Source organism: Sarcophilus harrisii, chromosome 1 (genome assembly GCF_902635505.1).
Source record: "Sarcophilus harrisii chromosome 1, mSarHar1.11, whole genome shotgun sequence".
Classification (NCBI taxonomy): Eukaryota; Metazoa; Chordata; class Mammalia; order Dasyuromorphia; family Dasyuridae; genus Sarcophilus; species Sarcophilus harrisii.
In genome coordinates this window covers 659,539,521-659,683,699 of record NC_045426.1, presented here as the reverse complement: position 1 = coordinate 659,683,699, position 144,179 = coordinate 659,539,521, and the positions used below count along the sequence as shown (strand labels likewise).

The window sequence follows — 144,179 nt, the reverse complement described above, 5'->3', positions numbered from 1 at the left end:
GCCACCTGGACATCCCCGGCAATCTACTTACTACCAATTACTGTAGGATAAAGTATAAATGTTTCTATTTGGTATTTAAAGCTCTTTCTAATAAAGTCCCTTCCTGCCTTCTGTCTTCTTATATTTTCCTTTCCTTCATATACTCTGCTATATAGCTATTCTGCTTCCTTTGTTATTTTTCAAATAAGGCACCAATCTCCCACATTCATGCTTTTATGCTGGTTCTCCATGCCAGGAATACTCTACCTTTTTATCTTCTCCACCTCTTAGATTCTCTGTTTTTTTTAATCAATTAAAATCCTACTTTCTGTAGATCTTTTCTGTTCCTCCCAGCTGCTATTTATAATTTTCTAAGTTTCCATTTACTCAATATTTATATGCTATCTTGCTCACTAAGATATGAGAATCTTCTTTTTAACATTATCTATATCTCCATACTTAACACAATGTTTCTCATATAGATGATTGGTTGTTGTTCTTTGTTCTTGAAGAGAAAATGATACCACTATGTTAGAGGCAAATTAGTGTGTCCTTCTGTGGCTGATGAGTTATAAGCTTAGAATGCTCTACCACATATTGAGCATTTGGAATGGATTCTCTAACTTTACACATCTCAAGTTTCTTCTGAGCTAATTCAATTCTGTTTTTGTTCATAGACACAACACCTTCTCTGATGAGGTCATGCCATGCTGGACAGCCCTGTGCTAGTGTCTTCCATGTCTTCCAACCAATTTTCAAGTTCTTAAGAGATACAAAGACACTTCAGAGTGTCTTTCTATCACTTTTTCTGACCACCTGTGGGTGCTTGCCTTGTGCGAGTTCTTTATAAAGTAGTCTTTTTTTTTTGGCTAATATACATTTGACATATATTGGCTACCCAATGTGGCCAGCCCAATGGAGCTGCATTCTCTGCAGTAGAGTTTGAATGCTTGGAAGTTTAGTTTGAGAAAGGACTTCAGTGTGTGGTATCTTACCCTGCCAGGTAATCTTCAAACTCTTTCTAAGACAATTCAAATGAAAGCAATTCAATTTCTTGCCATGACACTGGTATACTAATCAACTATAGGTCCAGTGTTAACCAGTTATTCTCTTATTTTATCTGATAGAAATTTTCCCCTTCTTTTATCTGTTCTTTGATGTGTAAATCATAATATTTTGTCTTTGAAATTCCATTGTACTCATCCTGTTTATGTAAAGAAAACATGTAATGTAGATTTAAAACTGGTGTTCAGGGATTACCAATTTTTTTTCTTCATTGATTCCTATGCTCTGAATATAACAAGCTGCAATTTTACCTTATCTCTACATCATTGGTTTTCTGATTCATAGATGTACCTAATCAACGGACCTTTGGACATTTTTTATCATGAGAGATAGTGACAAAAGAATGAAACAATTCTCTGTCTTCAAGGAGTTTACATTCTTTGGTCAGAGACAAAATGTATATATGAAAGTACATGTAGAAGAAATACTAATTAAGTAAATATGTAACCACATAAACATTCTATTATCACCTGAAAATATAGCTCAACTGAGCCTGAGATTGAGAATTCATCTGGACAAATATCCCCAGTGCCTCTAACAGAGCAACTGGAATGTAAAAAGCACCTAATCAATGAATATTGATTGATTCTTAGATACAATTAATTATTTTTTCCTTACAATAACGTAGTTGAGGTCTTTCCTTCCAGCAGAGGAACAAGGGATGCTTATCTCTGGTTAATTGAAAGTGTTTCCAACAAAGTAAACTGAGAAAATTCCAATCTCCCCCTCTCCCCCAAGAGTGTGGAGAGCAAAGTCACAGATGGTGAATTGGGGATAGGAAAGGTGGGAAGAAGGCAATTAAGCCTGTTCATTTCCATCTAACAAGGTGCTTAGGGAATCCATTCTTTGAAGCCAGAACCCAGGGAAGTCCTCCCATCCTCCTACTGAAATCTTCCCACAGGCCCTGATAAAACCTAATCTCTCTAGCACTGCAGCTGCCTCTTCCTTGGAAAGAATGTGATCATGAAAACAGTTCTTGGAAAGAAAGTTGCTGCTGTAGAGTGGATGAGTAAAGGCCAAGGAACCTGGTATTTGTGCACAATGTCTCTGACATTAGCAACAACTTATCCAGTAAGTGCTGACTCTAGAAAAACTTCAGCCTACACTGGATGTTTGAAGGATATTCATTCATTTGTTCAGTATGCATTTATTAAGCACAAACAATGCAGGGGTGCTGTGCTAGACTATGGGGTGATGAAAACAAAAATCCTGCTTTCCATGATCTGAAACTATTAAGGAAAGCAATATTTACATGAATGCCAAGGCAAAATAAATACCAAAAAAAAAAAAAATTCCACTGGGAAGAGGAAGGACACTGGAAATGGGAGGGGAGTATTAGAGTAGGCCTTTTGAGAAGGTAGCATTTGAGGAGAACGTTGACATAAGCCAGAGGAAATTCCCTTTTAACAGCACTTAACTGAGAATGCTGAAAAGGTGGAGAAAGGCTGCATCCCTCTGGTCCATCTCTGCTCCATCATCAAGAGGGAGGTTACCTTATAAGAATGATTGTGATGCTAGTGGTCATAATAATAATAATAATAACAGTAATGATAATGGCCATCATCATCACAACATTTCTACAACACTGAGTTGTTTATAAAGTGCCTTCCATTCATTGACTCATTTTTTCTACATAAAGAATTTATGAAAGAAGATAATATAGGTAATTATGGTCATTCCATAATGAGGAAGCTAAAGCATAGAGAAATTAAATGATTTTCCTAATATAAAAAGTGACTAGCAAGTTAATCAATCTATCTTTCCAAAAAAAGACATTGCTTTCACTTCCAAATAACTTGTCCTCCATAGAAAGTTTTCTTATTACAAAGTAATATAGTTGGAGAAAATAAATGTAGTCTCTGGCTGTATTGGGGCAACTAGGTGGTGTCATAATGCACAGAATGCTGAGCCTCCAGTCAGGAAAACACATCTTCCTAAGCTCAAATTTGAATTCATACACTTACTAGCTGTGTAATCCTGAACACAACTTGTTTGTTCCAGTGTTCTCATCTGTAAAATGAACTGGAGAAGGAAATGGCAAAATACTCCAGCATCTCTGTCAAGAAAATCTCAAATCAAATGGGGTCAAGAAGAGTTAGATGTGTCTGAAAAGGCACATTTTCCTAAAATTAAGGAAAAGAGATGATATTCTCAGACCACATATGAGCTATTGTGTTTAAATTTGTGTGTCACATTTCAGGATAAACATGAATAAGGTAAGTCAGATGGCATACTAGAAAGAGCTCTGGACCCATAATCAGGAAGACCTGAGTTCAAATTACTAGCTATTTCAAGACGCTTAATAAGTTTCCACCAGTCAAGACACTAGTCTGGACATTTAACATCTTTGAGACTCAGTTTATTCTGTTAAGAAGTGGGGGTAATAATAGCACCTACCTCCCAAGATTGTTGAATAAAATGAAATGTTATTAGTTAAAGTGCTTTGCAATCCCAAAGTGCTAATTATGATTATTACTAATAAGTAGATGATTATACAAAGAAGGAAAACCAGGATGATGAGATCCTTGAGTTTTAGTTAAATAAGGATTGATTGAAGAAAGTGATGAGTTTTAACTTCGATAACAGATAGCTCAGAGAGACTATGAAAGACTATAACACAAAGGAAAAGTTAGACTTGTTTAATTTTACTCCAGCAGATAGAGCCAGAGCAGCAATAGGCAGAAGTGGCAAAAAGATAAATCGATTTTCAATTTCAATTAAAAAATCAATTAGAATTAATCCAGATTTGAATGGAATGCCTTAGGACCCAGCTTTTAAAACTGGTTCACAACCCCATATAGAACCATGTAACTGAATGTGAGGATCATGGAATTATGATTTGTTATCAGTAAATGTTTGTTTTGTATACCTATATTATATACCTACATACCCTGCCTAGCTCATGTAAAAAAATTTCTTTTCAAGTGGAAAAAAATGAAGAAGTCCTGCCTAAAGAGGAGTGAGGACTTTAAGCAGAAACTAGATGCCTACTAATTGGGTATACTATAATGAGGGATAACTTGGATGAGATAGACTTTAAGGTCCTTTCTAGTCCTGAAATTCTGTGATTTTGTGAAACCAAGACATTGGCCCTGTTTGAAAGCATCAATAGCATTCTGTACCTCCATTCCCACCACTCTGTGCAGAGAGAAGTGTAATACTTTTAATCACAAATCTCCTTGGAAATAAGATGGATTGTGTTCATTTGGCTTCTGCTAACTTTGACTATCTTAGCTAATCAGTACATCCAGCTCCAAGCTGAGCTCCCTGCCTAGCTCTCACTTCACTTTTGGCTCTGAATTCTGGATAGTTGCCCTGCTTTCCATACCCCAATTGTTGCTTGTGGTTGTTCAGCCTCTAGCAGACCTCTTCCTTGTTCCTATACTCATACAACATGTTCCCTATCCCTATTAGATTCTGAAAAAGTTATTCACTCAAAAGTTCTTCTGTACTCTGATGATCCAAGGTTTCATCTGTGTGACTTGACGATGCTCCCTGTACCAAAAGGAATCCCATCCCTCTGGTGCTGATCTTTATGAATATCTGAGGCAGGAGCCTATTTCCCTAGGAGAAGGGGAGAGCCTTTTGTTTATAAGACTCAGTTCTGAAATAAGGTATCCATTCTTAGACAGACATACATCAAAGAAGGGTTGGAAGAGTGACGACTGTTTTTGAAATCTTAAATTTCATAGGGCTTGCTTGAAGGTGTGAGTACCAAAGCCCATCTCCAGTACTCATGAGGACTTAGAAGAGATTTTTTTTGGGGGGAAGGGAAGAGTGAATCCATAAACAATAAATAAAGTCCAAGATCTCAAAGTACACAGATGTTATCTGACCTATAACTTTCTAATTTGCCTAATCTTTTCTAAGTTTAGCATAAGAATCAGCTATGGCTGAGCAATAATATTGGTTTTTACATGGAGTAACCTATTTAATAAATAAATACACATTTATTAAATGTGTTATGATGGTTCTATTATGATTCTAGATGATGGGAAAGCAAATAGAAAACATTAGAAGTTCTTAGCCTTTTTTTGGATTATGGACCTCTTTGGCAGCCTGGCGAAGCCTATGACTCCCTTTGCAGAATAATGTTTTTAAAAAGACAAAATAAATGCATAAAATGATAAATGAAAGCAATTATATTGACATGCAGTTCTTGAAATATTTTTTCAAAGTTCTTTAGATCCCAGGTTAACAACCAATAGAGAATAGAAAGTCTTTCCCCTTATGGAGTTTAAATTCTAATGGGGTGGGGGTGGGGTGGGAAGACATATAAATAGAGGAAGGCAGTTTTGGTTTGCTGAGTCACAAGGATAATGACTTGATCCATAAGGTATGTGATTAGTATTCCTTTTCGAGAAACCATAATCCAGATATTGAGGTTCTAGAAAACAGAGGAATCAGCAGATGTTATCTATACTGAGGAAGAGAATATGATAAAGTACCTGAGGTGGATGATCACATGTGATATAAAGCCTAGTCTGGGGCTGACAATACAGTGCATTAGGTGTTTTTGTTTCCATTCCCTCACCAATCAGGATAGTTCAGCCTCAGCTCCAAAGCTCAATGCTTTTAAAATTCCTCCCATAGTACTGGGAGAAGATGGTCTCTGTAGGATGATACTGGACTGGAAGGTACTACTGAAGGTAGAGATAAGACAGATAGAAGCAGAGGAAATAACCAAATACCTAAAGTATGGGGCTATTTGGGATCTGAAATTTGTCTCCAAGAAAAGATTGGAAGCATAGATATTGCCCGATTGTTGAAGATCTTGAATAACAGGGTAATAAGCTTGATTTTTTTTTTTACTTTAGTTAAGCTGGGAAGCTATTAAAGACTTTAAGCAGAGGGATGACATGGGGAAGATCAGTTTGTCTCTGTGTGTAGAATGGATTACAAGGTTAAGGATGGGGAGTAGAGTTGAAGAGATCTGCTGGGAAAGTTTTTTGTATTGCTCAAGTGGCAAGATAAACAGAATTACTTTTCTTCTTCTTACTAGGAGACCATTGCAGGCAAGTGGGAATAAGGAATGGCACTAGTAAAGGGGTGGGAAGGTTTGCAGAACTTAGAAGGCCATCCAGACCAAATGATATCCAAAAAGAATCCTCAATTTACCATATGTGGCCAATAGTCATCCAGCCTTTCCTCAAAGGCTTTCAGCAATCACTCCCTAATACTGCTCATTCTATTGCCAAATAGCTTTAAAATTACCTTTATTGTCAAGCCTAACTTAGCCTCTTTGCAACTTTTAGCCCTTATTCTTGGCTCTGTCCTAATGGTCCAAACAGAATAAATGCTATTCCTCCTTTACATAATATCCCTTCAAATGGTTATCTTCTTTTCTTTGGACTTGGAAGAGTGAGAGAATATACATTTCTATAGCACCTACTATATGCCAAGAACAGCAACCAGTGTTCAAAGGACCTTCTTTTTTTTTTAATAACTTTTTATTGACAGAACCCATGCCAGGGTAATTTTTTCAACATTATCCCTTGCACTCACTTCTGTTCCGATTTTTCCCCTCCCTCCCTCCACCTCCTCCCCCAGATGGCAAGCAGTCCTATACATGTTAAATAGGTTACAGTAGATCTTGGATACAATATATGTGTGCAGAACCGAACAGTTCTCTTATTGCTCAGGGAGAATTGGATTTAGAAGGTATAAATAACCCGGGAAGAAGAACAAAAATGCAAGCAGTTTACATTCATTTCCTAGTGTTCTTTCTTTGGGTGTAGCTGCTTCTGTCCATCCTTGATCAATTGAAACTAAGTTAGATCTTCTCTTTGTCGAAGAAATCCACTTCCATCAGAATATATCCTCATACAGTATCGTTGTTGAAGTATATAATGATCTCCTGGTTCTGCTCATTTCACTCAGCATCAGTTCATGTTAAGTCTCACCAAGCCTCTCTGTATTCATCCTGTTGGTCATTTCTTACAGAACAGTAATATTCCATAACATTCATATACCACAATTTACTCAACCATTCTCCAAATGATGGGCATCCATTCATTTTCCAGCTTCTAACCACTATAAACAGGGCCGCCACAAACATTTTGGCACACACAGGTCCCTTTCCCTTCTTTAGTATCTCTTTGGAGTATAAACCCAGTAAAAACACTGCTGGATCAAAGGGTAGGCACAGTTTGATAACTTTTGGGGCATAGTTCCAAATTGCTCTCCAGAATGGCTGGATGTCTTCACAATTCCACCAACAATTTATCAGTGTCCCTGTTTTCCCACATCCCCTCCAACATTCTGTGTTATCTTTCCCTGTCATTCTAGCCAATCTGACAGGTGTGTAGTGGTATCTCAGAGTTGTCTTAATTTGCATTTCTCTGATCAATAGTGATTTGGAACACTCTTTCATATGAGTGGTAATAGTTTCAATTTCATCATCTGAAAATTGTCTGTTCATATCCTTTGACCATTTATCAATTGGAGAATGGCTTGATTTCTTATAAATTAGAGTCAATTCTCTATATATTTTGGAAATGAGTCCTCAAAGGACCTTCTTAATCACAATTTATAAGGTGTTTTCAGCACAAATTTGGCACAACCTTTTTTTTTCTTGAAATAAGATCAGAAAATTGGATAACTTTCTAGTACTCAGCATTAAGTGTAGAACTCTCCCATGGTTCTCTGCAAAGAAATTAATATTTAAGTTCATCTTTGTCAGAGACACTACAATTTGCAAATGGCAGAGTATTAACCTAGTAAAATTTAAACTATCTCCTTTTTCCAGGATAACTTTTGGATTACATTTTACGGAAAACAAGACTATGTTGTTCAAACTTGGTAATCCTTTTGGAATTTGTTTTCTTCCTGGACGCATTTATAAAGTATAATGTTTAAAATACTTGAAGAGTTGTTTTAAGTCCCATATTAATGTTTTCTGTAATTGCTGCTTTAATTCTGAAACAAAGATTTGTACATAGTAATAAAAGTGTTTACATTGTAAAATTTGGTAAAAAAAAAAAATACTTTCAGTTTTTTAAAAAAAGAAATGATAATTATTTTTAAAATATTATCTCAGCTAATCTGGGAGGATTACTGTAAAGTTACTGTGAGGATTAACAACAGCCTTGAGAGCTAGATATCATTATTTTACATCTCCCTCCATTTTACAATTCAGGAAAGTGGGACAAATAGAAGTTAAGGTACTTTTCCTGAGTCACCATGTCTAAAGCAAAATTTAAATTCAAATCTTCTTGATTCCAGACCCAGAGCTCTATTCATCTAGATGCCTCCCCAAAAGCCATGTGTTCATAAACCAAAAATTAATTGTGGGCCCTCTATGCAATAAGGAAAAAGTCCATCACAGAAAACACCCTTAATTCAGATCCAACTTTCCTAATTAAATAACCCTGGGCAAATTACTTAATCTCTGCCTGCCTGAATTTCCTCTAAAATGGAGGAAATAATAACATTGTTTCCAGGGTTGGTTTGAGGATCAAATGAGATATTTGTAAAACTTTTTTTTTTTTAATTTTGAAAAACTTAACTATATAAATGCTATTTTTATTATCATCACCGTTGTTTCTAATGTATTTCCTAAATGTAGTGGTCATAACTAAACATAATATTCCAATGTACCCCTGCCAATTAAGTAATCAAGTCCATGACCAAGCATTAATTAAGTAACTAGTTTGTTACTCGATTAAATGTTTATTAAATGATGTATTTTAAATGCTAAATATTCAAAGGCAAAAAAAGATCCCAAGCCTTAAAGACTTAAGGAACTCATATTCTAATGGGGAAGACAGATAGGAAAAAACTATGAAAAAAAAACTTATTTACTCTGTAAATTGAAGATAATCTCAGTGGGAAACGACTTGCAAAATGTTGTGTACCAAGAGAGACCTTACAAGAGGTGAGATTTGGGCTGAGGCTAAGGAAGCCAAGAGGTTTTTGGTGAAGACAGACAGTATTCTAGCTTCGGGAGACAGCCTTTCAAAAGGCAGGGAATCAGAATATAAAGAATAAAGGCAGATGACTGCAAAATTAGTGTTTCCCTCATCTTGAAGGTAATCTCTTTCTCAATAGGGTTATTTTTTAAAGCTTCAGCAACAACATACTATCGACTTTTGTTGGCCATTTTCAAGCAAACTACTGTTTTTTCCTGATTCTTCTTTATAGCATCTTAAAAAATAAGGCTGTTTATCCCTATTAAATTTCTTTTAATAAACCGAGATATCTTTGTGGACTAATACCATATTTATTAGCCAAATCTCTTAGCTATGTCTTGTGAGAAATTGATGTACATACTAATACTATTCTCATAGGTCAGAAAACTGATGGAATGAGAAAAGTCCAAGTTAATCTCCTAGCAAGAGTAGGCTGATAAATGAATATCTACTAGATCTATCACAAAAGAATAGCTACTAGATCTATCACAAAAAAGTAATATAGCACACTTCTCAATTTAATATGCATTATTGACATTTTATTTATTGCTTTAGGTCTAGACAATCAATCAAATAAATGAAATCCTGATCTTTATTTTCCAAAATTTAACAGTTGATTGTCAACAGCCATCAGAGCTATCTCCAGGACATTCTCTCAACCCCACGTTCCAAGAACAACAATAACCAAGAGTCTTGTGAGTAAGGGTGTTTTCTGTGATGGACTTTTTCCCTATTGCATAGAGGGCCCACAATTAATTTTTGGGTTATGAACACATGGCTTTTGGGGAGGCATCTAGATGAATAGAACTCTGGGTCTGGAATCAAGAAGATTTTGAATTTAATTCTAGGCAGTTTAGGTTAATATTGACTCCAAATGGATTGATCTGAGATTCCAGACCCAGAGCTCTATTCATCTAGATGCCATCTCAAAAGTCATGTGTTCATAGACATTCCCTGAGATTCAGGGAATGAAGAGTACAAAAGAGGTTTTTAAACTTTTTGTGATGATTTCCTAAGATGCCAGACAACCCCTTACTCATGGTTTTTTATCTCCTTGCTGAAATATTTTATTTATTTTCATCTTCCTGAGCTGTTTTAATCATACCAAGAAATGTTTCTGCTGCAAAGTATGGAAATAATGTTTTGGTTTGAAAAAATTTGCTTGTTTGAACCCTCTGGCTTATGTATGAGTGATCCATTGGATCAGATATGAAATATCAATCTGGACATCGGCCTTTATCCAAGTCACTTATGTTAACCAGTACAGGTCCAAGGCCAGATCCCTGGAGATCTTTCTAGTTGATCTTGACACAGTAATTATGAATTTTGAGTCTATCTATTCAAGCAGTTCTGATCAATCTAGCCCTGCCACCATTCGGCCCCCATCATTGTTTGGAGTCCTAAGGGAAGGGGGTGTGGAAGAAGAGGATCTTGGGCTTTATTTATCCCAGGGATGTCTCCTCTAGGGTGATGCAGAAGTGGGTGGACAGTGTAAGAGAGCCAACATCAAGGAGTCCTTGTGAATTCTAGTTATTCTGAGTGGTTTTGGGTGGGTTTATTGGGGTATACCAAACTCGCTTTGAACTCTGTGCTTGTGACATATTTTCATTATATTTTCCTTTCCCTCCTGAGAAATGAGAAATCAAACCAGGGTCTTGGAATTTCTCTTCCTGGGCCTGTCAGAGCATCCCGAGCAGCAGAGATTCTTCTTCAGGTTATTTCTGATCATGTACCTCATTGGAACACTGGGGAACCTGCTCACCATCTTGGCAATTGGCTTTGATTCACATCTCCACACTCCCATGTACTTCTTCCTCTCAAACTTATCATTCCTTGATCTCTGTTTCATCTCCACTATGGTTCCCAAAATGTTGGTAAATAACCTGTTAGGAAGTAATGTCATTTCCTATCAAAGATGCTTGGCTCAAATGTATTTTATTAATGCTTTTGGTGCATCAGATAGCATTCTCTTTTCTGCTGATCGCTACCTGGCTGTCTGTCACCCTTTACACTATGGCACAGTCATGACCTCACACCTTTGTGCCCTATTGGTGGCTGTGCCTTGGGTTTCTGCTCACCTCATTGCAATGATTCATAGCATATTTATAGACCATCTATCCTTCTGGACAAATAATAAAATCCTTCACTATTTCTGTGACATAAATACCTTGATAAAACTTTCATGTTCTGATACCCACATTAATGAAATGTTAGTTCTTTTTTTAGGGGGGCCTGAAGTTTTAATTCCCTTTAAATGCATTGTAGTCTCTTATACTCCTATTGTTTGTGCTGTGTGGAAAGTACCATCAGCTCATGGAAAATGGAAGGCCTTTTCTACCTGTGGGTCCCATCTCTCTGTGGTCACTCTTTTTTATGGAACTGTCATTGGTGTGTATTTCAATCCCACTTCCACCCATACAACTCAAAAAGACATGATAGCGACTGTGATGTATACAGTGGTCACTCCTACATTGAACCCTTTCATCTATAGTCTTCGAAATAATGATTTGAAAGGAGCCCTGGGGAAGCTTCTTGGCTTGAAACATTTTTCCAAGAGACCATTATGATGATTTTTGTCCTGTTCCCAAATAGATAAACATTTCATGGAGGAAATAAACCAGCTAATATATTGTCAGGAATGATTGATTAATGTCAACTTGAAGGGAATCCATTAATGTTGTGCTCTCTGTGTTTGGTGCTGTTGTGTTCAACATTTATATCAATGAATTAAATAAATATAAACATTATGAAGATAAACATGACATGCTTGTCTAATTGATAGATGATGGAATCTATGAGGAATAATTTGTGTCTTGAATGACAGAAATGGGATAAAAAGATTTCAATAAATTGGAAAAATGGACCAAAAATGATAATTGGATTAGACTGAATTGAATAGGGAAAAATCTAAAACTGTACATGTTGATTCAAAATTTCAATAGCATAAATATAGAATAGGACAGATATTATTAAGAAAACAGATCATATAGAAACAGACCTGGGATTTTAGTGGGCAAAATATGATTTATAATTATGGAAACAAAGTTTAAAAACTAATATTACCTTAAATTGCATGAAGAGAGATATAACATATAGAATGAGGAAGATGATAATTTTGGTTTCTCCTATTATGATCACACACTTAATGTATTATTTTGTGTTTTGGCACCAGATTTAAAGAAAGATATGAACATGCCAGAGTGTATTCAAAAAAGTTCAAACAGTAGGTAAAGAAAAATAGAAATTAGAAATAATTTCACTAAAAAATAATTTAAGTAACTAGAGATGTGTAGTTTGAAAAAATAGAAAGCTTTGGTGGTGGGGTGAGGGGGACAGCATGATAGCCTTCAAGTGTTTGAAGGGCTGGTGTTTGGGAAAAGACCAGATGTTTTGTTGGAATCCAGAAAGTTAAGGTAGGATCAATGAATGGCAACTACAGGAACATAGATTTCTTCTTGGAGGAAAAAACCTTCATAATTCAAGTAATCTAGAAGTATAGTAGAGAATTTAAGAAGTGACAAACTGGCCATAAATAAAGGCCTTAACTTGAAGATCTTCAACTCCTGATTAACCATTTTTTAAAGTATGCTTTTTGATGGGTTTCTTAATTACAGGTTGGACTAGATGATTTCTTAAGTCTTTTACAACTATGAAACAACATGATTCCATAATAGTATTTACAAATTATATGTTCCTTAAAATAAAGTGAATAAATTAGCTTCTCTCTATATGATCAAACACATCATGGATGTAAAAGAAACAAGATTTAAAGGGAAAAAAGGGAGCCTGAAAGAGCTCAAGCAGCCTCCTGGCTTCACTCTGACATTTTGACTGTATCCTAGAAGTCCAGAGCATAACAATAAATTAAGAAAAATAGAAAATCAAAAAAGAACCATCTAAAACATTTTTAGAAAGACAGACCTGAAATTTTTTTATTCTTAAGTATTTCAGACAATAGAAAGATAAGAAGAGTGAACAGATATAGCAATCAAAGACAACTATAACAAAAGGCAACAGTAAGACAATGAAGAAATTTCTAGATGTACTCAGAAGAAAAGGGAGAAAGCAGAGGTCAAAGAGAATGATGGAGAAACATATCTGAAACATCATAAGCTATACCATACAATATTCTGCTTATTGGCAGTCTAGATTTCTCAGCCCAGAGATACTAAAGATTACTTGGAATGTCAGCAGAAAAGGTCTCTGGGAACAGGGTGGGAATCCAGTAAGCAAACTCAGCATAGGCTGTGCCAACATGGTATCTGCCCCAGCCTAAGCCTCTGCTAGCAAAACAGGATTCTGTTACTTTAAGACACTACATCTTAGAGGTGCGGTAGGGCAGGAACATTCATCATAGTTCCATGGCATAAGAGTATGTGTAGTCAGGTCCCGAGAAGGATCTCTAAAAACAGCTGCACAAAATTTCTGAAGCTTGGGACAATGCAGCCTTCATCCTGGAAATAGAGACCCACTTTTAACAAAGAGTTAAAAGCTGAGTAATAGTCTAGGAAATGAGCAGGCAACAGAAAAACAAGTTCCTGACTATAGAAAGATACTATGGTGAAAAGAAAGATCAAAACACACACTCAGAAGAAAATAACAGTCAAAGCTCCTATATTCAAACCTTCCAAAAACAAATAAAAATTGGACTTAGGCCATGAAAGAGCTTAAATGGGTTTTAAAAATCAAGTAAGAGAAATGGAGGAAAAATTAGGAAAAATTGAGAGTAGTGCAAAAGAAAATACAAAAAACTAATGAGGAGAATAATGCCTTAAAAAGCAAAATTGAGAAAGGAGGTACAAAATTTCACGGAGGAAAATAACTCTTTAAAAATTACAAATTAATTCTGATGGACATGGCTCTCTTCAACAATGAGATGACTCAAACCATTTCCAATGGTTCAATGATGAAAAGAGCCATCTACACCCAGAAAGAGGACAATGGGAACTGAATGTGGTTTACAACGTAGCATTCTCTCTTTTTGTTGTTGCTTGCTTGCATTTTATTTTGCTTCTCTTTTTCTTTACTGGTTTGATTTGATTTTTCTTATGCAGCATAATAATTGTATAAATATATATGCATATATTGGAATTAATTATATTTCTACCATGTTTAACATATATTGGACTACTCGCCATCTAGGGGAGGGCATGAGGGAAGTGGGGGGGAATTGGAACACAAGGTTTTGCAAGAGGTAATGTTGAAGAATTGTCCACACACACACACACACACACACACACATATTGCTGAGGCAATTGGGGTTAAGTTGTAATGGCCAGAACTCTGTACTTGAAACCAAGATTCTTACAAAGTGCTAACTCAGTGGAATTGATAATACAATGGTTATCTAGTTTAGCATGGTGATTAATAGTTCTCTAGTTCAATATGATTGAATTAATCTTACAACAAATAATGGTTTCCTAGTGATATAATGATTGGCTTATACTCAGTATGATGAATGGATTTAACTGTAATAGAGCATATAAACCGGGACAAACTGAGGGAGAGATAGACTCAGAGAAGACAGAGGACTGGAGGCTGGAGCACAAGCTCCCAGACTCAGGAAGACTTCAAGACAGAGACCATTGTGGTGGTCCTCCTGCCTTCCCCACAGAAACCAAGACATATTCCAGAGGACCTCCAGAAAGCTGGCCTGGGCCCCAGGCAAGGAAACAGATTGTGAAGAGACAATAAAGACTTTTAGACTTGAACACTCTGGCTATTCTTGTGGTGATTATTCTGCTGAAACAAAGGCTGGTCCAAAGACCTCCAGAAAACCAACCCGAACATTATATTAAGTAACTTGCCCAGGGTCAGAAAGCTAGAAAGTGTTAAGTGTCAGGCCAGATTTGAACTCAGTTCTTCCTGACTTCAGGTCTGGTGCTCTATCCACTCTGCCCCCTAGCTGCCCCCATGCATATGTTTTGAAAAATAAAAAACTTTGAAAAAATAAAATTGAGCACATGGAAACTAATGATTTTATTAAAAATCAAGATACAATAAAGCAAAACCAAAAAAGAGAGCAAAAATAGTTTAAAATGTGAAATATCTAATTGAAAAACAACTGACCTTGAAAATAGATCCAGTAGAGGCAATTTTTTAAATTATTGCTCTGTCTGAAAGTCATGATCAAAAAAAGAGCCTGGACGTCATCTTTCAAGAAATTATCAAGGAAAACTGTCCTGATACTCTAGAATCAGGAGATAAAAAAGAAATTGAAAGAATCCACCTATCACCTCATGAAAGAGATCCCAAAATGAAAATGTCCAAGAATATTAGCGCCAAATTTTGCAACTCCCAGGCCAGGGAGAAAATATTGCAAGCTGTGATGATGACATTAGCATCCTGGATATTTAAGAATCAGCCAGAGTGAGGATAAGCAAAAGTCCTTAATCTTTATTATATGTTGAAGCAAGAGGAGCGAGAGTGGATACAGGAATCTCCTCTTTCTTCTCCAGCCCAGAGCCACCTCGCTTCTCCTACTCCACCCTCTAAATCCTTCACCCAATCTCTCTATATGCCAACAGATCAAGCCCACACAGAGTAGTGGGCAAGGCCATTCTTTCTCCAAGCATATGCTAATAGAGTATTGTCCAATTGGTGATTAGCCTTAAGTGCTTGGACCTCAGTGTATCAACTCAGTTTCAGTCCATTATATCTCCCGCTTTCTTTTGTTTTAGAACACAGTCCCGCAATCCCTGGCTTCTCAGGGATATGAGAGCTCCCAAAGGGAGGTCATCATGCCCTCCCTGACTTCTCAGAAAAGGAGGTGAAAACACCAAAAAGGAAATGATCGTGCCCCTCACCCCCAACTTCTCAGGAAGGGAGGTGAAAGCACTAAAAAGGAGATGATCATGCCCTCCCTGACATCTCAGGAAGGGAGATGAAAAGCACCAAAGGAAAATGGGGATTGCTAGTGGGTTTCTGGGCTGAAGGGTCTTATTAGAAACAAGTATGCACAAATCCATTAGCATGGGAGGTATTACACAAGCACATAGTAATAATGCACAGGCTATTAGTGATGACTCTCCCCACAGTTAGTGCAGGCTCAATGTGGTGTAACAAACATGAATTGTACATGCAAGTAGTGATATAACAAACCTGTCTGCCGGAGCCAGTGCATCTTTGTCAACAATCAAGAAGTACTATTAAGTATACTATTAAATATAAAGAGCTAGATTTAGAAGTTCTCTAAAGTTACCTGTGGCTCCCCCTTTCTTTTGTTTCTGGAAGACCATCTTAATGTTTCTTTCTCTTCTCTACTATTGCCTGTCCTTGAGGATTAAAAAAATAACCTGAGAAGAAAAAACAAAAATGTAAACAAATAATAACAGAAAGAGTAGAAATGTTATGTTGTGGTCCATACTCATTTCCTAGTGTTCTTTCTCTGGGTGTAGCTGGTTCTGTTCATTACAGATCAATTGGAACTGATTTGGATCCTCTCATTGTTGAAGAGAGCCACATCCATCAGAATTGAACATCATAGAGTATGATTGTTGAAGTGTATAATGATCTCTAGATTCTAGAGATGGCCACCATTAGACACAAATAGGGATGTGTGTGTGTTTATATGTAAAATCATTCTATTCATTTTTCTATTTATGAGTTCTTTCTCTATATGTAGATAGCCTTTTTCTTCATATATCTTTCATATTAATTTGAGTGTTTGTAATAATCAAAATAATTTATTCACTCAAAGTCATTCTTGAAACAAAATTGCAGTTACTATATACAATGTTCTCTTGGTTCTGCTCATTTCATTCTTTATTATTTCATATAAATATTTCTACATCTTTCTAAGATCATCAAGCTCATCATTTCTTATAGCACAGTAGTATTCCATCACAATTCAGCCATTCCCCAAATGATAGATATCCTTACAATTTCCAGTTCTTTGCTACCACAAAGAACATATAGATTCTTTCCTCCTTTTTCCCTAATCATCTTTGAAAATGGATCCAGTAGTATTGCTGAGTCAAAGGATATATGTAGTTTAAAAACTCTTTGAACATAATTCCAAAATGGTTGGATCAGTTACCAATAATGAATTATTTTCATTCATGAAAAAAATTTCAATTTTTTCCCATATCCCTTCCCAGCATTAGTTGCTTTTCCCTTCAATCATTTCATCCAATTTGGTAGGTATAAAACAGTATTTCAAGGTTGTTTTAATTTGCATTTCTCTAATCAATAATGATTTGAAGTATTTTTTAATACAACCACAAATTGCTTTAATTTCTTCTTTGGAAAACTGCATGTTCCTACCCTTAGATTCAATTGGGAAAACTTCTGAGAAGATTAAAATCCCTGTAATAAACTCTTCCCCCTGAAGAATCCTTAGTATAAGGTCACAAAAGTAGAGTTGGGGGAAGAAAAGAAGAAAAGAGTAAAGGCAATTAAGCCTGTTTGTTTCCATCTAACAAGGTGTTCAGGGAATTCATTCTTAAGAGCCAGAGCCCTGGGAAGTTCTCCCACCCTCTCAATGTGAACTTCCCAAAGGCCCTGACAAAACTTGATCTATTTAGCTGCCTCTTCTCTGGAAAGAAAGTGAGTCATGGATCAGTTATTAGCCAAGAATTTGTGGTTGCAGAGAGCACATGACTGAAGATCAAAAAGCCTAATGTTTTGATAAATTACTAGCATAGCCTATAACTTTTTAAGTCCCACTTCCAGGAAGGTTTCATCCAGCACAGGTGGTTTGAGGCATTCATTTATTCATTTGTTCAAAGTGTGTGTGTGTGTGTGTGTGAAATAGAGACAGAAAGAAACAGAGACAAAGGTAGAGAGACTGACAAAAGATGGAGCATCTAGGTTTACATTCTATCGGACGAAACAAGATAAACATAAGTCAATACAAAATATGTATAAGGCAATTCCCTTTTATTGGAGTGAGGTGCTTTTGAAAGGGAGGATGGGCATCAAAGAAGACTTTCAAGGGAGATGACACTGGAGGCAAATCTTGAAGGAAGTCAGAGAAAATGCCCCTTTGCTAACACTTATGAGGAGGATAAAAAAATGGGAAAGGGAGCTTCCCTCTGGTCCATATCACCACCTGAAACATGAAGATCATCTTTTAATCATGATGATGGTAATGGTGATGATCATAATAATACAAATCACAATATTAGTGTATCATTGAATGGTCTGCAAAGTGCTTTCCATTCATTAGTTCATCATATCTAAACAATGAGCCTGTGAGAGGACATAAAGAAGTCAATTTTCCATTTCCAGAATGAGGAAACTGAGTTAGAGAAAACAGAGAGACTTCCCTAACACAACATAATAATAAATAGCAAGCTAGTAAATTTATCTTTAAAAAAATTTGTCTTCTAAATCTTTTTAAATACTGCTATCACTTCCAAATAACTTGTTTCCCATTGAGACTTCCCTTGTAACAACAAAGCTTACTTAAGGAATATAAATGCAAAATTTTATTATTTTTATTATTATTTATTGCTTACAGCAATTTCTGATTGCTGTAAGAGAGATACTTCTTCCTGGAATGAAGAAAAGGAAAAGATAATCCTACTATAATCTGCCCTCTTCAGACCACATTTGTACAGTTGTGTTCAATTCTGGGTGCCACATTTGAGAAAGGACATTAATAAGACAAATTAGGTGGTTATACAGTTAGGGGCTACTGGGCTGGAGTTAAAATTCTGCCTTACTAGCAGTGTGATCTTGGTGTCTACAATGTCTTAGTTTTCTCAACTCTAAAATGGGGATAATATCCGTACTTACTAAATTGGATGGATAAGACGTGAGGAGCTAGAGCCTGACCTTTGGATGGAGATAACACCTTGGGCTGCATGACTGGTTCCAGGGACATACACAATGTCCCAGAAGAAGGTCAGGATGGGATCCAGGGGCTTCAGTTCCAGTCCTCAGGGTCCCAATCACTTGATTTCAAATCTGAGTGTCCCCTAAGAGTACCTTAGCCTAATTACCTTGCCCTTGATGGCAAGTAGAACTGGAGTGGGAATGGGAGTGAACCCATGTCTATAATCATAACTCCTTGAGATCTCTTAGGGAAACTGGACTGAACAAATGTGTTCAATATACTTGATCTAGATTATAGCAGGTTGTAAAAAGCAAGACACACATATATGTGTTGTTCTGCTCCCTCCAAGCCCCTTGCCTGGTGCTGACACATGGGGTAAAGTACTGTTATCTCACTTTGCTCTGGGTGCAACTCCTGATTCAAACCTTGTTTTTGAGGGAGGTAGAAGCAAGTGGAGCTGTTTGGTGGCCCATCCACTGACCACAGATTCCTAGACAACCCCCTCCTCAGGTAAGCCATCTTTCTTTCCCTCAAATCAAGAAGGGGATTGTCTCCTCCAATTTTCAAGATTGTAAAAGTCAGTGGTGAAGAGGTAGAGCTGGCTAAGGACAGCAGGAAGGAGAGGTGCTGCCTATCTGAATTTCACATAGGTTATGGGTCCAAGAAAGTGATAGAAGATGGTGTTGAGGAGTACATGAAAGAGTGAAAGTTTGTGTAAGGATAGAGGCTGGGCTTAAGCACATTCCTAATAGGATCACTTGGAGGAGTGTATAAAGGAGAGCAGCAAGGAAAAGTCATCCCTTATCAAGTTCCATGAAAAGGAGAGCAGCAAGGAAAAGTCATCCCTTATCAAGTTCCATGTGAGTGTTAGGTTCTTGGTTGATCACAGGAGAAAGTTAGAGCTAGAGTCTGATAGGAACTACAAGGGGCATTAAAATAAAAAGGGTACATTTAGAAGCTGTGGCGAACAGGCTATCATATCAGGAAGGGTCCTTAGAATGTAGAGTTTAGAATGTTACATACAGAAAAGAGTTTAGAAAAATGAATCTTATAATAGACTTTATTAGAATTGGAAATGGGCTTAGAATATTGAACACTGAAAGGAGAGAACTTGGAGAGAAAAAATACTATAAAATGTCAAAGCAGAAAGGTATATCAGGCCATACACTATAGAAGGTGGATGGGTGTGTGTGTGTAGGAACCTCAAAGGTTATTTAGGAAGGACATACAAACTGAGATGCATGCAGAGGCAGGTGATAAGTCTGACCAGGGCACAGGGTGTTTTGCCAGTAGGAAGTGTGAGGAAGAGAAGATTTAGGCAGCATAAGAGCTGTCAACAAGCTTCTAAACAGCTATTTTGTGGAAGAAAGATTCACCTTATTCTGCTTGATTCCAGAGTACAGAATGAGGAGTTATGTTAGGAAGTTGCAGAAAGGCACATGTCTGCTCAGTTTCTATTTAAATTTATTAATTTAATAATATCAATTAATTAATTTATGTTCTGATCTAGTAATAAATAAAATGAACTTCTCCATGAAGCAGGGTGCTCCCCACTTCTAGTCATCTTCAGGCAGAGACTCAATGCCCCCATGCTGGAAATGGCATAGAGGGAACTCCTGTTCATTTGTGAAATAAACTAAAGATGATCTTCCAACTGGGTAATTTTATGATGACCATAAGGGATCCTCTTTGAATAATTTCTAAAAGGCAAGGAACGGTAAAAATTGGCAGTAGGAAGAGTTCTGTTTTTGGAGTTAGAAGACCTGAATTCAAATCCCAGATGTAACATTTACTATCTGCATACTCTCAAGCAATTTACTTAACTTCTCTGGATTCCACTGAATCATCTATGTAATGAAAGGGTTCATTTAACGTCCCTTCCTATAGTTTGTGAGGAACAACCTAATGCAGGTGATGGGGCAGTTCTAAAGGGAAGTCATCTATTGGCAGGGATGTTCTACTGGCAAAGAGCTGGGAAAATGTAAAGGGAAAAGTTACAAGAATAAAATGTGTAGACACTAAGGGGAGGAGAGCAGTCAATATGAATGACAGAGCAAATGAATAGATAAACGTGGGGAAATGTTTCAGATGAAGCAAGGATGACTAATAACAGCTAGTTTGGTGTCTGCCAAAATGGGGTTGCTAAATTGGGGTGTAGTTGAGGTGCAGCAGCTGACATAGGGAACAACTGAGATAGATCATCCAGTCAGAGGGATCTGGGAAATCATATTGGGAGAACTGAAATTGGGGGTTTCTGAGCAAAATGGGTGGAGAGTTGGGCCCCAAGCCAGTGACTTTCAGTTTCTAAACAAAAGTCTTTCTCATAGTAAATTAATGTCAGGACTAGAAATTTTTTTGTTTTTTGAGACAATGAGGAAGAGAGGGGCTCAAGGATACAAATTTCTTCAATTGCCTCTATAGTCAGGGAAGTAGGGTTAGTTGGGAATATTACCATATAAAAGTGTTTTGGGGTGAAGTTCTGGATCTCAGACAGCCTCAAAAATGCCAGAAGAGGACAAAAACTTCTTTAGTCCTATCTTGCTCTAAATGATGATTTGGGTATTAATCCTATTGTGATATTGTGATGAGTCACCATATTTGATTTCTGGAGTTTGGAAAATGTAAGTTTTATTTTAAGTGTAAGGCATTAATTAGGCTCTGGCATGAGCCTTGCTGGAGGAAACTCTAAAGCTTTTAAATATTCTCAATATCATAATTTTGGGCCCAAGACTTGATCAGATTGAAGATCATGGTTCTATCACTATGATCCCTAATTATGAGCAATCCAATATTCAAGGCTTGAATGCAAAGAAGCACAAGGTGATTTTTTGGAATGTAGGTGGGGGTTATAGAGGGAGCTGGAGAAGACAGGAAAATGTTCATGATCAGTCTAAGTAGAAATGTATGGTAACAGGTACACAGGATGAGTCTGGAAAGATGAGGTAACCTGAAATTCTGGAAGATCTTGAATGCTAGAGTAAAGATGTTTAACTGTTGGGCAGTAGTGAGTTAGGAAAGACTTTTGAATAAAGAAGTGATATGAATCCATCTTTATACAAGATGGATGAGTCTGGTAGCATGTAAAGATGAATGAGAGGAAGAAAAAATGAAAGTGGAAAGAGACCAGTAAAAGACTAGATCAAGATTCCAGGTAGGTATTAATGAAGTCCATAGTAAGACAATTGGAATGGTGAATTTGGGGGACAAATGTTGAAAATGCTGTAGAAATAGCTTTCCAAGTATTTGGTCGTTGATTAAATAGGAAAAACAAGGGAAAGAAAAGGCATTACACAGACAGAAATGATCAAGGCAGCAAGAAGATCAGTTTTTGGATGAAAAATAATTAATTCATTTGGGAAATGTTCAATTGGAAGTACTGGCAGGACATCCAGGTAGGAATGTGAATCTGCAACTAAAAAGAAGAAATGCCAAGTTTGGAGAGCAGGATGACCAAATCCTTATTCCTCCTCTTCATCAAGATAGCATTACAGAAGGGAATTTTTACTTAAATCATGACATATAATTACTTTTCTTATAGAAATAAATAATTTAATCTTTCAATGACATCTATGCCACTTACTCCCCCACCAATCCCTTTTCTCCTTCACTTTTGGTCCCAAAATATCTCTTACTCCTTTCTTATTACCTAGATTCCAACAGTTATAAAAATAACAATAGAGGTTCCTACTTTGCATTTTATAAGATGAAGCTTCTGATTATTGTGCAACAAAATCTCTATTGGAGACCTTATGACCCACTGACATTGATATTAACAACTATTCGTTTTTTTTCTGACCATCAGGTACAATAAGCTTCATTTTGCAGATGAGAAAATGGAAGCCCCAAAAGAGGAAGTTAATTGCCTATTTTGATATAACTAGTGAGGGGTGTAGCTGGAGCACCGTACCCACGTCTTCTTCCTCTAAGTCTGGGACTCTTTTTACTATATTTCTCTTTGTTTTTAAGCTATTTATTTGCTTTTTTTCCTTTTTAAAATTAGTTTTATTGATATTTTATTTTTACATTTCTTTCATTTCTGAATATATATCTCCCTACACAAAGGAAGTTAGTATTTAAGTGGGTCTGGAGCAAGGAAGATGTGGATTCATCATGGATACTGGTAAACTGGATGAATAATGCTGATAATATACAGAGATTGAGGGGAAAGAAATGGATGGAGGTTCAGGGGCTGGGTTTTTTTGGGGGGCTATCAAATGTCAGTTGGTGTCCAAACCTTCTACTCTCAGTTCAATTTTTCTTTCTATCTCTTAGTGGTACTCAACTCTCCACTGCTTCTAAGTGTCCATCTGCTTCTTTCCCTTCAATCTCTGTATATCATCAACATTATTCAGCTTAGTTTACCAGTATTTTTGAAGTATGGAAGCAGAGAACCCCATCCAAGGTATGAGAGGGAGCACAGATGCATCAGTCAGGGAGTGAAGAAATAGGTCTAGAAGGTCTGAAAAGATTTCAACAGCCTATAACAAAAGGCCAGATGAATAAAAATAGAATTTATAAGGGATAAATGTCAAGTCTTTCTCTAGAACTCTTACCAAAACTACAAATTGGGAGAAATTTTACAAGTACTTTGTGTGAAAAGGATTTGGAAATTTTAGTAGGTGCAAACTCATTATACATGAATGGAGTAACAGGACAATTCCATGGCTTAAAAAGATTTTAAGCTTCATTAATTACTCAACTACAAATTCCAGAAGGAGAGGCACATTATTGCTAATTTTGTCAGACATCTAGACTATTGTCTTAGAAAAGGCACTAGGAAGCTGAACTGGCTTATCATATCAACTAAGATGGTGAGAGAAGTAGAGATCATGATATATGAGAATTGGTTGAAAACCTTAGTGGTTTTAGACTAAAGAAAAAAGATTTGGAAAAGATTTGCTGTCTTCAAGTATTTAACAGAATCCCAAAATTTGAGAGATAGGAGGAACTTCAGTGAGCATCTTGACATCTCATACCTAGAAGAATCCCTGCCATACATCTTTCAAGTGACCATCCTGACTCTGCTTGAAAACCTCCAAGGAAAAAGAAACCATCACCCTTGAGACAATCCATTGCATTTTGAAATAGCTGTCACTGTTAGGAAGTTTTTCCCATTATCAAGCCTAAATTCATCTTATTTTTTCAATTTCTTTTGCTGGATTACTAGAGCTTCTGCCCTATAAAATCAAATTAAAGAAGACTAATCTCTTCTCCACATGATAGCCTTTCAAATACTGAAGACAGTTATTATCATGCCCTGTCCTTTCCCCAGAATCTTTTCTTCCCCAATCTAAATATGTTTACTTCATTGAACTTATTCCTTTATGACAGAGTCAAAGTCCTTAATTATTCTAATTGATCTTTTCTGTATGTGTTCCAGATTGTCAGTTGTCTTCTTTAAACCATGGTGTCCAGAAATGAACATAAAACTACAGATGAGTTCTGATATGAACAGAGACAACCAGGGCTGTTACCTCAATAATCTTAGAAGGTATGTCCTTAAGTGGAGCGTAAGATTACATTAGTTTTTTTGGACTACCACATCAAACTGCTGATATTGAGCTTTCAGTCCAATAAAAACCAAGATTTTTTAGAGCAGATTTCTAACCCTGTATAGGACTTTTCCCCTACATCTCAATAATATAGTCAATTCAAGTTCTTTTTTAATCTGATTATTTCATTCAGTATATTAGCTATTCCTCCCATCTTGGTGTAATCTGCAAATTTGATACCATTCATCCTTTTCTCCAAAATTTTTAACATTTTTATCTAAAGTTTTGAATTCCAGATTTCATCTCTCCCATAATCCCCTTTTCTTCTTCCCTTCATGAGATGATAAGTAATTAGATATAGGTTACACGTGTGCAATCAAATAAAATATTTCCATATTAGTCATTTTGTACAAGAAGTTTCAAATAAAAGAAAAAAATGAAAAAATTAAGTTAAAATAGTATGCTTCCATCTATATTCAATTAATTTCAGTTCTTTCTCTGGAGGTGGATGGTATGCTTCATTATTACTCCTTTAGGATTGTTTTGGATCGTTTTATTGTTAAGAATAGCTAAGTCATTCACAGTTCTTTATCAAACAATATTGTTGTTACTGTGCATAATGTTCTCCTATTCTTCTCACTTCACTGTACATGAATTCATATGTCTTTCCAGATTTTTCTGAAATCTTCCTGCTTATCATTTCTTATAACAATAATATTCCATTATAATCATATACCATACTTTGCTTAAACATTCCCTAATTGAAGGGCATCTCTTTGATTTCCAATTCTTAATCACCACAAAAAAATGCTGTCTAAAGAGAGTTATGTCTTTGATATATAATGCTATATCAAAAGGTATGCACAATTTTGTAGCCCTTTGTGTATACTTGAACATTGCTTTCCAGAATGGTTGGATCAGGTCAGAATTTCACCAACAATGCATTAATGTCCCAGTTTTCTCAAATCCCTTCCAATATCCAACATTTTAGTTTTTGAATTTATAAGTGTGAGGTGGTACCTCAGAATTGTTTTAATTTATATTTCTCTTATCAATAGTGTTTAGAGAATTTTTTCACCTGACTATAGGTAGATAATTTTGATTTCTTTGTCTGAAAATTTTCTGGTTATATCCTTTCACCATTTATCAATTGGGGACTGAGTTGTATTTAATTAAATTTTACTCAGTTTTATTTGAGAAATTTAGCCTTTATAACTGATATTTGTTGCAAATCCCCCCTCTTTAATTTTCTGCTTTCCTCATAATTCTGGTTGCATTGGTTTTGTTTGTGCAAAAACTTCAATTTGATGCAATCAAAATTATTTCTTTTAATTTTATAATACTCTCTATCTTCCCTTTGATCCTAAATTCTTCCTTTATCCATAGAACTGACAAATAAACTATTTCATAATCTTGTAACTTGCTATCAATTTTTATGTGCAAATCATGCACCCATTTTGACCTTATCTTAGTACACAGTGTGAGATGTTGGTCTATTTCTGGCCATAGTTTTCCATTTTGCCAGTAGTTTCTGTGAGATAATGAGTTTTTGTTTCAAAAGCTTGGATTTTGAGGTTTATCCTTTGATGGATTACTATGGTCATTTACTATAAGGTAATTTATAACAAATCTATTCCATTGATTCACCATTCTATATCTGAGCCAGTACCAGATTATTTTGATAATTACCACTTTAAAATACAATTTGACTTCTTGTATGGCTAGACCCCTTTCTTTTCCCTTTTTTTCATTGATTCCATTAATATCTTTGATCTTTTGTTCTTCCAGATTCATTTTTATCATGTTTTCTAGCTCTATCAAATAATTTTTATTATTTTCTTTTTAAATTTAACCTTTATTATTTTATATTTTAAATTTATTTTTAGTTTTGTAAAATTTATTTTATTTTTAAAAAGAGAAAAAGGAGAAAAGAATAGAAAACAAAATAAAACAAGACAAAAGAGAATATTGTCATGCATCCAGCAGAAAATTAGAGGATTCAAAATATAAAATAACAAATTACCAGTTCAAAAAAGCATATATATATGTGTGTGTGTGTGTGTCTCTGTGTGTGTCTGTGTGTGTCTGTGTGTCTTATATGTGTCTGTGTGTTGTCTGATATTTAAGGAATCCTATTCATGTATCCATCTTTTTTTAACTTCCTTTTAAACAGTTCTTTTGTTCTCTCTGCCACCTTTTTAAAAACTTTATTCTTTCCTCCCTTTTCATTCCTCCCATTCCCAGCAGGCTTTAGTTAAGAAAAGATGTCTTTATCTATATATGAGATATACATACACACACCTCCCCTCCCACACACACAGACACATCTTTCCTATCCTGCTGCCTATTTGCTTTAATTGTGATTCTTAATTTGTCTTGCTATTGCTTAAAGCTCCCCCCCATGAATCCCATCCTTGTCTTCTCTCCTCTTTTTCCCCATTCATCCATCCCTCCCCCTTTATTTCTTTATAAATTTTGGAAGGTGCTATATCCTTCATGGGATATACATATACATAAACATACATATATATATAGTTGCCTATTTAACCCATTCATGATGTGAGTGGTTTTCAGAAATACAAGCCCTTCTCCCTACTACCTCTAATGAATCTGTGTTTATTCTTCCCCTGTACCTCATTTGTATACCATGATAACTATATTTACATTAACTCTGCCCCAATCTTTCTTTTGAATTACCCTATTGTTGAAATCAATCTTAAACATATGGTATGCATTTCCCATACAAAAAAAAACATAAATAATTTGTCCGTTTTTTAGGGCTTTGAAATTAATATTCAATATTGGCACATATTATATGTTAAATTTTCTATTAAGATCAGGTTTGGTTGATAAAAAGTCCTGAAAGTCTGCAAATTCATTGAATGTCAATATTTTCTCATTCAATATTATAGATAATTTTGCTAGATATGATATTTTTGATCACCGGCCTAGTTCTTTTTATTATCAGCAGATATGATTTCAGACCTGCAATCTTTTATTGTGGCTGCTGATAAGATTGTGGCTGTACAATTCCAATTGTAGCTCCAATGCATTTGAAGTGTTTGTTTCTTGTTTCTTGAAAATTTTTCTCTTTGATCTGGGGGTTTTGAAATTTGGTAATAATATTATTGTGTGTTTTCCACAAAAGATATTGTTAAGGTAGTGATCAGTGGATTTTTTTGTATTTCTATTTTTCCCTCATTTTCTATCACTCCAGGACAATTTTTTTGGTTTATTTCTTGCATTAATGTGTCAAGGTTCTTTTTTTGGTTACAACTTTTAGGCAGCTCAATTATTCTTATATTTTGTCTTTTTGATCTGTTCTCCAGAAATTCAGTTTTCTTATAAAGTGTTTCACAATCTGTTTTATATCTTTATTCTTTTTAATCTGTTTTTCTATTTCTTGGTCTCTCATAGCTTCACTGGCTTCCCCTTACCCAATTCTAATTTTCAGAGTTATTGTCATCTTTAAGACTCTGTATCTCCTTTTCTAGCTGGTTAACTTTTTATTCATAATCTTCTTGTTTTTCCAGGATTTTTTAAAATATTTCTTTAATGTCTCTCATTTAATTTTTAAATTATTTTTTGAGTTATTCTATAAATTCTCTCTCTGCAGGGAACCAATTCACGCTACTCTTTGGGGTAGAAGCTTTTTTTTTTTTTTACTTCAGTGACCTCCTCTGAAGATGAATCCCAGTCTTCCCTGTTCCCATAGTATGTTTCTATGGTAGAGTTCTTTCTTTGCCAGTTCATTTTTTTTTTTTTAATAAGATGTATTAGTGTAAGCACCTCTAATAATGGGGTGGAGAGAAGGTGCTTCAAGTTTCACTTCAGTTTTCCCTTCTGACCTGGAACCCCAAATTCATAGCTCCAACTATTCTCCAGCAAGTGCCCACAGCAAGCAGTGCCCCTACTCCAATGTCTCTATAATGACAGGATGTGCTGGTTCCTATTCATCCAGGGCCACTTCCCTGCAATATAAATGGGCCTAATGTTCCTAATCAATCAAGATTCCCTCAGTCTTCCCAGACTTAGATCACAATTCCACAAACAGTCTGGGAGGTAAAAAGTCTCTATGGTTCCTGTGAGGGTTCCAGCCACCACCAGCTTCCCCAAGGCACCCACTGGTTGTTTTTAGTGGAGCTAGCCCAGAGATGTTTGCACTTAACATGGGTTAATCCTTTGGTCCTGGGTCTTTTCTTGAGGTCTTTTCAGTTTTGTACTTGGAGGACTTCTGTCCTGTCCCAAGTCTTATTGATTTTTCACCAATCTGAATTCACCCTGAGGCAAAAATATTTTCAATTTATAAGGGAGATCTGGAGAGTTTGAAATTTACCAACCTACTCTGCTATCTTCCCAAAAATATTCACACTAAAATCTTTTTTAGTTTGATGGATATGGCACTGAATAAACAGATTAATTTATGTAGAACTGTCATTTTTATTATATTGATTTGGCCTACCCATGAACAAATGATATTTTTCTAATATCATTTATTGTCTATTGCATTATCTGTACATTACCATCTAGTATCATTTTCTAGTGTGGAAAAAAATACGATTCCATATAGTTCTTAGGTTTTGTCTTAGCGGTAGTCTCCCAAATATCTTGTATTGTCTACAATGATTTTAAATGGAATTTCTCTTTGTAACTCTTCCTGCTGGATTTTATAGGCTTTAATAGTAATATATTGAAATTCTTATAGTTTATATGGGTATATATTGCATTCTGCAACTTTGCTCAAGTTGTTAATTATTTCAAATAGTTTTTTAAGATCCGTTAGGGCATATAACTATATCATCTGCAAAGAGTGATAGTTTTATTTCCTTATTGCCTATTCCAGTTCTTTAATTTCTTTTTGTTGTTGTTGTTGCTATAGCTAACATTTCTGGCAGAAAATTAAATAAAGTGAGAATAGGCATCCTAGCTTTCACTCTGGTTGTATTATGAAGGATTCTAGCTTATTCCCATTACAGATAATGCTTGCTGATACTTTTAAGTTAATATTACTTATTATTTTAAGGTATGTTTAATTCATTCCTATGTTCTCCACTATTTTTAATAGGAATAGGTACTATATTTTGTCAGATTTTTTTCTGCATCTATTGAGATAATTATATTATTTCTGTTAGTTTTGTTAATTGATATAATTAATTATGCTGATAATTTCCCTAATATTGAACATAAATTCTTATTTTAAATCCCAGCTGGTCATAATGTTTCAGCTTTGTGATATATTGCTGTAATTTCTTTGCTACTATTTTATTTAATTTTTTGCATCAATATTTCTTAAGAGAAATTGGTCTATAATATTCTTTCTTTGTTTTAGCACTTCCTAGTTTGGGTACCAGCGCCATATTTGTGTCAGAAAAGAAATTTGATAGGACTCCTTCTTTGCCTAGCTTTCTAAATAGTTTATATGGCATTGGGATTAATTGTTTTTTAAATTTTTGATAGAATTCACTTATGAATCCATCTGATCAAGAGAATTTTTTGTTAAGGAATTCATTGGTGGCATGTTTAATTTCTTTTGTAAGATTGGATTATTTAAGTATTTTATTTCTTCATTAATCTGCAAAATTTAAATTTTGTGTATTCATTCATTTCATTTAGATGAACAAATTTATTAACATATAATTGGGTAAAATAGCTTCTACAATTGTCCTTATTCTCTTCATTGTTGGTGAATTCATCTGTTTCATTTTAATACCAAAACCAAAATTTGGTTTTCTCCTTTCTTTTTTAAAAATCAAATTATCCAGTGGTTTATTTTATTGTTTTTTTTTTTTTCACAAAACCAGCTTCTATTTTATTTATTAACCTAATACTTTTCTTACTTTTAAAATTTAATTTCTCCTTTGATTTTAAGGATTTCCAATTTTTGTTTAATTGAGGATTTTTTATTTGTTCTTTTCTATTTTTTTAGTCACTTTCCTCCTATTTTATTGATATAAGCAAGCAGGATATAAAGTTTAAAGTACTACTTTAATTGCATCCCATAAATTTTGGTATGTTGTCTCATTGTTTTATTTTCTTTAATAAATTATGATTGTTTCTATTATTTGTTTTGAGCCACTTGTTTTAGATTAGATTATTTAATTTCCAATTAATTTGAATCTCTTTTCCATTATTCATTACTGAATATATTTTATTGCATTATGATCTGAAAAGATGAGTTTACTACTCTTATTTTTCTGCATTTGGATGTGAGATTTTCATGTCCTAATACACAATCAGTTTTTGTCTAGGTGACATGTATTGCTTAGAAAAAAAAGATATTTCTTTCTATTCCCATTCAATTTTCTCTAGAGATCTGTCATCTCTAACTTTTCCAAAATTTTACTCATCTCATAATTACATACTTATTTACTTTTTGGTGAGATTATTCTGTTCCTTAGAGGTTAAATTTGAGGTCCTCCACTTGTACAGTTTTATTTTGTATTTCTTCCTGCAACTCATTCAATTTCTACTTCAAAATTTCGCTTCTATATCATTTGGTGCATATATGTTTAGTATTGATATAACTTCTTTGTCTATGGTATCTTTCAGCAAGATATACTTTCCTTCTTTATCTCTTTTAATTGGATCTATTTTTGTTTTTGCTTTGTCTGAGATCAGGATTGCTACCCTACTTTCTTTGTTTCAGCTGAAGTAGAATAGATTCTTCTCTAATCCTTACCTTTATCCTGTGTGTATCTCTCTACTTTAAATGGTTTCTTGAAAACAATATATTGTAGATTCTGATTTTTAATCTATTCTGCTATCTACTTCTTTTTGTGGGACTTACCCACAAACCATTCATATTTATAGTTGTGATAACTATCTGTATATTTTCCTCCATGTTAATTTTTGCTGTATAGCCTCCTCTCATATCTTCTTCACAGATTCTTTACTTTCAATCATCTCTTTCTCTAATATCCCATACCTTTTATCAGTTCCCTCTCCTTTCTATTACCCAGTCTCTTTTTACTTCCTTATAGGATCAGATAGATTTCTATATCCCACTGAGTGTGTGTGCTATTCTTTCTTTGAACCAATTTTATGAGGTAGGTTTATACTACCCTCCCAATTTCTGCTCTATTATAATAGCTCTTTCATGTCTCTTTTATGTGGAATATGAATTTATCCCATTCAATTTCCCACTGCTTCCAGTATAATTTTCTTTCTCACTTTTTTATTTAGTATTTATTCATATTTTTAGATATCATTTCATCAGTCACCTTATATTGACACCCTCTGTCTACATATACTCCTTATTGCTCTCATAGTAATGATGTTGTTAAACATAACAAATATTATCTTCTCATATATATAAACAATTTAATCTCATTTTATTTCTTATATTTTTCCTTTTTCTTTTTTGCCTTTATGTTTCTCTTGTAACTTGTACTTGGAGGTCAAAGGTTTTATTCAGTTCTGATCTTTAATTAGAACGATAAATGAATAAAAGATGCAGAGAGTCAATTTTGGCTCAAGGAAAGGAAAAATTTCTCAACCATCAGAGGTATGCAGAAAGGTAGTAAATTTCCTTAAAAAGGCTTCCCTTACCCACATAATTAGACGCAAGACTTTTTTTTTTTTGAGAAACAAGGGAATTACAATAAATTTTGTCTTTTTCTGTTGCCTGTCTAACACCACAGCTAACAAGTAGCAGTTTTGAATCTAGAATCCAGTCTTTGTAATTTGGGGGAATAAAGTATTTCTAGAATACTATATCCCTGGAAAGGTCTGGGGTTCTCCTTGATAAAAATAGAGTGTTGCACTGGATTTCTTAGGAGAAGAAATTACCATTCCCCAGCTGAGAACAGATTACTCCCCATCTGAATTTATCCAGAATTTATTCTGAACTTATTCAGCGACATACAAAGAGTATTCATAAGAGATAAATTAAAGCATTTTATGTGATAAAGGTTCTGGAAATCTCCTCATGGAAGATCTGTTAAGGAAACATGAATATTAAACACAGAGAAGAGAAGAAAAACTGTCATCAATCAGTCAATAAACATTTATTGAATAAATATTAGATACTAGGCACTGTGACAGGCACTGTGTATACACAAAGAGGCAAAAGACAGTCCCTGCCTCCCAGGAATTTATGACTTAATGAATTAGGATGGAAACAATTATGCATTAAGCAAGATATATACATAGTAAAAAGAAAGTAATTAACAGAAAGTAAGCACTGGAATTAAAAGGGATTGAATCAGACATCTAATATAAGATGATACCTTAGTTTTAAAGCAATCTAAGGTGCTCGGAAGGTGGAGCAGAGAAGGCTCCATTCAAAGCAGGGGGGACAGAAAAAACTGACTAAAGCATCATCAGTATAACTACCACCATCATCATCACCATCACCATTATCATCACTACCTCCATCACCATCATTGCCATTCCTAATATTCATATACTTTAAGATTTGCAAAGTGATTTAGAGTTTTTATTTACAGAGGGGATTAGACTTGATTTGCTTGGTTCCAGGAAACAAATCTCAATAATGGGTTGTTACATAGAAATAGATTTTGCCTAAATATAAGAAAATATTTCCTAATAATAAAATGCTCAAAGGTGTAAAGAAGTGCTTCACATGGAAATAGGATCCTCATTACTGAAGTCTTTATTTGGAGACCGAATGACCACTTCTTAGGGATATGGTAAAGGGGATCCATATCTTGGGTTCTAGCCAGATGTAGACTAGATTCCTGGGAATTTTCAGAATCCATGATTCTATGCTAATTCTGTTTTTCTCATATCTCTTTCTGGAATAGTCTCCATGCTGCATTCAAACCACACCACAGTGTCCGAGTTCATCCTGATTGGCTTTTCCACATTCCCTCGGCTTCAGCTGATGTTCTTTGTGCTCTTTCTGCTAATGTATTTGTTCACACTGCTGGGCAATCTTCTCATTTTGCAGACCATCTGGAGTGAGCGGAACCTCCACACACCTATGTATTTCTTCTTATGTGCACTCTCAGTCTCAGAAATCTTCTACACTTTTGCCATTATCCCACGACTACTCACAGACCTTCTATCTACTCAACATGTCATCTCCTTCCTGGGCTGTGCCAACCAAGCTCATGAGCCCACAAGGCTGTACCTGGTTGACTCTTTCCTGCTCACAGTCATGGGTTATGATCGCTATGTGGCTATCTGCTACCCTCTTCGCTACAATGTGCTCATGAGCCCACAAGGCTGTACCTGGTTGGTGGCCTCCTCTTGGTTTGCTGGTATAATCATAGGACTGGTTGTTACACTTGCTATTTTCCACTTGAATTTTTGTGGGCCCAATGAAATCCACCATTTTACCTGCCATGTACCTCCCTTAGTGAAGCTTGCCTGTGGGGATATTTGGGGTGTGGCTACGGGAGTGGGGATTGTCTGTATCACAGCCCTATTGGGCTGCTTCCTCCTTATCCTCACTTCCTATGCTTTCATTGTGGCCACCATTTTGAGAATTCCTTCAGCTGAAGGACGACAAAAGGCCTTTTCTACCTGTGCCTCTCACCTCACTGTGGTTGTGGTACACTATGGCTTTGCTTCTGTTATCTATCTAAAGTCCAAGGCCCCAGAATCATTTGAAGGAGACACCCTGATGGGTATCACTTATACTATTCTTACTCCCTTCTTGAGTCCTATCATCTTTAGTCTGAGGAACAAAGAATTGAAGAATGCTATAAATAAAGTCTTCTTAAGGATTTTCTTCCCTCAAAAGCTGTAGGACTCTGAAAAAAATCCCCAAAAGATAACATTGCATTTATTATTTTGATGAAACAAAAATTAATTGATAGATATAGACTGAAAGAGTCAATTTTCACTCTCTGGAAGGGTTGCCATTTTTCTATCTTTACTGATTCCTGACTTAGGATATGTTTGTTACTTCCAATCCATTGCTTAACCCTATCATTAATAACACTGGAAATACAATATTGTTATAATGAAATAATGTGTGAAACATGTTTTGTAAATTGCTTATAAATGTCAAATTGTTATTTTCCATAGAACCTCATGAACATAAACTATTTTCACTGGAAAAAATAAAATGGATAAAAAACTTATAGTGCTCAGACATACAGTTGTATGAGTAGTTTATCAATTTCATTTATAAATAAAGACTATTTAACATGGATAACTATTGCAGATTGATAAATAGCTAAGCCCAGAAATGAAAAGTATATTTGGGTGACAACCTCCATTTCTACTACTTTTGGTCTTGACCATTAGAATGATTTATGTTTGTAAAAACAGTCTACTGTATCAATGAACTGATCCTAAAGAACTATTACAAGCCCCTCCTATTTCTATAAACAAATTGACTTGATATGATTATTTGCTCAACACATCTTTGTTAAGGTGTTGTTAGTTGCATGATCATACGGATGTCACTCATGGAGAACTTATGGATTCCACTTCTGAATTTTGACCATTTCATAGCCTCCACATAGAGATAACTCTCAGTTATATTCAACAAATCCACTGATAGATATTTAAATTTGTCTTTTTATTGCTTGTAAAATTGTTTGTTCAAGAAATATATCTTCAAATTTTTAGCCTGGTCACCATATGCTCTGAGATTATCAATATTTTTTTCCTTCTTTTTGGCAAGAAATTGAAAATCTTTCTATACATATTTGAAGTGATGAGCTCTATATACAGTTTAATAGTATATACGTTTTTGTTTAGCTCTCTCTGGATCCACCGCCATTCATTTTACATTGCCAAAAATTTACATGAATAGGTAGTGTATCAGTGATCATTAAAAAAAAATCTTCTGTTTAAGCTTTAAGTTGTGAATACCAATGAAATGAAATCATTCAATATTGTCAGCTTTTTCAAATGATTTGAATTATAAAGGGAGGAGATAGAATAATAGCCAAACGAGATATTATGATCTAGGGAGTTTCTCTCATCCTCCTAACTGTTATCTGGTTTAGTAGGCAGAAGGATATAAATCACTAGAGGAGGAGAGATCAATATTACAGAAAGTAAAGGGATACCAGTAAGGGCTACATGCTGAGAAAATAGGAGACACAGGAACAAGGATCCATGTCCCTTGTTTAGGGCTGGAAGTAAAAGAAGCTATAATGGTAGATTATGTTAGAGAGATGGGAGAGAAGAAAGGGGAAAAGAGAAAGTTCAAAATAAATAACCTTAAACATCACCTCTCTCAATTTTTGGTCTATCCTTTCAATTTCATGGGTCACACATGAGATGCTATTTCATATCTCAACTGATTTTGTTTTGGATTGGTTTTTTTGGTTAATTTGGGGGTTTTTTTGGTTTGGTTTTTGTTTTTGCTTTTTTTTGAACTTTCTTTGATCTTTGCACCTCTCTATAGCATCTGTTCATTCTCAATTTGTTCTCTATTTCCAAACTGTCCCAAATAGTGCTCTTCCTTCATGGACAAGAACCAATTAGATAATTTTATATAATCTCTTCTTCCAAAACTTTCACAATTTCTTTGATTACCAGACTTTGAGGTTATCTTTCTACATTCAATAAAATGTCCTAAGTTCTATTCCTTTTTGCTTATAGATACTAAGAAACAGATCCAAGGCTTCTTTTGCATCCCAAGTAACAAAATTTCCTTTCTAGTATTTATTGTTCATCATATCTCTACTGTGAATACTCTCTTTTGGACATCTGCACATCTCTTGTGGCTGCCAATCTTTTTTTCTGTTGGACCTTAACTTTTCAAGACCACCTAATGAGTCCCTACTTTCCATAGTAAGGTGCAGTAAAAAGTTTCTCCAGAATAATGGAAGGCTAACAACTACAGTTCATAGCTAGGGTTATGAAGCACACACCTAGATAAGAGAAGTCCAAAAAAATGAATCAGAATGTCCTAGGCTATTGTACTATTTTTAAATTTATACCTGAAGTTGATTTGAAAACCATAGTCCCCAATTCCAAAAGACTCATGACCCAAAAGCTATCTCAGAGAAAGATGAAGGAGTCTAAATGCATATTAAAGTGTAATATTTCACTTTATCTTTTCATCAATTTTTTAAATTTTCTGAGACTATTTCTTTCCCTTTGTTTAGCATTGAGATGTTTGAATGCAGTAGTTTTGTAGTTACTTGATACATTTGTTGAATTTCTTTGCCAAATTTCTATTAGGTTCAAATCAGGATAGTAAGTGATTTTTCATATTGAAGTTTCACATAGAATCATTCGAAAGAGGAAATTTGATAAAAGGATCGGAAACGAATTTTATTCAGACTTAAAATTCCCAAATCCCATGGTTTATCTTCCATGAATATCTTCCTTTTATACATGCAGTTATTTTGGATTCATTGATCTTAGAAGTTTATCTGCTCTAAAACCTTATAATGATAAATTGAGGTCCAGATAGCTTAAGTGACTATGCTTGAAATCCACTATGTTATTTGCAACAGAAGGAGAATTCTGGTTTTTTCTCTCAAATTCTATTTTTCAGGTCAATCAATTGTCAATTTAATCTAGAGGCATTTATTGAGACTCTATATTCAAATATCTTGCTATACTGATGTTAAAAGATATTAATTTTCCTTTGATCTCAAGGAGCTCATAGTCTATTAGGGGAGCCATGTTATTTAAATTATTTATTATATATATATATATATATATATATATATATAAAGAAATGAAAAGTAAATTAGTAATTATTTTAATACATTGTATTTTATGAATAATGTTGGGAAAAATCAGAGCAAAATGTCAAAATCATGTTTGAAGCATATTTAAATAGAAATTAAAAGCATGTTTTGATTTTAATTCAATGTCCTCATTCTATTTTGGATTATTGCATTGACATTTCTCCAAACTCTATTCTATTGTCTTTGGATTTAGTGAACTACTTTGAGAAGAACAAGCTTTCATAGTTGATCATCACATATTATTGCTGTTATTGTATACAATGTATTTCTCTTCTCCTTGTTTCCTCAGATCGTTCATTAAATCTTTTCAGGCCTTTCTATAAACACTTATTCATTAATTTAAAAAAAACTTTAAATATTGCATTCTTTCATATGCCACAACTTTTCAGGTCTCATTTCCCAATTTAGGATTTCTATTCCTTCTCAACTTCTTTGCTATCCTAACAATTTAGCTTAAACATTTTGCACATTGGTCTTCATCTTATTAATTTTTTCTTTGATACTTCCCAATAATGGCACTCTGGGTCCAGTATCCACTTTAATGCCCATTTTGGCATAGTTCAATTGCTTTCCAGAATGGTTGTATCATTTCTAACTCACCAACAATGTATTTTATTCCCGTTTTCCACATCCCCTCAACATTTTATATGTTTTTGATAAATCTATCATCTGAATGAGTTTTAGATAATACCTCCATTGATTTTTATTTGGATTCTCTACCCAATATTTTTATAGCTTTTAATTGTATATTATAAATGCCTTTAATTTGTCATCTGAGCAAATTCTTAAATTCTTTGATTCATTTATAATGTCATGGACTTTTCTATAATTCGAGATTATTGGAGAATCCTTCTTTTATTACATAATTTGACATTCTTTATATTGAAAATTAGACCTTTATTAGAAATGCTATTTAAGATTTTTCAGAGCTAAGCTTTCCTTTTACTTTTCCTTCTGTTGATTGTATTTGCAAAACTTTTGATTCTATTAATAAAGTTCTTCATTTTCCTTTCTAATCTTCCCTACTGTTCTTTGGGATAAATTTCTCCTTCTTTATTATATATGTGAGATCGTATTTTAAATCATTCATAGTCCTGTTCAAGGTTGGGAAAATCTCTCTTTCTCTTAGTAAGAAGGTTAAATGGAACAGATATTCGATAAAAGCAATGTTGCATCTTGATCTAGTTGCTAGATCACCTAGCCATGTCCAGCAGCAGTTGGACTCAGGCCCAATCTTCCAGCTTCCTTCTGTTCTCTCTTGACTCCACACAAAAATCATCAATTTCACACATCAGGATAGAAGATTGGGCAAGACAGTTCTTAACAGTCATTTCATTAAGGTCCATTTACTACTTACTTCATAACTTGGATTTTTTTTTGATCAATCAAAGCCTCAAGCCCATTCTCTCCCTTTCTTTCTTTTAAACACAGTAGCATGCCAGTTTCCGATCCTAGGAGGTCTGAGCCCCGAAAGAGGTATTTCCAGCTACTTACTCTCAAGGTGAGGTCGATGAAAAAGAGGTCAGCTCACTGACTTCTGGAAGAAATTCATTCCCAAAGAAAATATCCACCCTCCTTTACAATTTATTCGAATATTGAGACATACAAAGGAAGTGGGTTGTATGGGTTACTTGCTGAAAAGGTCTGAAATTTCCATAAACCTCAGCATGGAAGGTATTAAACACAGAAAGCAAAAAACGCATGAAGGCTAATAGGGATGACTTCCCACAGTCAGTGCAAGGCTCGATGTGAAGCACCAGGTGAATAAAGGCAAAGCAGTCCTCAAACAATATAAATCAACATGAATTGGAAAGAACAAGATCTAGAAGGAGGATATAAACAAGTACACATACACCTTCTTCAGAGCAGAATAGTCCAAACCAATCTATTGTCACACGTAGGGAACATGATCCCCTAGTTTTGAAGTCTGAAAAGTCTTTGGAGTGTTAGGCATCAATGATTCAGCAGATTTTGAAGTCCTGTAACAGTCTTATAATTTCCAGAATCCAATATTCCCTGAAGTTTAATCCTACTCTCAAATCCAATGATTCCTGAGATTTTCAAGTCTTTAGTTCAGAAAGTCATTTGATTTCTGAGGGTTAAGTCCTATTTTAGAAATCCAATATCTCTGAGGATTTTCAAGACATCCAGATTTTCCAAATATCCGAGGGTTTTCATCCTATAACAATCTTTGATGTGTAAGAGTCAAACGCCATAGATCCATCTAGTCTTTCATAGGTGAGCACAATCACAAAGAACCATCCTGATATTTACTTGGGTCTCTCCTTTGTTTCAAGGGTCTGTCCAGATTCCTGGATTTGGACAATCGATATGAAGCTATTTGGCATTTCTTATCCTTTTCACCTGTAGTACTGCACAAACCCTCCCCAAAGCAGTTATCCTGTTGGTCCTTTCCATTCCCCACTTCGGTCTCACATCACCTGGCCGATTATCTCTAAGATGTGGGTCTCTTCACTGACTGGGACTTCCAGTGGGTTATACAATCTGTCTGCCGGAGCCGTCATCTTTGTCAACAATCAAGAAGTTAATAGTATAAGAGCTAGATTTAGAATTCTCTAGGTTTACCTGTGATCCCTTTCTTGTTTTGGAGCATCTATATACGATGTTTCTCCTCTGGCTTCAACTAAACTGTCCTTCTTATTTAAGGGTTCTCCTGTTTGTGTCAAATCTTATACTGTGCACAAAGATTGCAAAATGTGTATTGTAACAGGACCATTGTCTGTTTTTATTGCTTGGCACCGTAATGGCAAAGGCTTGTTTGGGATTCAGTGACCACTCGGTTGTTCTTTTGCTGCTTCACTTAAATGTGAATCGAGCATGTCATCCACGTGGATGAAAGACAGACACCCAAGATTTATAATGGGTCATCCATTTGGTTGGTTCAGTTGGGTCTCAAACCACGAGGTTCTCCTTGGGCAGTGTGACGTGGAAGTACGCAACTTCAGCTTTACTTGCTCCATCTTCCTCTCTGTATTCAAATTATCACAAGATCCGGCAGCCTGAGTATTTAGAATGGATGCCTGGGCTTCTTCTGGAACAAGGTATTGACCAACGTTAGAAGGCTATCGCCTTTGAATTCCATCAAATATGGGACTTAGTCCACTTGAGAATGGACATTATATTAGATCTTACCTGGATTGTTCTCACTGCTCTAAATTTCTTAGAGCTATTTATACTAAAGCTTGCAATTTTATTTAGCTGCAAAGTTTTTGACCACCTACTTTGATGAAACAAATCAGATATATATTTAGTACTCCTGAATAATAAGCAACTAAAATGATTCTTGCATTTCAATTCATTTCTGCTGCAGTGGACTAAAAGGTTATTCTCAATCCTTTATACTGATCATTAAGTAACAGACAAATATTATATTTGAGATGCATCTGTGAAAATGTTTGGTCCTTAAGGAACTTTGAAACTTTTTTCTTCAAGAATCCATCGCCAATCTATTAGTCTATTATCTTTAATGGAACCCACTAAAAATTTGAGCCAGCTAACAAATTTCCTTGGGATGGTTCACAATCATTTAAATTAATATTGGTATAGATAGTTTATTGTAAGGTCTTGTCCCAGATAATTGTTATTTGGTCAACTGGCCTTTAATAAAATTCTAGCATGCCATTAGAAGGTTTAGTTTGTTAAACTGGTTATGCTGGGAGGTCTACTCTAACACTGTTACCCTTCGATTTCTTAAAAAATTGACTCTGGTATTGTTGCTCAACATCTTTCTCAAGGGTTTTGAGTGACTCTTCACCATATTCATGAAGCCAGTTCAACTTCTAACTCTTGACTTCTTTGTAGCTGGCCGGTGAGATTTAACTCATGTCTCCATTAAAATCATATAGTTTTAAATTTGATGGTATCAACTAACTTTGTCGCATCCATTGATATCTCTATCAATTTCTGAAATCATTCAATGTGTTTACTTTTCTTTTCTTGGACGTTTTGAACTTAAGCACTTCATAATATTTAGTATCCTAAATATTGAAAGGTTACATGTATTTATTTTTTCTAGTGCTATGTATAATTGTAATTCCTTAGTGTTTCTATGGTCTTTTATGAATAGCTTTAACATTTGTTCTTAAATAGTCTTCCTAAAATGTCATCCATGTAATACCATAGATAAACTTTTAGAATGCTTTTCTTACGACAAAGCACGAACATACATTTGGACAATAGTAGGGCTGAATTTCATTCCTGTGACAAATCTTCCATTCATATCTTTATAACTCAGTAAGTTAGCTAGGCACTGAAAAGCAAATCTTTGCTAGATCCTCTTATCAGAGGAAGAATAGAAACAATCCTTAATATCTACATAGAGGCCAGTCTAGGCAACTAATGGAGTAGTGAAGTCCAAGTAGAAAGGTACAAGTTTCAAATTTCATTCACTTTTCTTAAATCCTTAACATCCTCCATTTTCCAGGTTTCTTTTCATGGCAACACTGGAATTCAAGGACTTAGAGGGTTTTAGTGTCCTTGGTCAAGCTGCTCTTGTACTATATCTAATAGGGGTCTTGATTTTTTTTACTTAGGGCTTTTTGTTCTATCCATACTGGTGTATCAGCTTTCATTGGATATGATCAGGTGAATTGTTAGCTCAGCCTTCAACAGCAGTCTTCTTAAAGAACCGAAGTACAATTTTAACTAATTGCTGTAAAACGTCTCTTCTCCACAGATTGATGAGGATTTTTTATATAAATGGAGTAAATCTTTCTATTGCATTCAAAAGTCCATTCATGGTTTTGCACTACTGACTGAATCAGTCCAAGGCTCATTTGTCCAAGTCTCTTAAATCTTCTTCATGTTTTGGTCATCTGCACCTTAATGACTCTCATTGACATCATGTCTCCCAGTGCTGCAATGAGCATTTATATAGATCGTGAGCTAAGTGTCAGTCCACTACTGTCCAATATATTGTGGATTTTGTGATCTAAATCGAATCTGGGTGACTATCACTAACAGCTTATTATCTGTATGATAAACACATGCTACTATTCAGTCAAGATGATAATGTGACTTATATAATTTACACATTGCCTCCATTATTTACTGAGCTTGGGATTTATACATATCCCACATTCCAGATTCGCCCAAAGTGTGTGATGGAAAGTTTGACATGCTCTCAGGAGTAAAATGGTCAAGCTCTACTTGCCTGGCAATGTTCCATTGCTGAAGGATGATTTCACCTTCTCCAGGGGTATCTCAGTGTTAGCTGCAAAACTCTATTTTACGTATATTAATCATTTCTCCAGGAGCTTGAAATGATGTTGAATTTCTCCAAATCATATGGCTTCCTGGCTGATTGGTCATGTCAGTATGGACTCTAGGCACTCTCTGGTCGACATTGCTCCAATCATGCCCAGTGTTTTTCTGGGCCCTAGGGCTGGCCTCATCCTTATTTCCCTGAACCTGTTTTCATTTCTAGGCCCTTAATGGAATCCTCTATTGCATTTTGGACATGGGGTACTGGGTCTTGTTGACCACCCTGCTTTCTCATCTGCCATGCAACATTGGCTTCAGATTCCTATCTTTCCACATAACACAATTACTCTGCATATTGGCCTATAAGGGACCCTGTCTTACCTATGTTGGTTAAAGAGAGTACTTTATCATGAGTCGGCTATAAAGGCATTTGGCTCACTAGACAGCATCTCTACGAACTCCCAAAGACATCCTTAGTATCTATTTAATTCTTCTGAACACTCATTAGCATTTTGCCTTAGAATTGCCTTTATAAACATCTGTTTTATGAATTTTCGCATTAGTTCAATTAAAAGGGCAATCTGGAAACGTCAAAAAGTCAGAAAGGTTAGGGCCCATGTGTTATTTTTGAAGCTCACCTTGTTATTTTATTTGGAATCAAGTCCACATTTGATGCAACTCTAGCAATTTGCTCTATGTGCTATTGGATAGTAAGTTTTGACATGTGATCAGGACTATATTCTGTTATTGGATCATGGTGATCACAGCATGATCACATTTTGACTATTTTCTTGGGCAGTAATCTTTTCAGGCTTCATATTTCAGAAACCATTACTTTTAAATCAAAAGTATTACTTTCTATAGATTTCAGTCATAGGATCAAATTTCAAAAGTCATTCTGTAATTCATCTTACATAAGCTGATGTAGCCATAAAGTTTGCAAGGCCTTTTTACGGTCTTTGATGATTTTTTAAAGGGCGTATCTTCGACTTTAATTTGTATTCTTATAATTGGGAGATTATTGGGGAATGACTTGTATTGTTAATTTTGGCACAGTTCTTTACATATTTGAAAAAGGACCTTTCCAGAAATGCTGAATGTAAAGTTTTTCAGAGCTTTGTAACTTTCCTTAATTTTCTTCTGTTGATTAGATTTTGTGCAGAAACTTTTTGATTTCTTTAATAAAGTTCTTCATTTGCTTTTGTATAATCTCTTTGTTTATGGGCATAAATTTTCCTTTCTAAAGACATTTGATGGTATTAGCTTATTCTACTTTGTTTAATGATATCCTTCTTTAGTCCAAATCTTATCCATTTGATCTTACTGGAATGTGAGATGTAGGTCTATGCCAAGTTTCTGATCATTTTTGTTCCGGTTTGGAAGTAATTTTGTCAAATAGCAGTTCTTATTTCAGATGATGGAGTTTTGGGATTTTTCAAATACTAGATTCTATAGAGCTTGCTCATTTGTGTTTATCAAATATCTAATCTATCACTGATCAATACTGTTTCTTAGCAGTACTAATGGTTTCATGACCACTGCTTTATAATATAGATTTAAGTTTGATACTAAGACACTCTTTTATTTATTTATTATTCCTAAATTCTTGATTTTTTTTCTTCCATAATTAATTTTATTTTTTCTGTTCTTAAAATAATTTTATGGCATTTGTTGTATTGGCACTGAACAGTATCAATTTTGGCAAATTGCAATTTATATAATTAGATCACTTTGCCATGAATTATTATTTTTCGATTGTTTAGAATCTGACTATTGTTGCAGATTTTTGATTGTTCATTAAGTCTTGGTTTTTGTTTGCATAGTAACTAGTTTTTTTTTGCCTACACCTATTTTAATATTTTCTCTTCATTTTAATTCTCTTCCTTTTATCTTTGTCAATAATATATAGAACTGCTGATGATTTGTGTGGGTTTGTTTTATATCCTGCTACTTTGCTAAAGCTGTGAATTGTTTCCAGTAGATTTTTGGAAGATTTTTTAGCATTCTTTAAGTATATCATCATACAATCGGCAAAGAGTTATAGTTTTATTTCCTCAAGACTATTCTAATTCCTTTAATTTCTTTTTATTTTCTTATTGAAGGCCAATATTTCTAGTACAATGTTGAATAATAGTGGTGATAATGGACATCCTTGTTTCACTTCTGATCTTATTAGGAATGTATCCAGCTTCTCTTTATTACAAATAATGTTTGCTATAGATTTTAGATAGATACTGCTTATTATTTTAAGGAGAGCTCTCTAGTGTTTTTGATAGAAATGAGTGCTGTGTTTTGTCAAAAGCTTTTTCTGCATCTATTGAGATTATCATATGTTTCTATTGATATGGTCAATTGTAGTAATTTTCTTGATATTGAACCAGCCCTACATTCTTGAAATAAATCCCACTTGGTCATAATGTATTTTGGTGCTGATACATTCCTATAATCTCTTTACTCATATTTTATTTTTAAAAATTCACATCAATATTCATTAGGGAGATGAGTCTGTAATTTTCTTTCTCTGTTTTGGCCTTTCTCATTTAGGCATCAGTGCTATATTTATGCCTTAGAAGGAATATGGCAGTACTCCTTCTTTACATATTTTTTCCAAATAGTTTACATAGTTTTGGAATTAATTTTTTTTATATGTTTGGTAGAATTCACTTGTGAATCCATCTAGCCTGGAGATTTTTTCCTAGGGAGTTTATTAATGACTTCTTCGATTTCTTTTTCTAAAATTGGACTATTTAAGGATTTTATCTTCTCTTCTGTTAACCTAGGAAATTTATATTTTTTGTAAATATTCATCCATTTCAGTTAGATTGTCAGATTTGCTGCCATAGAGTTGGGCAAAATAGCTCCTAATTATTTCTTTAATTTCTTTTTCATTTTTGGTAAGTTCACTCCTTTCATTTTTGATGCTGCTGATTTGGGTTTTTTCTTCTCTATTTCTGATCAAATTAAACAAAAGTTTATCTGTTTTGTTAGTTTTTTAATAAAACCAATTTTTAGTTTTGTTTATTAGTTCAATAATTTTCTTGGTTTCTATTTTATTAATCTTTCTTTTTGAGTTTCAAAATTTCTAATTTGGAATTTAATTGGGGGTTTTCAATTTCTTTTTCTTCTAGCTTTTTTAGTTGCATACCTAATTCATTGATTTCCTCTTTCTCTGTTTTATTTATGTAACTATTTAGAGATATAAATTTTCCCCTAAGAACTGCTTTTGCTGCATCCCATAGATTTTGGTATGTTGTCTCATTATTGTCATTTTCTTGGATGAAATTATGGATATTTTATGTGATTTGTAGCTTGACCCACTCATTTTTTAGAATTAGATTATTTAATTTCCAATTGGTTTTAGGTTATCTTTCACTGGCCATTAATTGAATATAATTTTCATTTCTTTGTGGTATGAAAAGAAAGCATTTACTATTTCTGCCTTTTTGTATTTGATTGTGAGGTTTTTATGCCTTATTACATGGTCACTTTTTGTGTAGGTGCCATGTACTCCCAAGAAAAAGGGATATTCTTTCTGGCCCTTTTCAGTTTTATCCAAAGGTCTATCATATCTAGGTTTTCTAGGATCCTATTTACTTCCCTAGTTTCTTTCTTGTTTATGTTGTGGTTAGATTTGTCTGATTTTGAGAGGGGAAAGTTTAGGTCCCCCACTAGAATACTCTTGCTATCTATTTCTTCCTATAACTGGCTTAAAATCTTCTCTAGGAATTTGCCTTCTCTACCATTTGGTGCATACACATTTAATATCATTATTACTTCATTACTTATTGTACCCTTTATCAAGACGTATTTTTCCTCCTTATCTCTTTTAGTAAGTCTATTTTTACTTTTGCTTCATCTGAGATCAGAATTGTTGTCCCTGCTTTTTTTTACTTAAGCTTAAACTTAAGCATAATCAATTCTGTCCCAGCATTTTACTTTTGCTCTCTATGTGTATCTCTGTGTCAAAGGGGTTTCTTCTAAACAACATAATTTTGAATTCTGTTTTTTAATCCACTCTGCTATTTGTTCCAGTTTTATGGGAGAGTTCATCCCATTCACATTCACAGTTATGATGATATATTTCCCTCCATCTTATTTTCTCCTTTGCATATACTTTTCTTTTTTCTTTCCACCCTGTCCTTAGTCTTCTGTTTTTTTAACCACTCCACCCACTGTCTTATCTTCTATCCGCCCTTTCCCCCTTTTCTCTTCTTTTTCCTGCCCCACTTTCTCTCCTGTCCTTCCCTTTTTCTTTTCCTCTTTCTCCTCCTACTTTTTATAGAGTTAGATAAATTTCTATACCCAACTGAATGATTAAATTATTATCTCTTAAAGCCAAAACTGATAAGATCAAGCTTTGGACAGTGCTCATTCCCCTCCTTTTCCCCCTTCAATTGTAATAGGTCTTTTGCACCTATTCATATGAGCTAATTTTTGCATTTTACTTCCCCTTTTCTCTTTTTTTCCAGTACAAATATTTTTCTACAACTTAATGCCTTTTTCCAGTCCATTCACAACCACACTCTGTCTATGTGATGCCCCCCACTGTCTGCTCCAATGACAGATACAGTTCTCAAAAGTTACAGATATTGTTTTCCTATCTAGGGATATAAACAATTTAACCTTGAAATATATATTTTTCATCTGTTTACTTTTTTATGTTTTTCTTAAATTCTATGTTTGTAGATTAAATTTTCTGTTTAGTTCTGTTTTTTTTCCAATAGAAATGATTGAAAGTCTCTTACTTCATTGAAGCTCCATCTCCTCCCCTGAAAGGTGATGCTGAGTCTCTCTAGATAATTAATTCTTGATTGTAACCCAGGCACTTTACCTTCCAAAATATTCAGTCCAGGCCCTCTAATCCTTTATTGTAGAAGTTGCCAGATTTTAGGTAGTCCTGATTATTGCTCCTTGATATTGGAATTGGTTTTTTTTTCCTAGCCACTTGCAATATTTTTTCCTTGAGATTATAGTTTTGGAGTTTCACAACAATTTTCTTTGCGGTTCTCTTGTGGGACCTCTTTCCCAAGGCAATCAATATTTCAATGAGTATTTCCCCCCTGTTACTAGAATATTGGGGCAGCTTTCCTTAATAACATCTTGCAGAATGCTCGACAGGATCGTTTTTGGTCATGGCTCTCAGTTAGGCCAATAATTTTTAAATTGTCTCTTCTGGATCTATTTTCCAGATCAGGTGTTTTGCCAATGAAGTATTTCACAATTTATTTCATTTTTTCACTCTTTTTTAGTTTGTTTGATTGATTCTTGCTATCTCACAAAGTCATTAGCTTCATTTTACCCTGTTCTTGTTTGTAAGATGTGATTTTCTTGAGTTATCTTTTGTATCTCTTTTTCCATTTGGTTATTCTACTATTTAAGTAGTTGTTTTCTACTGAATGGTGACATTCAGGTAGGTTGAAAACAGAGAAAGAAAATTATAGACCAATATCCCTAATGAATATTGATGGTAAAATCTTAAAAAAAATATTTTTATTTTATTTAATAAAATAAATTTCTGTAGGAAATCATCCCCAGTATAATACACCAAAATCAAGTAGGATTTATACCAGGAATGCAGGGCTGGTTCAATAGTAGGAAAACTATCAGTATAATTGGCCATATTAATAACCAAAGTAACAAAAACCATATGATCATCTCAATAGATGCAGAAAAGCATTTGATAAAATCCAACATCCATTCCTATTAAAAAACACTTGAGAGTATAGGAAAAAATGGACTATTCCTTAAAATAATCAGTAGCATCTATTTAAAACCAGCAGTAAGCATCATATGTAATGGGGACAAACTATAACCATTCCCAATAAGATCAGGTGTGAAACAAGGTTGCCCACTATCACCGTTACTATTTAATATTGTATTAGAAATGCTAGCTTTGGAAATAAGAGTTGAGAAAAGATTAAAGGAATAAGAATAGACAATGAGGAAACTAAACTATCACTCTTTGCTGATGATACGATGGTCTACTTAGAGAACCCCAGAGATTCTACTAAAAAGTTATTAGAAATAATCCACAACTTTAGCAAAGTTGCTGGTTATAAAATAAACCCACATAAGTCATCAGCATTCTTACTAACAAAATCCAACAGTAAAGAGTTACAAAGAAATTCCATTTAAAGTAACTACTGATTGTATAAAATATTTAGGAATCTATCTGCCAAGGAAAATCAAAACTTTATGAGCAAAACTCAAAACATTTCCACACAAATTAAGTCTGATCTAACCAACTGGAAAAATATTAAATGCTCTTGGATTGGGTGAGCAAATATAATAAAGATGACAATACTACCTAAACTAATCTATTTATTTAGCGCTATACCAAACAGACTCTCCAAAAACTATTTTGATGACCTAGAAAAAATAACAACAAAGTTCATATGGAAAAACAAAAGGTCAAGAATTTCAAGGGAATTAATGGAAAAAAAACAATGAAAGGTGGCTTAGCTGTACCAGATCTAAAATTATATTATAAGGCAGCATTACAAAACCATTCTGGTATTGGCTAAAGAATAGACTTAGTTGATCTATGGAATAGGTTAGGTTCAAGGGATAAAACAGTAACTAATTATACAATAGTTTGTAAACCCAAAGACCCCAGCTTTTGGGATAAGAACTACTGTTTGATCAAAAATTGCTGGAAAATTGGAAACTATATAGCAGATACTAGGCATTGATCCACACTTAAACACCTACACAAGGTAAGGTCAAAATGGGTTCATGACTAGGCATAAAGAATGAAATTATAAATAAATTAGGAACAAGCATAGATTTACCTCTCAGACCTGTGAAGGGAAGGACTTTATGACCAAAGAAGAACTAAGACATCACTACAAAATGAAAATTCAATTACCAATGAAAAGTTTGACAAACAAAATGCAGCAAGATAGAAGGGAGCAAAACTGTGGAAATTTTTCAATCAGTTCTTAACCTCCTTACCAAATATAATTAACTCTAATTTATAAAATAAGTCTTGACTTCTCAATTCAAAAATGTAAAGTATAACAACTCCAGATGAAGAATTAACTATTTCTAGTCATTGAAAAAAGTTGTCCCAGCATTAGTTGGGAGATCAGTGCAAACTGTAAGAAATACTTCAAGATACCACTCAAACCAGTCAGATGGCTAAGATGACAGAAAATATAATGCCATTGTCACGGATGATGGGAAAACTACTTGATCACTTGTGTGGCAGTTGTAATAGATCCACCATTCTGACAGCAGTTTGGAACTTGCTCAAAAGTTATCAAACGTATAGCCTCTAATCTGCAGTTTACTACTGGGCATCCAAGAATTAAAGAGGGCAAAGACTTTCTATGTGCCGAATTTGTGTCAGCCCTTTTAGTGCTAGAAACTCCGGAAACTGAAGGCTATTGCCATCAGTTGAGAATCATAGCCCAAATTGTGGTATATGAAATATGGAATATTATTGTTCACGTAAGAAATACCACTAGATGCAGTCTTCAGAAACAGAAGGACTTACACGAACTGATGCTGAGTGCAAATGACCAGGACCAGGAGATCCATAATAGCTTCAAAATAGTATAATATGATGACCAAGACTGATTGGACTAGCATCCTCACAATGAGATCAACAAATCATTTCAAGGAGCAGGTAAGAAACTGAACAGACTATAGCCCAGAAAAGACTCTGAATGACTAAACAAATATGAATTCCCAACCCTATCATTTAATGACCCTCATTTTGATTTCCTTAAAGCATTGTAAATAGTTTCAAGAAGTCTATTCTTTTGTACAGAAAAAATGTTTGGGCAAACTTATGGACTAATTATACTTTTAATTATAGCTTTAACATCACTTCATCCTGCCAATTGGAGTTGGGGAAAAGAGTAAAAATTGCAACATGAGTTGGAATTGTAATGCGAAAGTACCATCATATAACTGTAAATAAAAGGCATTTAAAAAAGAATTTGAAATTGGAATATAGACAAAAATGATTTAAACCTGAGTCATACTTCTATTAGGCAAGAGGAGTAATTCACAAAAAAATTCAATATATGGTCAAATTTTACACTTCCAGTAATTCTAAAACAATCTTTAAAAACCTTCAATGCAATTTATTCTAAATATTGATGTATTAAAATTGTTCTACATAGAACACATATACAGTTCTAAAATCTAACTGATTCCAAACTTAGCCCTAGCATATCTTATTCCTGATTACATTATTAACAAGCATCATAATTCACTTATGCTAATTAATTCAAATTAAAAACTAGCTGTAAAAAATCATACAGTTTCTAAACTTCAATGAATAAAATAGCAGTTATTTCGCCAAAAAGTAGATCTTTCAGGAAAAATTTGAAGAAGTTGAACTAAATTTATGAAATCATTAAAAAGAGCCTTATCATACTATTTTCAATAAATTTGTTTCTTCATCAAATTGCCTGAACCATGCCAAGATCTGTAATATTATCCCAGAAGAACTAATAAGCTATTGAGTTTCCTCATCAAAAAAAAAGGAGGGGAAGACAACTCTGAACAATTAACAACGAAGAAATAAGGTCTTCTCATATTCCAGAACAAAACAAGTATTTGAAGAAAACCTTTTCTGGTAGTCAGGCTGGAGAACCGAAGGTCATAGTTATTACATTTAGAATCCAGTCACTGGAAGTTCAAGGTAAGCCCTAGTATAATTGGCTGCCATCCACATTGCACAATCAGCAATTAGAAGGGCCTAACACTCAGTCTATTTCCTTGAAGTTCCAAGGACTTTATTCAAAATCTTGGGAATTGCCCTAGATGAAACTGAACCCATGGTCTGGAAAGCAACATTCTAAAGAAAAGATGAATTTAATAAAACAAATGATCATTTCACCTAGGAATTACCAGACTATTATGGACAAATGGCATCTCCTCATTACTCGAGCAAGATGAAGAAAGGTAACATCATGACTCCTTGTAGTGAAGCATTCATGTTTAGATAGCTAAAGAGCACTGAATTGTGAGATTCTAACCCCCTCAGGTGACTTTACTATCTCACATTAACAAGAGAAGAGATATGAAAACTATTTATACAAATAAGTCAGGAACACGGAGGATAAAAGAAAACCATGACTTTGGTAGTCAGCAAAATTACATAGGTGTAGAACTAGAAGAAGGCAAAGGAAATGTGGAACAGTTTATCTAATCCAGAGTTAGCACAAAGATGGAGTATCATTTAACCTGGTGAATATTGTAATAGAGTAATCATATTCTCTCTCACCTCTTAAGAAGTGAAGAATTATAGCACTAAAAGAATTTAGAACAGTGAATATAAAGGCTGAAGGACTTAGAATACATTTAGAACTGGGAAGGACTTAAAAAAGAAGGTAGATCTGAGAAAGTCTTTAGAGAATGACTATCAGGGCTCAGAGGACCTTATGCAGACAGATCCTAGAAGAAACATCTTCAGTTGAAGACTGATGAAAACAATGTGGAAGATTGAGGGAATTAGATTCATGGCTGGAGAAGAGATTGAGTTAGCGGAAATAAGATTTATCTCTTTGACCATGAAAACTGATCATGTGGATAGAGGTTAACCTCATTCCTGTGACTGAGAGAAGCAGTCATAGAAACACTACAAAGCAGAAACCTACAGACATAGATTATTATTTAGTAGTCGAGAAATCATTATAAGGATCCAAGCTGGTCAGGAAAGGGATAAACATAGTAAAGCTGCTTCATCTCCATACTCTTCAATTTCCTCATTGGTATTGTGAGGGACTGTTATTAGTTGATCCCTGAGGACTCTTACAACTGTAAATCTTTAATCTCTCATCCGAGGTCCTGAAGTTCCTAGAGCACAGAGAAAATCCCCATTTTGGCAGGGAGAGAGCATCATTATATTAGCAAAGATCGCATCAAGAACAGTCTTATTCCCAAGCTTGTGGAAGAGATGAAGACTCAGAAACAGATAGAGGTAAGGAAATAGGGAGTCAGACAGGAAAATAATCTTGGTGGGAGTATGGTGTGGTTTATAAATTCAAAAGAAGAAAGAGATAAAGACAAAAGTTTTCAAGAATAAAAATCGGTGTAATAAAGGAAAAGAGATAAGTAGCATGAAATACAATCAACTACAGGATGTGATAGAATAGCCAAGAAAAGAAGCAATTAATGTTTGAGGTAGAGTTGAGTTGGAAAATGTAGCCACTCTAGATCTGGAGGTTGAGAAACTGAACTCAAATCCCAACTATTAGTTAATCACTTACGATTAGTGGGAACTTGAAAAAATTCTTTTCCCTTTTTAGACCTTAGTTTCCTTACTTGTAAAATAAGGTCCTTGGTATAGATCTGAAATCCTTTTTATGTAATTGTCAATGACAGTTGGGTAGACAGAGAGGGGGGCTCTCCCCACGGGGAAAACAGAGGTGCAGAAATGTCTGAATAAAATCCATAATGGAAGGGGCTTCATATTCCCCACTGGATGGAGCTCTAGGGGAAGTGGTCAGCAGAGGAGGGTCAGAAGGAAGGACATTCCTGTTTCCTGAGGCAGTTGAAGTTGGTGATGTGAGATACAAACCTTCCCAAGTTTCTTAGACCAGCTGAAGGAAGAAGAGTATGACCTTTAGCTTGAGAAATGCAAGGAGACTCTGCTTCTTCACTTCCTTCCCATTCAGGAAGGTCACTGGAGGTCCAAACTTAATAAACATGAGAGTCAATAAAAATGTGATGTCCTATAATTAGGTTAAAAATCAATGCAAATAATATAAGAGTGAGGAAAGGAAATTGATAGTTAACTTTAAAAGATGGGTGTTTTGTGTACTACAGTATGAAGCAACCATGTGACATAGGAACCAAAAAATTTAAAGTAATCTCAACTTATTTGTCAACTTTTAGAAATACTTAAGAGAACACTGAACAAGGATTATAGATTCTAAGCAGAAAAAGACCTTGAATATCAGCTAGTCAAATACCATCATTTTACAGATGGGGTAATTGAGGCCCAGACATGTGTCTGAAGTAAATATAAAGTCCTATATGTGGATTCAAAAGATCATTTGCACAATATGAACATACCAGATTCAAATCCTGCCTCAGTATCACTTATTAGCTGTGTCACCATGGACAAATCAATTAATCTCTCTAATCCTTAGTTTCCTCATCTGTAAAATGACAGGATCAGAATGAAAAACCTCTAAGGTCTCTTTGAGTTCTAATGGCAGTAAAACAATGAGGAAATAGACAAAGTAGGTACTTTAGTGTATTTTAAGTGGAAATAACAATGTGACACTGGGGCCAAAACAGACTTAAGAAAGGCCTAGAGATAAGAAGGGCTTTAGAAATCGTTTAGTACAAATTCCTGATTTTTAGGGGTGAGATCTAGAATAGTTAAGTCACATAGTTACAGATTCAACATTTGAATCCAGACTTTTCCTCCAGAACTAGCACTCTCTTCTTATACAACTCTTTATTCAGAATAAGAGGAAATTTGTCCTGATCCTCAGACTGCTTAAGTCAAATGTGATGTATTTTGCTCAGACACAGAGATCATCTTCTAAGGTCATGGCCAACATCAATAGCAGGACAAACAGGATGTATGTATTACAATGACTATACATATACATATACATTTGTATATGACTATATCTTCATATTTGTATATGACTATATCTTCAGTCCCCTCCCCATCCTTTAAGCTTTAAAGGAACCAGGTTGGCATATTCCTGAAAAGAGGAGATTTGGAGGGAAATCATTCCTGTCTCCAAAGGATTTAAAGTGCTGCCTGGGATTAGATCCATTCTGTTTAATCCCATAAAGCAGAAGAGTCATGAGTAGTTATGGGTAGAAGTTAAAGAGTCTGATTTTAATTTTACCTAGAGAAGTACCAGGGCAGAATGACTATTGGGAAATGGATCAAGTTTACAGGTATGCTTCTTGGCTCTTTTTTGTTCCCATGTTCTAAGAGAGAGATCTGTTCTATAGCAGAACAGTTTACTTGTGTAGGTAAAGAGGTCTTTAATATTAGAGATTTTTCAGTTGAGATGTGATAACAACCTTTTGGGGATGTGCTAGAAGAAATTGATGCTTTATACAGAGATAAGACTAGATGCTCTCTAGACTTTTCTTGCACCTCTAAGGGTCTGAGATTCAGCAATAACTTTATTTTTCTCATGTCCTCCTCTGCCATAGTCTCTATGTTGGAGCAAAACCATACCACAGTGACTGAATTTATCCTCATTGGATTCTCGCCATTCCCTCAACTTCAGCTGCCATTCTTTGTGCTCTTTCTGCTGATGTATTTATTCACACTTCTGGGCAACCTTCTCGTCATGTTGGCTGTATGGCATGAGCAGAGTCTCCACAAGCCCATGTACTTCTTCCTGTGCACTCTTTCTATCTCAGAAATCGCCTACACGATGTCTATTAATCCCCGTATGTTTGCTGACCTGGTCTCCACTCAACACACCATCTCCTTCTGGAGTTGTGCCAGCCAGATGCTTTTCACATTTGCATTTGGTCTCACTCACTGCTTCTTACTCACCATCATGGGCTATGATCGCTATGTGGCCATTTGCCATCCCTTACGCTACAATGTGCTTATGAGCTCACAGGTTTGTGTTTGGCTGGTGGCCTCCTCGTGGCTAAGTGGTATAGTCATGGGGCTAGTGATCACTCTTCCTATTTTCAACTTGACCTTCTGTGGGCCTAATGAGATCCATTATTTCTTCTGCCATGTACCCCCAATGGTGAAACTAGCCTGTGGAGATGCCTCAGCAGTGGCCATAGGGATTGGGCTGCTCTTCATCACAGTCTTATTGGGTTGCTTTCTCCTTATACTTCTCTCTTACATCTTTATTGTGGCCACCATCTTGAAGATTCCCTCAGCTGAGGGCCAACGCAAAGCCTTTTCCACCTGTGCCTCCCACATTATTGTGGTGATTATACACTATGCTTTTTCTTCTGTTGTACACTTCAAATCAAAGGCCTTAGAAGCCCTGGAAGGAGATACCCTGATGGGCATTTCCTACAGTGTTCTCACCCCCTTTCTAAACCCTATCATCTTTAGCCTGAGAAACAAAGAACTGAAGGATGCTCTGAAGAAAGTTTTTCTCAGGAACCTATGCCCCTCCAAACTACAGTGAAAATACTATGTGATTGTCAAGAGTTAGAATGTATTTTATTTTTGATCCAGGTCTTATGTTATGGAACATTTCCTAGATGGATGGATGAAAGAATGAAATGAATTTTAAATATGTACTATTTGGTAAGTACTGTGCTAAGTGTTGGGAACACAAATAGAAAAAAATATATAGATGGTTCACTTTTTCAAGAAGTTCACATCCAAATGTGGGGGTAGGGGGAGAACATCCTTTGATCTTATTATTAGTCCTAGGAGTAGGATCACAAACTAGTTGATACTCATCTCACATGACTCATTTCCACCCTTTGCTCTCTCCTCAAAGTGTGAATTTTGGGGAGTCCTTTTGTTTTTATTGATGTCCATTCCTTGTTAATGAATTCCTGCCTACATATCACAAGAAGTCCTATTCTTGTTCACTTTTGGTACACTTTCCAGGACATTCCATTTCTATACTGAGCTGCCTTAGCCCAATCCTGTGCCTTTCTTTCCCCTGTAACATTAGAGTTCTCCTTTATATGTTGTCATCCCTTATCACAATATAAACTCCTAGTAAGTAGGAACCATCTTGTTTTTATATCTCTAATGCTTAGCACAATGTTCAGCATATAATAAATGCTCTGATGAAAGGGCAACTTATAGTAATTTACTTGGAATATTTGTTAAAATAATTTTGTTTTTATCCCAATTAATTCACTTAAAGAAATCGAACTAGCCACACAGTTAAGATTTTGTCTGTGGAAATCCTGAGATATTTTATATTAAAAATGTTTAAAGAATATTTTTGTAAATACATTAATTCACCAACTATTGATCCTCATATGTATGCTATATTTTTCTCATATTTAATTTTAAAGCTTTTTGGCATTTCAGTTTTGATCATGTACTCATTTTTCACAATTCAGAAATTTTGTATTTCAGAAATTCCAAATATATATATTTGGAACGTGTAGTGTATAACAATTTTATTAATAAAGATGTCTGATTATTTTTTTTAAAAAAAAGAGATGGGATTTAAATTCTTTATAAGTATGTTTGATTTCTGTGTCTTTCTGTCTTGATCTATTTGTCTTATTCTTACCACTATTTGAATTTCTGTTTTAGCTTTAATCAATTGTAATTTCCTTATTTAAAAAACAAGAGCATTGCATGACCACTAGTTGTTTTTCAAAGTCTTTTCCCATATCATCTTCAAAGCTACTTTGAGATTTAGCTAAAAAGTAGTTTGAAAGCAAGGGCAGTTGAAGATTTGGAGATACACATTTCTGGGCAAATCTGGACAAAGTATGGAAGAACTAGGATTAATAATATTTAACCCTATCATTGTAGTGCTTTACAAACCAATAGCTATCAAATGCAAAGAATATTAATAATATCATGTTTTCATAGATGAAGAAACAGTTGTTAAGATGTTAGATCCATGACTTCAACTCAGCATTTTCAAAATGCTTCCCTGATCCCATGCTGTCCCTTTTCTTGGATTTGAAGAATATGGACTTCTTATGGAGCTATGCAGAACATGTCTAGTTTAGAAAGAAGTGTGTTTAAGGGGATTGGATTACGTTATACAAGAAGAGAGTTATCTGTTAGACTTCTCTTCTAAGCTCAATGAAACTAGCCTTCCTGTCATCTGCTGTTTCTTGCTGTTATCTAAGTTAAATGGTTTTGGCTCCTTTCTAAGGCTCAGAGCCCATGCAAACCCAAGTTTCTCTCTTGAATAATTTTTAATAATCATACTCTTTGGTTCATGTTCCTATGTAGGATTTCATGTGGGAACATATGATTTAGACTTGTCACTGGCTCTTATCTAGTTATTTCCGTAGAACGTACTAAATTAATAAGGAATGAGACAAAGAGAAAGGTTTTTTTTTCTTTACACCTTGCAAAGATGGCAGAATGAACTCACAGTTACAATATGTAACTATGTAGAAAATGCTCCTTTTCCCTCTCCAGTGGCCTGCCTTCCCTAGGATCTTTGCATACTTCCATTCCATTAGTACTATCTCTGTGGTTTAGTAGAACCCTCAAGCTCATACTCTAAGTGAGAAAAGAATTTGAGTTTCCCTAGATATACAGCAATTTACCCCAATAGTGAGTAAATGCTTTCCCCAGAGATCTGCAGAATGCCTGTATACTTAAAAGCATCAGTTTCTGGCTGAAAAACAACTCAGTAAGGAAAGAACATTGAATTCTAGAGAACCTATCACTCTTCTTCTAGATTGTCACCATCCATGTGACTCACAGTACCAGGAAAGGGCCAGGTCAAAATATATTTCTCTTTCTTCTAGATTTCCTCATTGTTTCTCCCTTGTTGGACTTATATGATTCCCAGCTCCAACTAGGTCTTCCATTTGGTCCAGGAATGCTTCTATCAGGAACCTTTATCTCTACTGCTGTCAGCAGTATTTTCTGTTTGGATAAGAAATGTTTTAATCACTTGTCATCCTCTATCCTTATCCCCACCCTCTTTCATTAATACTAGCCTATGCATACTCTCCTGGAGCTCAGAAAAATCTCAAAAGTAATGCTAGTAACATGTGCTAGAAAAAATATTCATATGCCCAGTATTCAAATGATGATGGGGATGATGATGAAGAAGATAACTTTTTTAAAATAACTTTTTATTGATAGAACCCATGCCAGGGTAATTTTTTACAACATTATCCTTTGTACTCACTTCTGTTCTGATTTTTCCCCTCCCTCCACCTCCTCCCCCAGATGGAAAGTGGTCCTATACATGTTAAATAGGTTACAGTATATCCTAGATACAATATATGTGTGCAGAACAGAACAGTTCTCTTATTGTACAGGGAGAATTGGATTCAGAAGGTATAAATAACCAAGGAAGAAAAACAAAAATGCAAGCAGTTTACATTCATTTCCCAGTGTTCTTTCTTTGGGTGTAGCTGCTTCTGTCCATCCTTGATCAATGGAAACTGGGTAAGATCTCTTTGTCGAAGACATCTACTTCCATCAGAATACATCCTCATACAGTATCGTTGTTGAGATATATAAGGATCTCCTGGTTCTGCTCATTTCACTCAGCATCAGTTCATGTAAGTCTTGCCAATCCTCTCTGTATTCATCCTGCTGATCATTTCTTACAGAACAATAATATTCCATAACATTCATATACCACAATTTACTCAACCATTCTCCAATTGATGGGCATCCATTCATTTTCCAGTTTCTAGCTACTATAAACAGGGCTGCCACAAACTTTTTGGCGCATACAGGTCCCTTTCCCTTCTTTAGTATCTCTTTGGGGTATAAGCCCAGTAGAAACATTGCTGGATCAAAGGGTATGCACAGTTTGACAACTTTTTGGGCATAGTTCCAAATTGCTCTCCAGAATAGCTGGATGTCTTCACAATTCCACCAACAATGTATCAGTGTCCCTGTTTTCCCACATCCTCTCCTAGATTTTGCATTATCTTTCCCTGTCATTCTAGCCAATCTGACAGGTGTGTAGTGGTATCTCAGAGTTGTCTTAATTTGCATTTCTCTGATTAATAATGATTTGGAGCATATTTTCATATGGCTAGAAATAGTTTCAATGTCTTCGTCTGAGAATTGTCTGTTCATATCTTTTGACCATTTATCAATTGGAGAATGGCTTGATTTCTTATAAATTAGAGTCAATTCTCTATAAATTTTGGAAATGAGGCCTTTATCAGAACCTTTGACTGTAAAAATGTTTTCCCAGTTTATTGGTTCCCTTCTAATCTTGTCTGCATTAGTTTTGTTTGTACAAAAACTTTTCAATTTGATATAATAAAAAATTTCTATTTTGTAGTCAATAGTGATCTCTAGTTCTTCTTTGGTCATAAATTCCTTCCTCTTCCACAGGTCTGAGAGGTAAACTATCCTATACTCTTCCAATTTATTTATAATCTCATTCTTTATGCCTAGATCATGAACCCATTTGACCTTATCTTGTAAATCAACATAAAATTTCAAAGAAACACCAATTGTAAATTGAAAGGGGTAAACATGGGGGCAAATTCAAGATGCCAGAGTAAAGATAGCAGCCTAGACACACTCTCCCAACATTGTCTTCCAAACAATTTTAAAATAACCTGTCAAATCAAATTCTGGAGTAACAAAATCAAGAAAAGGTCAAGATGAGATTTTTTTCCAGCACAAGACAATTTGGGAGATAAGTAGGAAAGGTCTTTGATGCTGGCTTTGGGATGAGGGGGTCAAGGGAATAATGTTAGCTCAGAGAATGCAAAGCAGCAACACCATTGATAGATCTTAGAGACCATAAAGCACCAGCAGTTTCTGAAAATCTAAACCTGGAAACATTGTGAGGCAGGATATAGCACTAACTTTTGGAGCTGAAGGGGAGCAAGGGTCCTTTCTGGGTAAGGCCAGGCAGGATCAAGGCTATTGCCCCCCCAGGTTGCCCCTGGATTATAAACACATAGACCCTAAAACTAGCTCTGAAAACAACAGCACAAAAACAAAAACAATTGGCACGTGGGAGAGTACCTTCCCTTCCTCTCCCCCAAGTCTAACTGTAACATAAAGTCCAAGATCAATAAATTGGATGGGAAAATGGGCAAAGAAACCCAAACATAAAAATCTACTATGGTGACAAGAAATATCAAGATACAGACTCAGAAGGCAAAAAGTGAAGCCTCAAAAAAAAAAAAAAATACAAATCGTAAATTGTACACAAGCCCAATGAACTCCTGGGAAAGCTAAAGAAAATCTATCTATATCTATCTCTATATTTTGAATGTACATAATTGTTTGAATATTGTATCTCCTGTTAGAACATGAGTTCTTCCATAATAAAACCCAATACAATAAACACAATAAATATTTATTAACACCTCCAATACGTCTGTACTGTCAATACAGTACAGACACTGTACTATGTGATGAGGATACAATTAAAAAAAAAAAAAAAAGAAAAGAAAAGATCATTCCTACACTCAAGAAACTTACAATTTAACGGGAGGGGCACAAAAGATATCGGCCATAAAAAAGACGGAGAGACCAGGGACTCAGTGCAGAGGCTTGTTCCATGGAAAGGTAACCAGACAAACAGCAAAGGAATGGAGCAAGGCCAGAAGTCTCGTTTCCCCACCAATATCTTCAGGCAGAGCTATGAAGAGGCTGAGGGAGGCAGTGTCAGTCAAGATTTGAGTTAGATGTTCATTAGGGAGATTGGTCTATAATTTTCTTTCTCTTTTTCAAGGCTACCGGTTTGGTATCCTCTTGTCTTGTCATAAAGGGTTTGGTGGACTCCTTCAATCCCCTATTTTTCAAATAGTTTATATAGCATTGGGGAATTTTCTTTAAATTTTTGAAAAATTACATTAAATCCATCTGGTCCTGGGGTTTTTCTTAGGGATTGGTTAATAGCTTGTTCTATTTCTTTTTCTAAGGGGACTGTAGGATTTTACTTCTTCCTCTGTTAATCTGGGGAAGCTATATTTTGAAGGATTCTTCCATTTCATTTAAGTTTCCAAATTTTTGCCATAAAGTTGGGCAAAGTAATTCCTGATCATTGCTCTTTTTCCTCTTCATTAGTCGAGTTCTCCCTTTTCATTTTAAATCTTTGATTTTCCTCTTTCCTTTTTTTTTAATCAGATTTACTAAGGGTTTGTCTATTTTTTTGGTTTCTAAAAACTCTTAGTTTATTAATTAATTCAATAGTTTTTTTTTACTTTCAATTTTATTGATCTCTCCTTTTTATTTTTTAAATTTCAAGTTTAGTGTTTGACGGGGTTTTTTAATTTGTTCCTTTTCTACATTTTTTAATTTAAGCCCAATTCCTTTACCTTCTCTTTCTCTATTTTTAAGTAGGCCTCTGAGATATGAAATTTCCCCTTATTCCCTTTGGCTGCATCCCTTTGGTTGATGTCTCATTTTGTCATTTTTGGGTGGTTAAATTATGTCTATGATTTTTTTTCCCCAATATTCTTTGTAAGTTATTTAGTTTCAATTATTTTTTTGGTCTCTTTCCCTTAGCTTTTTGTTGGTGTAATTTTTATTGCATCTTCTGAAAAGGATGCATTACTATTTTCCCTTACTGCATTTGGTTTGAGGTTTTTTTTCCTAATGTTGGTCTTTTTTGTAAGGTTCCTGAACTGCTGAAAAGAAAGTGTACCCTTTCTGCCTCCATTTTATTTTTCTCCAAGATCTACATATCTAACTTTTCTAGTATTCTATTTCCTTTTTTGACTTCTTTCTTTTTATTTTGTGGTTTGATTTTCTAATTCTGAGGTGCAAGGTTGGATCTCCCTTTATGTTTTGCTATCTATTTCTTCTTGCAGCTCTTTTTTCTCTTTTAAAATTTGTCTAACCCCACTTGGTCATATATGTTTAATATTGATTTAATTCTTATCTTGCTCCCAGCAAGATTGTGCCCTTCCTTATCTCTTTTAATTAGATCAATTTTGTTTTGTGATCTGAGATGGATCCCCCTCTTTGTTCCTAACATAGTAGATTTTTCCATCCTTTTACCTTTATTCTGCATGTATCTCCCTGCTTCAGGTGTTTCCTTAAACAACATATTGAGGATTCTGGCTTTTAATCCATTCTGTATTTCCTCTTTGGGGAGTTTCCCCTTCACATTTTGGTTAAAATTCCAATTCTGTTTTTGCCATCTTCTTAACCCCCTTTTTGTTTCCCCTTCTTTCCCCTTACCCCCCTTCCCAGTATTAAACTTGGGCCCTTGCTTCTACAACCCCCTTTTTCCTCCTTCTCCCCTTTCCCTCACGTTCCATATTCCCTTCTGAGCTTATTCCTTTTTCCTTTTCCCTTCTCCTTTAATGGTGGGGAAGTTTCCCCATTAAATGTTAAAATTTTTCTCTTAAAGTCAATTCTGATGGATAAAATACCCACTATTTCCCCCCATTCTTTCTCTCAGATTAAATGGTTTCCTTTCCTCTTTGTGAGATATAACTTTTTTTTTCGGTACAATGCCTTTCCCCTCTAATTTCAAAAAAACAGTATTTTTTATTTTGGAAATATGTTTAAAATTTATTTTACCTTGTTGGCGGGTTCTATATTTGTAGATCAAACTTCTTGTTAAATTCTGGTTTTCACAAAAATGGTGAAATTCCTTATTTTCTTGAATGACCATCTTCTTCCCTGGAAAAAGTATTTCTGGCTGGGTAAAGTTTTTTGGTTGCATCGGTTCCTTAGCCTTTCGGAATATCATATTCAGGCCTTCGATCTTTTTAATGTGATGCTCTAGATCTTGGGTGATCCTTATTGTTCCTCATTTTTGAATTGGGTATTTCTAGCCTGGATATTTTTCCTTCGTTTGAGGGTTCTGGCATTTGGTCACTATATTTCTTGGTGTTTTGATTTTAGGATCCCTTTCAGTGGGTAATCGATGAATCCTTTTTTTTTTTTTTTTTTTATGAGAAAATTTATTTATTTTTATTTTTATTTTTTTATTTTTTTGCCTTTTATTTACAGGTTATATGCATGGGTAACTTTGCTTAAAATTGCCAAACCTCTTGTTCAATTTTTCCTCTTTACCCTCCCCAGATGGCGGATGACCAGTAGATTTAAATATATTAAAATATAAATTGTACCAAATAAGTTACATAAAACCGTTTTTTGCTGCGTCAGATGAGAATCCCAAATTTTTCCCTCTGTTTCTACTTCGGCAGTTCTCTTTGATAATTTCCTAGAAATATGTCCGGCTCTTTTTTCAATCATATTTTTGGGGTAATAATTCTAGTTGTCTCCTAATATTTTTCAGGTCTTTTGTTTTAGAATTTTTCAATTTTTCTCCTTGTTTGATTTTTGGTTTTGTGACTATTCTTCTTGTCTCCTTGGTTTGAATTCCATTTTCTTGATTTTCAATGAAGTATTTTCTTCATTTACTTTTTTTATATTTTTCTAATTGTCCAATTTGTTCTATGGAATGTTTTTTCCATTTCCCAATTTTATTCTTTAGAGGCTAATTTCTGTTTGGTTCACTAATCCTATTTTCAAGGTTTTTTTCTATCCCTCTGTCTTTAAATGGGTGGGATGCTTTCAGACTCTTTGGCCCCTCCTCTCCTTTTCCCATTTTCTTCTAGCTCTCTTGTGGAGCCTTTTAATTTTTTTTGGATTCATTGATGGGAACAGATGATCTCCTGTTAGGATTCACCTGGAGATAATCTGTTTTATCCCCTCAGGGTTTTAAGTCTGCCCTCTGTCCTATAAAGCTGTCGTCTTAGGTCCTTTTCAATTTTTTTGCTCATTTTGTCAAGAAGAATCAAGACAAACTAGCAAAGAAAAAAAGAAAAAAACCCCAAATGGATCTGCTTCTTTGGGGGGAGGGGGCTGGGTGGTGTTCAAACCCTCCCAGACTGTGGGGGCAGCGAGGCACTAAAGGACCTGTGTGCCTTTGGGACTCTGAGGCGTGCTAAGACTCTTAAATAAAATATTAAAAAATTACGAAAATCATTCCCAGGATAAATAAGTAGGTTTTCCAGGAATGCAGGGCGGTTAATAAAAAACTATTAGCATAATTGACTATTCAATAAGCAAACTAACAAAACCAATGATCATCTCAATAGATGCAGAAAAGCTTTGTAAAATCCAACATCCATTCCTAATAAAATAGTCAGGGCATATATTTAAAACCATCAGTAAGCATCATATCAATGGGAAAAAAGGAACCTTTCCCAGTAAGATCTGGGTGAAACAAGGTTGTCCACTTCCTTATTATTAATATTGTATTAAAACACTAGCCTCACTAAGAGTGGAGAAAAGAATTTAAAGAATCAGAATGGAAGAGGAAACCAAACTTCACTCTTTGAATGATATGATGGTTACTTAAGAACCCAAACTTCACTAAAAAGCTATTAGAAATAATCCATAACTTTGAAAGTTGCAGGTTTTTCCCCTAAATCCTCAACATTTTATCTCCCCAACAAATCCAACACGAGATAAAGAAATTCCATTCAGAATAACGTGCAGCATAAAATATTTGGGAATCTATCTCAAAGGGAAAGTCGGAATTTATGAGCAAAATTACAAAAACTTTCCATAAAAATAAAGTCAGACTTAAAAATTGGAAAAATATTAAGTGCTCCTGGATGGGGTCGAGCGAATATAATAAAGATGACAATACTCCCCAAACTAATCTATTTATTTGGTCTATACCAATCAGACTTCAAGAAAATTTTTAATGATCTGAAAAAATAAAACAAAATTCTATGGAATAATAAAAGGTCAAGAATCTCAAAAAATTAAAAAAAAAAAATCAAATGAATGGCCTAGATTACCTGATCAAAACTATATTATAAAGCAGATCACCAAAATCATTTGGTATTGCTAAAAATAGATTAGATATCAATTGGAACAGGTTGGTTCACAAGATAGAATAGTCAACTATAGGTCTAGTGTCGACAAACTCAAAGATCCTAACTTTTGGGATAAGAATTCATTTTGAAAAACTGCTGGAATAACTGGAAATTAGTATGGGAAATTGGGCATGGACCCACATTCCCTTAAAAATAAGATCAAAATGGGTCCCAGTTTAGACTAAAAACGAGACTATAAACAAATTGGAGGAACATAGGATTTTTATTCTCAGACTTGTGGAGGGAGGAAGAAATTTGTGACTAAAGCGAACTAGAGACCATTATTGATCACAAAATAGAAAATTTTGATTACATCAAATTAAAAAGCCTTTGTACAAACAAAACTAATCAAACAAGATTAGAAGGAAGCAACAAACTGGGAAAACAACTACGGTTAAAGGTTCGTAAAGGACTCATTTCAAAATATAAGAAGACTCAAATTTATAAAGAAACCAAGCCATTCTCCAATTGACAAATGGCCAAAGGATATGAACAGACAATTTTCAGATGATGAAATTAAAATTATTACCACTCATATGAAAGTGTTCCAAATCTTAATAATCAAAAGAAACCAGTTAAGACAACTCTGGATACCACACACCCTGTCAGATTGGTAAGATGACAAAAAATAAAAAGATTTTGGAGGGGATGGGAAAACGGGACACTGTACATTGTTGGTGGGTTGTAACGATCCAACCATTCTGGAAACAATCTGGAATTATGCCCCAAAAAAGTTATCAAAGCTCCTTTTATCACAGTGTTTCTACTGGGCATACCCCAAGGAATACAAAAAGAAAGGACCGAATTGCCAAAATGTTTGGAGCCTGTTTTAGTGGCTGAAGCTGAAACGGGGATTCCCATCAATTTGGAGAATGGTTGGGGGGTGGTATATGAATGTTATGGAAATTTATTGTTCTGAAAAGCCATGGATGAATACAGAGAGAATTCATGAACTGTCTAAGTGAAAACAGAACCAAGAGTTTTATATACATCAACAATGATACGAAAGATGTAATCTGATGGGTGTTCTTTGACAAAGAGACCTAATTCAGTTTCCAATTGATCAATGATGGACAGAAGAGCTACATCCAAAAAAAAACCGGGAAATGAATGTAAACTTTTGCATTTTGTTTTCTTGGTTATTTTACCTTCTGAATCAATTCTCCTTGTGCAACAAAGAAAACTCTTTGGATCTGCACACATATATTGTATCTAATCCCAAACATATTCAGTATAGGACCTTGCCATCTAGGGGGGTGGAGGTGGGGGGAAAAATCGGAACAAAGTGTGAAGGGATAATGTTGTAAAAAAATTACCCTGGCATGGGTTCTGTCAATAAAAAGTTACTATAATAAAAAACAAAATTAAATTTAAAATAAATAAATAGATAATTTGTGTTGTACTTACATAATTGTGTAATTGTCTCTCCTAGACCTATTTTCCGGGTCTATTGTTTTCCCAAGAAGGTATTTCACATTTTTCTCAATTGTTTGATTTTTTTGGTTTTGCTTGACTGATTCTTCTTGTCTCCTCGAGTCATGCAATTCCATTTGCTCGATTCTGATTTTCAATGAAGTATTTTCTTAATTGTGATGAGATTAAACATGGGAGAGGGTATTTTATTTTGTGAAGTTAAAAAAAAATAACCAGTCAGGGTAGCAAATGCTGTGGACTACAGCTCTGGCATGGAGAAATGTTTACCAAAGATTAGTGTCTCTAGTGTGATACTAATTCATCCACCTTTGGTGTCTGTCTGATTTACCCAACTCTTACCTGTGGCTTCAAGTAGTTAGAGAAGGATCAGAAGCCACGACTCAATAAATTGTTTTGATAGATAAACTAAAGCTATTAAATAGTAACTGAAGGAGTCTCAAATCCGTGAGTTTGCATTTAGAGTCCATCAATTCTTTTGCTGTATGTGATAGCATTTTCCTTTGTCTTGAATTATTGAATTGCTTAGAGGACTTGTCACTCATAGTTGATTTTGATCTAACACTGTTTATGATGTTTTTTTTTTTTTTTTTGGTTCTATTCATTCTACTTAAGATTAGTTATAAATCTTTCCAGATTTTTTTAAAAATCTGCCTGTTCACCATTTCTTATTACACAATATATTCTGCTACACTCATATACCACAACTTGTTCAGCGTTCCTCAATTGATAGGCATCCCCTCAATTTCCAATATTTTGCCATCAAAAAAGAGTTGCATGTGGGGGGGGTCCTGGTGTTAATGTTTGCCTCCTCCACTGCACTGGGCCTTGGGAATCTCCTGATGGTTTGCTAATTTGGTACTTGCTGCTAACTTGCTAGTATATTTCCTGTCTAGCCTGTCTTCCCCTTTTATCCAAGTGAAGAGAACTTTCTTGCCAGTTTTCAATTTTTTGAGCCAAAAATTTCTTTCACCTTTTCTTTTTCTGGTTCTGCTGCTCCCGAATTTATTTTGGAGTGCTATTTTGTGATTGTCTGGAGATGAATATGGGAGAGATTAGATGGTTTACTGATTACTCCACAATCTTAGTTCTAGGAAATCTTCCCCTGCAAAGGCTACTTTTTTATTCATTAGAAAGGGTTCCCTAAAAAGCATCTGCTTCACCTAATCTAACTCTGGTCTACTTGTCATGGCAAGTGGGGAATCTCATTTTTCAGGTGAAACAAAAAAAATGTTCCAGTAGCTCAAAAAAAATGTGAGATGCACATATCTAGAGCCATATCCATTCCAAATGTTCATTTAGACTATTTGTGATCAATATGTAACAGAGCTGAGCTCATATAGGTCTGACTAACCATGGTCAGACATCTTGTACTCCAATGTAGTGATGTCATTTTAGTTCTCTTTGAGGACTAAGGACAACAACCAATGAACCATTTTTAGCACTTAGCACAATATCTGGCTTGTAGTGAGTACTTAAATGTTTGTTGACTGAATGACTGCTTCTTTATCATCTTTATATCTGGCATTAAAAAAATTTGTTAAGCCATTTTGAATCATTTTGACTCCATTTGGATTTTTCTTTTCACGTTATTAGAATGGTTTGCCATTTCTTACTCCAGTTCATTTTATAGATGAAGAAATTGAGGTAAATAGGGATAAGTGACTTGTTTAGGGCCACACATCTAGTAACTATCTGAGGCTAGATTTGAATTCAGGAAGATGAGTATTGCTGACTTCAGGCCTGGCACACTAGTCAATGAACAACCTCATTGCCCTTGATATTTTTATAGCACAATAATATCCTCTTAACTTATGTATTATATTTTTTTAGCCATTAGTCAAATGATATGCATCTACATTCAATAATCCATTATTCTAATGTTTTCAAAGGGTTTCGAAATGATTTGTTAAAAATTTTAAAATGAAGCATCTTTCAGTTCAAGAATAACTAATTGATATTAAGGAAAGATAGAAATGTATAAGTCAAATTTAAATCATTTAAACAATATTTAGATCATTTTTATTTCAATTTAATTTTCATTAATTTTTTTGCCATAATTATCATTACATCTCTTTTCATTCTCAAATGTCTTATAGTTAAAAAAAATACATACATACCCATTTATGTCTCTACTTGGCTAAGTAAAAAAGATTTTAGACACTTGCTATATGCCAAACACTATTCCAAGTGATGTGAATATATACACGAAAGCAATAGAGTCTCGACCCACAGAGAACTTATTCAAATATTCAAATTCAAATAAGGGAAAGGAATTCAAATAAGGGAAAAACACATATATCTATATAGATATTTAAATCAATGTATACATCTGTATATACACAATCTACATATCATATTGTAATATTGTCATAATTGTGATTTTTAAACATGTTGTTTGATGTCATAAATAATAGGAGTTCAATATGAAGTCACTTAGGCTAAGTAGTCCTAATGACCATATGCATATAAATAATAATAGAAAATATATCTTGACTCATTCTGACTCTGAGTCAAACACATAAATAATCCTGGTTCTTGATTAGACAAGATTGCAGTCAATGAATCAATACCCATTTCTGTGGTTACCTTCTCAAACTCTCAATTTCTGGTACCAATAAATGATCCAGGGAATTTTTCCATTACATCCAAGTCTGACTAGGAATTCCTCTTCTTATGTCTGTCATAAATTACCTGTTCTCAACTAAATCTATCTTTAAGATAGAAAATTTCTGTCTGGACCTCCCTCTGAGTATATACTCCTACCCAAATCTTTGCTGTGATTCAGTCCCCCTCATATGAGTGACTTGTAGCCTTCTATGTGACTGAATATGTATGTTTCTGAATATGTATGAACATGTATGTGTATCTCTATGCTTTTGCTTACAGTTAAAGAATATACCAACAGTGTAGTAGTTGACTTCAATGCCATTTTTTCCTTGTTGAAGAAGTCTAATAACATTACAGAAAACATGCTAAAAAGCATGAGAGCAAGCACTGAGCCCTGCTTCATTCACTTTACTGGTGACTGGGAAAAAGTGAGAGCTTTGTCCATTATCCAGAACATGGGCAAATATGTCATCATAAAACTAACATGCAACACTGATGAACTGCAGGTAACCAAAATTTGCCATACTTTTCCACAAGCCTTTACAATGGACAGTGTTAAAGGCTTTTGCTAGACCTCTGAATGGTGTATACAGACTATTGTTCTGTTTTGGGGATTTCTTCTGGAATTGTCCAACAGCAAACACCCTACCAACCATTCTTTGGTCCTTTTTGAATCCACACTAATTCTTGGGTAGATAAATATCTTCCAGGTGAAGGATCAGTCTACTAAGAAAGTTTATGGCAAAAGGAAAAAAATTAGGTTGTTCTGTCACAGAATAAAACATCTACTTCCTTTGGAAATTTGTCTGGAGAGGAAATGATTTCAAGCTGAGATATACAGTCAGTAGCTTCAGCATTGAATAATGACAATCTGTTGAAAACACTACAAAAATGTTCAGCCCATCTCTCTAGGATCATATCCTTATCACTAATCAATGTAGCTTCATCAGCTCTGAATAATTGAGATACACCATAGGTCTTTCTCCCATAAAAAGCATTTAGTGCATCATAAAAGAATTTTGAATTATGATAACAATTCAGTGTAAAACTGAATTTTATCTGGCTTTTTACTGAGCCACGAATCCTGAATACAAGTTTCACTTATACTTTGGCTTTGATGCTATCTTCGAGAGACAGAAGGACTTCCCTACTCTAACTGTGGTAAGCTAGTTCATTTTGCCAGTCTTGTTTCACTCAGGGCTGAATTTTAGATGTGATACCTCTTGAGATCCCTTATATCTAACAAGAACTGTTTATCTTTCAGGTTACTGGATTTCACACTGTCCATAAGTGTGAACACATTCCATGAACCAATGGTGAGTGGAATCATCTTTGCAAAAGTTCTTTTACATTTTTTTGTGTTTTAACTGCTAAGTAAGATACCCTCCTATTGCAGCAAGCACATTAGGCTTGGGTGAAACAAATAATTTAAGAGCACCCTTTCTAGCCTCACACCAGGAAGTAACCAGTGTAATCCCTTAAAAAGGCTGCTCAGATACACAGGAGATGTGTAATGCCAAAGAAACTGAGCAAGACAGAGATTAGAGACCAATTCAATAATTTATTAAATGGAGAGAAATACTGGTACCAATGGCTCCATGTTGATCCCGGGGCTAGACAAGACTATCATCTCAAAGAGTCTAGCCCCAAGAGTATCAGGGCAGCAAGCTTTTTATGGAATAACAAGAACAATGACATTACTGATATTCTAATGACATCTGAAATGGATAAACCTTTATCTTGTCAAACATTAAGGAATGTCTATAAAACCTTTATCTCAAACACTAAGAGGGGATGGTTATAACCTAAGGCAGAATAAGGAAATAGAAAATTGGAGGAACTGGGTCATCCCATTAAAAGGGGATTTTGGCATAACAGATGCTGAATCCATCTGCTGCTTCAGTTAAGAGAGTAGGATTCTCTGGGTAGGGCTATGTATTTGCAGATCTGTGACTACAATTCCCAATGTAGTCACACCTGCTGTTTTGTCACTTGCCTGTTACCAAAGGACTTGATATAGGTAAAAATGTTAAAATAATATGGGTGATGTCTTTTAACTCATACATACCCTGGATTTAAATGAAGCAGTTTTGTGAAGTAGTCAGCCTCACTCACTTCCAGAGTTATCAGAATCCAGTGACAAGACAAAAATCAATATGACTCCCATATGGCTAAGGATTCAAAGATCACTTTAGCATCTTAAATGTCTAACGAAGCTCTAAGTGGTCCATAGCACCTGCTTCAGCTGCCTTTGTGGCCATTGGAACAAATTACTCTCATCTGCCTATTCCATCCGTGGAAGTCTTCCCATGCTTGGAGTAAATACTTCCCTCCCAATTCATTAATGGGTTTGCAATCCCTTGTTATTCTTAATTTGTTTAGTTCATCTATTCAAATGATTTGTCAGCCTGTGTCTATTGTGCATGCAACAGGTTCTTGGAGCCACAGGCAAGAGTTGGATGATTGAGGTGGACACCAAAAATGGAAAGCAGTCCTGAAAAGGACTCAGGAACCCTTATACAGAGGTAGCTGCCTTCTCTGAACATTCCACACCCCATATATTTGTGTGTGTGTGTGTGTGTGTGTGTGTGTGTGTGTGTGTTAGAAAAGGAAATTGGAGGTGTAGGAGAGAGATTAACACCTAGAGTCTCTCTCTTATCTGTTAGGTAGAGGGTTATCACATGCTTAGATTTTGGTCCAATGATTCCTGCATTGATTAGAGTTCTTTAGAACTTAACTCTTAAAACTGTCCTTCAAATTTATTTTTCTTTAAATGTTGCAGTTGTACTATAAATTGTTCTTCTAGATCTGCTCACTATACTCTGCATCAGTTCACAAACATCTTTCCTGATTTCTCTAAACTCATCCCTTTCATCATTTCTTACTTCTCCATTACAATATTACACTACAGTCATTCATGCATCTCTCATTTGATGCTTAATTTTCAATAAAAAACTATTGCTATAAATATTCTTCTATAATTTTCTAAACTTCAAAATGGGGATAATAACAGTTGTTATTTCCCTATAAAAGCATTTTTTCCCAGGGATGTTGGGAGGATTAAATAATATAATTTTTGAAATCACTTAACACAGTGCCTTATCCATATTATGTGTTAATAAATGTTTGTTTCCTTTCATATATATAATTGCCCTGAACATAGCCATAGATTCTGTAATATTTATTTCCCCAGAAGGAACTTCTCAATACCCTGTTGATGTTTCCTCATCAAAAAAACAAAAAAACAAAAAAAAAAACAAAAAAAAAAAAAAACAAAAAAAAAAAGGAGAGGACAATCTGGAGCCTAGGTTAAGCAAGAAGAAAAAAGTGTCTTCCTCAGTAGTCTCAGGAACAAACACAACCATTCTGAAGAGACAGTTCCTATTCTGGTAGTCAGGGTTGGGACCTGTGTGGTCCTTGATTATTAGCTTTCAGAGTCCCAGTCACTGGAGTTCAAGCCTAAGCTCTTTAGCATAATTGGTGCACCCTTGGCAGCAATCAGCAATTAGTGAGGGGGTGGGGGGGTGGGGGTACACTCAGCTCTATCAGTTCCTTGAAGTTTCTCTAGGGGGCACATTTATTTCCAAAAGCAGGGAATTGTGCCTTGTGGGACCTGGAACCTCTATGGCCTGGGGAAAGCAACATCTAATGAAAAGGAAAAGTATAAATATCCTGGTCTTTTTAAACTTTGGATTTACCAGAATGCTCATTCACGGACAAGCTGGCCAGTTCTTTACTCTGGAGCCAAGGTTGAACTTAATACATTCATATTCCTTGTTTCAGGTGAAGCAGCAGCAAGTTGAATACCAATAAGCAGTCATTCAGGTTGTGGACTCTCACCCCCACCCCCCCAGGTGAGCCATTTTCTTCTCCCCTTTACCAAGGAGAAAAGAATTGTCCTCTACTTTATCCCAATAATCAGAACACTTTTGAAATCCACTGCCTGTGGATGCCTCATCCAACCTGGTCAGGATTCATCAGAATAGATGTGATCATTTCTGGCCACTGCTAAGAGTAACAGAATTATGGCAGAGAGAGAGAGAGAGAGAGAGAGAGAGAGAGAAAGAGAGAGAGAGAGAGAGAGAGATCTTAGAACATGGAATATGAAGATTGGAAGGAAACTTAAAATACATGTTAGAAGTGCGAGGACCCTTAAAACAAAGAATGTCAGATCTGGGAACGTCTTTAGAAAAATAACTATCAGGGCTGAGAGGGACCTTATGCAGACAGATCCTGAAGAAACGTTCCCAGTTGTAACACTTTTGGATGAAGGCAATGAGGTGAAGGGATTGAAGGAATTGTAGATTCTTAAGCTGGAGAAGAGATAAGATAGGAGAAATATGATTTTTCTCTTTAAGCATGTGAAAACTGTCATAGAGATGGAGATTAACCTCATTTTGCTTGACCCAAGACATCAGGTCTAGGAATACTAGGGAGAAACTACAGACACAGATTATTACTTAATTGCAGAGAAATCATTGTAAGAATCTAAGCTGGTCAGGAAAAGGATAGACTCAGTAAAGCTGCTTCATCTCCCAGCTCCTTAATTTCCTCATTGGTACAGTGAGGGACTTGTATTAATTGACCTGTGAGGTCACTTCCAACTGTAAATCTTTAATCTCTGATCTGAGGTCCTGAAATTCTTCAAGCACAGTGAAAATCCCTATTTTGTGGGGGAGGGAGCATCATTATATTGGCAAACATTTTGTAAAGGACAACCTCATTCCCAAGCTTGTGGAGAAGATGAGAACTCAGAAACAGGTAGAGATAAGAAAATAGAGAGTCAGAGAGGAAGATAACCTTGGTGGGTGGAGTTTGGTTTATAATACAAAAGAGGAAAAAGATAAAGGCAAAAGTTGCAAGGATAAAAATCAGTGTAAAAAAGGAAAGGAGATAAATGGCATGAAAAACAATCAGCTACAGGATGTGATAGAATAGCCAAGAAGAGAAGCAATTAATGTTTGGGGTAGTATGGAGTTGGAAAATGTAGCCACTGGGGGAGAAGACAACAAGTTGGTTAGAATAGAACAATAGAAAGAACTCTAGATCTGGAGCTTGAGAAACTCAACTCAAATCCCAACTAAGGTTCTTACTATTAGTGGGAATTTGGACAAATTCCTTTTCCTTTTTAAGCCTCAGTTTCCTTACATGTAAAATAAGGTGCTTGATATAAATGACCTCTGAACTTCTTTTTATATACTTGCTGATGACTGTTGGGTAGTGACCTCTCCACACTGGGGAAACAGAGTACAGAAATGTCTGAGTAATATCCATAATGGAAGAGGCTTCAGACTCCCCACTGGATGGCGATCTGTAGGAAGTGGTCAGCAGAGAAAGGTCAAAGAGAAGGACATTCTTGTTTCCTGAGGCATTTGAGGTTGGTGATAGTGAGATACAAATCTTCCCAACTCACTTAGACCAGTTGGGGGAAGGAAAAAGAAAAGCTTGACCCTTTAACCTGAGAAATGCTAGAAGGGGACCTATGCTTTCTTACTTCATTCCCACTCAGGGAGGTCACTTTGTGACCAAATTTAATAAAAATGAGAGCCAATATAAATTAAATGTGATATCCTATAATTGGATTAAAATCAATGCAAATGAGTATAAGATTGAGGAAGGGTAATTGAGAGTTTACTTTAAAAGGTGAGTGTTTAATGTGCTACATATTCAATATGAAGCAACCATGTGACATAGAAACCAAAAAAGTCATACCAACCTTGGATGTCATCTAGTCAAACACCATCATTTTACAGATGGAGTAACTGGGGTCCAGATGTGTGTCTGAAGTAAATATAAAGTCTTATATGTGCATTCAAAAGATCAGTTGCACAATTTGAACACAACAGATTCAAATCCAGCCTCAGTATCCCTTATTAGCTGTGTCACCATGGACAAATTACTTAATCTCTCTAATCCTCAGTTTTCTCATCTGTAAAATGACAATATCAAACTGAAAAATCTCTAATGTCTCTTTGAGTTCTAAAGGCAGTAGAAGAAAGAGGAAATAGACAAAGTGGGGCTTTTAGTGTATTTTAAGTGGAGATAACAATGTGACACAGAGGCCAAAAAAAGGAGCTTGAGATTCATAGGCTGCCTTAAGAGAGGAATAGAGATAAGAAATCACAAAAGTAGAACTACAAAGGGCTTAGAGATCATCCAAAACAATTTCCTGATTTTTATGGAAGAGGCCTAGAAAAGTTAAGTCATATGTTTACAGAGTCAACATTTGAACCCAAACCCTTTTCCTGCAGATCCAGCACTCTCTATACCACTCTTCATTCAGAACAAGAGGAGATTTGTCCTGATCCTCAGCCTGTTTAAGTCAAATGTGATGTATTCTGCTCAGACCAGGCACCACCTTTTAAGACCATTTCCAACATCAATAGCAGGACAAACAGGATGAAGAGGGGACTGCAGATATAGTCATATACAAATTGTTTAAAGGAACCAGGTTGGTTTATTCCAGAGAAGAGATTTGGGGGTAAATCATCCCTGTCTTCAAGGGTTTAAAGTACTGTTTGGGATTATATTTGTTCTGTTTAATCTCAGACGGCAGAAGAGTCCTAGATAGTCATGGGTAGAAATTGAAGAGTCTGATTTTAATTTTACACAGAGAAGTACCAGGGCAGAATGACTATTGGGAAGTGGATCAAGTTCATAGGTATTCCTCTTGGGTCTTTTTTGTTCCCATGTTCTAAGAGAGAGATCTGTTCTATAGCAGAACAGTTTACTTGTGGAGGTAAAGAGGTCTTTAATACTAGAGATTTTTCAGTTGAGGTGTGATAACAACCTTTTGGGGATGTGCTAGAAGAAATTGATGCTTTATTTGTGTAGGTAGTGAGTTCTTTATCACTGGAGTTGAGGCTGGATAACCACCTTTTGGGGATATGCTAGAGGAAATTGATGCTTTACATAGAGATTGGACTAGATGCTTGCTGGAGTTCACTTGCAACTCTGAGAGTCTGAGATTCAGCAATAACTTTATTTTTCTCATGTCCTCCTCTGCCATAGTCTCTATGCTGGGGCAAAACCATACCACAGTGACTGAATTTATCCTCATTGGATTCTCGCCATTCCCTCAACTTCAGCTGCCGTTCTTTGTGCTCTTTCTGCTGATGTATTTATTCACACTTCTGGGCAACCTTCTCATCATGTTGGCTGTATGGACCTCAACTTCAGCTGCCGTTCTTTGTGCTCTTTCTGCTGATGTATTTATTCACACTTCTGGGCAACCTTCTCATCATGTTGGCTGTATGGCGTGAACAGAGTCTTCACAAGCCCATGTACTTCTTCCTTTGTACTCTTTCTATCTCAGAAATCGCCTACACGATGGTTATTAATCCCCGTATGTTTGCTGATCTGGTCTCCACTCATCATACCATCTCCTTCTGGGGTTGTGCAAACCAGATGTTTTTCACATTTGCCTTTGGTCTCGCTCACTGCTTCTTGCTCACCATCATGGGCTATGATCGCTATGTGGCCATTTGCCATCCCTTACGCTACAATGTGCTTATGAGCTCACAGGTTTGTGTTTGGCTGGTGGCTTCCTCGTGGCTAAGTGGTATAGTCATGGGGCTAGTGATCACTCTTCCTATTTTCAACTTGACCTTCTGTGGGCCTAATGTGATCCATCATTTCTTCTGCCAAGTGCCCCCTTTGCTGAAGCTAGCTTGTGGAGATGCCTCAGCAGTGGCCATAGGAATTGGGCTGCTCTACATCATAGTCTTATTAGGTTGCTTTTCCCTTATATTTCTCTCTTATACCTTTATTGCGGCTACCATTTTGAAGATTCCCTCAGCTGAAGGTCGACGCAAAGCCTTCTCCACCTGTGCCTCCCACCTTATTGTGGTGATTATACACTATGGTTTTTCTTCTGTTGTACACCTCAAATCCAAGGCCTTAGAAGCCCTGGAAGGAGATACCCTGATGGGCATTTCCTATAGTGTTCTCACCCCCTTCCTGAGCCCCATCATCTTTAGCCTGAGAAACAAGGAACTGAAGGATGCTCTGAAGAAAGTTCTCCTCAGGAGCCTATGCCCCTCAAGACTATAATGAATATACTATGTGATGGTGAAGAATTAGAATGTGTTTTATTTTTGATGCAGGTCTTATGTTATAGAATACTTCCTAGATGGATGGATGAAAGAATGAAAATGAATTTTAAATATGTACTATTTGCTAAGTACTGTTTTAAGTATTAGGAAAATAAATAGAAAAAAAAATTATATATGGCTCACTTTTTCAAGAAGTTCACATCCAATGTGTGTGGTGGGGAGGGAGAGACTATCTTCTGACCTGATTATTAGCCCTAGGAGTAGGATCACAACCTAGTTGAAACTCATCTCACATGACTCATTTCCACCCTTTCCACTCTCTTGAAACCATGAATTTTTGAGAATCCTTTTGCTTTTATTGATGTTCATTCCTTGTTGATGAATTCCTGTCTGGATATCATGAGAAGTCTTAATCTTGTTCACTTCTGGTAACTTTCCAGGGCATTCTATCTCTATACTGAGCTGCCTTTCCCCCATTCTGTACCTTTCTTTCCCCTATAAACTTTTCTGCTCCCCTTTACATGCTGTTGTCACTTATCACAATGTAAACTCCTAGAGAGTAGGAACTTGTTTTTATATCTTCAAAGTTTAGCACAATGTTCAGCATATAATACATGGTTTGATGAAAGGGCAGTTTATAGTATTTAGTTGGTATATTTATTAAAATAATTTTCTTTTACCCAAATTAGTTCCCTTAAGGAAATAAAACAAGCCACACAGTTAAGATTTAGTCTGTGGCAATCTTGAGACATTTATTATCAAAAATGTTTAATGAATATTTTTGCAAATAAAGTTTAGTTAATTTACCAACTATTGATCCTCAATATATAGGCTATATTTTTCTCACATTTTCAGCATTTCGTTTTGTGTAGTAAGTTTTGATTATGTACTTCAGAAATTTTGTATTTCAGAAATTCAAATATATATTTAGAATGTGTTATGCGTAAGAATTTTATTAATAAAGATATTTGATAATGTTTTTTTAAAAAGAAAAGGGATTTAAATTCTTTATGTCTCTTTTATTTCTGTGTCTTTCTGTCTTGATCTCTCTTTCTCTCATTTTTACCCACTGTTTGAAACTGTGTCTTAGACTTACTGGATTATAGTTTCCTTATTATTTTAAAGAAGAGCATTGGATGACCACTAATTGTTTTTCAAAGTCTCTTCCCACATCATATTCAAAGCTACTCTGAATTATGCCCCAAAAGTTATCAAACTGTGCATACCCTTTGACCCAGCAGTGCTACTGCTGGGCTTATACCCCAAGGAGATACTAAAGAAGCGAAAGGAACCTGTATGTGCTAAAATGTTTGTAGCAGCCCTGTTTGTAGTGTCTAGAAACTGGAAAATGAATGGATGCCCATCAACTGGAGAATGGTTGGGTAAATTGTGGTATATGAATGTTATGGAATATTATTGTTTTGTAAGAAATGACCAGCAGGATGAATACGAGAGGCTTGGAGAGACTTACATGAACTGATGCTAAGTGAAATGAGCAGAACCAAGAGATCATTATATACATCAACAACGATACTGTATGAAGATGTACTCTGATGGAAGTGGATTTCTTTGACAAAGAGACCTAATCCACTTTCAATTAATCAATGATGGACAGAAGCAGCTACACCCAAAGAAAAAATACTGGGAAATGAATGTAAACTGTTTGCATTTTTGTTTTTCTTCTTGGGTTGTTTTTACCTTCTGAATCCAATTCTCCCTGTGCAACAAGAAAACTGTTTGGTTCTGCACACATATGTTGTATCTAGGATGTACTATGACATATTCAACATATATAGGACTGCTTGCCATCTAGGGGAGAGGGTGGAGGGTAGAAGGGAAAAATCAGAACAGAAGTGAGTGCAAGGGATAATGTTGTAAAAAAATTACCCTGGCATAGGTTATGTTAATAAAAAGTTATTATAATAGAAAAAAAAAGCTACTCTGAGATTTAGATAGAAAGTAGTTTGAAAGCAAGGGCTGGTGAAGATTTGGAGATTTCTGGGCAATAAAGTACGGAAGAACTAGGATTAATAATATTTAATCCATCATTGTGGTGCTTTACAAACCAATAACTGCCCAAGACTGTGAATATTAATAATATTGTGTTTTTACAGATGAGGAAACTGAGACTCACAGGAAAATTAAACAGCTGTTAAGATGTTAGATCCAGGACTTCAATTCAGCCTTTCTGACTACAAGGTCAAAATACTTCCCTGATTCCATGCTGTCTCTTTCCTTTTTTATATGAAGAATATGGAGTTCTTATGGAACTATGCAGAATGTTCCTAGTTTAGAAAGAAGCAGGTTTTAGGGGATTGGATTGTGGTATGCAAGAAGAAGATTATCTGTTAGACTTGTCTTCTAAGCTCAGTGAAACTAGCCTTCCTGTCATCTGCTATCTCTTGCTACTATTAATTTATAATTACTAAGTTAAATGGTCTTGGCTCCTTTCTAAGTCTCTGAACCCATGTAAACCCAAGTTTCTCTCTTGAATGATTTTTAATGATCATAGTCTTTGACTCATATTCTTATCTAAGATTTCATGTGAGGACATGAGTTATACTTGTGCCTACCTCTTGTCTTCTGCAGAAATTATTAAATAAATAAGGAATAAGACAAAGAGCAAATATTTTACAAAGATGACAGAATGAACTCTTATTTGAATTACTACAATATGTAACGATGTAAAAAAATTTCCCCTTTAGTGGCCTGGCTTTCCTAGGATCTTTGCATACTTCCACTCCAATAGTACTAGCTCTGTGGTTGAGTAGTACACCCAGGCTCATACTCTAAATGTGAAAAGAACTTAAGTTTCCCTGGAAATGCAGCAATTTACGCCAAATGTGAGTAAATTCCTTCTTCAAAGATCTATAGAAGGTCTGTTGACTTAATAGCACCAATTTCTGGCTGAGAACCAATTCAATAAAGAAAGAACATTGAATTCTAGAGTACCTCTCCCTTTTCTTCTAGATTGTCACTATCCATGTGACTCACAGTACTAGGAAAGGGCCAGGTCAAAATATGTTTCTCTTTCTTCTAGATTTCCTCCTTGTTTCTCCCTTGTTGGGCTTCCATGGCTCCCAGCTCCAATGAGGTCTTTCATTTTATCCAGGAATGGTTCATTCAGTCCCTTTTATCTCTCTATTGCTGCCAGCAGTATTTTCTGTTTGGATAAGAAATGTTTTCTATCAGTTATCATCTGTCCTTGTCCCCTCCTTCCTTCATTAACACTAGCCTATGCATACTCTCTTGGAGCTCAGAAAAAAATCTCAAAATAATACTAGGAACCTGTGTGCTAGAAGAAATATTCATGTGCCCATTATTTAAATGATGTTGAGGATGATGATAAAAAAGATAACTTTTATAATGATCTTGCTTTTCACCTGTTACTTCTAATTCAATAGACTCTGGCATCTCAATAATTTAGGTTAGAATATTCACCAGTCTTACATAATTAGGATGCAAAAATATCTTGAATGAATAAGACAGTAAACTGACTGACACTATTAAAGTGAAAGATATTCAGAAAAAAATAAAATCTTTCATTCATGGATCAAAATTACACCTACAGGGGAATATAAGGATTAGGGGAAGCAGGATTGTACAGTGGAAATAGTACCAGTGCTGAAACCAGAAGAATGTGAATTCAAATCGGACCTCAGATACTTAGCATTTCCTAGCTGTGTGACCCTAGGAAAGTCACTTAACCCCAATTGCTTCAGCAAATAAATAAATAAATAAAATAAAGAATATGAGGATGAGTTGGAAGAACTGGACATTGCTTAGGACATTGTTCAATGTATATGAGGGAATTACATTTATAGGATTTTAAGTTACAAGGACCCCAGAAAGTCATCAAGTCCAATATCCTCATTTGACAGATAGTTAAGCTGAGGTCAAATGACTCACTTCCATTAGGTACCATAAGCATTAAGTGGTGGAATCAAGATTCAAAACTTTGGCTTTCTGATTCTACATCTCAGGATCCTTTCATTATTCTCTGACAATGGCTTTTCCCATAGTTTTTGGTTCTCAGGGAATAACTGGATACTATCAGTGGAAATTATAGAGGGTCAGAATCCATCTTGTTGGAACTGGACAGCCACCCAAAGCTAGCTTTAAGTTTGCTAAAATACTTCATAAATTATGATATTTGATAGGTTTAATAATCTTTAAAAATAGATAGCACAGATATTATAAGTTCCATTTTACAGATGAAGATATTTTGATTCAGAAAGATAGTGACTTCTATAAACACTCAGGGATGAGTGTCAGAGTTGAGATTTGTATCCAGATATTTCCTAGTACCAGTTATCCTTCTTAACCATCAGGGACTAGCATCAGTCCATGAATATCTCCATGAGGCTTAGACATGTCTTGAAATGATACAAGGAACATGGTTTCCAGAGGAAATGCTCCTGTGCCCATCATTCAATGGTAGGGCCTTCATAAGGTCAGTGTTCTTTCCAATACATAGTAGTTTTTATTATTTAGAATTAGAGGTGCAATAGGATGCTTCAGAAATAATGAACTTCTCATTGGCACCTGCATAGCCATCTGTCTATATGTACCTCTGAGTATATTTCCATATCAAGAGGCAAGGGAGCCTGACTCTGAGAAAGTTTTGTTATTATGCAATAGAAAGGCCTTAGAAAATAAAGTATATGCAAACGTTCTGTATCTGCTTCTGGGAAGCAAGACACATGGTGAATGGGATTTGATAGGCAACAGAGGCTTTCAAAAAATGTCATGGCCTCAACATTTTCTCTTTGACCCCATTCCAGTGGTTTGATTACTTTGTTGATCATATCTTGTCTTATCAGGACTGGAAGAGGAGAGGTTTTTTACCTTTTTGAGGTCATGTGGAGTAATGGAAATTTGGTCTTTGCTTGACTCAGTATTTGTTCCCTCCTTCTAGGTAAAGGAGTCTAATATGGAGGCTGCATTCTTGCAAGTTTTGAAAGGTCAAGGGGGTGAGCTTCCAGGAATACAGGAGTCTTCAAATACAGGATTCATCCCAATATTAACTGAGACAAGGGTTCTTCTAGTAGTGAGTTTGTACTTCGTGCATTCAGTGTCATGGAGGAACACAGCTTCTCTCTTTCTCTCTCTCTCATTCTCTCTCTCTCTCTCTCTCTCTCTCTCTCTCTCTCTCTCTTTTCCTCCCTCAAATATTCTTACTTATAATTACTTTTGAATTATAGAATCTCAAAAATATATTTGAAACATATAATTTCTAATTCACATGCCACACTTTAATTTCAGAAGAATATCTGAATATGAATGAAGATGAATGATGAATATCATCATGCACTACATAACAAAATATATAGATGTCTATCACTTAATTGAAATTATTCTTTACAAAGTTCAAATAATGACCAATTAATTGACCAATGTTAAGATATTTTAATTGTCCAATATTATGACATTTTTAAAATTTTTTTTGCCTTTCTGTCTCATTTGACACTATTGAATAACACTAAGGGGTAGAGTAGAGAATATTTTTCCCCTTTGCTTCTTCTCTTAACCATATTCCTCAAGTAGAACCACTTTATACCCATCCAGGATAAGATCCACTGTCAGCATTCGTTTTATTCCTTCTTGCTTTTCTCCTCAATGTTTCCCATATCCTGGACTGTGTCCACAAGGCTTCAATGAAACTGAAGATATCTAGTTCTATTCCTGGTAAGTTGAAGGAATATTGGACTTTAATATTTCTCTTGGAACTGTTTTCTAAATTCCTCCCATCTTTACCATTCTTCCTATTTCCAGATTCATAGCACTATCATCTGATTAACTAGTGTAAATTAAGGAGCCCTAGGCCTTGCCATATACTCAGAAGTTGCACTCTTAGAATTTCTAAGCCTTTCCATAAAGTCTACAATTGAGTCATCTTTTGTGTGCTGTTTTCCCCACAGTTCTATGAATTATTTGAAAACTGGTATTGTCTTGCTGTCTCTATTTATATCCCTTGTACTTAGGAGAGTGCATCATACATAAATATTTTTAATTCATTTATGTGATTCATTTATTCATTGACCATCTTCTTCTTGTTCCACTTTTTACCAAAGCAGAGATAACATAGGGAAGGGTATGTCCTGAGATATGGTGCAAAATGATTATGTTTTTGTTTTTCATTTCTTTCCATTTTGTTGGAACTGGACAACCACCAGTAAATTTCCCTCTAGAAAGGACAGTCAAGTTAAGTGGTTAAAGAAACTGGGAAGCATGTATTTGTGTGTGTGCGTGTGTGTGTGTGTGTGTGTGTGCGTGTGTGAAAAATTATTGAAGGCCCAGAAAATCTGAATGTTTCTCAACTAGGCATCTTCATTCTAGTGAGCAAAACTTTCTATTTCTTGAATTACTCTCTATATCAATACTTGCACATGATTAAGCACTATAGCAGGTAATACTACTTAAACATGTAACAAATCAAGAAATGCAAAATCATTCCAATAGGAATTGAATTGTAAGGGAAACTGCCAGAAAAATAACTACAGAAAAATATACCCTAAAAAAAGAGAGAAAAAAAATTCATTTCTCTAAGATCTCATAGACTCTGGTATCCAACATTTAAAGTATCTTTAAGATCGTTTTTTTACTTTACTTTACTTTAAGTATCTTTTCAAATAAAGACTCCAACTTTATCCCAGATAAGAGGTGCTATAATTTCATTTTACTCAGGAAATTTTAAAAATTTCAATTATTCTTGCTCACTCCAAGATAGCATTCTGTTCTGGCTCATTCTGTCATATCCAAGCTACTGTATCACCCCTTCATGGTTCCAGGAATACTTTGAGAGTTGGGGGGTAGACCTTATTTTCTAACTATTAGTTCACCCCTCTATGGACTATGTCCCTCCTTCCCCACTCCTTTTCTTCCATTCCTAGGAATGGGTAAATTTCAAGCATTCCTAGTCAAAATACTTAGATACTTTAAATGTTGGATACAAAGTATCCAATACTTTGTATTTGTCTTGGATCACTGTGTTACTGAGAAATATTGAGTCATTCATAGCTGATCATCACACAATGTTGCTGATACTGTGTACAATGTTTTTCTAATTTTGCTTATTTCTCTTTGAATCAGTTTGTATAAATCTTTCCAGATTTTTTGAAATTTCTTCATTATTTCTTACTGAACAATAGTGTTCCATTATTCATTTCCCTTTCTTTCTTTAGATCATAAAGAATATGAAGGGATATGATCTTAAAGAAGGGAAAGATCATAAAGAAGGGAAAGGGACCTGTATGTGCAAAAATATTTGTGGCAGCCCTCTTTGTAGTGGCCAGAAGTTGGAAACTGAGTGGATGCTCCTCAACTGGAGAATGGCTGAATAAATTATGGTATATGAATGCTATGGAATATTACTGTTCTGTAAGAAATTACCATCAGGATGATTTCAGAAAGGCCTGGAGAGACTTACATGAACTAATGTTAAGTGAAAGAGCAGGACAAAGAGATCATTAAATACTTCAACAACATTATATGATGATCAATTCTGATGGACGTGGCCCTCTTCGACTATGAGATGAAACAAATCAGCTCCAATGGAACAGTAATGAATTGAACCAGCTACACCCAGCGAAAGAACTTAGGGAAATGAGTGTGAACCACTACATAGAATTCCCAATCGCTCTATTTTTGTTCACCTGCATTTTTGATTTCCTTCACAGGTTAATTGTATGCTATTTCAAAGCCCGATTCTTTTTGTGCAGCAAAATAACTGTATAGACATGTATACATATATTGTACTTAACATATACTTTAACATATTTAACATGTATTGGTCTACCTGCCATCTGGGGGAGGGAGCGTGAGGAAAGAGGGGAAAAATTGGAAAAAAAGGCTTTGCAATTGCCAATGCTGTAAAATTACCCATGCATATATCTTGTAAATAAAAAGCTATTAAAAAACAACAACAACAACAACAACCTCTCCAGGCTTTTCTGAAATCAGCTTGCTGATTGTTTCTTATAGAACAATAATATTCCATTACATTCACATACCATAATTTATTCAGCCATTCTGCAGCTGATGAGTATCCTCTCAGTTTCCAGTTCTTGCCACTACAGAAAGGGCTGCTACAAACTTTCTTGCAAATGTGGGTCCTTTCCCCCTTTTTATGATCTCTTTGGGATACATATCCAGCAGAGATACTGCTAGATTAAAGGGTATGCACATTTTGATAGCCCTTTGGGCATAATTCCAAATTGTTCTCCAGAATGGTTAGATCAGTTCACAACTCCACCACCAATATATTAGTGTCCCAGTTTTCATTTCTTAAAAAGAAATATTCCATACCATACATATATCATAACTCGTTCAGTCATCTCCCAATTGATAGACATCCCTTTAATTTTCAGATCTTTATCGCTACAAAAAAAGAGCTGCTATCAATATTTTAGTATATACTGGTCCATTTCCTTTTCTTTTGATATCTTTGTGATTCAGAAGTAGTAATGTAATATTGCTGGGTCATAAGGTATGCACAATTTTATAGCCCTCTTGGACATAGTTCTAAGTTGTTCTTCAAAATGGTTGAACCAGTTCACAAGTTTACCAATAGTATATTAAGGATCTAATTTTTCCACATTCCTTCTAATAGGTATCATTTTTCTTGTCTATCATATTAATCAATCTAATAGCTTTGAAGTGATACCTAGGGAGTGTTTTAATTTGCATATCACTAATCAATAGCACTTGGAGTATTTTTTTCATATGCCTGTACATAGCTTTGATTTCTTCCTTTGAACATTACCTGTTCGTATCCTTTTGGCCATTTGTCAGTTGAGGAAGGATACTAATTTTATTGCTTTGACTCTTTTCCCTACATATTTGAGAAATGATGTATTTTTTATAGAAAATTGCCATGAAATATTTTTCCACACTCCAGTGTCCTACTTTCTTCCTAATTTTGGCTGTATTTGATTTGTTTGAGCCTTTAAGAATCTAATGCTCTGCCATCTAGCAAACACACACATATGCAAATATGCATAATTATGATTGATTTTTTTAATTGTCTTGGGGATCTTTGGGAAATCTTAGTTTCCCTGATTATCTCTTTTTAATTAGATATGTTTTTGCTTTTGTTTTGTTTTTCCCCATTATATATAATGCTTACTGACAATTTTAAGTATATGCTCCTATTTTAAGGAAAAGTTCATTTATTCCTATCCTCTCAAGTGTTTTTATTAGGAATGGATGTTGGATTTTATCAAATGCTTTTTCTGCATCTATTGAGATGATCATATGGTTTTTGTTAATTTGGTTATTGATATAGTCAGTTATGCTAATAGTTTTCCTAATATTGAATTGTCCCTGCATTCCTGGTATAAATCCTACTTGGTCATGGTGTATTATCGTGGGGATGATAAATCTCCTATAATCTCTTTGCTAATATTTTATTTAAGATTTTTGCATCAATATTCTTTAGGAAGATTGGTCTATGATTTTCTTTCTCTGTTTTCTTCTATCTGGTTTAGGTATCAGTATCACGTCTGTGTCATAAAAGAAATTTGGTAGGACTCCTTCAATCCCTATTTTTTCAAATAGTTTATATAGCATTGGAGTTAATTGTTCTTTAAATGTTTAGTAGAATTTACATGTGAATGCATCTAGTCCTGGGGATTTTTTCTTAGGGAGTTGGTTAATGGCTTGTTCTATTTCTTTTTCTAAAATGGAACTGTTTAACCTATTTATTTCTTCCTCTGTTAATCTGAGCAAGCTGTATTTTTGAAGGTATTTTTCCATTTCTTTTAAGTTATTGAATTTATTGTCATAAAGTTGGGCAAAGTAACTCCTAATTATTGCTCTAATTTCCTCTTCGTTGGTGGCAAGTTCTCCCTTGTCATTTTTCAGACTAACAATTTGATTTTCTTCTTTCCTTTTTTAATCAGATTTACTAAGGGTTTGTTTTTTCATAGAATCAACTCGTAGTTTTATTAATTAATTAAATAGTTTTTTTTTTACTTTCAATTTTATTGATCTCGCCTTTTATTTTTAGAATTTCAAGTTTAGTGTTTGACTGGGGGGGTTTAATTTGTTCCTTTTTTAGCATTTTTGCTTGCAAGTCCAATTCATTGACCTTCTCTTTCTCTACTTTATGCAAGTAGCCCTCTAGAGATATGAAATTTCCCCTTATTACCACTTTGGCTGCATCCCACACATTTTGGTATTATGTCTCATTATTGTCATTTTCTTGGGTGAAGTTATTAATTATGTCTATGATTTGCTGTTTCACTCAATCATTCTTTAGGATGAGATTATTTAGTTTCCAATTTTTTTTATCTATTTTCCCCTGGCTTTTTATTGAATGTAATTTTCATTGCATCATAGTCTGAAAAAGATGCATTTACTACTTCTGCTTTACTACATTTGAGTTTGAGGTTTTTATGTCCTAATATATGGTCAGTTTTTGTATAGGTTCCATGAAGTGCTGAGAAGAAAGTGTGCTCCTTTCTGTCTCCATTTAGTTTTCTCTAAAGATCTATCATATCTAACTTTCTAGTATTCTATTTACTTCTTTGATTTCTTCCTTATTTATTTGGTGGTGTGATTTATCTAATTCTGAGAGTGCAAGGTTGAGCTCTCCTACTATTATAGTTTTGCTGTCTATTTCTTCTTGCAGCTCTCTTAATTTCTCTTTTAAGAATTTAGATGCTACACCAGTTGGTGCATATATGTTTAATATTAATATTGCTTCATTATCTATGCTACCCTTTAGCAAGATATAGTATCCTTCCTTATCTCTTTTAATTAGGTCCATTTTTGCTTTTGCTTGATCTTAGACGAGGATGACTACCCCTGCTTTTTTTACTTCACCTGAAGCAAAGTAGATTCTGCTCCAACCTTTTATGTTTACTCTACATGTATCGCCCTGCTTCAGGTGTGTTTCCTGTAAACAACATATTGTAGGATTCTGGCTTTTAATCCATTCTGCTAATCGCTTCCTCTTTATGGGGGAGTTTACCCCATTCACATTTATGGTTAAAATTACCAATTCTGTATTACTTGCCATCTTGTTAATCCCTATTTATGGTTTTTTCCTTTCTTTCCCTCTTTCCCCCTTCCCAGTATTAAACTTGTAAGCACCACTTGCTTCTCACAGACCTCCCTTTTTAGTATTCCTCCCCCCACCTTAAAGTTCCTCCCCTATCTTACCCCCTTTCCTCACAATTTCTGTATTCCCTCCCACTTAGCTGACTTCTTCCCTTTTCACTTTTCCTCTCCCACTTTTCAATGAGATGGAAGAAGTTTCACCATAAATCGAATATGTCTAATATTTTTCTCTTTAAGTCAATTCTAATGAGAATATGATACACTCTATGTTCGTCTATCTCCATTTTTTCTCTCAGATATAATGTTTCCTTTGCCTCTTCATGAGATGTAGTACCCCCACTTTACCCTTTCTCTGGTACAATTTCCTTTCCACCTCTAGTTTCTAGAAAAAATTATACATGTGTTCTTTATATATCCTTATAACAGAAATATAGTGCCCAAGATTTCTTTTTACCTTTTTAAGTATCTCTTGAGTGCTATATTTGGAAATTGAACTTTTTGTTTAGTTCAGGTTTTTTTCATCAGAAATAGATGAAATTCACTTATTTCATTGAATGTCCCTCTTCTTCCCTGTAAAAAATGTTCATTTTGGCTGCGTACGTTATTTTTGGCTGCATACCAAGTTCTTTAGCTTTTCAGAATATCAGATTCCAGGCCATTTGATTCTTTACTGTGGGCACTGCTAGATCCTGGGTAATCCCTATTGTGGTTCCTCTATAATTGAACTGATTTTTTTCTAGCAACTTGTAATATTTTTTTCTTTGGTTCTGGAATTTAGCCACTATATTTCTTGGAGTTCTGATTTTAGGGTCCCTTTCAGTAGGTGATAATAAATTCTTTCAATTTCTATTTTACCCTCTGTTTCTATAACTTCTGGGCAGTTCTCTTTGATAATTCCCTAGAAAATAATGTCCAGGCTCTTTTTTTCATCATATTTTTCAGGGAGTCCAATAACTCTCAGATTGTCTTTCCTAGATCTATTTTTCAGGTCTGTTGTTTCCCAAGAAGTATTTTGTTCAAGCACTTGAGCCTAACTAACAATTGGACAATACTCTATGGGCATGTGCTTGAACCGACCTCAGTGCAATGACTCAAGAGTTTCAGCCCTCTACATTATTTGACATTTTTTTCCATTGTTTCATTTTTTTTTTTTTTTTGGTTTTGCTTGACTGATACTTGATGTCTCCTCAAGACATTCAATCCCATTTGTTCGATTCTGATTTTCAATGAATTATTTTCTTCACTCACTTTTTTATATCTTTTTCTAATTGTCCAATTGAGTTTTGAAGTGAGTTGTTTTGTTCTATGGAATTTTTTTCCATTTCATCAATTTCATTTTTTAGAGAGCTATTTTCTTTTTCCAATTCACTAATTCTGTTTTTCAATGATTTGATTTTTTTTATCCACTCTACCTTTAAATGAGTGGGATGACTTATCCAGACTCTCTTGCCAAGCTTCCCTTTCCTTTTCCCATTTTTCTTCTAGCTCTCTTATGAGAACCTTTTTAATTTCTTCTATGAGAGTCTTGTGTGTTGAGGACCAGATCATATCCCCTTTTGGGGATTCAGCTGGAGACAATCTGTTTTAAGTCTCCTCAGACTCTCTATCCATATAGAAGCTATCAATAGTTAGAGTCCATTGCAATTTTTTGCTCATTTTGTCAGAGAAGAATCAAAGAAGACAAACTAGCAAAAAACGAATGCAGTCTGCTTTTTCTTTTTTTTTTTTCTTGTTTTTTTTTGGGGGGGGGGAGGGAAGGGGAGTGGATGGTATTACCAAGCTTCCACTACAGACGATGGGGGGCAATAGTGAGGCACTAGCAGCACAGCAATGGCTGCACTGTGTCTGTGCTCTGAGATTCTGAGAGCATGCTGAGACACCAGGTCCTGAGAAACACTAGATTTTCAGGGTTATATAGTCTTTACCACCTGTGTTTATACTGCGGGTCTACTGGCTTGCTGCCAAAGCAAAATAGCCACACTGTGGTAAAGTTCTTTCCACAGAGACAACTAAGATCACACCCCACCCCTCTCTGGTCTGCTCAGTGTGAGCTGCCTGCCATGCACTCACTGCTGCTGCCTGCCCTCAGCTTTCCCTGGTCTAACTGTCTCCACTCTTGAGCAAAAACAGACCTTTTCTGGTGAAATTCAAGGATGTCTTCTGTTAGTAATTATTTGTGGGGGTTTTTCCCAATCAAGCACTAATTCCAAGGCTTGTCATGAAATAAATTCTGAGAGCAAAGATGGAGATTAAGTAGATGTGTGTGTCCTCTCTGCCATCTTGGCCCTTTAATTAAATTTTAATCTATATTTCCATAGCCCTTTATTAAATTTTTTTTTGCATTATGGCTTAAAAATAATGCATTTGCTATTCTATTTTTCTACATTTGATTTTTGAGGATTGTCTGCCTTTTAATACATGGTAAATTTTTTTTTGTGACAATGTCATATATAGATGAGAAAAATGTGTATTCTTTTTAAGTTCCATTCAAATTGTCCAGTAGTCTGAAATTCTATTAATTTCCTTAACTTTTTTCTTGTTTATTTTATAATTAGATTTATCTAGTTTTGAGAGAAGAATGTTGAGGAACCCTACCAACACATTTTTATTATCCATTTTCTCCTATAATTCTTTTATATTTTCCTTCAAACATTTGGATACTAGGCCATTGATCTCAGAGGAAGAACCAGAATGAGAATCAAAGCCCAGGGCCCAAAGCTAAAGTAGCTGACAAAAAAAAACTAATCTGATCATCTGGAACCTAAGTTTTACGTGTCCAAAAGATGGTCTGAAGACCTTAATTGCTTAAATTGGTACCATCTTGCAGGTGAACATTCTTAAGGAGCCAGATTTTTAAAAATGTGAGATTCCTTTTATTCAATTCAAGAATTTCTTAAAAGTAGTAAAAGCTTTGAAAGGCATAAGCATACAAGATATAAAAAGATAGTGATTGCAGATTGAGCTGTGGCCAAAGATAAATGTAATACAACACAGTCATCTACTTCATGTGATGAGCAAAAATATCACTGAATTCAAACAGTGGGATGCGAGTAAAGAAGAAGACAGTAAGAATGAGGATAAGGATGATGAAGACAAAGAGGATGAAGAAGAAAATTAAAACTGACCAAACCAGGGAAGACTCAGAAGATGGAAGTTAAAAGATTACCAACTTTATATGCAGAGAGCAGTGAGAAAGATGAAGACAATGATCTGAAAAAAAAAAGAAGTATCATTGAGGATGAAGAGAAGAGGGATCAGAATGAAGTAGATTCAGATAAAGACCAATATGTGTTAACTCCAAAGGGAAAAAAGAAATTTGCCATCTGATGTAAATGAAGGGAAAACTATGTCTTATGTCTATTAGAAACTTGTCCTTTGACACAGAAAAAGAAGACCTGAGGGAGATCCTCCAGCTATTTGGGGACCTTAAGTATGTTTGTATTGTTTTATATTGACTCAAAAAGTAGGTCAAACATGTCTTGCAGTAGTTTCTACAGAGCCTGAGGATTGAGGGCTAAAGTTGGATCGTTGGAAACTCAGAATGGCCTTGGCCATAACCCAGGATAAAACTGAAAAATTGTGAACCAAGAATGTAAAGAAGCAAATAGAAACCTGAAACCTTTCTCTGTCTAACTAGAGAATGTTTGATTCATGATGAGATAAAAGCTACAGAAGGTTTAAGTCCTTCCAATATCAACAAGAGACAATGGCTTGAACTTTTCAAATATCAAAAGCTTAAGAAAGCTTTTGATGAGTGAGTTGAGTGTATGTATATCTGTGTGTGTGTGTGTGTGTGTGTGTGTGTGTGTGTGTGTAGAGCAAAGATCAAATGAAATTGGCAGGAACAGTGGGTTTACAGTCCTAGAACTACTACCACTATCCCATGTGAAAATCTGTCAGTTAAACCAGTTTTTCTGCCAAACAAAAAAACACATAAAAAAGAATACATTCATTACCTACAATTTTTTAAAGCAACAATTATCCTTGATGTTGAACCCCTTGCAATAATTATTTGATTTGATGTTTCTAATGTTTCAGTGTGGTAATTTGAGCAGAAAACCAAATTTGGAATCAGAAGCTCTGAAGTGGGAGGCTACTACTTACTGGCTGTCAGGTCTTGGGGCAATACTCACTCATTTGTCAACGAAATTACAGAAATAAACGGGAAGAAGAAGAAGAAGAAGAAGAAGAAGAAGAAGAAGAAGAAGAAGAAGAAGAAGAAGAAGAAGAAGAAGAAGAAGAAGAAGAAGAAGAAGAAGAAGAAGAAGAAGAAGAAGAAGAAGAAGAAGAAGAAGAAGAAGAAGAAGAAGAAGAAGAAGAAGAAGAAGAAGAAGAAGAAGAAGAAGAAGAAGAAGAAGAAGAAGAAGAAGAAGAAGAAGAAGAAGAAGAAGAAGAAGAAGAAGAAGAAGAAGAAGAAGAAGAAGAAGAAGAAGAAGAAGAAGAAGAAGAAGAAGAAGAAGAAGAAGAAGAAGAAGAAGAAGAAGAAGAAGAAGAAGAAGAAGAAGAAGAAGAAGAAGAAGAAGAAGAAGAAGAAGAAGAAGAAGAAGAAGAAGAAGAAGAAGAAGAAGAAGAAGAAGAAGAAGAAGAAGAAGAAGAAGAAGAAGAAGAAGAAGAAGAAGAAGAAGAAGAAGAAGAAGAAGAAGAAGAAGAAGAAGAAGAAGAAGAAGAAGAAGAAGAAGAAGAAGAAGAAGAAGAAGAAGAAGAAGAAGAAGAAGAAGAAGAAGAAGAAGAAGAAGAAGAAGAAGAAGAAGAAGAAGAAGAAGAAGAAGAAGAAGAAGAAGAAGAAGAAGAAGAAGAAGAAGAAGAAGAAGAAGAAGAAGAAGAAGAAGAAGAAGAAGAAGAAGAAGAAGAAGAAGAAGAAGAAGAAGAAGAAGAAGAAGAAGAAGAAGAAGAAGAAGAAGAAGAAGAAGAAGAAGAAGAAGAAGAAGAAGAAGAAGAAGAAGAAGAAAGAAGAAGAAGAAGAAGGAAGAAGAAGAAAGAAGAAGAAGAAGAAGAAGAAGAAGAAGAAGAAGAAGAAGAAGAAGAAGAAGAAGAAGAAGAAGAAGAAGAAGAAGAAGAAGAAGAAGAAGAAGAAGAAGAAGAAGAAGAAGAAGAAGAAGAATTTTCTCACTGCCATGGCTTTAGTTATGTTGTTTCCTCTGCTAGGAATACTTTTCTCTTCTCTTCCTGTTGAATTTTTTACCGTCTTTTAAAACTCTGATCCACAAGGGTCAGTCATGATCTCCCCTCATGATCTTGAATAGATAATGACTATAACTTTCTGAAACATTTATTTTTCTTTATTTGTATTTCAATCACTTATGTAGGGGTAAGACTTCCCATACTAGATTGTGAGTTGTATGAGGGAAGGGCTTGGATCTTAATAACCTTTTATCTTCCTTAAGAAGCAAACAAAAATTTTGTAGCAGCTCTTTTAGTGGAGCAAAACATAGGAATTTGAATGGATGAACATCAGCTGGGTAATGACTAATCAAATTGTGATATATGATTGTCAAGGAGTACTATAGTGCTATAAGAAAAGATGAGTAGGCGATCTCAGAAAAAACTCAGGAAAAAAAAAGAACCAATGCAAAGTAGAGAGCCGAAGCAGGAAAAATAAATGTACACAGAAATCAAACTGATCATCTGTGAATAACTTAGCTAATCTCAACAATACAATGATCCAAGACAATTCCTAAGGACTTTTGATGAAAAAACGCTATCCATCTCCAGAAAAACTGATAAGAGTCTGAATGCAGATCAAAGCATACTTTAAAAAAAACTTAAAAAAAAAAACCCTTTTTGTCTGTATTTTCTCTCACAATATGACTAGTATGGAAACATGTTTTGCAACCTATACATGTATAACCCATGTTAAATTGCTTGCCTTCTCAATGAGAAGACAGGGAAAATAGGGAGGGAGAGAATTTGGAACTCATGTTCAAAATTGTTTTTATGCATAATTGGGGGAAAATATTTTTTAAAAAAAGCCTGTATCTCCTCAATGTTTAATTGTTCTTTGCACACAGTTGAAATTAATAAATGATATACAGAGAATGCATAATTTTAATACTCAAGTGGAACCTCAATTTCACTGGCCTCTTCAAGAATGCCAGATTCTTAGGTTCCTCTGCTGGCTTCCTATTGAAGTTTTTTTTTTTTAATCCAAAAAATGGTGCTCAAAATTGATGGACTAAATTGGATGGATAAGACGTGAGGAGCTAGAGCCTGACCTTTGGATGGAGATAACACCTTGGGCTGCATGACTGGTCTCAGGGACATACACAATGTCCCAGAAGAAGGTCAGGATGGGATCCAGGGGCTTCAGTTCCAGTCCTCAGAGTCCCAATCACTGGATTTCAAATCTGAGTGTCCCCTAAGAGTACCTTAGCCTAATTACCTTGCCCTTGGTGGCAAGTAGAACTGGAGTGGGAATGGGAGTGAACCCATGTCTATAATCATAACTCCTTGAGATCTCTTAGGGAGACTGGACTGCACAAATGTGTTCAATATACTTGATCTAGATTATAGCAGGTTGTAAAAAGCAAGACACACATATATGTGTTGTTCTGCTCCCTCCAAGCCCCTTGCCTGGTGCTGACCCATGGGGTAAAGTACTGTTATCTCACCTTGCTCTGGGTGCAACTCCTGATTCAAACCTTGTTTTTGAGGGAGGTAGAAGCAAGTGGAGCTGTTTGGTGGCCCATCCACTGACCACAGATTCCTAGAAAACCCCCTCCTCAGGTGAGCCCTTTTTCTTTTGCCTCAAATCAAGAAGGGGATTGTTTCAAGATTGTAAAAGTCAGTGGTGAAGAGGTAGAGCTGGCTAAGGACAGCAGGAAGGAGAGGTGCTGCCTATCTGAATTTCACATAGGTTATGAGTCCAACAAAGTGGTAGAAGATGGTGTTGAGGAGTACATGAAAGAGGGAAAGTTTGTGTAAGGATAGAGGCTGGGTTTAAGCACATTCCTAATAGGATCACTTGGAGGAGTGTATAAAGGAGAGCAGCAAGGAAAAGTCATCCTTTATGTGAGTTCCATGTGAGTGTTAGGTTCTTGGCTGATCACAGGAGAAAGTTAGAGCTAGAGTCTGATAAGAACTACAAGGGGCATTAAAATAAAAAGGGTACATTGAGAAGCTGTGGCAAGCAGGCTATCAAATCAGGAAGGATCCTTAGAATGTGGAGTTTAGAATGTTACATATAGAAAAGAGTTTAGAAAAATGAATCTTATAATAGAGTTTATTAGAATTGGAAATGGGCTTAGAATATTGAACACTGAAAGGAGAGAACTTGGAGAAAAAAAATACTATAAAATGTCAAAGCAGAAAGGTATATCAGGCCATACACTATAGAAGGTGGATGGGTGTGTGTGTGTAGGAACCTCAAAGGTTATTTAGGAAGAACATACAAACTGTGCATGCAGAGGCAGGTGATGAGTCTGACCAGGACACAGGGTGTTTTGCTGGTTGGGAGTGTGAGGAAGAGAAGATTTAGGCAGCATAAGAGCTGTCAACAAGCTTCTAAACAGCTATTTTGTGGAAGAAAGATTCACCTTATTCTGCTTGATTGCAGAGTACAGAATGAGGAGTTATGTTAGGAAGTTGCAGAAAGGCAGATGTCTGCTTAGTTTCTATTTAAATTTATTAATTTAATAATATCAATTAATTAATTTATGTTCTGATCTAGTAATAAATAGAATGAACTTCTCCATGAAGCAGGGTGCTCCCTACTTCTAGTCATCTTCAGGCAGAGACTCAATGCCCCCATGCTGGAAATGGCATAGAGGGAACTCCTGTTCATTTGTGAGATAAACTAAAGATGATCTTCCAACTGGGCAATTTTATGATGACTATAAGGGATACTTTTTGGATAATTTCTAAAAGGCAAGGAAGGGTGAAAATTGGCAGTAAGAAGAGTTCTGTATTTGGAGTTAGGAGAACTGAATTCAAATCCCAGACGTAACATTTACTATCTGCATACTCTCAAGCAATTTACTTAACTTCTCTGGATTCCACTGAACCATCTGTGTAATGAAAGGGTTCATTTAACGTCCCTTCCTGTGGTTTGTGAGGAACAACCTAATGCAGGTGATGGGGCAGTTCTAAAGGGAAGTCATCTATTGGCAGGGATGTTCTACTGGCAAAGAGCTGGGAAAATGTAAAGGGAAAAGTTACAAGAATAAAATGTGTAGACACTAAGGGGAGGAGAGCAGTCAATGTGAATGACAGAAAGCAAATGGATAGATAAACATGGGGAAATGTTTCAGATGAAGCAAGGATGACTAATAACAGCTAGTTTGGTGTCTGCCAAAATGGGGTTGCTAAATTGGGGTGTAGTTGAGGTGCAGCAGCTGACATAGGGAACAACTGAGATAGATCATCCAGTCAGAGAGATCTGGGAAATCATATTGGGAGAACTGAAGACTGGGGGTTTCTGAGCAAGGTGGGTGGAGAGTTGGGCCCCAAGCCAGTGACTTTCAGTTTCTAAACAAAAGAGTCTTTCTCATAGTAAATTAATGTCAGGACTGGAATTTTTTTGTTTCTTGAGACAATGAGGAAGAGAGGGGCTCAAGGATACAAATTTCTTCACTTGTCTCTGTAGTCAAGGAAGTAGGGTTAGTTGGGAATATTAGCATATTTAAAAGTGTTTTAGGGTGAAGTTCTGGATCTCAGACAGCCTCAAAAATGCCAGGAGAGGACAAAAACTTCTTTAGTCCTATCTTGCTCTAAATGATGATTTGGGGATTAATCCTATTGTGATATTGTGATGAGTCACCATACTTGATTTCTGGAGTTTGGAAAATGTAAGTTTTATTTTAGGTGTAAGGCATTAATTAGGTTCTGGCATGAGCCTTGCTGGAGGAAACTCTAAAGCTTTTAAATATTCTCAATATCATAACTTTGGCCCCAAGACTTGATCAGATTGAAGCTCATGGTTCTATCACTATGATCCCTAATTATGAGCAATCCAATATTCAAGGCTTGAATGCAAAGAAGCACAAGGTGATTTTTTGGAATGTAGGTGGGGGTTATGGAGGGGGCTGGAGAAGACAGGAAAATGTTCATGATCAGTCTAAGTAGAAATGTATGGTAACAGTTACACAGGATGAGTCTGGAAAGATGAGGTAACCTGAAATTCTGGAAGATGTTGAATGCTAGAGTAAAGATGTTTAACTGTTGGGCAGTAGTGAGTTAGGAAAGACTTTTGAGTAAAGGAGTGATATGAATCCATCTTTATACAAGATGGATGAGTCTGGTAGCATGCAAAGATGAATGAGAGTAAAAAAAAAATGAAAGTGGAAAGAGACCAGTAAAAGACTAGATCAAGATTCCAGGTAGGTATTAATGAAGTCCATAGTAAGACAATTGGAATGGTGAATTTGGGGGACAAATGTTGAAAATGCTGTAGAAATAGCTTTCCAAGTATTTGGTCATTGATTAAACAGGAAAAACATGGGAAAGGAAAGGCAATACACAGACAGAAATGATCAAGACAGCAAGAAGATCAGTTTTTGGATGAAAGATAATGAATTCATTTGGGAAATGTTCAATTGGAAGTACTGGCAGGACATCCAGGTAGAAATATGAATCTGCAACTAAAAAGAAGAAATGCCAAGTTTGGAGAGCAGGATGACCAAATCCTTATTCCTCCTCTTCATCAAGATAGCATTACAGAAGGGAATTTTTACTTAAATCATGACATATAATTACTTTTCTTATAGAAATAAATGATTTAATCTTTCAATGACATCTATGCCACTTACTCCCTCACCAATCCCTTTTCTCCTTCACTTTTGGTCCGAAAATATCTCTAACTCCTTTCTTATTACCCAGATTCCAACAGTTATAAAAATAACAATAGAAGTTCCTACTTTGCATTTTATAAGATGAAGCTTCTGATTATTGTGCAACAAAATCTCCATTGGAGACCTTATGACCACTGACATTGATATTAACAACTATTCTTTTTTTTTCTGACTATCAAGTGCAATACGCTTCATTTTACAGATGAGAAAATGGAAGCCCCAAAAGAGGAAGTTAATTGCCTGTTTTGATATAACTAGTGAGGGGTGTAGCTGGAGCACTGTACCCACGTCTTCTTCCTCTAAGTCTGGGACCCTTTTTACTATATTTCTCTTTGTTTTTAAGCTATTTATTTACTTTTTTCCCTTTTAAAATTTGTTTTATTGGTATTTTATTTTTACATTTCTTTCATTTCTGAATATATATCTCCCTACACAAAGGAAGTTAGTATTTAAGTGGGTCTGGAGCAAGGAAGATGTGGATTCATCATGGATACTGGTAAACTGGATGAATAATGCTGATAATATACAGAGATTGAGGGGAAAGAAATGAATGGAGGTTCAGGGGCTGGGTTTTTTGGGGGGGCTATCAAATGTCAGTTGGTGTCCAAAACCTCTACTCTCAGTTCAATCTTTCTTTCTATCTCTTAGTGGTACTCAGCTCTCCACTGCTTCTAACTGTCCATCTGCTTCTTTCCCTTCAATCTCTTATATCATCAACATTATTCAGCTTAGTTTACCAGTACTTTTGAAGTATGGAAGCAGAGAACCCCATCCAAGGTATGAGAGGGAGCACAGATGCAACAGTCAGGGAGTGAAGAAATAGGTCTAGAAGGTCTGAAAAGATTTCAACAGCCTATAACAAAGGCCAGATGAATAAAAATAGAATTTATAAGGGATAAATGTCAAGTCTTCCTCTAAAACTCTACCAAAACTACAAGTTGGGAGAAGTTTTACAAGCATTTTGTGTAAAAATGATTTGGAAATTTTAGTAGGTACAAACCCATTATAAATGAATGGAGTAACAGGACAATTCCATGGCTTAAAAAGATTTTAAGCTTTATTAATTACTCAACTACAAATTCCAGAAAGAGAAGCACATTATTGCCAATTTTGTCAGACATCTAGACTATTGTCTTAGAAAAGGCACTAGGAAGCTGAACTGGCTTATCATATCAACTAAGATGGTGAGAGAAGTAGAGATCATGATATATGAGAATTGGTTGAAAACCTTAGTGGTTTTAGACTAAAGAAAAAAGATTTGGAAAAGATTTGCTGTCTTCAAGTATTTAACAGAATCCCAAAATTTGAGAGATAGGAGGAACTTCAGTGACCATCTGAACAACTCATACCTAGAAGAATCCCTGCCATATATATATCTTTCAAGTAAGCATCCTGACTCTGCTTGGAAATCTCCAAGGAAAAAGAAACCATCACCCTTGAGACAATCCATTGCATTTTGAAATAGCTGTCACTGTTAGGAAGTTTTTCCTGTTATCAACCCTAAATTCACGTTTTTTTTTTTTTAATTTCTTTTGATGGAAATTACTAGAGCTTCTGCCCTATAAGATCAAATTAAAGAAGACTAATCTCTTCTCCACATGATAGCCTTTCAAATATTGAAGACAGTTATTATCATACCCTGTCCCTTCCCCAGAATCTTTTCTTCCCCAATCTAAATATGTTTAGTTCATTGAACTTATTCCTTTATGACAGAGTCAAAGTCCTTAATCATTCTAATTGCTCTTTTCTGTATATGTTCCAGATTGTCAGTTGTCTTCTTTAAACCATGGTGTCCAGAAATGAACACAAAACTACAGATGAATTCTGATATGAACAGAGACAACCAGGGCTGCTACCTCAATAATCTTAGAAGGTATGTCCTTAAGTGGAGCGTAAGATTACATTAGTTTTTTTGGACTACCACATCAAACTGCTGATATTGAGCTTTCAGTCCAATAAAAACCAAGATTTTTTAGAGCAGATTTCTAACCCTGTGTAGGACTTTTCCCCTACATCTCAATAATATAGTCAATTCAAGTTCTTTTTTAATCTGATTATTTTATTCAGTATATTAGCTATTCCTCCCATCTTGGTGTAATCTGCAAATTTGATACCATTCATGCTTTTCTCCAAAATTTTTAATATTTTTATCTAAAGTTTTGAATTCCAGTTTCATCTCTCCCATAATCCCCTTTACGTCTTCCCTTCATGAGATGGTAAGTAATTAGAAATAGGTTATATATGTGCATTCAAATAAAATATTTCCATATTAGTCATTTTGTACAAGAAGATTCAAATAAAAGAAAAAAATGAAAAAAATAAGTTAAAATAGTATGCTTCCATCTATATTCAATTAATTTCAGTTCTTTCTCTGGAGGTGGATGGTATGCTTCATTTTTAGTCCTTTAGGATTGTCTTGGATCATTTTATTGCTAAGAATAGCTAATTCATTCACAGTTCTTTATCAAATAATATTGTTGTTACTGTGCATAATGTTCTCCTATTCTTCTCACTTCACTGTACGGGAATTCATATGTCTTTCCAGATTTTTCTGAAATCTTCCTGCTCATCATTTCTTACAACAATAATATTCCATTATAATCATATACCATACTTTGCTTAAACATTCCCTAATTGAAGGGCATCTCTTTGATTTCCAATTCTTAATCACCACAAAAAAATGCTGTCTAAAGATAGTTATGTCTTTGATATATATTGCCATATCAAAAGGTATGCACAATTTTTTAGCCCTTTGTGTATACTTGAACATTGCTTTCCAGAATGGTTGGATCAGGTCAGAATTTCACCAACAATGTATTAATGTCCCAGTTTTCTCAAATCCCTTCCAATATCCAACATTTTAGTTTTTGAATTTATAAGTGTAAGGTGGTACCTCAGAATTGTTTTAATTTATGTTTCTCTTATCAATAGTATTTAGAGAATTTTTTCACATGACTATAGGTAGATAATTTTGATTTCTTTGCCTGAAAATTTTCTGGTTATATCCTTTCGCCATTTATCAACTGGGGAATGAGTTGTATTTAATTAAATTTTACTCAGTTTTATTTGAGAAATTTAGCCTTTATAACTGATATTTGTTGCAAATCCCCCCTCTCTAATTTTCTGCTTTCCTCTGCTTTCCTGTTGCATTGGTTTTGTTTGTGCAAAAACTTCAATTTGATGCAATCAAAATTATTTCTTTTAATTTTATAATACTCTCTATCTTCCCTTTGGTCCTAAATTCTTCCTTTATCCATAGAACTGACAAATAAACTATTTCATAATCTTGTAACTTGCTATCAATTTTTATGTGCAAATCATGCACCCATTTTGACCTTATCTTAGTACACAGTGTGAGATGTTGGTCTATTTCTGGCCATAGTTTTCCATTTTGCCAGTAGTTTCTGTGAGATAATGAGTTTTTGTTTCAAAAGCTTGGATTTTGAGGTTTATCCTATGATGGATTACTATGGTCATTTACTATAAGGTAATTTATAACAAATCTATTCCATTGATTCACTATTCTATATCTGAGCCAGTACCAGATTATTTTGATAATTACCACTTTAAAATACAGTTTGACTTCTTGTATGGCTAGACCCCTTTCTTTTCCCTTTTTTTCATTGATTCCATTAATATCTTTGATCTTTTGTTCTTCCAGATTCATTTTTATCATGTTTTCTAGCTCTATCAAATAATTTTTATTATTTTCTTTTTAAATTTAACCTTTATTATTTTATATTTTAAATTTATTTTTAGTTTTGTAAAATTTATTTTATTTTTAAAAAAGAAGAAAAAAGGAGAAAAAGAATAGAAAACAAAATAAAACAAGACAAAAGAGAATATTGTCATGCATCCAGCAGAAAATTAGAGAGGATTCAAAATATAAAATAACAAATTACCAGTTCAAAAAAGCATATATATATGTGTGTGTGTGTGTGTCTGTGTGTGTGTCTGTGTGTGTCTGTGTGGCTGTATGTGTCTGTGTGTGTGTCTGTATATTTAAGGAATCGTATTCATGTGTATCCATCTTTTTTTTAACTTCCTTTTAAATAGTTCTTTTGTTCTCTGCTGCACACCTTTTTAAAAACTTTATTCTTTCCCTCCCCTTTTCATTCCTCCCATTCCCAGCAGGCTTTAGTTAAGAAAAGATATCTTTATCTATATATATGTAGATATATACATACACACACCCTGCCCCCTCCCACACACAGAGACACATCTTTCCTATCCCTGCTGACTATTTGCTTTAATTGTGATTCTTAATTTGTCTTGCTATTGCTTAAGCTCCCCCCACCCATGAATCCCATCCTTGTCTTCTCTCACTCTTTGCTTCCCCATTCATCCATCCCTCCCCCTTTATTTCTTTATAAATTTTGGAAGGTGCTATATCCTTCATGGGATATACATATACATAAACATACATATATATATAGTTGCCTATTTAACCCATTCCTGATGTGAGTAGGTTTTCAGAAATACAAGCCCTTCTCCCTACTACCTCTAATGAATCTGTGTTTATTCTTCCCCTGTACCTCATTTGTATGCCATGATAACTATATTTACATTAACTCTGCCCCAATCTTTCTTTTGAATTACCCTATTGTTGAAATCAATCTTAAACATATGGTATGCATTTCCCATACAAAAAAAAACATAAATAATTTGTCCATTTTTTAGGGCTTTGAAATTAATATTCAATATTGGCACATATTATATGTTAAATTTTCTATTAAGATCAGGTTTGGTTGATAAAAAGTCCCGAAAGTCTGCAAATTCATTGAATGTCAATATTTTCTCATTCAATATTATAAATAATTTTGCTAGATATGATATTTTTGATCACGGGCCTAGTTCTTTTTATTATCAGCAGATATGATTTCAGACCTGCAATCTTTTATTGTGGCTGCTGATAAGATTGTGGCTGTACAATTCCAATTGTAGCTCCAATGCATTTGAAGTGTTTGTTTCTTGTTTCTTGAAAATTTTTCTCTTTGATCTGGGGGTTTTGAAATTTGGTAATAATATTATTGTGTGTTTTCCACAAAAGATATTGTTGAGGTAGTGATCAGTGGATTTTTTTGTATTTCTATTTTCCCCTCATTTTCTATCACTCCAGGACAATTTTTTTGGTTTATTTCTTGCATTAATGTGTCAAGGTTCTTTTTTTGGTCACAACTTTTAGGCAGCTCAATTATTCTTATATTTTGTCTTTTTGATCTGTTCTCCAGAAATTTCTTATAAAGTGTTTCACAATCTGTTTTATTTCTTTATTCTTTTTAATCTGTTTTTCTATTTCTTGGTCTCTCATAGCTTCACTGGCTTCCCCTTACCCAATTCTAATTTTCAGAGTTATTGTCATCTTTAAGACTCTGTATCTCCTTTTCTAGCTGGTTAACTTTTTTTTCATAATCTTCTTGTTTTTCCAGGATTTTTAAAATATTTCTTTAATGTCTCTCATTTAATTTTTATATTCTTTTGAGTTATTCTATAAATTCTCTCTCTGCAGGGAACCAATTCACGCTACTCTTTGGGGTAGAAGCTTTTTTTTTTTTTTTTTACTTCAGTGACCTCCTCTAAAGATGAATCCCAGTCTTCCCTGTTCCCATAGTATGTTTCTATGGTAGAGTTCTTTCTTTGCCAGTTCATTTTTTTTTTTAAATAAGATGTATTAGTGTAAGCACCTCTAATAATGGGGTGGAGAGAAGGTGCTTCAAGTTTCAATTCAGTTTTCCCTTCTGACCTGGAACCCCAAACTAATAGCTCCAACTATTCTCCAGCAAGTGCTCACAGCAAGCAGTGCCCCTACTCCAATGTCTCTATAATGACAGGATGTGCTGGTTCCTATTCATCCAGTGCCGCTTCCCTGCAATATAAATGGGCCTAATGTTCCTAATCAGTCAAGATTCCCTCAGTCTTCCCAGACTTAGATCAGAATTCCACAAACAGTCTGGGAGGTAAAAGTCTCTATGGTTCCTGGTGAGGTTCCAGCCACACCCAGCTCTCCCCAAGGCACCCCACTGGTTGTTTTAGTGGAGCTAGCCCAGAGGTGTTTGCACTTAACATGGGTTGATCGCTGGTCCTGGGTCTTTCTTGAGGTCTTTTCAGTTTGTACTTGGAGGACTTCTGTCCTGTCCCAAGTCTTATTGATTTTTCACCAATCTGAATTCACCCTGAGGCAAAAATATATTCAATTTATAAGGGAGATCTGGAGAGTTTGAAATTTACCAACCTACTCTGCTATCTTCCCAAAAATATTCACACTAAAATCTTTTTTAGTTTGATGGATATGGCACTGAATAAACAGATTAATTTATGTAGAACTGTCATTTTTATTATATTGATTTGGCCTACCCATGAACAAATGATATTTTTCTAATATCATTTATTGTCTATTGCATTATCTGTACATTACCATCTAGTATCATTTTCTATGTGAAAAAAAATACATTCATATAGTTCTTAGGTTTGTCTTAGCAGGTAGTCTCCCAAATATCTTGTATTGTCTACAATGATTTTAAATGGAATTTCTCTTTCTATCTCTTCCTGCTGGATTTTATAGGCTTTAATAGTAATATATTGAAATTCTTATAGTTTATATGGGTATATATTGCATTCTGCAACTTTGCTCAAGTTGTTAATTATTTCAAATAGTTTTTTAAGATCCGTTAGGGCATATAACTATATCATCTGCAAAGAGTGATAGTTTTATTTCCTTATTGCCTATTCAGTTCTTTAATTTCTTTTTGTTGTTGTTGTTGCTATAGCTAACATTTCTGGCAGAAAATTAAATAAAAGTGAGAATAGGCATCCTAGCTTCACTCCTGGTTGTATTATGAAGGATTCTAGCTTATTCCCATTACAGATAATGCTTGCTGATACTTTTAAGTTAATATTACTTATCATTTTAAGGTATGTTTAATTCATTCCTATGTTCTCCACTGTTTTTAATAGGAATAGGTACTATATTTTGTCAGATTTTTTCTGCATCTATTGAGATAATTATATTACTTCTGTTGGTTTTGTTAATTGATATAATTAATTATGCTGATAATTTCCCTAATATTGAACATAAATTCTTATTTTAAATCCCAGCTGGTCATAATGTTTCAGCTTTGTGACATATTGCTGTAATTTCTTTGCTACTATTTTATTTAATTTTTTGCATCAATATTTATTAAGAGAAATTGGTCTATAATATTCTTTCTTTGTTTTAGCACTTCCTAGTTTGGGTACCAGCACCATATTTGTGTCAGAAAAGAAATTTGATAGGACTCCTTCTTTGCCTAGCTTTCTAAATAGTTTATATGGCATTGGGATTAATTGTTCTTTAAATTTTTGATAGAATTTACTTATGAATCCATCTGATCAAGAGAATTTTTTGTTAAGGAATTCATTGGTGGCATGTTTAATTTCTTTTGGTAAGATTGGATTATTTAAGTATTTTATTTCTTCCATTAATCTGCACAATTTAAATTTTGTAGGTATTCATTCATTTCATTTAGATGAACAAATTTATTAATATATAATTGGGTAAAATAGCTTCTTACAATTGTCCTTATTTCCTCTTCATTGTTGGTGAATCCATCTGTTTCATTTTTTAATACCAAAACCAAAATTTGGTTTTCTTCTTTCTTTTTTAAAAATCAAATTATCCAGTGGTTTATTTTATTGTTTTTTTTTTTTCACAAAACCAGCTTCTATTTTTATTTATTAACCTAATACTTTTCTTACTTTTAAAATTTAATTTCTCCTTTGATTTTAAGGATTTCCAATTTTGTGTTTAATTGAGGATTTTTTATTTGTTCTTTTTCTATTTTTTTTTAGTCACTTTCCTCCTGTTTTATTGATATAAGCAAGCAGAGACATAAAGTTTAAAGTACTACTTTAATTGCATCCCATAAATTTTGGTATGTTGTCTCATTGTTTTTATTTTCTTTAATGAAATTATTGATTGTTTCTATTATTTGTTTTTTGAGCCACTTGTTTTAGATTAGATTATTTAACTTCCAATTAATTTTAATCTCTATTTCCATTATTCATTACTGAATATATTTTATTGCATTATGATCTGAAAAGATGAGTTTATTACTCCTATTTTTCTGCATTTGGATGTGAGATTTTCATGTCCTAATACACAGTTTTTGTCTAGGTGACATGTATTGCTTAGAAAAAAAAAAGAATATTTCTTTCTATTCCCATTCAATTTTCTCTAGAGATCTGTCATCTCTAACTTTTCCAAAATTTTACTCATCTCCTTAATTACATACTTATTTACTTTTTGGTGAGATTATTCTGTTCCTTAGAGGTTAAATTTGAGGTCCTCCACTTGTACAGTTTTATTTTGTATTTCTTCCTGCAACTCATTCAATTTCTCCTTCAAAATTTAGCTTCTATATCATTTGGTGCATATATGTTTAGTATTGATATAACTTCTTTGTCTATGGTATCTTTCAGCAAGATATACTTTCCTTCTTTATCTCTTTTAATTGGATCTATTTTTGTTTTTGCTTTGTCTGAGATCAGGATTGCTACCCCTGCTTTCTTTGTTTCAGCTGAAGTAGAATAGATTCTTCTCTAATCCTTACCTTTATCCTGTGTGTATCTCTCTACTTTAAATGGTTTCTTGAAAACAATATATTGTAAGATTCTGATTTTTAATCTATTCTGCTATCTACTTCTTTTTTGTGGGACTTACCCACAAACCATTCATATTTATAGTTGTGATAACTATCTGTATATTTTCCTCCATGTTAATTTTTGCTGTATAGCCTCCTCTCATATCTTCTTCACAGATTCTTTACTTTCTTTCAATCATCTCTTTCTCTAATATCCCATACCTTTTATCAGTTCCCTCTCCTTTCTATTACCCAGTCTCTTTTTACTTCCTTATAGGATCAGATAGATTTCTATATCCCACTGAGTGTGTGTGCTATTCTTTCTTTGAACCAATTTTTATGAGAGTAAGGTTTATACTACCCCCACTCCCAATTTCTGCTCTATTATAATAGCTCTTTCATGTCTCTTTTATGTGGAATATGAATTTATCCCATTCAATTTCCCACTACTTCCAGTATAATTTTCTTTCTCATTTTTTTATTTAGTATTTATTCATATTTTTAGATATCATTTCATCAGTCACCTTGTATCGACACCCTCTGTCTACATATACTCCTTATTGCTCTTATAGTAATGAAGTTGTTAAATATAACAAATATTATCTTCTCATATATATAAACAATTTAATCTCATTTTATTTCTTGTATTTTTCCTTTTTCTTTTTTGCATCTATGTTTCTCTTGAAACTTGTACTTGGAGGTCAAAGGTTTTATTCAGTTCTGATCTTTAATTAGAACGATAAATGAATAAAAGATGCAGAGAGTCAATTTTGGCTCAAGGAAAGGAAAAATTTCTCAACCATCAGAGGTATGCAGAAAGGTAGTAAATTTCCTTTAAAAGGCTTCCTTTACACACTTAATTAGACGCAAGACTTTTTTTTTTTTGAGAAACAAGAGAATTACAATACATTTTGTCTTTTTCTGTTGCCTGTCTAACACCACAGCTAACAAGTAGCAGTTTGAATCTAGAATCCAGTCTTTGTAATTTGGGGGAATAAAGTATTTCTAGAATACTATATCCCTGGAAAGGTCTGGGGTTCTCCTTGATAAAAATAGAGTGTTGCACTGGATTTCTTAGGAGAAGAAATTACCATTCCCCAGCTGAGAACAGATTACTCCCCATCTGAATTTATCCAGAATTTATTCTGAACTTATTCAGCGACATACAAAGAGCATTCATAAGAGATCAATTAAAGCATTTTATATGATAAAGGCTCTGGAAATCTTCTCATGGAAGATCTGTTAAGGAAACATGAATATTAAACACAGAGAAGAGAAGAAAAACTGTCATCAATCAGTCAATAAACATTTATTGAATAATATTAGATACTAGGCACTGTGACAGGCACCGGGTATATACAAAGAGGCAAAAGACAGTCCCTGCCTCCAAGGAATTTATGATTTAATGAATTAGAATGGAAACAATTATGCATTAAGCAAGATATATACATAGTAAAAAGGAAGTAATTAACAGAAAGTAAGCACTGGAATTAAAAGGGATTGAATCAGGCATCTAGTATAAGATGATACCTTAGTTTTGCAGCAATCTAAGGTGCTCGGAAGGTGGAGAAGAGAAGGCTCCATTCAAAGCAGGGGGGACAGAAGAAACTGACTAAAGCATCATCATCATAACTACCATCATCATCATCACCATCACCATTATCATCACTACCTCCATCACCATCATTGCCATTCCTAATATTCATATACTACTTTAAGATTTGCAAAGTGATTTAGAGTTTTTATTTACAGAGGGCATTAGATTTGATTTGCTTGGTTCCAGGAAACAAATCTCAATAATGGGTTGTTACATAGAAATAGATTTTGCCTAAATATAAGAAAATATTTCCTAATAATAAAATGCTCAAAGGTGTAAAGAACTGCTTCACATGGAAATAGGATCCTCATTACTGAAGTCTTTATTTGGAGACCGAATGACCACTTCTTAGGGATATGGTAAAGGGGATCCATATCTTGGGTTCTAGCCAGATGTAGACTAGATGCCTGGGAATTTTCAGAATCCATGATTCTATGATAATTCTGTTTTTCTCATATCTCTTTCTGGAATAGTCTCCATGCTGCATTCAAACCACAGCACAGTGTCCGAGTTCATCCTGATTGGCTTTTCCACATTCCCTCGGCTTCAGCTGATGTTCTTTGTGCTCTTTCTGCTAATGTATTTGTTCACACTGCTGGGCAATCTTCTCATTATGCAGACCATCTGGAGTGAGAGGAACCTCCACACACCTATGTATTTCTTCTTATGTGCACTCTCAGTCTCAGAAATCTTCTACACTTTTGCCATTATCCCACGACTACTCACAGACCTTCTATCTACTCAACATGTCATCTCCTTCCTGGGCTGTGCCAACCAAATGTTCTTCTCTTTCACATTTTGGGTTCACTCACTCTTTCCTGCTCACAGTCATGGGTTATGATCGCTATGTGGCTATCTGCTACCCTCTTCGCTACAATGTGCTCATGAGCCCACAAGGCTGTACCTGGTTGGTGGCCTCCTCTTGGTTTGCTGGTATAATCATGGGACTGGTTGTTACACTTGCTATTTTCCACTTGAATTTTTGTGGGCCCAATGAAATCCACCATTTTACCTGCCATGTACCTCCCTTAGTGAAGCTTGCTTGTGGGGATATTTGGGGTGTGGCTATGGGAGTGGGGATTGTCTGTATCACAGCCCTATTGGGCTGCTTCCTCCTTATCCTCATTTCCTATGCTTTCATTGTGGCCACCATTTTGAGAATTCCTTCAGCTGAAGGACGACAAAAGGCCTTTTCTACCTGTGCCTCTCACCTCACTGTGGTTGTGGTACACTATGGCTTTGCTTCTGTTATCTATCTAAAGCCCAAGGCCCCAGAATCATTTGAAGGAGACACCCTGATGGGTATCACTTATACTATTCTTACTCCCTTCTTGAGTCCTATCATCTTTAGTCTGAGGAACAAAGAATTGAAGAATGCTATAAATAAAGTCTTCTTAAGCATTTTCTTCCCTCAAAAGCTGTAGGACTCTGAAAAAAATCCCCAAAAGATAACATTGCATTTATTACTTTGATGAAACAAAACTTAATTGATAGATATAGAGTGAAAGAGTCAATTTTCACTCTCTGGAAGGGTTGCCATTTTTCTATCTTTACTGATTCCTGACTTAGGATATGTTTGTTACTTCCAATCCATTGGTTAACCCTATCATTAATAACACAGGAAATACAATATTGTTATAATGAAATAATGTGTGAAACATGTTTTGTAAATTGCTTATAAATGTCAAATTGTTATTTTCCATAGAACCTCATGAACATAAACTATTTTCACTGGAAAAAATAAAATGGATAAAAAACTTATAGTGCTCAGACTATGACATACAGTTGTATGAGTAGTTTATCAATTTCATTTATAAATAAATACTATTTACCATGGATAACTATTGCAGATTGATAAATAGTTAAGCCCAGAAATGAAAAGTATATTTGGGTGACAACCTCCATTTCTACTACTTTTGGTCTTGACCATTACAATGGTTTATGCTTGTAAAAACAGTCTACTCTATCAATGAACTGATCCTGAAGAACTATTACAAGCCCCTCCTGTTTCTATAAACAAATTGACTTGATATGATTATTTGCTCAACACATCTTTGTTAAGGTGTTGTTAGTTGCATGATCATATGGATGTCACTCATGGAGGACTTATGGATTCCACTTCTGAATTTTGACCATTTCATAGCCTCTACCTAGAGATAACTCTCAGTTATATTCAACAAATCCACTGATAGATATTTAAATTTGTCTTTTTATTGCTTGTAAAATTGTTTGTTCAAGAAATATATCTCTAAATTTTTAGCCTGGTCACCATGTGCTCTGAGATTATCAATATTTTTTTCCTTCTTTTTGGCAAGAAATTGAAAATCTTTCTATACATATTTGAAGTGATGAGCTCTATATACAGTTTAATAGTATATAAGTTTTTGTTTAGCTCTCTCTGGATCCACTGCCATTCATTTTACATTGCCAAAAATATACATGAATAGGTAGTGTATCAGTTATCATTTAAAAAAATAAAATCTTCTATTTAAGCTTTAAGTTGTGAATACTAATGAAATGAAATCATTCAATATTGTCAGCTTTTTCAAATGATTTGAATTATAAAGGGAGGAGATAGAATAATAGCCAAATGAGATATTATGATCTAGGGAGTTTCTCTCATCCTCCTCACTGGCATCTAGTTTAGTAGGCAGAAGGATATAAATCACTAGAGGAGGAGAGATCAATATTAGAGAAAGTAAAGGGATACAAGTAAGGGCTACATGCTGAGAAAATAGGAGACACAGGAACAAGAATCCATGTCCCTTGTTTAGGACTTGAAGTAAAAGAAGCTATAATGGTAGATTATGTTAGAGAGATGGGAGAGAAGAAAGGGGAAAAGAGAAAGTTCAAAATAAATAGCCTTAAACATCACCTCTCTCAATTTTTGGTCTATCCTTTCCATTTCATGGGTCACACATGAGATGCTATTTCATATCTCAACTGATTTTGTTTCGGATTGGTTTTTTTGGTTGATTTGGGGGGTTTTTTGGTTTGGTTTTTGTTTTTGCTTTTTTTTTTTAACTTTCTCTGATCTTTGCACCTCTCTATAGCATCTGTTCATTCTCAATTTGTTCTCTATCTCCAAACTGTCCCAATTAGTGCTCTTCCTTCATGGACAAGAACCAATTAGATAATTTCATATAATCTCTTCTTCCAAAACTTTCACAATTTCTTTGATTACCAGACTTTGAGGTTATCTTTCTACATTCAATAAAATGTCCAAAGTTCTATTCCTTTCTGCTTATAGATACTAAGAAACATTCTTTTTGCATCCCAAGTCACAAAATTTCCTTTCTAGTATTTATTGTTCATATCTCAACTGTGAATACTCTCTATTGGACATCTATACATCTCTTGTGGCTGCCAAACTTTTTTTCTGTTGGACCTTAACTTTTCAAGACCACCTAATGAGTCCCTACTTTCCATAGTAAGGTGCAGTAAAAAGTTTCTCCAGAATAATAGAAGGCTAACAGCTACAGTTCATAGCCAGGATTATGAAGCACACACCTAGATAAGAGAAGTCAAAAAAAATGAATCAGAATGTCCTAGGCTAAGGTTAATTCTATTCTTTTAATTATTTATACCTAAAGTTGATTTGAAAACCATAGTCCCACAATTCCAAAAGACTCATGACCCAAAAGGCTATCTCCAGAGAAAGAAGTGAAGGAGTCTGAATGCATATCAAAGTGTAATATTTTTCACTTTATCTTTTTTCATATTTTTTAAATTTTCTGGTGGACTGTGTTTTCTTTCACACATGATTAGCATGAGATGTTTGCAATGAAGTAGTTTTGAAAGGTTACTTGATACATGGTTTGCCAAGGTACATTGTAAAAATTGCTGTTTGAGCAAATCTCAGAGAGAGTAAGTGATTTGTTCATATTGAGTTTCACAGATAGTAAATGTCAGAGGAAAAACAGAATTTAAATCCAGACTTCTAAAATCCCAAATCCCAGTGGTCTATCTTCCATGAATATCTTTCCTTTTATACATGCTTTATTTTGGAGCATCCAAAGATCTTAGCGTTTTTCTGTTCTAAAACCATTTTATAGTTGATAAATTGAGGTCCAGAGAGGTTAAGTGACATGCTTGAAATCACATGTGTATTGTGCAACAGAAGGAGAATTCTGATCTTGGCCTCCAAATTCTGTTTTTTCAGTCAATCAATCTATCAATTAATCTAGAGGCATTTATTGAGGAGCTCTATATGTCAAATATCTTGCTATGTACTGATGTTAAAAAGATGATACAATTTAGTCTTTGATCTCAAGGAGCTCATAGTCTATTGAGGGAACCAAAAAGCATATATACATATATGTATATGTACCTGAAAAGTAAATGCAAGGTAATTATTTATTTTTAATACACATTGTTTTATGAATAATGTTGGGAAAGGAAAATCAGAGCAAAATGGCAAAATCATGGAAGAGATAAAACAAAAACAGAAAAAAGAAATAAAGAAAGCATGTTTTGATTTACATTCAATGTCCTCAGTTCCTTTTCTGGATGCAGATGACATTTTCTGTCCAAATTCTATTGGTATTGCTTTGGATTAGTGAACTACTGAGAAGAAACTAGCCTTTCATAGTTGATCATCACATATTATAGGTGGTATTGTATATAATGTATTCCTGCTTCTCCTTGTTTCACTCAGCATCAGTTCATGTAAACCTTTTCAGGCCTTTCTATAATCAGCTTATTCATTAATTTTAAAAGAACAAAAATATTGCATTACTTTCATATGCCACAACTTGTTCAGCTATTTCCCAACTGAGGAGCATCTATTCCTTTTCCAATTTTTTGCTATCACAAAAACAACTGCTATAAACATTTTTGCACATGTGGGTCCTTTACCCTCCTTTATGATTTTCTTGTGATACAGACCCAATAATGGCATTGCTGGGTCAAAGGGTATGCACACTTTTACAGCCCTTTGGGCTGTAAAAACTGGAACAAAATATGTCAGAAACTTGGCATAGACCAGTTTTCCCAGCAATTTTTGTCAAATAGTGAGTTCTTATTCCAGAAGATGGAGTTTTGGGATTTATCAAATACTAGATTGCTATAGGCCTTGCTTATTGTGTCATATGTATCTAATCCATTCCACTGATCCAACACTCTGTTTCTTAGCCAGTACCAAATGGTTTTGATGACCACTGCTTTATAATATAGATTTAGGTTTGATACGCTAAGACACTATCTTTTTTATTTTTTTCTCATTAATTCCCTTAATATTCTTGATCTTTTGTTCTTCCAGATGAATTTATTATTATTTTTTTCTAGTTCTATAAAATAATGTTTGGGCAGTTTGATTAGTATGGCACTGAACAGGTAGATCAATTTTGGCAGAATTGCAATTTTTATTATATTAGATCAGCCTTGCCATGAGTAATTGATATTTTTCCAATTGTTTAGATCTGACTTCATTTGTGTGAAAAGTGTTTTGTAATTGTGTTCATATAAGTCTTGGTTTTGTCTTAGCAGGTAGACCCTAAGTATTTTATTTTGCCTACATTGATTTTAAATGGAATTTCTCTTCCTATCTTTTGCCATTAGGCTTTGTCAATAATATATAGAACTGCTGATTATTTGTGTGGGTTTGTTTTATACCCTGCTACTTTGCTAAAGCTTTGAATTGTTTCCAGTAGATTTTTGTAAGATTTTTTAGGATTCTTTAAGTATATCATCATACAATCGGCAAAGAGTTATAATTTTATTTCCTCAAGACTGTTCTAATTCCTTTAATTTCTTTTTATTTTCTTATTGATAAGGCCAACATTTCTAGTACAATGTTGAATAATAGTGGTGATAATGGACATCCTTGTTTCACTTCTGATCTTATTAGGAATGTGTCCAGCTTCTCTTTATTACAAATAAACTGCTTATTATTTTAAGGAGAACTCTCTAGTGTTTTGATAGAAATGAGTGCTGTATTTTGTCAAAAGCTTTTTCTGCATCTATTAAGATTATCGTATGTTTCTATTGATATGGTCAGTTGTAGTAATTTTCTTGATATTGAACCAGCCCACTGGTCATACTGTATTTTCCTGCTGATACATTCCTATAATCTCTTTACTCATATTTTAGAAAAAAAAATTCACATCAATATTCATTAGGGAGATGAGTCTGTAATTTTCTTTCTCGGTTTTGGCCTTTCTCATTTAGGCAGTGCTATATTTATGTCTTAGAAGGAATTTGGCAGTACTCCTTCACATATTTTTCCAAATAATTTACATAATTTTGGAATTAATTGTTTTTTATATGTTTGGTAGAATTCACTTGTGAATCCATCTAGCCTGGAGATTTTTTGTTAAGGAGTTTATTAATGACTTCTTCAATTTCTTTTTCTAAAATTGGACTATTTAAGGATTTTATCTTCTCTTCTGTTAATCTGGGAAATTTATATTTTTTGTAAATATTCATCCATTTCAGTTAGATTGTCAGATTTGCTGCCATAGAGTTGGGCAAAATAACGCCTAATTATTTCTTTAATTTCTTTTTCATTTTTGGTAAGTTCACTCCTTTCATTTTTGATGCTGCTGATTTGGGTTTTTTCTTTTGTATTTCTGATCAAATTAAACGAAGGTTTATCTGTTTTGTTAGTTTTTTAATAAAACCAATTTTTAGTTTGGTTTATTAGTTCAATAATTTTCTTGGTTTCTATTTTATTAATTTTTCTTTTTGAGTTTCAAAATTTCTAATTTGGCATTTAATTGGGGGTTTTCAATTTCTTTTTCTTCTAGCTTTTTTAGTTGCATACCTAATTCATTGATCTCCTCTTTCTCTGTTTTATTTATGTAACTATTTAGAGATATAAATTTTCCCCTAAGAACTGCTTTTGCTGCATCCCATAGATTTTGGTATATTGTCTCATTATTGTCATTTTCTTGGATGAAATTATGGATATTTTATGTGATTTGTAGCTTGACCCACTCATTTTTTAGAATTAGATTATTTAATTTCCAATTGGTTTTTAGTTTATCTTTCCCTGGCCATAAATTGAATATAATTTTCATTTCTTTGTGGTATGAAAAGAAAGCATTTACTATTTCTGCCTTTTTGTATTTGATTGTGAGGTTTAATGCCTTATTACATGGTCACTTTTTGTGTAGGTACCATGTACTCCCAAGAAAAAGGTATATTCTTTCTGTCCCTTTTCAATTTTATCCAAAGGTCTATCATATCTAGGTTTTCTAGGATTCTATTAACCTCCCTAGTTTCTTTGTTGTTTATTTTGTGGTTAGAGTTGTCTGATTTTGAGAGGGGAAAGTTTAGGTCCCCCACTAGAATAGTCTTGCTATCTATTTCTTCCTATAACTGGCTTAAAATCTTCTCTAGGAATTTGCCTTCTCTACCATTTGGTGCATATACATTTAATATCATTATTACTTCATTACTTATTGTACCCTTTATCAAAATGTATTTTTCCACCTTATCTTTTTTAGTAAGTCTATTTTTACTTTTGCTTTAGCTGAGATCAGAATTGTTGTCCCTGCTTTTTTTTTTTTACTTAAGCTTAAGCTTAAGCATAATCAATTCTGTCCCAGCATTTTACTTTTGCTCTCTATGTGTATCTCTGTGTCAAAGGTGTTTCTTCTAAACAACATAATTTTGGATTCTGTTTTTTAATCCACTCTGCTATTTGTTCCAGTTTTATGGGAGAGTTCATCCCATTCACATTCACAGTTATGATGATGTATTTGCCTCCATCTTATTTTCTCCTTTGTATATACTTTTCTTGTCTCTTTCCACTCTGTCCTTAGTCTTATGTTTTTTTACCCACTCCACCCACTGTCTTATCTTCTGTCAACCCTTTCTCCCTTCTCTCATTTTTTTCCTTAGCATTTCTGCCCCACTTTCTCTCCTGTCCCTCCCTTTTTCTTTTCCTCTTTCTCCTCCTACTTTTTATAGAGTTAGATAAATTTCTATACCCAACTGAATGATTAAATTATTCCCTCTTCGAGCCAAAACTGATGAGATCAAGCTTTGGACAGTGCTCATCCCCTTCCTTTTCCCCCTTCAATTGTAATAGGTCTTTTGCACCTATTCATATGAGCTAATTTTTGCATTTTACCTCCCCTTTCCTCTTTTTTCCAGTACAAATCTTTTTCTACAACTTAATGCCTTTTTCCAGTCCATTTACAACCACACTCTCAGTCTATGTGATGCCCCACTCTGTCTGCTCCAATGACAGATACAGTTCTTAAGAGTTACAGATATTGTTTTCCTATCTAGGGATATAAACAATTTAACCTTGAAATATGTATTTTTCATCTGTTTACTTTTTTATGTTTTTCTTAAGTTCTATGTTTGTAGATTAAATTTTCTGTTTAGTTCCATTTTTTTCAGTAGAAATGATTGAAAGGCTCTTACTTCATTGAAGCTCCATCTCCTCCCCTGAAAGGTGATGCTGAGTCTCTCTGGATAATTAATTCTTAATTAGGAAATGAATATAAACTGCTTGCTTTCATTTTTGTTCTTCTTCCCAGGTTATTTATACCTTCTAAATCCAATTCTCCCTGAGCAACAAGAGAATTGTTTAGTTCTGCACACATATATTGTATCTAAGATCTACTGTAACCTGTTTAACATGTATAGGATTGCTTGCCATCTGGGGGAGGGGGTGGAGGGAGAGAGGGGGAAAATCAGAACAGAAGTGAGTGCAAGGGATAATGTAAAAAATTACCCTGGCATGGGTTCTGTCAATAAAAAATTATTAAAAAAAAAAAAAAGTAGTTGTTTTCTTCAGACAATTTTTTTCCTTTCTTTTCCAAACTATGGCTCTCTCATGCATACCTCTCATTTCTTTTCTTGTTTTCTTTTACCTCTCTTATTTGCCTTTTAAAGCCTTTTATGAGCATTTCCAAGAAGCCTCTTTGGGCTTGAAACCAATTTATCTCATTCTTTGAGATTTCTTCTGTGGACATTCTATCCTCATCTGAGTTGGTGTTTTGGTCTGCCCTGCCATCATAGTACCTTTCTATAGTCACAGTTCTTTACTATTTCTTCCTCCTTTTCTTTCCTTTTCTTTTGATATTTCTTTCTTTTTTTTATTTTTAAGGTGGAACTCTGCTCCTGGGGTAAATGGGGTGCTGTTCCAAGCTTCCTGTACAGCTCTGAGCCTTGGCTTTGAGCATAAGGGCTTCTTGTGTTTGTAGGAGTAGCTTGACTGATCCTTCCAGGAAACAGCCTGATTTTCCAGGGTTTGCCTTTTGAGCTCATACAAAGGACTGCTCCACTGATTTGCTCCTCTACTGAGCCAGAACTGAGCATCTTAGTTGCTGATTTGCTGTGGTTAAGACCTTCTCATCAGTTTTCTCAGAGTCTATCTGACCTGGGATTAATACCTTTTTCACCCCAGTGAGACTGACCTTTCTTGAAGTTTTCTCAGTCTGTCTTGTGCTGGAGATTGGTTTCATTCCATCCATTCAGAGGCTTTGGTTTCATATGGTTTTCAAGGGAAACTGGGAGAGCTCAAGCAGCTTCCTGACTATTCTACCATCTTGGCTCCATCCCTGGACTACTCAATTACAAAATAATTTTTAAGGAAAATAAGGGTAGTTAATTTTAGCAAAATGTTTAATTAAATCTCAATGTTATCTTTGTGGGAAGGATGGAAAAATGTAAACTTGATGATAATATAGGTAAGTGTATTCAGATTTAGTTGAATGGTCAAATCCAAGGATAATTATTATTGGGTCAATGTAGATTTGGAAGGAGATATCTAAGGACCCAGGAATCTGTTCCTGGCTTTGTGATAATCAACTGAATGAATGAATCATGTGAAAATAGAAAAAGCAACTTGTTAAAATGTAGATTACATAAAGTTAGATCTAGTTCCCAATCTGGAAAAAAGCATTATCTAAAAATATTTTTTGATTTAAATTTTTTTTTAATTTAAAAAATTACGGCAGACTAAGAATTTGGGCCAAATCCTGCCTCTGATGTTCACTCTCTGTGTTACTTACCTTATACAAATCACCCAACCTATCTAGGTCTTGATATCCTTATCTGAAAAATGAAGAGATTGGACAAAATGATCTCTGAGATCTTTTCCAAATCTAAGACTATTACCTTGTGATCCTAGTAAAATAAAATTTTAAGAACAAATGTAGAGTTCTTCACTGGAATTCAAAACATCAACCTTCAAAAGTTTTTTAGATATGGCTAGGTATTCTTATGAATAACATCTTGGAATTTAAGTGGGCCATATGCTCTATATAAGCCAGTATGGCATAGCAGTCAAAAACAGTACCCCAGATAATCTCTAATATGGCACAAGTTTGAAATAAAAAATTATTTTATTTTGAGGTGATAGTTCAGCTCTTCTCTAGACAGATTACAACTTCCATTAAAGTTGTAATAAAGTCAAATGCTTGCTACTTGTATTACTTTGAGCAAATCATTTAAACTACATGGGCATCAGTTTCCTCATCTGCAAATGTAATGGATCAGGCTGAACTAGATAGCTTCTAAAGTGTCTTTCATCTTTAAGTCTATGATCCTGTAAGTTAGAACTAACTTCTAGGTTCATTGACCTTTTATCCTAAGAACTGGTTTCAAATGAGTGACATTTGTGTTCCATTCAGATCTTAGAGAAAAAAAATTGATTTAGACTAAACTAAGATTGATGGAAAACTAAGTAGTTAGATAGAGCACCATTTGTTGGTGATAAAGGAAAGAGCAGATGGTTTTCAGGATTGAGGTGAATGGGTTCCCTCTTCATTTTATGATTCTATAATTCTGTGATATTGAGTAAAGTCATGTCAAGTCTCAACTTTAGCTCTTATCTATGAAATAACCGAGGTGGACTATACGTTCCCTAAGGTCCTGGCAGCTTTGGTAAACTACATTTTATAATCCAAGAGATTTTTAGATCAGACATTCTATGCTCTATATTCTAGCAGTCTTACAGTTCTTATATCTAGTTCTGTAATTAAATTTTCAAAGCTAAATTTTGATTTTTGTCAATGCCATTTTTCAAGGAGATCTCTCTACCAATCATCCATCTAGGTTCTGGTTCTTCTTCCTAAGGCCCATGGAATCTGGACACAGTGGAAGCCCTTCACAAGAATTGGCAAATGACTGAGACATGGGAAAAACATGGGAGATATGGAGATTTCCATCCCTTGCTCATTGTTCTGCCTTCTGCAGACCAATAAAATAAGCTGTTCCATATGATAGTCCTTTGAGTACTTGGAGACAAGTCTCTTGAAAGAGTTCTCTTTTCAAAACAAAACATCTCTGTTTAAATTATTCATAAATAATGGCTTCTAGTAACCTTCATACTTCTTGATCCAATTATCTTGGTCTCCTTGCTATTCCATGAACAAGAAACTGTATCTCTTGACTGGTGGCGCCAGTCTTTGGTTGACGCCCATGCTTGGAATGCTCTCCAAACTCATTTCCATTTCCTGACTTCCCCAGTTTCTTTTGAGTCTCAACCAAAATCATGTTTTCTATAGAAAGTTTCTCATAATTCCCCATAATTCTAATCATTCACAATGAATCCCTTGCAATGGTTTCATGTAGTTGAATTTGTTCAAAGTTATAATTATATAAATAATGGTCATTGCTTTCAATCCAATGGAACTGTATAGTGTGAATTTAAATAATTTAACCACTTTATATGACTCATTGTTCACATTAATAGGGAACTAGTTTTCCTATTCCCTTAATTGAGAGATCAGAAAATAGATGTAATGATTTACTCTCATAAGGTTCCATAAGCAGTATGTGGCAGAGCCAAGTCTGAAATTATTGACTTTCTGATTATAAATTCAGAAACCTTTCCACTACCCTCTAACCCTGACCTCTCCCATGTTGACATTTTCCAAAGACAGAACTAGAAATTAAGGGCAAAAATTTGAAAGGGGAAGATGTCATCGCCTTTAAGTTTTTTGAAAGCACCTTGTATAATTTATTCATTTAATCATCCTACCAAACCTGTGAAATAGGATATTATTAGTCCTATTTTACAGATGAGGTAATTATGTCTCAGAGAAGCTAAGGGTCATGTCCATAGTCACTTAGGAGTATATAAATGTCATAGATGGGATATGATGCCAAGTTGTCCTGTCTCTTTGTTCAGGGCTCTTTCTATGAGCCCTGTTTCTTATTTAAATAATTTAAATGTTCAAACTATTTCTTATTTAAAATTTAGAGGTCTCCAGAAATGGAATAGTATGACTTGGGAGATAATGAATTTGCGATAATTGGATGGTAGAGAATGATGGAAGAGCTAGATAACAGCCTATCAGGAATGTTATACTAGAAGGGATTTCTATTCAGGTACAGATTGAACTGGTTGGTCTTTGATATCCCTTCCAATTTCAAGAATCTGTGATTTTGTAATGGAGACTCGGTTGGATGAAAATTGATGTGAAAAAGACCTGGGAAATTTTAATAGAATATAAGCTAATTGTAAATTAATCATGTATCATGGAACCCAAATAAACTGAAGTGATGTTCACCTATAGTAGTTGTTCCCTAATGCTTCTAAGATCATATTATCCAGATTGGCATTTAAAAACCTTTGCTATTCCCACATACCATCTTAAACTTACATATTAGTCCCCTTCATAGACTCTGTGGTCCAGAAAAATTGACTTTCTTACTATTGTTGCCACACAACAACTTATCCTCCAACTCTATTCCTTTACTCTATCTCCATGCCTGGAAGATCATGCCATCTCATTCTTGTCTCCAAAAATCTCTTATTTCTTTCAAAGCTCAGCTCAAATACTGACTTCTACATGAGACATTTTCTAAACCTCCTTCCCAGTTTCTAGTGCCTCCCCTCATTATATTATATATATATATATATATATAAAATTTTTGTAGATATATTCACACATATGTCCACACATATAAACAGCATATATTTAGTCATATACATTATATATATAAAATCATATATACATATATGTGAAGATCGTGTATTTTTAAATCAGCCAGAGTCAGGAATTCAGGTTAGAGGAAAATCGTCAGTCTTTATTCTCAGTGAAGAAGGATCAGAGGTAGAAGAGAATGGGCGATAGCAATGTGTGCAGCTGAGTCAAGAAGCTAGCTAGACCAGCAGCCACACGACCAGCAGCTAGGAGTATCGAACCCAGGCCCAATCTCTCCCAGCTTCTCTTCCTGTCTCTCTCTGCCTCCACCCACCAAAATCGTCATTTCCTATACAACACATCAGGACTTGCACGGAGAGTGGGCAGGGACCATTCTTTATCCAAGCATGTATATTAATAGAGTATAACCCAATTACTATTTAGCCTCATGTACTTGGGATCTCAGTGCATCAACTCAAACCTCAGCCCATTACACATATAAGTATGTATATGTGTATGTACTATATCAGCAAAGAAGAATTGGATTGAATTTGCTCAGAAGAAATGCTAGATGCCCAGTTAGAGAGTCCAACCCAAATGTTCATAGGGACTATTTGTATCCAATCTGTCGCAAAGAATTCTGAATTCATAGTGGTCTGATCAGCCACAGTCAAACATGCTGTAACTTGACTCCTTGATCCTCTTTGTCCTTTGACACAAAGAACAAAGGACAACAATCAACTAACTATTGTGTATGTGTGTGTATGTATGTATGTATCATATACTCATTTATGCATATGTTTCTCCCTTGATAGAATTTAACCATGTTAAGGTCAGGGGCTATTCCATGCATCTCTTTGTAACTCCAATGCCTAATGCTACATGTAGTAAGTGCTTAATAAATGTTTGTTGTGTCCAGTGTGTATCACAACTTAGGAAGCTGTCAAATATCCAGAAGGGAGAAAAGAGAGTGAAAAGGTTTTCCTTCTCCAGTATTTAACCCCAGTATTTAACACTGGAGTTACAATGAAAGGCAAAAGATAATATTTGTCTTTGAGGAGCTAGCAATCTAAACAGGAGACAATAAACATACGTATACAAGTGAACTATATACAGGATAAATATATATTTATAAATAGATATCACAAAGTCATGCATCTATGTATATATTATATACTTGTTTTGACACAGATATGTATGTGGGGGGTATGTGTATATATACATATATATAAACACAAAAATATATGACTGAAATGAGAGTTCTTTCTGACTTTGTTAGAGATAAAAAACATATTCTATATTCTAAATAGCTTGGTGCTAGCAAGGGAATTAAGGACACATAAATGAGAGGTAAAAGCAAGACAAATTCATATAGTGCCAGAGAAAGTCTTGGGAGGAGGAGTCTGGGAAGATGGAGGAGTAAGTTGGTAAATTTCAGACTCTCCCAATTTCCCCCACAAATAAAACAAATTTGTGCCTCAGGACAAACATAGATTGGTAAAAAAAATCACGACTTGGGACAGAACAGGGTTCCTCCTATGCAATCCAAGAAGATATGAAGATAGACCAGAGAAGATTCAAGAAGGGATTGACCCAAGTGAATTGCAAATATTTATGCGCTAGCTTTGTAAAAACACCAAGTATGAACCCCTTGGGCTACCTGAGTGCTCACCAAGAACCACAGAGACTTTCACATCCAGGACTGTCTGTGGAGTCAGAGTCTAAGTCTGGAAAGATTGAGGGAATCTTGGCTGATTAGAACTGCAGCCATGCTGCAGAGAGGTGGCCCTGAGTGACATGTAACCAGCACAGCTGGTGACTGCAGAGGCAATGGGGCAGGAACACTGCTGGCTGCAGGCACTTGTTTGAGGAGCAGCTCTTGATTTGGGGTTCCTGGTTAAAGGGGAGAGCTTAAGGGAAGCTCGAAGTACCATCCCTCCACCCATGATTAGAGGTGTTTACACTAATACCTCTTATTTAAAAAGAAAAAGGGACCAACAAAGAAAGAACCCCACCATAGAAACATGCTTTGGGAATAGGGAAGACTAAGATTTATCTTCAGAGGAGGACACTGAAGTTAAAAACAAACAAACAAAAAAATGCTTCTGCTCCAAAGAATACCACAAAATGGCTCCCTGCCCAAAGAGAGTTTATAGAACTTTAAAAAAAAAGAATTTAAAAAACAAATGAGAGAAATTGAGGAAAAGCTAAAAAAGAAAATAAAACCCCAGGAAAACAAGAAAATTATGGGGGGAAAGTCAACCAACTAGAAAAGGAGAAAATCTTAAAGAAAAAAATAACTCTTTGAAAATTAGAATTGGGCAAGGGGAAGCTAGCAGTTATGAGAAATCAAAACATAACAAAATAGATTATAAAGAATGAAAAAATAGAACAGAATGTGAAACATAAGAAATATGACAGATCTGGAGAACAGATCAAGAACAAAAAATATAAGAATAATTGGATTGCCTGAAAGTTGTGACCAGATAAAGGATCTTGACTCAATAATGCAAGAAATAATCCAAGAAAATTGTCCTAGAGTAATAAAACAGGAGGGGGAAAATATAAATAGAAATAATTCCACTTATCACCACCTCAATGAAATCCTTTGTAGAAAACAGGAACATTATTGCCAAATTTCAAAACCAACCCCCACATCAAAGAGAACATTTTGCATGACACAAGAAAAGAAAAACAATTCAGATATGTTGGAGCTATAATTAGAATTACATAGGATTTATCAGCAGCTACATTAAAGGTTTGCAGGTCCTGGAATCATATCTACTGACAATCAAAAGAACTAGACCTGTGGCCAAAACTGCCATATTCAACAAAATTACCTATACTATTGAATGAGAAAAAAATGGACATTCATTGAACTTGAATAATTTCAGAACTTTCTATCATCCAAACCCAAACTTAAGAGATAGAGCCAATATCAGAGAAAATCTTGGTTTGACACATTAACCAAAACATAAGATTGCTGAGACTCTCTCAAGCATGAACTTGGGTCTCTGTGAGCTCAGAGGTATAGTAAAGTTCCATAGAATACATTAACATCGTTATTGTTATCATAACATTTAATAAAGTAATTTTCAATTTTAATAAAAGTGACAATGAAATAACAGAGAGGGAAAAGGCCAGTTTCATTCAGTTTGGGAGAAAAATCTTCAGATTTTCTTCATGGATGCCTATGAATTCAAATACTTGAAACTCATTTCTAGGTCCCTTCTTCTTTGGTTCCTAAGAATTCTGCATTCTACATTTAGTAGAAGAGAGGCATAATGATGTAAAGAATCATGTTGGGCTTGGAGTCAGAAAGGTTGAGTTGAAGTTCTGAGTTTTACACTTTAATAGGTTGTGTCATCTAGCAAATCCCTTCTTTGATCTTTAGTTTCTTCGTCTGTATAATGGGATAATAACATTAGCATACCCTGACTTAGTTGGTTATGACATGTAAAGCATGTCAATGATGGGATTGGTTCTTTCCCACTTTTCTCCACAGATTAGCCTGGAAGAGTGTGTGTGTATCTCCAGAACCACAACTGTTCCTGATTTCAAAACTCTTTCCATCTCAGAATATCAGGATCTGATATGGGAAGAGACCATAAAGATAATCTAATAATCAAATATGTTTGTTTTTCCAGATAAGAAAACTAAGACCCAGAGAGTTTAAACTGCACAAGGTCAAAGAGGCACTAAAAATCAGAGAAGCATTTTTTGTTAATCCATTCATGATAAACTATATTTCTAAATGAACAGTCATGAAAGCACAAGGATTCCCAGAGAATTCACATTTTCTGACATGAACAAAAGAGAAAATTAATCACACAATTCAGTATCACTTTGATTGTGATCGCTAGGCTAGGGCAAATGGTGAAACTAAAGCATGTGTTCAGAGCTGAGGCAGACTTGCTCTTTCTTTTTGAATTCCTAGTACCTGGTTTTGTGTTTAGCACGTGATAGGTGTTTAACAAATGCTTTTTCATAATAGGAAATTGACAAAGTCCAGCCCTTATAAGCTTGGCAATGTGCATGGCTAACACAGTCCTCACATGTGCTTAGAAACATGCATAAACATTATGTAAGTTTTTTTTTTTTCCAATTTGGCTACCTCATTGTGAAGAAACAGATTTTTGACTTGGCTTATGAAATGGAACTAAGAATGCTTTTTTAAAAGCACTGCATGATATCCTTTGACCCAACAATACCACTAGTAAGCATGAATACCAAAACAAAATTAAAAAAGAAAAAAGGAAAAGGACCTATATGTACAAAAATATTTGTAGCAGCTCTCTTCTCAGGGCAAAAAAAAAAAAAAAAATGGAAATTGAGGGGATGCCTGTCAATTGGGGAATGGCTGAATAAATCATGCCATGAAATAATATTGTTCTATGGGAAATAATGAGCAGGATACTCTCAGAAAAAGAACCAGTAAGTCCTTCATGAACTCTAGCAAAGTGAAATGTACTACATACAAAGTAACAGCAATGTTTTGGGATGACCAACTATAAATGATTTTGCTATTCTCAGCAGCAAAATGATTCATGACTATTCTGAAGAATTTATGATGAAAAATCCTATCCATACTTAGAGAAGAAACAGATTGTGTCTAAATACAGATTGAAGCATAAAAAAATAAATAAAAATAAAAGGAACAATATGACCATGACAGTTTCCCCCCCTGTCTAATCATTTTAGAATGAGAAATATAAAGTTCTGGATAGAAAGAAGCCTTGGACATTTTTATCCAAAGTCAATATAATGCCTGTGAATGTGGGCCTCTGTTCTTTGCCTTATTGTGTTTTTTGTTTCTTTTTTTTTTAGGTGAAGTGATATTATAGTACACCATGATCTTGTGGGTTTTGAAAAATCAAAATGGTAGCTAGCCATGCCAGAGTGTCTGGTCAATTGACTATAATCTACTAGCACATATTTGATGATCTATACAGGGGTCCTCAAACTACAGCCTGTGGGCCAGGTGTAGCAGCTGAGGATGTCTATCCCCCTCATCCAGGGTGATGAAGTTTCTTTATTTAAAGACCTACAAAACAAAGTTTTTGTTTTTACTATAGTCCGGCCCTCCAACAGTCTGAGGGACAGTGAACTGGCCCCCTATTTAAAAAGTTTGAGGACCCCTGAATTGGAAGCAGTCTAGCAATGAATTGATGCTTCATTCTCCACTCAAGGGAATGACTGTCCATTGGCTATGCAAAACCTGAAATGAACTCGGAGAGACAAATGCTTTGTAATAATCCCTTTAAGTTTGATACCAGCATTCCCAGAGAAACAGATGGCAGAGAGGAGAGCATGCCCCCAATTTTGGTGATGGTATGTACTTCTTGTTATGTCTTTGTAAAAAAAAAAATCCTGTATATAAAGTTAATTGATATTACATGACCAAATGATACAAAAAAATTTGAAAATATTGCTAACTGGTAGTTAACATTATGTGTAACAAACCTAAATGTACATTTCTGTTGATGAAATTAGAAAGCTATCCCAAGCTCTCAAGGGTATCATAAAACTAGCCTTGATTCAGAATAGAGTATTGTATGAGAATGAGTAAGTCTTGAGTTATAAATCTTGGTAGTATAGTAGATAGAATATTGTATTTAGAATAAGTAAGTCCTGAGTTCCAAATCTTAGATATCTACCATCTATGTGAGTTGAGCGTCCGTTTAACTTGTTTCCTCATATGTAAAATGAGGACAATAATATTGCCTATCTCAAAGATAAGTGGTTGTGAGGACCAAATAATATAACATTTAAAGGGCTTTGCAAAGTTAATCATAATATAACATTATTATTGTGACTCCTGTGAGTTGAAAGAATAAGTCCATTCATTCATTCATCTAAGGACCCTTCTATTGCATAATACCTCAAAAGAAAATCAAATAATGCTAGTTCCTAACAACATGGTAATCTACTTATCAAGGTCTCAAGGAATATTGGTTACTGAAGAAAACTTTCTTCAGGACATTCTTTAACACTTTCTCAGGCTGATGATAGGACTCAGAAAAGGAGTGAGAGGAGTGTAGGCAAGGCCCATCAGGATGTCCCCTTTCAAGAATTCTGGATCATTGGGTTTAAGATAAATGACAGAGGCAAAGCCATAGTTCATGATTACTACAATGAGATGGGAGACATAGATAGAGAAGGCTTTGCAACAGCCCTCCGTTGAAGGAATTCTCAAGATGGTAGCTACAATAAAGGGGTAGGAGAGGAGGATGAAGAGGAAGCAGCCTAATAGGACTGAGATCAGTCTATTCCCATTCCCAAAAACACTATTAAAGTGTCTCCACAGGCTAGCTTCCCAAAAGGCAGAAGAAATGATGAATTTTATTGGGCCCACAGAAATTCAAGTGAAAAATGGAAAGTGTAACCCCTAGACCAATTACCACACCACCAAGTTACGAGGAGGTCACCAGTTATGCACATCCCTGTGGGTTCATGAGCACATTATAGCGAAAAGGGTGGCAGATGACCACATAGTGATCATAACCCATGATCATGAGCAGAAAAGAGCGGGTGGAGGCAAATATGAAGGTGAAGAACATCTGATTGACAAAACCAAGAAGGAGATGGTGTGGTGATTGGAGACCTGGTTACTGAGCTTGCAAGGGTCTATGCAAAAAGTACAGAAAATTTCTGAGATAGAAAGTGCACATAGGAAGAAATACATGGGTGTATGGAGGCTTTGTGACTCGAGACTTTGCAATAGCATGTTGAGCCATATCTAAAAGCTGGTCTTGCATGAACATTTTCTCCTCCCCCTTTTTAGCATTTAAGTACTTCTTTTAAAGACAATGATGGTTTTGGAAATTCAGGTAAAAAAATTCTCTCATACAAGAAAATCTGTTTGTAGCAGTTCTCTAGGGAAATGTGAATTAAGAGTTTGTTATTTATTCTCATTCTTTGTTTCTGGGGTAGATTTCTGCACTTAAAGTATACATCTGGACTCTCCCAGACAATGAGAGAAATGTCAAGGGAGCTGGGGGCTTCTACCTTTATGTTCTATTTAATCTTGTGTTTTTCAATTTGTGCTTTGCACTCCTCTACTGACACCTTTTCTGTTGGGAGTTACCCTTTCTCATGAGATTGTAATAAATCCTTTTTTTTTTATCTTGACAATCTCTGATTTTAATTTGGGTAAGAGTCACACAGTTTGGGGACTTATTCTGAGGATATTTCCTGTTCATGAAGGGTCTCTTCTATATGAAATCCTTGGGCAGGTACTCTCTGGAGAGTTCTTTGGTGGTCCTTGGACTTGGCTTTGGAATTCCCTTTCCAATCAGGTAAACTCCTGAAGAGAAACACTTGGAGAAAGCAAAACCAGAAGTGGGCTAGCAAAAATACAGGATTAATTCTACTCAGGAGATAAGCCAGCTGAGAAAAGTTTGAAATCAGTCAGGTAAATGCTCAGCCCAGGTAGCAACTGGTGAGGGGAAGGAAATAGCTCTAAGAAGTTCAAATCCATAAGAGGACTTTTCCTTTTGCCAAGAATTGGTGAGTCACTTGGATGACTAGGATTGGGACTGAGAAAATTTAAAGGTTCCCATTTCCCTTTAAAAACCCTCCCATTGCCTTTAGTAAGGTCAAGTGAGTCTTCCATAAAGAGGAGGAGATACTATGAACATTGGGAAAGGAATAATCTAAGGTAGCTGGCTCTAAAACCCTGTTTACTGTCCTGGGAAAATAGCCCTTTAAGAAGAATTAGGATGAAGTACCAAAATTTATAGGGATTAAATACTGTTGCTTTGTTTGGGCAGGTATCCCACTTAGAGGAATTGTCGGTTCCTTCAATGTTTGGTGTAAATTCAAAGGAGCCCTCAATGCCCAACCAGATGGGTCCTATGGTTTCAGTTCCAGAATTCCCCTCCTTGCTTCCACCCCAAAATGAAAGGGAGAATGGGAGCCTGATTGATTTAGAAAAGCAGTTTTCGTGTAATTGTGAGCCTGTGTTTTGTCTTCTTTGTTTCTCTCAGTCAGATGAATTAAAAGATTTGTCAATTTACAAATCCTTAAAATGCTTTTTTTTTTTTTTTTTTTTTTACATAATTGGATTGATTCAAGTAGCTTTTAGCTAGAGAAAGCAAGGACTAGTTCTGAGATAGGAAAGTTTTTAACTGCCACATCAAAAAACAAAAATGTGACTTTTCTAATGTGATGAGGTGCGAGAATAAAGGGTAAGAGATCCCCTACAGCAATGGGATCCCCTTGGCTGGTGGCAGGCTTTGCAAAAGAATTTGAAAACCCCAATAAAGACAGGCACGAGGTTTGTGGCAATGAATGGGATTTATTTACACTGAGAAGACAGCTTTCTAGGAAGGCAGACATCTTGATGAGCAAGGTCCTGCCAGGAACATAGAAAAGGTGGATTAATACTGTGAAGAAAATATCTTTAGCAGTGGGCAAAATCCTGTTAAGACTTCTGCAAAGATTCAGGGTTCAGAGTTATCTTTTATTAGCTGAGATTTGAGGCTTCAATTCAATTCAAAATTGAATGAGATTACTTAACTAGGAATTTTAGCCATGAGCAGTTAGAGGGACTAATCTCCAGTTCAATACAGGGTGGTGATTATGCCCCTGGCCAAGATCTCCAATTGAATGAGATTACTTATCATGAAGGAGTGTGGCCCCTCCCAAGAGACTGACAGAGTTTGAGACTTGAGAATTCCTCCCCAAAGAGGGAAGAAGTTTCAGGCCCCCTCAAAGGTTAAAGAGAAACACAATTTACATTATATGGACCTAGAACTGGCCAATTTAGTTTTGTGAAATTTGGTTCAAAGTTATTTATCTATTACCTGCATTCTGCATCTTAAGGTTTGTTTTGCTTTTTCCTTTTAATAAAGAAGTAAAAGCAAGAAAATTTGGCATATAATTGTATAATAAATATAAATAAATAAATATACTGTGTAATTACAAAACAAATTGTATCTGAAAAGTATATGTCTAAAGATAAATAAGAAAGCTTTAAGGAGGTGTCCCTCCAGAGGAAGGGGTCCTGACTAAAATAATCAAATTAGGTTTTAATGAAATGACACCAGTGGGGATGGGAGGAAGCTTTCCCTGGGCTCTACTGCTTTAAGAGGAGTTAGTGGAATAACACTGGAACAAATTATACCTAAGTATGTATTGGTAGAAATTATTGATTCTGATAAAAGAACATATTTTACTTCTAAGGTTTTATAAGAAATAATGTAGAAGATTGCAAATTGAGTGACAATTTAATACACTTGGGCATTTGCCCTTATCTGGGAAAATAGAAAGAATGAACCAGATTCTTAAGAAACAATTACTAAATTGATGTTAGAGACTAAATTGCCTTGGCCCAAAAGTTTGCCTATTGCTTTCTTAAAAAATTAGAATTGTCCGCAGAAGTGATCTGGAACTGTCCCCATATGAGACTGATTTATTTTATTTGGGAGGAAAAAACAGGGCTGACCCAAAACAGGGTAGCAGCCACAAGTATATTTTATAGGGAAAATTTAACCTCAGTGACATGACTGAGATTTACACAGAAGAAAGATTGAACAATCTGGAGAGGAAGGTCCAGTTAGATGTGGAATATTAAAAGGATGAAGATGGACTTCAGTAGGAAAAAAAACAAGAGCAAACCAGGTCTAGAGGGTTTGGAGACTGAGAACAAGAGAACTGAGGAAATCTACCAAGAATGGTATAAGAGGGCTTCTAAAGGTAGGTTAATCATGCCTCAGCTCTCTGTATCCTGACTGCCTTTATTCATCTACATTCCATCTGGCCAAAATGCTTCTTTGGGGATATACATAGAGGTTTTTCCCAAATTTCACGGTCCATGTCCTAACAGTCCACCAAGTTCTAAAATTCCATGATTTTAAGGACCTCCAAGATCTGAGCTCTGTGCCCTAACTCCTTCCTAATTCTGAGAAGCTTTAAATCTGGGATTCTTAGTGATAATTTAAAATGAACCCAATTCTGCAGGTAAGGTGTGATTCAAGCAGAGTAGACTTTTTCTTCTCCTCGCAGTGACATTCTCTGGACCTGGCACAAACTGTGTCTCTCTATCGCTCCCCTTTCTTTTCTCTGGTTTATCACTCATACGACATTCATTCCCTGACTGCCCTTCCCTCTTGTGAAGAATGTGAAAACTATGTCTGACTATTAGGATGAATTCAAGGATGAAAATTTCCCCCTTCTTGGGATAAGTAGTGGGGGGAAGGCAGGAAGATGATGCCTCACCTGTGGGATCTTGGGAGCCTTGTTCATTGTGCGGACCCTGGGCAATTTCATTTACTGGTACCTATCCAAAATATTTCTGTGTGAATCTTACTCTGCTCCAGAGCAAGGTGAGATAACAGCAGCCTGCCCCACAGCTCAACCCTAAGGAGGAGGTTGAAGGAACAGAGTAGCCCACATATATGTCCTCTTCTTCATAAGTTTCTATTTTGCCAAGATAGGGATCTCAGACCATGGAGGGCTGGCTCCCCAAGACACTAGTACAAACTTCTGGAGACAGATATGCAGTTCAGCCTACAAGAGAGACCTCAGGGAGCCAAGTTAAACTTGGGCCTCTTCCCCCTCCTTCTTTAATTACCCTTGCTACCAAGGGCTGTGCAATTAAGTAAAAGAACTCTTTGGGGGATACTGAAACTCTTTTCAAGCTTTCAGGGTCCCCAGATCCCAACCCTCACTACCAGAATAGAAAGCAGTTCTTCAGAGTAAGTTATGTGTACTTCTGGGACCAGCCCAACAGCCCTAGAAATCATTGCCACTCAAAGGGCAGACATTTTGTCCTCATTATGATTTTTTGCCACTATTTTCTGGTTAGAAAAAATTCATCTGGCAACCAAGTGAATCCTCAGAAATCTGGGACTTTTTCAGATGTCAGGTACTTGTGGCTTCTGGGAACACAAACACTGTTAAGGGACAGGTCAATTCTCTGAGAGCCTCCACAGCTGTGAATCATAATATCTGAAGGAGTTGCAAGGCAGCCTTTGCTGACACAGGTGTTGTGGACTGGGAATGAGATAAATCAGAGGCAGAGGGAAGAGGAGAGAGGTCAGACAACACAACGGCCTCTCAGTCAGAGAGGTCAGAGAAAAGCAACTGCCTCTCAGTCTCTTTGTATCATCTTCTCACAAGAGGAGATCCATCTTGCAGGCTTGGGTTGGATCTCCCACAGCCACTGTCAGGTGGCTCCCATGTATCCCAATAGCTCCCATGTATTCCAACAAAACACAACAATATTATAAATTTATCAAACATTTATTAAGCTGGTATTGTATACAGAGCAGTATAGTTTAATGAATCCCCAATTCATTTGAGAGGAAAAAATGCAGCAGTCAAGTAGAAGATGTAGACTATACATAGATGCCAACAATAAAACAACAACAATAAGATTTTTAAGGTCCCTTATGGTGTGAGAAGCAATACATATCACATTTGCTACCCCCAACAATTCTGTTAATGTACCCATTTTACAGAAGAGAAAAGTCAGGCACAGAGCAATAAAGCAATTTGTCCATGATGACACAACTAAAAAATGTCTGCAGTATTCTTGTGTGATAAGAAATGGTTTTGAGGATTATAGATCACATGTCCAAGAGACATAGGACATATTCTCCAATCCCCACTAACACTTGAAAAAAAGTTTTAATGAGAAATTATACACCAAAAATAGAATCCATAATATAATAAACAGTACAAAATAATAATAGCCCTATGGATTAACACTGAAAAATGCTAATCCTTAACACACTCAGGATTCTTACATCATTAACTTCCGATCTCTAGCAGAGTGAACAAAACTGATTCACAGAACTGTGATTTGGGATGCATTCAAGGGTTCTCCTTCTGCTGCATAAACTATACTGGCACATTCTACCACCTTATCATCTTCCATTCTATCACAGAAAGGACCAATAATGAACTCTGCTGAGCCATATCAAGTGAAGGAATGAAAATCAAAATGGGAAGAATTGGGCTTCCTTCTGCCTGAAGTGGTCTCTGCATCTGAAAACCTTAAGGCTTCAGAGGGATCTGTCTAGAATGTCTACTCATCCTTCTCTCAACCCTGCATAAAATAGAGAAAGACTATCCAATCGAGCCAAAGGAAGAAAGAATGAGAGTGAAGGACAGAATGGGTACAAGGAGTCCAGTGTAGCTACAATAAACATGAAGGAAAGAGGTCTAAAATTAGATTAGAGCTAATTCTTTTCTGCAGAAACTATATAGTTCTTTCCTGCAGGAACCAATCCAATAAAAAAGTACATGGAGGGAAAAAACTTGTAGGAAGTTGAGAGAACTTCAAAATCCAGTCCTATGCAGGAGTACACTCCCCATCAGTGGAGGAGTCAGAAAGTGAGGGAAAGGAATATACACACATGCATGTATACCTATTTATATGCATATCAATATATAATATATTAATATATAATTATATTTATAATGATTATAATATTATAATGAATTATAAATTAAACTAAAATCAATAAAGATTTCAAGAGAAAGAGCATTAGATTGAAAATCCCATAGGGAACAAGTAGATTAATGGAGTAGACTAAAATTAAAATGAAGAATGAGTACTAAAATATCAAAGAATTACAAGCTTTTCTAAATAAGGTTATAATGCAAAGGAAATGAACCATTACTCAAGGAAATGAAGTAATCCCAAAACAGCTTGGAATAACAAACTGTTCCAGAATAATTGAATATAATTTTTTTCTAAATAAAAGATAGAGAGATGGAAGAGAATAAGTGTCAGAGAAGATAAATATGTACCCATGGTGGTAAATCTCTCCAAAGAACCAAAAGAGACGATTACAATTTTGGGGAAAATATATTAAAATGAAGAAAGGGTAGAAAAAATAGAAGCAAAAGGTAATATTCCCAAAAAAAGGATAAGTTACCTCTACACAAATAAAAGCTAAAGATCTCAAAGACAAGATGTGCAGATGCAATTTAGATCATAAATATTTCAGAGGAACATTTAAAGTTTAAAAAAAAAAAAAAACCTGGACACCATAATGTTAAAAAAAAAAAAAATGCATGAAAACACACAAAAGCTCTTTGCTTCAAATTCCAAATGGATAAATGTAAACATTCCAATGACACTAGGCTCTGCAGATGGTCAGGCGAAAAAACTTCAAATATAAAAGGTAAAAAAATTAAAATAAAAGTAGATTTTTTTTCTTCATCCCTCTAGAAACTATAGACAGTAAGATGTCATAAAGCAAAGCAGCTCAAGATACAAACCAAAAATGAAATATTCAGCAAAATGAAGGCTGGATATTCAACAAAAGAGAGTCATTTAAAACATTCCTTAAAAAAAAAAAAAAGACAAATATCTACCGTGTGAAATTACTCCAATCAATGAATACACAATAAATATCAATAAATATAAACATAAGAAAATAATAAATAACTAAGATTATCATATCACTTTGATGAACTCTTGTTTAGGTTCTGCTCCATTAAAGCACTCAAATCAAAATTGCAAATTAATTGATATAGTCAGGCCTTCTATCTTGTTCATGTGAAGCTAAATTTTTGAAAGCAAATGAAATGGTTTGTTAACATTTGTCCCTACTAAATTGGAATTTTTTTTTAAAAAGCTCTTATTGAAAGAGATCACCAATTGAAGCTGACAGTCACAGAATTTATGTTTTCAAATTGTAGTTCTGCAGAAGACTTTTGAGACAGTACTTAAATTAATTCAGACAATTCAGTGAAAGGTCAAATAGTGAAATTGAAGCTTAAATACTTTGTCCACATCATGAGAAGATGGGACACATTGGAAAAGACACCAGTGTTGGGAAAAAGTGAATACTAAAGATATAGAGAAAGGAAGAGGATGAGATGTGTATGATGCTAAAACAATGAACGTGAACTTGGACAGACTTTGAAAAAATGGTGGTAGTTAGAGGGGCCTGACAAGCTATGATCAATGGGCTCACAAAGACACAGACATGACTGGAAAAACAATCAAAGAAGAGGATAACGAGTAAGGACTGTTTTATGACATCTGAGTCACAGAAACAAAGCAAGGGAGCTACCACACCTGGAGAGATAGAGACAGAAGATTAATGGACAAAAGCATTCTTTTTGGGAAAGCAATAAAAAAGGGAAAGGAGGGCACAAACTCCTGGCATAAGAATTCATCCATCATAATATAACCAGAAAAATAGACTCCTCGTCTGAAACTATAGTGGATTAAATGGCCTTACAAATTTTGGAAGGACTAGAGAAGAGAAATCAACCTTATTCATAGAGAAGCTAAAATATTTTGAGCCAACTTTGGGAAACTTGAATGAAGCAGGGAAGGAAACCACCCCCTCACTCTGAGAACAGTCATACTGACTTCATTATCAGTTCCTTCTGGGTCTCTTCCACCTGGATTCATAGACCCCCATGCAGAAATGATGAAATGTGTATTTCTTTGCTATATTATACAGTAGATGTCAACTTATCATCACTTTCAATCATTTAACAAATGTTGATCCATTGGATCATCACAGAATCTGGCATTCCTCATCCATCACCTACAGTGATAGTATCAAAGATGAAAAGCTATAAATTGCATAAATTAAAGGATTTTATACTAAAGCATTAAAATGGGGTACTACACTATGCCAAAGGTACTAGATATACTGGATTGTCTGTAAGGCAGCCAATGGTTTTCTATCTTAAGACTGCATAGTATATACTATCAGATTCTAAAGGCTCAGTACAAGGAAATAGCAGTTTTCCATTTGAATGTATGTCCTGAGGCATCTGAGGCATCTGCTACTGTTCAATGAATGATTAAAAAAATTCATTAGGGATGTGGATTATCTCAAAATATTGGTGCATTTTGACTGCATCCTTGTCTTTAAAAAGACTTTAGAAGAAAAGAGAAAGGGAAGAACTGATGAAAGAGTTAGATCGGCTGGGGAAAATTGGTGCCAAGTTATCAATAGGGAAGTGAAGGTTTTGTAGATCTTCTGTTAAGTGGGTGGATCGGGTCATATTGCATTCCAAAAATGTGTGAACACTGCTTCAGAGAAGGAAGAGACATCCCTAAATGGCCATGGCATAAGATCTTAGAGACTTAAGGACTTTTTTTTGGATTTAGCAATAATCATAAGTTTTTAAAGAAAGATATTGCTACTAGCTAACTTATCTCAATAGCTTCTTCTCTCTGCTTCTGGGGGCCCCTTCTCCCACTAATAAATTCTTTTCAGAATCTCCATTTTAGGGAAAATCCAAAGAATAGTGATTCCTCATTCTCTGAAAACATCATCATTCCCCATGTGGACATTTCCTTCAATGTAGTACCTGTTTTCACATCTTGTTTATTGTCTTCTTCATTCCCAAATTAGAATGTAAGTTCCTTGAAGACTTGGACTATTTTCCCTTCTGCTTATCTTTATATCCTCAGTGCTTAATACAGTTCCTTGTATTTAAAAATTTAATAAATGACTGTTGATTATCAGAAGCCATCAAATAATCCCACTACATGCATTTAGTATTGAAAAAACTTGGAACCAGAAAGAAATTTAAGGTTGCCCTAAAAAACATTTTGGAGAAAAAAGGATTGATAAAAGGAAATGTTGCAAAAGGACTCAATTTCCACTCTAGAAGACATGTTACTGGTTGCTGTAATATGTCTTATTAGGGCTACCATTGATCTCTTCAGCTATTCTGTAAAAAGGCAAAATGCTTAGATGCTCAAAAACTTTGCATAGATTGACTTTTCCTTGGGCAGCTATTTTGGGAGTTTCTTGAATATCAGTTTTCTCAACAGTCTCTTGTCTTCTTATTTAATTTCTTGGCAACACAGTTGCTCATCACATCATCTTTTGATTCCATTACTGTGCTGAAACCATGACTAATTGGTAGGCTTCTTTGAGTTTCATTTTCAGTTGAGAGACATACTGGTTGTGAATATTTTCAACATCTGCTTCATCTAAAATCCCAAAACAAAATAATTAGGTGACTCTAGTCCAAATATAAGGAATATTGGTATAAAGTATGTGACATTATTTCTGGTAGAATTATTTGCATGTCCTAGAAATGACAATGTTGACTCCATTAGGATTTTTGCTCTGATTTTAAATGCATCATGATCAGCTGAATGACTTGGGCCATGGATTTTCTTGTGAATTGCAAAAGGTAATTTTTGATACTTTGGTACATACTGAGATATATATTCTAAAAACAAGAGGAACAGTAAGAATTTAACTAAATGAAAATTGAGAGAAAAAAGAAGAGTCTTTATCTGAACTATTGCTTAAGCAAATCCAAGGCTGATATAGAAGCCACATTTAGAGATAAATATAACCTTGGGGGAAAAGCTGATTGCTCCCCTAATCAAGTAAGAGCCCCCACTTTGTACTAGCTGATGGAGAATTATACTGGGGAAGAGGGTGTTTGGAGGAGAACAATGCACTAAACCAGGATTCTAAAATTTGGAGGTGATAAGGAGTCCATTCTAGAAATGGGGGATCACTGATTTGTAAGGTAAAAAAAAAGAAAACTATTTCCAAAGAACAACACTGTCACACAGGAATGGTAGCCATAAAAAAGAAACATGCCAATAGGGAGCAGCATAGAAGACACCCCCACTATCTCCAACTTCATGGGCAGGTTAATGGCCAAGATATGGAATAAATAATGCCCTTAGATACAAGGCCTTCAAGCCACTTAGAGCTCTAAGATAGAGAATTTTGAACAAAGAACTGATGAGGCACTAATAAGAGAGAACCTGATCATTCATGAAGCAAGGTAGAAGAATATTCTGAATCACTGAAATTAGAATATTTTCTGAGTTACCTAAAAAGAAATGAGAAATAAAATACAGAAAGCTGGAAAACTTAATTCTAATTGTGTCACAATAAGAAAGAGGTTTTGGAGAGGGATGATAGATTTAGCATATATGAACGTTATTGGTTAAGACTATAATAGTCAAGCCAGTTTTCACATGTTGTATAAAGACACAGGACCAGGAGATAAAATGTTGTATAGAGTTTACAATTCACTTTTAGGTTGACCTGAGTTGGAGAGTGTTTAAAGGGAAATAATAGGAAATAAAACTGGAAGCTTGATTTAGAGTATTTTAAATGCAAGGCTAAGGATTTTGAACTTTAGATTAGAGGTAATAGGGATCCATTGAAATTTTTGGAGTAAGAGTGGCAGTGAGGTGGGCAAAGTGTGCAACATGTTCTGATATGCATTTTAGGAATTTTGATTAGATAGCTGTGCAGAGAATTAGTGAAGAAAGAGATGACATTCATGAAGACCAATCATGAAGCTATTATAATTGTCTAGGTACCAGAGATTGTTTTATTACCTCATTGTCTATCCTGATTCATTTGATTTCTTTTTTTTTTTTCTCTCACTGCTATTACTAGCATTTCTAATACAATATTGAATAACATTGCAGATAATGAGATTGGGAAGACTTCTGAATAATGCTCATTATAAAAATACTTGTTGATCATTTTAAGGAAAATCCATTCATACCTCTGCTTTCAAGTGTTTTGTTCTAAATAAGAATGTGTTGCATTTTTATCAAAAATTGCATTTATTAATGGAATAATATGATTTTTGTTATTTTGTTGTGGATAAAATCAATTTTGTTAATAATTTTCCATATGTTAACTATACCTGAAATCCTAGTATAAATCTCATTTAGTCACAAAATATAAGACCTATGAAAAATTGCTGTAGTCTCCGAGCTAGTATTTTAATTAAGATTTTTGTATCCATATTCAAATTTGCCTATGATTTTCTTTCTCTGTTTTTGTTCTTCTTATTTACATATCATTTCCATATTTGTTTCATAAGAAGATATTTGTGGAACTTCTTCTTTTCCCATTATAACAAATACTTTATTTAATATTGGAATTAGTTAATCTTTAAATGTTTAATAGAATTACTTGCAAATCCAATTAATCCTGAGGCTTTTTTATTGTGAGGTTCTTTTATAGCCTGTTCAATTTATTTTTTCGAAAATAGGTTTATTAGGGCAGTGTATATAGTTTATTGTAAATATAGGGAATTTATATTTTTGTCAATATTCTTCCATTTTATTCAGATTGTTAAATTTATTGTCATGTAATTTGTTAAAAATAACTTCTCATAATTGTTTTGATTTCATCATCATTCTTTTCATTTTTGTTAGTAGTGATGTTTTTCTTCTATCTTTTAAAATCATGTTAATCAATCGTGTATTTATCCTAGTTTTATTTATAAATTTGATGGTTTTCTTAAAACCCATTTTATTATCATTTTTAATTTTTAGGATTTCCAATTTGTTTAATTGGGGGTTTTTACATTTGTTCCTTTTCTAGTTTTCTTTTAATTGCACACCCAATTCATTGGTCTTCTCTTTCTTTATTTTATTAATATAATAATTTAGTGATATAAATTTTCTCTAATTACAACTTTTGCTGCATTGCATAGTTTTTCTATGTTGTGTCATTATAGTCATTCTATTTAATGAATTAATTGATTGTTTCTCTGATTTATTCTTTTACACATTAATTCTTTAAGTCATATAGCCAAGATTGGAAGAGAAGCAGAAAACTGGGCAAAAAGAATTTGCATCCAGGGATTCGAATAAAGGCCTTATTTCTAAAATATATAGAGAATTGATTCAAATTTATAACAATACAAGCCATTCTCCATTTGATAAATGGTTAAAGGATATGAACAGAAAATTTTCAGATGAAGAAATTAAAGCCATTTCTAGTCATATGAAAAAAATGCTCTAAATCACTATTGACTAGAAAAATATAAATTAAGATAAATCAGATATCAACCAGATTGGCTAAGATGACAGGAAAATATTAATGATAAATGTTGGAGGGGATATGGAAAAACTGAGACATTAGTACATTAGTTGGTGGAGTTATGAACTGATCCAACAATTCTGGAGAGTAATTAGGAACTATGCCCAAAGAGCTATCAAACTGTGATTTGAAAAAAAAGCATACTTTTTGATCCAGCAGTGTCTTTACTAGGCTTTGTATTCCAAAGAGATCATAAAAGGACCACATGTGCAAAAATGTTTGTAGCAAACTTTTTTGTGGTGGCAAGAAACTGGGAATTGAGTGGATGCCCATCAGCTGGGGAATGACTGAATAAGTTATGACATATGAATGGAATATTATTGCTCTATAAGAAATGAGCAGCAAGATGATTTCATAAAGGCCTGGAGATACTTATATGAATTGATGCTAAGTTGGATTATGATGCTAAGTGATGTGAACAGAACCAAAAGAACACTGAACACAGCAACAAGATTATGTGATGATCAACTCTGATGGACATGACTGTTTTCAACAGTGAGGATATTCAGGTCAATTCCCATAGACTTGTGACGGAGAGAGTTATCTGTATTCAGAAAGAGGACTTTAAGGACTGAATATGGATCACAGCATAATATTTTCACCTTTTTGTGGTTGTTTACTTGTTTTTTTTCCCTTTTTCATATGATTTTTCTTTTGCAGCATGATAAATGTGGAAATATGTTTAGAAGAATGACACATATTTAACCCCTTTTAGATTACTTCCTGTCTAGGGGAGGGAGTGGAGGGAAATAAGGGAGAAAAATTTGGGACCCAAGCTTTTGCTAGGATGAATGTTGAAAAGTATCTTTACATTTATTTTGAAAATAAAAAGCTATTATTAAGAAAAAGATTAGATTGTTTAGTCTCCAATTAATTTTTAATCTGTCCCCATAATTCCTCATTGAATATAATTTTTATTGTATTGTGAAAAGAATGCATTTATTATTTCTGCTTTTGTGCATTTAATTATAGTCCTTTTATGCACATATATAGTCAATTTTTGTAAACTACCATGTACCACTGGGAAAAAAAAGAATATTTCTTATTATTCCCTTTCAATTCTCTTCAGATATTTATCATATCTAGCTTATCTAAGATGATATTCATCTCTTTAACTTCTTTCTTATTTTTAGTTAGATTTATCTGGAAATTTTAGTAAGTGCAAACCTATTATGAATGAATGGAGTAATAGAACAGCTCCATGTATTAAAAGGATCCTACGCTTCATTAACTCAACTACAACTCTCCAGAAGGAGAGGCACAATTTTGCAATTTTTGTCAAATAGTTAGTCTTATATAGTCTATTGTCTTAGGAAAGACACTGAGAATTTAGACTGAAACTAAAAAATGTCAAGATGGTAAGAGGCCTAGAGATCATGATATATGAGAATTGGTATAAAACTTAGTGGTTTTAGACTAAAGAAAAAAATTTGGAAAAGAAATGTTTACTCTCTTCAAGTATTTAACAGAATCCCAAAATTTGAGAGATAAGAGACTTCAATGGCATACTCATATAAACAACTCATATAGAGAAAAATCCCTGTCATTGCACATCTTACAAGTGAGTATCTTGATTCTGCTTGGAAATCTCCAAGGGGGAAAAAAATCATCTTTGAGGAAGCCCATTACATTTTGAAATAGCTGTGATGGTTAAGAAGTTTTTCCTTTTATCCAGCTTAAATTCACTTTTTTGGGAATTTCCTTTGGTGGATAACTCCAGCTTCTTCCTTATAGGGTCAAATGAAAGAAGACATGATAGCTTTTCAAATTTTGAAGACAGTTATCATGCCCTGCTCCTTCCCTAGAGTCTTCTCTTCTCCAAACTAAATATGTCAAGTTCATTGAACTTAACTCTTTATAAGACTCAAGGTCCTTTACCATCCTGACTGATCTTTTATGTATACATTCCAGATTGTTAGCTGTACTCTTTAAACCATGGTATCCAGAAATGAACACAAAACTACAGATAAGTTCTGATATGAACAGAGAAAACCAGGACTGTTACCTTAATATTCTTAGAAGGTATCCCCCTAAGTGGAGCCTAAGATTATATTAGCATTTTTGACAGCCACACTATACTGCTGATATTGAGATTTCAGTACACTAAAAACCAAGATTTTTAAAGCAGATTTCTAACTATGATTCTTCCATCTTCTATCTTCTTCAAGTGTAAGAATTTATCTCTACTGAATTTCACCTTGATAGAATCATCCCAATAATCTGGTATATGTAAGTCTTTTTGGAACCCGATTATCTCATCCAGTACACTAGCTATTCTTCCCAGTTTGGTGTAAGCTGCAAATATGATGAGCATACATAACATTTATACCGTTCTTCAAAATTTTTTAATTTTTTATTTTAAAATTTTGAGGTCCAGATTCCATTCTTCCCACTCCCTTTTCCCTCTCTCCCCCATCCTGAGACAATAAGTAATCAGATATAGATTGTAAATGTGCAATCAATTACAACATTTCCATATTAGTCATTTTGTACTGAAGATTCAAATAAAAGAAAAACTTAAAGAAAAAAGTGAAAATATTATTCTTTCATCTGTATTCAATCAATACCTGTTCTTTCTGGTGGATAGTATGTTTCATCATTTGTCCATTAAGATAGTCTTGGATCATTGTATTGCTGAGAATAGTTAAATCATTCATAGTTCTTAATCGAACAATAATGTTCTTATGGTGTACAATATTCTCCTGATTCTGTTCACTTCACTATATATCAGTTCACGTAAGTATTTATAGATTTTTCTGAAATCTGCATGATCATCCTTTCTTATAATCTAGTAATTCCATTACAATCATATACCGTAGCTAGTTAGACATTCCTAATTTCTCAGACTTGTTTTAATTTGTATTTTTCTGCTTAATAATGATTAGATCATTTTATATGAATATGGCTTTAATTTCTTTGTTTAAAAACTGCCTTTTCATATTCTTTGATCATTTATCAACTGGGAAATGACTTGTACTTTTACAAATTTGACTCAGTTCTCAATATAGTTAAGAAATGCAAATTAGGACATTCCTGAGGTACCACTTCATACCTTTCGTAATGGCTAATACAGCAAGTAAAGATAATGATAAATGTTGGAGGGAATGTGGGACAACTGGGACGCTAATATATTTTGGTGCAGTTGTGAACTGATCCAACCATTCTGGAGGGCAATTTGGAACTTTGTCCAAAGAGCTGTGCATACTGTGCAGACCTTTTGGTCCATCAGTCTCTACTGCATCTGTATCCCAAAGAGATCATAAAAAGGGAAAAGAGCTTACATGTGCAAAAATGTTTATGAGAGTTGTTTTTGTAGTGGCAAAGAAATAGAAACTGAGTGGATGCCCATATGTGGGGGAATGGCTGAATAAGTTATGATACATGAGTGTAATGGTATATTATTGTTCTATAAGGAATGATTAGCAGGCTGATTTAAGAAAAGCCTGGAGAGACTTACGTGAATTAAAGCTAAGTGAAGTGGGCGGAATCAAGAAAACATCATACATAGCAACAAGATTATGTGATGATAACTGTGATGGATTTGACTCTTTTCAACAGTGAGGTGATTTAGCTTAATTCCAATAGGCTTGTGATGGAGAGACATCCTCATCCAGACAGAGGACTATGGGGACTGAATGTGAATCACAACATAGTATTTTCACATTTGTTCTTGTTGTTGTTATTTGCTTGTTTGTTTGTTTTTTTCTTTCTTATTTTTTCCTTTTGATCTTATTTTTCTTGTGCGGCAATATAAATGTGGAAATATGTTTAACCTGTATGGGATTACTTACTGTCTACGGGAGGGGAAGGAGGAGAGAAAAATTGGAACACAACATTTTGCAAGGGTGAATGACGAAAGCTATATTTGCATGTATTTAAAAAAACAAAAGGTTATTATTACAAAAAGAGGTATAGTAAAGTTCTATAGAATACATGATCATCATCATTATTATCATATCATTTAACAGAATAATTTTAAATTTAAATCAAAATGACAATGAAAGAGCAGATGACAAAAACACCATTTTCATTCAGCTTAAGGTAAAAGTCTTCAGATTTTTTTTCATGGATATCTCTTTAAGGCAAATACTTGAAACTCAGTTCCTTTCAATCTAGACGCCTTCTGTTTTGATTACTAAGAATTCTGCATTCTCCATTCAGAAAGAGAGAGGCATAGTGTTGTAAGGAAGCATGTTGGGGATGGAATCAAAAAGATCAAGTTTCTTCTACTGTGTAATGGACTAACAACACTAGCACTTCCTGATTCAATGGATTGTTGCTTTGTAAAGCATGACAATGATGTGATTAGTTCTTTCCTACTTTCTCTCCATGGCCAAAAGAGTGTATGTGTCTTTAGAACCACAGATGTTCCAGATTTCAAAATTCCATCTCAGAGTATCATAAAACTTGATATGGGAAGAGATCTTGTATATAATTTAATTATTCAATGTCCTTGTTTTAACAGATGAGAAAACTGAGAACAAGGAGCATAAAAATGCAGAAGATCAATAAGGCACTAAGAATCAGAAAACATTGTTAAACTATTCATGACAAACTATCTTTATAAATGAATAGTCACAAAAGCATAAAAGGATTCCCAGAGAATTCACATATTCTGAATGGACAAAGGAGGAAATTAATCAAACAATTTAATGTCACTTAGACTGTGATCGCAAGGAGAGAACCAATGGTGAGACTAAAGCATATGTTGATAGCTGGAATTGACTTATTCTTTTTTTTTTTTTTTTAATCCCTACTGCCTATTCTAGTGTCTTGCACATAGTAAGTGCTTAGCAAATATTTTTTCATATTCAATGGGAAACTGACAAAGTCCAGCCCTTATAAGCTTGCCAATATTCATGCCTTAC

At 34.9% G+C, this 144,179-nt stretch overlaps 5 protein-coding genes and 1 pseudogene across 5 annotated transcripts; 5 read left to right on the top strand and 1 right to left on the bottom strand.

The window, feature by feature from the left end:
• Nucleotides 1-10,588: 10,588 nt before the first annotated feature.
• LOC100925504 (olfactory receptor 1361-like) lies at nucleotides 10,589-11,521 on the top strand. The gene has a single exon (XM_012544165.1). It carries the CDS (start codon nucleotides 10,589-10,591, stop codon nucleotides 11,519-11,521), a length of 933 nt encoding a protein of 310 aa, XP_012399619.1.
• Nucleotides 11,522-32,997: 21,476 nt separating this feature from the next.
• On the top strand, nucleotides 32,998-33,942 carry LOC100924636 (olfactory receptor 10H1-like). Its single transcript, XM_003763276.2, has one exon. It carries the CDS (start codon nucleotides 32,998-33,000, stop codon nucleotides 33,940-33,942), a length of 945 nt encoding a protein of 314 aa, XP_003763324.2.
• A 20,292-nt stretch (nucleotides 33,943-54,234) lies between these two features.
• LOC116420788 (olfactory receptor 10H1-like) lies at nucleotides 54,235-55,182 on the top strand. Its single transcript, XM_031948082.1, has one exon. It carries the CDS (start codon nucleotides 54,235-54,237, stop codon nucleotides 55,180-55,182), a length of 948 nt encoding a protein of 315 aa, XP_031803942.1.
• Nucleotides 55,183-74,805: 19,623 nt separating this feature from the next.
• LOC116421415 (olfactory receptor 10H2-like) lies at nucleotides 74,806-76,645 on the top strand. The gene is made up of 2 exons (XM_031950795.1): nucleotides 74,806-75,645; nucleotides 75,725-76,645. Exons 1-2 carry the CDS (start codon nucleotides 75,433-75,435, stop codon nucleotides 76,595-76,597), a joined length of 1,086 nt encoding a protein of 361 aa, XP_031806655.1. The 5' UTR covers nucleotides 74,806-75,432; the 3' UTR covers nucleotides 76,598-76,645.
• A 31,190-nt stretch (nucleotides 76,646-107,835) lies between these two features.
• On the top strand, nucleotides 107,836-109,087 carry LOC116421413 (olfactory receptor 10H1-like). Its single transcript, XM_031950783.1, is given in 2 exon segments — nucleotides 107,836-108,459; nucleotides 108,461-109,087. Coding segments are annotated over 2 exon segments (945 nt in total). The 5' UTR covers nucleotides 107,836-108,141.
• A 17,342-nt stretch (nucleotides 109,088-126,429) lies between these two features.
• On the bottom strand, nucleotides 126,430-127,223 carry LOC100913930 (annotated as a pseudogene).
• Between the last annotated feature and the right edge of the window lie 16,956 nt (nucleotides 127,224-144,179).

Excerpts from the sequence above, each read along its gene's own strand:
- LOC100925504 (XM_012544165.1), top strand. The coding sequence starts at position 10,589 with ATGAGAAATCAAACCAGGGTCTTGGAATTTCTCTTCCTGGGCCTGTCA.
- LOC100924636 (XM_003763276.2), top strand. The coding sequence starts at position 32,998 with ATGCTGCATTCAAACCACACCACAGTGTCCGAGTTCATCCTGATTGGC.
- LOC116420788 (XM_031948082.1), top strand. The coding sequence starts at position 54,235 with ATGTTGGAGCAAAACCATACCACAGTGACTGAATTTATCCTCATTGGA.
- LOC116421415 (XM_031950795.1), top strand. The coding sequence starts at position 75,433 with ATGCTAGAGGAAATTGATGCTTTACATAGAGATTGGACTAGATGCTTG. Across the intron at positions 75,646-75,724 it reads AACTTCAGCTGCCGTTCTTT|CTGCCGTTCTTTGTGCTCTT; the intron begins GTGCTCTTTCTG and ends CCTCAACTTCAG.